Source organism: Hirundo rustica, chromosome 5 (assembly GCF_015227805.2).
Source record: "Hirundo rustica isolate bHirRus1 chromosome 5, bHirRus1.pri.v3, whole genome shotgun sequence".
Taxonomy (NCBI): domain Eukaryota; kingdom Metazoa; phylum Chordata; class Aves; order Passeriformes; family Hirundinidae; genus Hirundo; species Hirundo rustica.
The window spans coordinates 54,576,007-54,701,983 of NC_053454.1; the positions used below are offsets into that span (position 1 = coordinate 54,576,007).

The 125,977-nt window shown below is 41.1% G+C and overlaps 2 long non-coding RNA genes across 4 annotated transcripts; both read right to left on the reverse strand.

Annotated features, from left to right (window-relative positions):
* Positions 1–44,455: 44,455 nt before the first annotated feature.
* On the reverse strand, positions 44,456–66,642 carry LOC120753160 (uncharacterized). Its single transcript, XR_005700993.1, has 3 exons — positions 66,472–66,642; positions 45,709–45,815; positions 44,456–45,279 (listed from the first exon to the last, which is right to left on the reverse strand). It is a non-coding gene; the product is annotated as an uncharacterized LOC120753160 (long non-coding RNA).
* A 5,337-nt stretch (positions 66,643–71,979) lies between these two features.
* Positions 71,980–110,392, reverse strand: LOC120752982 (uncharacterized). 3 transcript variants are annotated; one of them, XR_005700908.2, is made up of 5 exons: positions 110,260–110,392; positions 85,271–86,298; positions 78,542–78,658; positions 77,335–77,454; positions 77,010–77,140 (listed from the first exon to the last, which is right to left on the reverse strand). It is a non-coding gene; the product is annotated as an uncharacterized LOC120752982 (long non-coding RNA). The 3 variants fall into 3 exon arrangements; XR_005700907.2 differs by lacking the exons at positions 77,010–77,140; positions 77,335–77,454 and adding an exon at positions 71,980–73,064; XR_009207862.1 differs by lacking the exons at positions 77,010–77,140; positions 77,335–77,454 and adding an exon at positions 75,855–76,334.
* Positions 110,393–125,977: the final 15,585 nt, after the last annotated feature.

Sequence of the window (125,977 nt, forward strand, 5' to 3'; positions counted from 1 at the left end):
GTCCCTCAGTCTTGACTCTAAAGACATCTTAGGTGTGTAAACCAAACAGCTAAAAGAAAAACATCTACTCCACACCTAGCAACAGAGACAAATTCCAACTGTGTGCACATGCAAGTTTTGAGAGAGAAGGAGGAAAGGAAGATGTGTTATCCTGGAGGTTAAAGAGCAACTCAATATATCAGGGGACTGTAACTCTCAGGTGATGATCTCTACACCAGCACACCATGCTTCCCAGACATCTGCAGAGCAGGAATGACTGCATATTCCTCTCCTCTAGCAGTATCTTGCCCTGTAGTGCTCAGTGCTTGTTATTCTGATGGTAATATCTACATGACATACATGCACTTCTTTTTCCCTAAATATTTAGTGAAGGAAACAAATTGTCTGAGCAGCAACAAAATCCTGGAGGTCTGTGGTTGAGGAACTTGCCATAGATAGCTGTCCTAATTGTGTCTAGGCAAGGTGTCATATTACTAAGCTCACAGCAATTGCTGAGAGAATTCTTGCTATGCACCTTTCTTGGTTAACCATCATGGATTGGCACAGTTTAGTTTTTAGTTAGGGAGGAATGTGAAGCATTACCCTGACAGGACCCTAGAAATTGTTTTAGAAAGGACAAAGACCTATCAGAAGCCAGTTGGAGATACTGGCATCTGCTTTGACCACTGAGAATCTTAAATACAGCTTTGGAGAGTACCCATATAAATCCTGGTTTGCCCGGGTCAGTCCTTTTCCTCCTGGTCAGCTGAACAGGTAACACTGAGTTGGGCCTGCTGCTCTCCCCACACTTTGGGGTGGGAGCTGGCCCCGAGGCCTGGCTGGCCTCCATCACCTCCCGGGGTGGGGGGAGAAGTTGCAGCTTAACATCAACTACTTTTTAAAACTTCTCCAGAGCCCTGGAGCAAGGAACTTCTCTGACAGGCCCCTGCTACCAGCCATAGGCCCGGCTGGGCCAAGGCCGCACCAATTGTCACCGAGGGGTGGGCAGAGCTCTCCCGCACCTCCCCTCCTCCGGTGATTTCCAGACTGGAAAAAGAGTGGAGGGAGGAAACTGGGCTGATCTGAGGCACAGTGGGAGAGAGACTGCTGCCCAGCAGAGAGCACATGGCCGCTGCAGGCCTGGGCAAATTTATCCCTTTCCTGCCAACATGAAGCTTCCAAGGCCTAACCCATCCCTGAGAGGGAAAAGAAAGAGACAATGTGGACGTAGGAAAGACACCACATGAAGTCACTAGAGCAAGAGTGAAAGAACTGATAAAGATTATTAGAAGAGGGATTGAGGATGTGGACTTTTTTAACCAGACTTCTCTGGGGTAAACTATGGAAAAATGGACTGTTTCTTGTAACATCTTAATCTTGTTTGGGGGAATTCTAGTTCTAATCAAAAGTGGGGATTGATATGATTGAGATTTAAGTGAGAATCTCAAATCCCTCACTCCTGGGGTAAAAGGAGGCCTCAGCCTTTGAGATGAGGATGATTTTAGAGAGAAAGTGATTTGAAGCCCTCGGCTCAGAGGGTAAAAGGATGTCTCTATTACTTTTGAGATAGAGACTATTTTAGAGATAGAAGAAGAGAATCCTTGTTTTGTACTAGAAGAAGCATTCTTAAAACAGTACCCCAGATACACTGAGAGGCCTGTAAATAGCCAGGAGAAAGGCTGCTAATGGGTGGAACAGCACAACCTGCAAAAAACTCCAGGCAGTTGCAGATTTGTGACATTGAGGGCCCCAAGAGTGTTTTTGTCCTGTGGTGAATGTCTCAATAAGACTGTAGAGAGACTCCTCTCCCCAAGTGATGAAAGATTACATTTAAATAGTGAAACTGACTGAAAATCACAGGTTGTGTCTCTCTATGTCATTTGTAAGAAAACTAACAGTTTGTAAAAGAACGGAAGAGTGTTTTGAAGTTTCATTTTGTGTTATTTTGTTTTTTCAATTTTTCCATTTAAAAGAAACACTAAAAGGTGTGTCTTAATAAAACTATTTGGGGTTTTTTGTTTGGTTGGTTTTTTTAAAGCTTAAGCCTGCTTTCCTTCTCCTAATCTTCTCCCACAAAAAAAAAAAAAAAAAAAAAAAAAAAAAAAAAAAAAAAAAAACAAACACACCTAAGACCACTACACTAAATTTAACAAACAAAATTCCCTCCTAGAGTCACCCGAAGTAGGAGCACTGCCTGTGAACTGAAACTGGGTTTATCTGCCTTTCATTTTTTTGTCCCTTATCTCCACTTGAATTATGCATTCCTGTCTGGAGCTGCACTCACGGTAGCTAATCTCCTACTGGTTCCTTTGCTGGGCAGCTCAGACCCTATCTCTAGTTTTAATAACTATCAACATGTGACATTTGTGGATCAGGATGCAAATAGATTTAATGAAAGTGACACCAGAGCAGGTAGATTCCAGAACAGAAACAGCATTACCAGAAAACTTCTGAAACTTTCTGTAGAGCCAACAAATAGAACAATAAAAGTCAGAAAAGCCTGAGAAGATTCTAAAACTGAGCAACTTCACACACCACAGTGTAAAACAACCTGCTCTGTCTTCCACAGGGAAATGTATTAGTAAGAAACAGTTACATCTAGGAAGATTTCAACTAGAACTCAGGAAAATCAACACTTATGGTTCTTACTTTGTCCTTTAATTCTGAGCTCAGAGCTGCATTTTTTGCAATGCAGTTTACTCAGGTGAATTTTGGGTTAGGATGCACAGGACCCCAGTTCTCTCCCTGCTCTGGTCCCAGCGTAATGCTTGCCTTGATGTTAAATACTTTCTTGGTCTCTTGTTTCTCTAGTATGGCGTTCCTCTTTATCTTTTGATAAGCACCACAATAAAGGCTTTAAGGGTTTAAGACAGCTTCTTCTGTAAATGCTGATGTTGTGATGATCCTGCTGAGATACGCTGAAATTACAATAAGGAGGACATGGCAGCCAGTTCAGAATTCAGGCACAAATACCAGTGACAGTACTATGAGCTAATCATGTAATTGTACTGTCCAGTGGTTTCTGGTTTCAGAGATTCTGGGACAGAGTGCCTGTCTTCTCTAGGTATGAGCATCTGGAGAAATTAGAAAGGTGGCAGGGGTCAGCTGTGCCAAAAAGTGGGGGAGCCACGGGGAATATCTTCAGGGAATATCCACCCTGTGGAATTGGTGATGAACAATCTGGCTGCATGAGAAGAGTCCGTTGTTTGCAAGCAAGCAGTAACAGACAAGAGCAAGCAATAGAATCACATTTTCAAAATGAAGTATCAATCATAAAACATAATCTCCAAATTACGTATCTTATAAGTCCAGTTTGATCCTGTATGTGTTCAATTTTTAATAGCGCAGATAACTTTCCAATACATCCAAAAATTCTATATATATTCCCTGACTTTACAGCTGAAATTGTTTGAGATGTTCTGGGAGTAAATGAAAGCAGCAAATGTTCTGTAATCTCTGCAGCCGTAAAAGATCTCACTGAAGGAACCTGCTGCTATGTCATGGACATTTGCAGTAATCACATTTAGAAAGGGAATGTGACACCACTTGTTCAGTGTGATTGAGCTATTGCAGAGGCTTGTGCTAGCTAATTAATCACCAGGACTGCTGAAGGGGAAGAATCTTTTCCAGACAGATTTAAAAGCATAGCTGGAATGAGCCTGAGAACCTTTTGTGCTTTTGCAATGTGTGTGCAGAAAGCAGCCAACTGTGAGGCTGGCATTGGTCCTTGGTGATCAGCAGTGAGGCACTATTCTGCTGGAGCTGGAAACCCCAACCCAACACTGAATAAACAATACTCTGCAGTGAATTTCCTCTGCAAAAAGAAAAATCAAGATGAAAAAAATGGTAATAAATATCGAACTCTGAAGTACAGTGACAAGTAATCTGTGCAGTAATTAAAATATTTTAAAATTCACTGCTCTTTTTAAAGATCCTGGGTTTTTTGTTCTCCTTAAGAAATATGTAGATTGACAACTTCCTGTCATTAGCTTAGAAAAGGGCTTCTTTTGTTATCATTAACAATTAGGTGTGATAAGTACATTCCAAAAATCTTCCAAAACACTTTTCAGTTCTTAAGGCCCTGATGTTATAAAGCTCTATTCACATGCACGATGGTAAGCTTACAAATAGTGCTTCTCTGTTCAGCAGAAACAGCAGTAATCCAGTTTTCAATACATTCCTATAGGGCAAAAATATTCTTCTTCTCAGATGACTGAAGTTCTGGTTTTTAGGGGTTTTGAACTGCAAAAACTGAGTGTGCTTTCATCAGTGCAGTAATAACAAAGCAGGGAAAGCACTGTATCAGAGGAAAAGAGAAAAAATGCTTTCTAGGAAGGATAAACACCCAAGCAGCAAGAGACTGACACTCAGCTCCTATCTTTGCTCAGCAAGCTGTGTACATGCCCACAGCCCTGGAAAGGCCAGACTGGTTAGAACTTGTTCCATTATCTTGCATATTCAGAAGGAAATTCTCCTATTGAATTAAGTGGACAGCAGATTAGATTTAACACTTAGTTGACTACTCATTCCAGACTCCATGAGATGCTTGGTACTTTGAGCCACTAAATCAAAACAATCTGCCATATCTAGTAAGTATCAATAGAGATGCAAAAATGTTGACCAATTGCCAAAGCTTTGGGACTCTGATGAAATACCTTTATTGTGATCCCAAGGAGACTTTCCTGATTAGCCAGGTATACACACATGTTCTCAGCCTCTCAATCCTCCTTCACCCGGGCTGTGGCCACATTCATGGACTTCCTCTGAATTTCCATTCTGGCAGTTCAACCTTCAGACCACAGAATTTTTGATTTTTTTCTTAGATCAAAATTTCCCATGACATCCCAAAGTGGAACCTTTCTCTTTCCAGATGACCACTGCTGCTTCAAAACAGACTGAACAAATTTTGATTATGGAAACAACATGTCTGATTTTGAAGAAACATGACAGCATTTTCTCAAAGAAGCGGACCTTGTCTTGAGGCACAGCAATTGTTATTTTTTTATTAAACCACAGCACAAGTATCTCAGGGTTTATATTCTCTTTTGGATTTAAAATACTCTACCAAATTGCAAATGGGAAGAAGGGAGGTCCCTATTCTGTTGCTCTTTCCTTTTTCGTTCCCTTCTCTCACCTAACACGCTCTATTCTGTACCAGTCTCCAAGTGAGGACTGCCAACAGCTCTTTGCTCCTGAAGGCTTCAGGTAGAAATTAACACACCAAAAGACACATTTACCTGAAGGCTAACTCCAAGGAAGCATTCTGTCTCAGGGAAGCAGTCAAGAATGTGCCTGCTCCAAAAGACATCATTACATGCCTCAGTAACTTTCTTACACTGAGGTTTGAAGGATATAATATTAAAAAAAAAAAATAATTCTCATGCACATATCTAGCTGATTTTCTTAACTGGCAAAAGATATTTGGTATTTCAGTATGTATTGCAGTCCATATCAGGTAGAGCTGGATTCCTTCAGAGGAATTCTTTCTTTTCCCCTAAGAAGCATACCTTTCCCTTATCCAGGCACACTGATATGACTACTCAAGTGGAAAGACATTACTCGAGTTATCGATCTAACTCGGATGAAGCAGGATCTCCTAATCCCACATGAATCAATCCCTTCATCAGCTACCAGAGATTGCAGGAAGGGGGACAGGAGACACTTCTTGATTTCATTCACAGACTCCTCTCTGGGTACAAGGGGATTATCTTGCACCAGAGTTAGGTGCAATGGAAGTTACCACATGGGATTCAACCCTCGAATCATCTGTATGAAAGAAGTCAATGCATGGGAAGAGTTTGTGTTCTAGCTCCTTAACCTTACTCCAGCAAAAGGCAACTATTTTAAGCGTAATCCACCTTTTGGGAGGAAGAGAAGGATTATCTGTGTTGCAATTCACAGACAAGGAGACTGAGGTAGCAAACCATTCTATTTGGTTTCCACCTGAAAAACTGTAGCATAAGAAAGATGTCTCTCCCCAAGAGCAATCTGTGAAATTTATTTAAGATGCATTTGAGAATGGTTACAATCACATTTCTGAGCCTCCTACTGGTGGCAGCTATCAGGATGAAATAGCATCAGTGACATGAACAGCATGACAGCATTATGTAAGAGATTATGAAGCCCTTTCAAACCTGCTTTGATACGGCATTAACAATCAGCGGGAAAAACTTTGTTTAATATTTCAACAACATGTTTAAAAGTTAAACACTTTCATTCCTCTGATGGTGCAAAAGCCTGAGCAGTACAGAGACAGGAATAGAAGGAGGCATTTCAAGTCCTTTGCCTCCAGTGTAGGACTATGACAGAAATCTTGTAAGAAAACATCCTTGCATCCCAACAAGACGGCCAGCATCAGCAGGAGACCTGATTTGCACCCATTTCCAGTGTATTTCCATATGGGCACATATTGTTTTCCCTTTGATTCTCATGACTTGAATATAAAGTTTGGGTCTAGGCAAAGAGAAGCAATTTTATAGACCCCAAATAGGGACAGGGAACCCATCTCTAGGCTCCAATATCTTCTGGGTCTGGGGTCCAACTATGGACAAAATTTATTTGCTTCAGAACCTGCATCTCTCATATGAGAAGGACTTACCCTTCCATCTCAGGAAAATGTGCAAGACAGTAAGAGGGCAAGGCATAATATTAAACCCTGGGGAAGATGGGACAAGAAAAAGTACCCCTCAAAACATATTGGAGACAAATCAGTTAGCTCTCTGGTTAGAGACTGTGAAACCATAAATCAGTCTGGGTGAAAGTGAGAGGACCATCATTCCTTTCAATGATTCCCCTTCTCCACAGACACACTGGCAACTCAGGGCAAATATTTAATTCCCTCATGATGTTAGAAATTCTTCCAAATATCCTCTGCATTTTTTTAAACTCAAAGCATGCTTCCTGTTCTAAACAACTCCTTTTCTTTTCCAGCTGTTCTGTGCTTTCAAAATGAAAGCCCAGAAATACTCTGAAAATGCAGACAGACTTTTAGAGGAGTAATGATGGAAGTAATGAGGCTTAGATGGAAGTTATGAGTCATGGCAGCACTCCACATAATTTGCTACAAATGCCAGATATGATGAGAACAGTTAATTCTGGCCGTCATATCTACAGCTCCATCCAATGTGTGAGTGATGGTGAAGAGTATCCTCATGGTATCTTTCAATCAACGGGCTTTTTTTGCCCCATCATCTCTTTGGACTGATCCCCTCATTCTAGATGATAAGTACACTATTTTAACCATATGAAAAGCAAATGGTGTCAGACATTTTTAAGCACCCTGATAAACTGTATCACATTCTGAAACCATTAGAACTGACATCTTATTCAGAATTTCATAACAAAATGAGAGTAAGATATAGATTTATATGTGGGATTTTTCTGCTACTGTGGGTGAATAATAATAAACCAGTGAGCCCACTCCATCAGTAAAGTTTACCACTGTCAGGACACATTATCATCTGGGGATTCAAAGGATCTTTCAGGTCCATTCAAAAATTTAACATATCTGAAAATTTTTTTCTCTCCTTGGAATAAAACTGGCAAAGTAAATTCATGCTATTAACATGAAGTGCACAGGATTTGTTTCATTACTGTTACCACTAGAATTATGATTACTGGAACAGCAATCTGCCTACTACAGAAAAGGTCACAGGTCTGAAGTCTAGATCCTGGTGGGGATTAAGGAACACCACTGCAAATATTTCTCTGTCATTTACTCATGGAAACACAGCCTGATCTTTTCAAATGTAGTTGTCATACTTTATGCTTGCACTCTATTAATCAAAATCATCAGTCACAAAACCATGATCACATTGTTGTACAATTAACCAAGTTTAGATAATTTGGGTAATGACTGCTGTATTATTTGGGTATTGTTACGGCAAGAAGATATGTGAACAGTCAATTTCCTACTGAATGTTTAATACATTTCTAATAGGCAGTTTACGTATTTTTTGATGGCACACTAAATCATCCAGTATTTAACTGTGGCACAAAGATTGATTCAGCTTTGCAGTGGGAGTAGAACAACTGAATACAAGCAAGAGCTGAAAAATGTGTATCTTAAGATTTAAGGCTACCATGCTAGACCTTAAAGGAATATGGAATCTTTTCCCATAAAACTAAGCTCTAGTAGGGTAAAGCTACTTGCTGGATCTAGATGATGAGTAATTGCCAGGATCTTGATGTGCTTCTGTTTTCTTTCTTTCTCTGCTCTCCCAGTCTGTCTATTTTGGGATACCTTTTATTTTCCTTTAACTGAGCTTCTTTTGACAACATGCCAAGTAAGGCACAGGTAACTGTTAAAATAATATTAAAAAAAAAAAAAAAAATCCATGTTATTTGGTGCTTCCTACAAGTCATGTCAGTGCCTTTAGCTACCTCTACTCAGTTGTGTAGTTGGAGGCAGCAAAGATGGCACCAGGTCCACGGTCCTCCTCCAGGACAATGCCTACATGGCACTTGACAAAAAGGAAGCCCTCTCTTTTCAGAAAGGGCATCACTTGGATACAGTCTCACCCTGCACCATGCTGCAGCCTGGCTGGCATCCAGACAGGGACACAGGGTATCCCAGCATGATGCTTTACCTTGGGCTCAGCACACAGAACTTGAGATCATGCAGGTTGTACTCAGCTCCAGGTAAAACTTGAGCAGAAATCAATTATGCCTTTCTCATGCCACATCAGCAGGCAAAATGAGTGGTTTCAATCTCCCTCCCTGCCTTGCTGGTGAAGAAGATTTTGTTGCCTTCCACCCCCTGTGTCTCCCTACACCTTGGCTTGTTCCCCATGTGATATTCCAAGACAGGAGCATCAGCCCAGCCACTCATCTAGAAGCCTCTGACTTCCTCCATCTTTCCATCCTGATTGTATTAAGAGCTCAGAGCCTCAATGATTTCCAAAAAAACAGTTTTGTTTTCCCATACTTCACAAGGGCATATAGTGACAGGAAGAGGCATAATGACTTCAAAGTGAAAGACAGTAGGTTTAAGTTAGATGAGGCACTGAACAGGTTGCCCAGAGAAGTTGTGTTTGCACCATCACTGGAAGTGTTCAAGATCAGGTTGGATAGAACTCTAAACAACCTGCTCTAGTGGGAGTTGTTCCTACCCATGAACTAGATGATCTTTAAGGTCACTTCCAACCCAAACCCTTCTAAGATTCTATGATCCTAATGAAGAAAGTGCAAGCCCTCAATCAGAATTATGGAAATCCTGATGCAACAGTGTTCTGTTACATATCACAGTGTTTATCTGCTGCAGAAAAACATCACAATTCACTCATACAAGGGCCACATCCTGAGAGATGTTTAGATACCAGACGGTTGTCTATTTATCAAGTGCCTAAATATCTGGAAAAAGATACCTACCCCTAACTGTCAGGGCATAGATATTAAGCTGTACAGCTAACATTCCTGCTGATTTCAATAGGAGCTCTGTACAGTGAAGCCTTCCCTCCTCCACTGGCCCATTTTGTATTTCTCTCCTCGGGAGCTCAATTGAAAATGTCAGTCATCCCCCACTACAGAAAAACTTTGACACTCTAGGTTTAGAGAATGCACAGAGAGAGGCAGTAATTATTTATTCATTTATGTATCTTTTATTTTTCATCCTTTGATTTCTGAGAATCACCAGCTAGATTTCCTGGCACAATAATTATAAATACTTCATGATAGTGTATGGATGTAAAAATTCTATTTGAAGTTTTGATGAGAGTCTGATGAAATGTTGGCGCATTGTTTTTACTCATCTGGGGACTTCGATGCTACAGTAATTTTCAGAGCACAAAACTTCTGCATTTATATATTACTTCCCACTTCCCTCCTGACTTATCACTTTTTCAGCTTGGAGTGTCATCTCCCAGCATATAATTCTACCAATGTTTTTAATGTGGCACATACTCTTAAAAACTACAAGGACTAGAGCCAGATGAGGGGATGTATACTTGGCAAGAATGCACACGTATGAAAACTTATTGCAGCACTAGTAAGCAACATCAAGCAAATGACAAGCTGAAAGTTACCTGTACCAATGACAAGCAGAGAATGCTGTACAGCACAGGAGGGAAATATACCCTGCTCTGTACACTACTCCACAGAGGAAGAGAAAAGCAATTTCCAAGACTAAACTGCTGTTTAGCCCTGAAAGTCACCACAAAGGTTTGTACTTTTGGTTCCTACATTTTCCCCTCTAGTTTCTAGAGCCTGGATGACAGTGTTCCTAAATATGTGACACCAAAAATCCAAAACAAAGTACTTTTTTAAAGTTGCAGCTGCTGAAATAGAACTATAAAATTATCAGCAAGGCAAGGCTGGTTTTCAGTCCTGAAATTCAAGCTGGAGAAGCTCAGGCTGTGGCTGGAACTGAAGTCTATCACCTCCCCTGCACAGCACTTGTAAAAGACATGCAAAAATATTGGAGAGGAAAACTCATCCTAAAGGAGCACCTTGGACTAGAAAAATACAGCAAAACAGTGGAAACCCAACAGCCTGGCAAATGCAATATGGAGCAAACTACAAATCACAAGGGGGAAAAGCAAACTCAGAATATAAACCCCTAACCTTTTGTCGCTGAAAAATGCATGCAGCAATTAATTCTATGCTGAAAAACCTGCAATTCAAAGATAAAAAAGATTTAGGTTTTAATCATGAGCCCACTGACACAGCTGAGAAATATGCCAGAGACAACATAGAGCAAGATAGTGCTTAGCAGATGCAGCGCAGGAAGAAAGCTGCAGAGATCAGACGGGCAAGGACAGCAGGGTCAGAAACTCAGCCAAATCTGGCCCTACTGCTCTGCAAGTACAGCTTCAGCTGAACCAGAATGAGAGTTGACTTCCCTATGAAACAGGAAAACCATTTACAGGCTTGCACACAGTCGCCAGTCTTGTTTCAGAAGCAGCCTTTTGAAAAGATGCTGCTGAAGCCTGAGGTGAAGTGAAAAGTTCAAATGCAGTTCCTTCGTGCCTTTTCCCATTCCATACTAACACCCATTCAAGCAGGCCACTGAAAATTTGCAGATCACACAAGCAAATGGCTTGAAGTAGGGATGTAGAAGGATCAGGAACGTGGGCCTCTGAAGTAGTTATATCAAAAGCATTGGCAGCAACGAGCTGCAGTAAAAAGAAGTGTTATCTTAAAAAAGGGCAGTGACAACATGGGTTTCAGAAAAGAAAAAAACCTCCCTTTTACCTCCTCCCTTCAAAAATCACATCAGCAATTCTGAGGCAGAGACCAAAGTGTATGTGTAACTAACTTTATCTTACTTCCCATGGAGATTTTGGAGATTTTATTACAGTTGTCACCTAAACTTAGTAGTTAATTTTTACATTTTAATCAATGCTTGTGACTTGTTTACAATGCTGGCACTTTCAATCCTATTTCCATAAAATATGACGACACAAAGATATAGTGCACAACCAATACAGAAACTTTCAATCAGTCCATGTAAGCTGTTTAAAAAGATACCTAAATTTGCCAGGGCTCAGGAAGAAAGATGGCAAGAAACAGCTTTGCTCACTTGACAAATTATTATCTCTTTCTGCTTCTTTCCTGAACTGATCTACCTCAAATGTGCTTTTTAGGCTTGACTCAAGAAAACATTTCTGTCATTTTTAAATTAAAATAATAAAAACAGCTCCTCCTTTGAAGTCTTCATTAGCATGCATTATATCAATTTCCAGCACGGTAGTGACACTGACACTTTTAGATTTTCATTAGGAATGTCAGACTTAGAAAGAACTAAAAACCACAATGAGTTGATTCCATTTGAAAATGCTCTTTAAAATAAAAGACAGAAATTCTGATGAGAATGGTAAAAAAAGCCAAATCTTGATGGGAGAAAGTGTTATGCAGAAAAAGGAAAAGCCTTATTAAAAGGCCTTTAAAATCATACAGTCAGTTGCAATTCTGTTGCTTGCTGTCTGAGTCATTAAAACTAAGTGCTCAATCCCATATGCACCAAGGATGGAAAAATCAGAGGCACTTTTCCTTATAAAGCACTTGATTCACTGGACCTTACATAATTCACTGAAAGTATAGGGGATACCCAGAGAAGTGTCATTCAAGACATTTTCCATTGCCCTATTTGTAAAAAAGCCCTTACAGGGGATTATGTAAATTGTGTGAATATGAACACACTTATGTATGGACACAAACCTGTGCCCTTTCTGAGGCACATGTACTCTCTCACGTTTTTTATTTCATGAAGAGCACTAAAACATGTTTGCCAAGTTTTCAAGTCATCAACACTACAAATGAGCTTTTTTCCGTTTGACCATTAATAAAAAAAATAGAAATGGTAATGGAGTATATGCTACTTTCAGCCCATTTAAAAATACCTTTTACTTGATGCATTATGTTTTTATATATCCCAGTCAAATTAAGCAGAGGCTGGCAACTGCATATGGCAATCTGATTAATGCCATAATATGATTTATGTGCTTCATTTTAGTACATTGGGTCATTCTGAATTTTTAAATATATTTCTACAGATGTGAATGAGCATCACATTAAATTCTGTCTCAGACAAAAATCTCCCATTGAGATTGAAATGGCTGAACATTCTCATTTAACGGGAATTGCTTAAGGGACTTGAGTCAGATTTTTTTTTTTTTTTTTTTTTTAACGGCAGCCTAAGTGCCATCTAAAGGAACTTTCAGAAAAGGCAATACCAGCAAATATCAGACATTTTAAAGACACTAAATAGCCATTAAACTGTGCATGTAGGCACATGAAACCTACAGAGAATCCAGGTATTTTCAGACTTGTCAGTCCTCTGGGGCTGTACCGATTTGTACCAAAGTCCATTGACATCACTTTATCCAGGCTGAGATTTTGGTACAGGCCCCGGGGCATTTTCACATTTGCATGAGCAACAGAGGCAAAGACCACGCATTTCAGACAAAGATGAGATTCCAAATCATTCTGCACCGAGATCAGCCAGCAAAGGCATAGAGGCAGAACCACAATCTCATTGTGTTTATTCCCCCTTATGGCAGGTACTAATAGCACAGGATGAATCTCCTGGATCAAGCCTCCCTCAACCACTTTCAGCTTCTGATTGTACTACACACATGTAGGAACCTGTCAGGATCAAATGAAATGCCTCTTTATACTGCTGAGTTCTTGGAATGTTAGGAGAAGTAATAACTTGGAGTAATGTAACTTTTTTTTTGCTATGAGATTCTGTCTAGAATATTTTTTTACTTCTTTATTATTATTATTATTTTTAACAAGTCCACAGAACTGAATGAGAAGGAATAGTTTTCTAGTCCTTACCTTGGAGTTTTCTGCTGGCCCTGACACTGCTTGCTTCTTCTCAAGCTGAATGGCAAACAGAATTAAGCCATTACTGAGAGCTTTGGAAATCCAGCTCACTAGTAACTACTTGAATCATCCAAATACCTTCCCATTACAATAATTTCAGAAATACCATGTGAAAGTGAGCTAAAAAGAGAGTAGCAATGGATAATCAAAAGATTTGTTAGAACTCTGAAAAATTTCAACAAGCCTCTATAACCAGGGGATAGAGGGAGACAACAGGCTAAAATGCATCTAGACCATTCTGTTGACATTTTTTCTTTAATAATTACATGGTTTTGTTCCATTTCATATATTTCTGCTTTAAAGGAAGAGCATGTCACGTTATCTTTACACTATCCCTGCAAGATCGTCCTGTTTTATCTCTTCTCCTTGTAGTTTTATAAATGTTTGGGCCTATTTGATACTAAAGACAACTCAATTCATTAACCTTAATTATAAGAGATTGGAGTCAGGAATTAGTTTATTGCTTAAGTGTACACAGTAATTATTACTGATGTTAAAAAGGATATTTAATCACTAAGAGGCTCCTATTGAATTATTGCTGGCAGCATTGGCACCAGATTACCAAAACTGTGTCTTCAAGGTTCATCAGGATCACACAGACATATGGGATTTTTTTCATCTCTTTATTTTTACATTTTTCACTTTGCCTTGCTTTGTGAGCCAACAGAAATTTTGGCTCCTTGTTGCTGAGATGCCACTGCCAACCATCAGCAAAATCATCCCTCTCTCCTTTAACTTTTTAAATTGTGTCTGAACTGTTTGCCCAATTCATTCCCTATCATTAATAAAATACTTTATTATTCCTGTTTTGCTTTTCAGTGCTTTCTCCTCTAAGAAACTCAACACATCAAGTAGTCAAAGCAATACAATCTTCTCTCCAGTATATATTATTTTGGACCGACTGGTAAAAGTTATGATCTCTTGCTTATTAGACACATCTGGGTTAATTAAAAGATCAAGAGACTTATCAGGAGAGACAACAGAAAGTTATTACAGCTGCTGAAAGCAACATGTGCAACGTCTCAGCAAGAATGAAATTTTGGACTGTTTAGCAAGCAAGAGGTTACTATGATACTTTGCAGTGAGGATCATTCATCAGGAATCTACAGTTCACCTTTATTCCCTTTCTTCTGTCGTAACAGGAAGTAGCAACTCGAAATAAGTGAATAATTTCTTCCATGCCCTGGAACTTTCAAAGTGTTTATAACAAGACCAATATGATATTGCCTTTTTTTTTTGAAGAGAGTGGTGTACTATATATCCATTTCAAAAAGCATACATGAACAGAACTTCACATATCCTGTTATGTCTTGTCTAATTTTAAGTTGGTGGAGCTTTCTACCTAATAGATATGCAAAGCTGTTAAGTTCAACAAAATAGTCTTGTTTTTGTAAGCCCTTGCTCTAAAAAGAAAACTCTAGTTCTGAAATCAGGATGTGTTAATATTCTAATGCAAAACTGAAAGTGCATCATTCTTCTATAAAGTAGAATTCGGGATGAGGTTATTTAGGGAGTGTGTTCTGACAGCAGGTAAATGCTCCAGCTCTCTATTCCTTTATTAAGTTACAGAAGTAGTTAAAAACCAAGAATGATTCTTTTACTCACCTGTAATGAGTCAAAGAATCATAAATTCATTTGGTTGTCCGCAAGCTGTCTGGAAATATTTTATACCAAATGATGGTAAGCCACTTTACAGGCAAAAACAATATACAGCATTTACAGATTGTTTTCCCTACAAATGAGAGGTTTCTTAGTCACTCCATTAAATTAAAAAAAAAAAAAAAAATCAAAAAAGTATAAAAGGAAAGTGATTCTCAAAAAATTAGTTTTTAATATTTATGAAAGATTTAAAAAATAGTCTTTTTGATTTGTATATATAAGGAGTTCAATGCTAAACTAAATCTTGCTTTTGTTATCTTTCTTTAACTGCTTCTAAAAGCTCTGTTCTGCTGAGATCATTTTTAAATGGAAAAAAAAAAAATCTTGATTAATGCAAGCAACTAAGATATTTCTAAACTCTTTCCTTCATTTTTTTTTTTTTTTTTTTTTTCTATCAGCTTAGCTCTCTAGCCAGCTCAGAATATATCCCTTCCCTTTTGGGGAAGTAGAAATACTAGAGTGTTGAGTTGAGAAGCAGAGGATCTAGGCAAAAAGCCCTAGAGACCATCCAGATTCTCAGTCTCATTTCTCTTATCCTGGGGACTGAGCACTTGCATATTTTATCTCGTTTTCCTGCAGATACATCACACAGTTTCTCAGGAGACCATGAAATGGCTTAAGCCATGCCTGTGCCAGCCACAGGAAGAGGCTGCTCCACGCTCTTATGGGAGTAGGACAAAATGGAAGCACAGGTTGGCTATTCCTGTTTCCGATATCAGAAACGTTGTTTGTAGAGCTATCACTGCACTCTTCTCCCCCTCAAAACCAGACCCAGTTTGCTTCCGCTCCATCTGGGCTTTGTCACAGGCCAGCATGATTTCCCCAAAACCTAGAATAAGTAAGGAAGGCTGTGCAAAGGTTGTGGCAATTCTCTGGCCAGAGCTAGCCCTTCCTCCCTGCACTTTTGCTGAACTTGAACCAATATCAAGCTTAAGTGCCTGGCTATGAATGTGATATGTCTTTGGCAGACAAGTTATTTTTCTTCAGTCTTCTGGAAATTAAGCAGAGCTTTTTTATTTAGCCTAATAAAGATATGCCAAATCAGAAACAAAAATATTACTCTGGGGCAAATAAAAAACTCTAATTGCTCATAAAATGGCTTCTTACAAATAAATAAAAAAATTTAAAAGAGAAAAAAAGAAAAAAAGTATTTTACACAGTGGATTCTTTCTTTCTATGTTTTATGGGAAACTAAGCAAGTCAGTAAATCTCAATAGGAAGCAGAAATCACACTTAGTAAGAAACTCTCTACTGCAGGGAGTTTCTCACAAAGCCTTCCAAGCTTAGGAGCCAGCATGTGTATGGTATTCCAGTATTTGCCAACATGCCTCAAAGTCTGCAGAGGTATGTTACAAAATTGTGCTTCTCTATTTCTGTGTTTTCTACCACAGCCAGTACTAATAGAAGACATCTATAAATAGAGAAAAAAAATGAGATCACCACCAGTCTACTATTCTACAATTCTTGTAACTGGTTGTTATCAAGGTGGGTATTTCCTACACACTACACAGCCAGCCTGTCATTTTTGAGAATGCTTTTTGAGAAAACACACACTTGGCAAGGCAGCCCTACTAGATCACCTCCCAGAAGGATTTTTCGACCCACCTATGCTAATTCCTAGTCAAAGAACTAACTTGTGTCAGAAGGCAAACAGTTGACATGACTTTGAGAACTCCTTTCATCAGACGTTAATTCCACCTGTAATAAAATTCAGGGGAACACAAAGATGCCTTTAGGCTTCACAATGGCACACATGGAAAATAGGAGTTGCAACCCATTAAGCATGGCTTGTGTCTCTAAGCATTGATAGGAGAGCCACATGACTTTCCAGTGCACATTACCTATAAACACATAAAAATTCAAGAAATGCACAGTGTCTAAGGTAAGGAAGCCAGAAGAAGGTTATAACCATTTCCTGCATCTGATTTTTCTTCATGCTACCAGCCATGGCCCCCACCTCCTAAGTGCAAAACTAGTTTATAATATCTGTCAGATCCTTAGCAGCTACTTTATAAAGTTAAGAGATTTCATCCACATGACAGTGAGGTTGTGCTGGTGCTTAATTACATTCCCCGCCAAAACAATGTCTCCCTTATTCTTAGCTTCTGGCTAGTTTATGTTCTGCAGAAATGTGTAAATTTCAAATTAGGTTTGTTGTTGTTGCCAATCTTTCTTGTCTTCCATACGTGATTGAATTTAACTTGCAAAATGGCTCCTATTGAGATAATAAAAACTCTGTATCAGCTGACATGGTGACCTGCAATTCCCATGCTGAATTGGACGTCCTGGATGAGGACAATGCTCAAAAGAAAAGAAGCAGCCAAGTTGTGGGGAGGGAAAAATATTTAACAAAGTGATTTGATAACAACTGCAAGTGATATAATTTTTGCCCAGGTCCTAGTGACTCGGAAATAAGTTTGATTAATTATCTGCACTTGCCAATATTTTTAGAGAAAGTGTAAAGTGTGTGCATAAAAGGTGCAGATTTTATATAAATGCACATACTTGGCTGTATAAATGCTGCCTTTGTCCCTTACTTAAGAATGAAGGCGATAGCATCATCCAATCAAAGTAAGAAGCAAGAGCAGTTCAAGGGGAGAATTATTTTTATTGTAAATTTCCAGAGGGAATTAACCAATTTTCTGTATTATGATAGAATCAGCATATTGTAGATTGAACCTGTAGATAATGTCAAAGCAGAAGAGATGCTTTCAGCTTTGTGTGCATGCTGAATCTCAAACACAAAGGGCTGCCGTACTTCTGTTTGCTCTGCAGTTTTCTCATCAATGTGCACATTATTGGACCTTACTGTGGTTGCAATGAACACTTCAGCCTGGCTGATGAAAGAAGTGAAAATACCCCTTGGATCTCATGCGATTCAGAACTTGGCAATGACTGTCCCTCACTTCAGTGCATGTGTGATGGTGAAAGAACAGGAAGGAAATGAGATCATGGTCATATTCAAAGAAATTTTTGAGCATGGATATATGCCATGCTGTTTAAAATATTCAGAAAGTATTTTATTGTTATTATTATTGCTATCCTACAATCTAATGCTGAATATGATTACTTCATACAGAAAAGAAGTTGGCAGGGAACTGACGTGAAAATAAGGGAAATACTGAATAGCTAGGAAAAGCAAAAGAGCTCATAACCTTCAAATCCTGCTTCCCTACATTCAATTAGCATATAGATTTTAATATGTCTCCTGGAATGCTCAGGAAAATGACACAGTGCCCTTCTGGATATATTTTATTGAAATTGGAAGCTTCAGTCCTGAATGTAATGAAATAAGCATTAGAAATGATATTTTACTCTTCAGGTTTGAATGAATTTTGAGAAGAGCAGCAGTGAATGAATAGGAAAGATGATGGTACTGAGCCACTCACCTAGCAATCACCTAAATCTAGTATAAAGATAAATTTGGTTTCACAGCAGAAAGGGGATGCCTCCTAGTTTCCTACTGGAGTTCCCCATATTTCTAGCTGTTCTCTTGGCTTCTTAAGAAGCAGATATGGCAGAACACCGCTGCTTCTAGTACCAAGGGGAGTGAGACAGTTTTGTAGGGCTGGAAATAGCACGTTGCATTCTACATCCAGCAGGCTGAAAAAATAAGGAAGGAAAATAAAATCAAGGCAGCCCCAGCCTCGGGGGCTACTTGTTAAGTACTGCCCCCATGACTCAGGTGTTACAGTAACCTAGAACCAATTATGCCTCCTAATTTCCACTCTGGTACACCACACACTAGCAAATCTCCCTTATTTAATCTTCAGTGTGGAGTGAATCTGTAATTACACTTGAATATTTCAGTCATTAATTATCTTGATCATTCAAAATGAAGCAGCGCTTTCAACTTTTCATTACTGTATGTTGTTGTTCCTTCGCTTGAAGGCTGGACACCTGTTACTGTGTTTCTCAAACATTCAAAGACACATTGCTAGACTGTGATTGATGCAGGTTTTCTTTGAGGAAATATAATTCATAACCAAGTATGCTTTTAAATAATGGCTTGGTTTTCAGGTCCTCAATTATCTTCCTCACAGTTCTCCTCAATTTTCTCACTGATTTTTAGCTATCAAAGAAAATCAAAGATGCATTCCAGCAGTGGTCCTAACAGCAACAAAGCACAATACAAACCTTGTGCCCCTATGGTACAATTGATCTTTAGACATCTGGAATTCATGTAAGTATCTTGACTCAGGCACTGTAGGGCATTTGTCATTCAATATCCCATTCATCACACATCAGAGTGCCTAGCTACTTTCTGGAGACCTGATGTCCTAGGATGGAGCCCCTACCCATGAACGTACAGGGAGCATTCTGCGCCTTTTCATGGGATCCTGCTGTAACACACAATGTTTGCAGATTTGGAATAAGCTGCATGCAGACTGCTATGATTTCCACTTCTTTTTTTACTTGCTATTCCTTTAGCCTTAATGTCATCTGTAGATATTATCAGTATTGATTTTAGCTTTGTTTGATGAAAATGTCACACAGGCAGAGCCAAGGACTAACTCATCCCAGCCCCTACCCAACAATCTTAGATTTACACTTTCATTATAAGTTGTTTAATGTAGACCATATTGATAGTACTTATTTCTGCTTCTTAAGTAAAATGTCAGGCAATACCATGTCTGTACTACATCTTTTCTGCAAACCAGATATATAGAAATACTTTTCTGCTTTTCAGAGATTTGAGAATCTGTACTGAAGCACTTTGATACTGTGACATTAACAGGCAACAAAGAAATGCAGATATCCATTTTTAAACTGCGACCATTCAACTTTCTCACAGGAAAGTAAATGTTGAAAAGCATTTACTGCCTTAGCACAAGACTTTATTGGTGGGAAAGCAGAGTGGAGAGATCAGTATTTCTGAAAAGTCAGCCCCAAGAATTTCTGTAAAGAAATACTCTAAAAATGAGAGAGACCAAGAACTGAAGGTAGGGTTCACTGGTAAAGCAGGCAAGGACCTTGTCATGTCAGAGTGAAAATACTGAGGGAGAAATATAAATATGTGGAAGGCTGGGGCTTAAAAATAGGTGTGAATGCAGCAGGCCTATCCTGAGCGGCAGTGGTAATTTTTCAGGCTTGAAACAAAATTGCTCTTCAGGTCCTGGATTCTTGGAGTCATACTTTCAAGTATGCCCTAGTTTGCCCAACTGAGGAAAAATAAGCATCAATTCAAATTCCCTTGGTGTTATTGCCTGCTGAAACCAAGTCTTTCTACTGTAACCTTCAGAGAGAATCCTTAACAAAATGCACAGTCTAAAGCTGTACAGATGAAGTTTCAAAACTGCTCAGCACCTCACAGCTCCCTTTGTTCTTGATGGGGGAGCTCTTCTCCCTTGTTCTGAGCGAGAGCAGGTATGAGAACCTCCAAAAGATTAGTCCATAATCTCAAAACCCCTTCAATCTGCAAGATCAAAAATAACTTCTGCAATGCATAACTTTACAGTGAGAGGGGTGCAATTCACACCAAAGCTGGGTAAATAATTTAATCATTTATTTAATTTTTGCTGCCTCTTAAGCAACGTAACAAGGCAGTTTTAGTACCCAGAAATAAACTGCAATATATAAAAGTAATACAGTAGACACTAAAATAACAGAAATAACTAACAAAAATATTTTAAAACCATTTTTTTTTTCTGAAATGCAGTGTATAAGCTTGCAGAATTGCTTCAAGCATAGGAGTTGTTTACTGAAAGAAGTGCTTAACATAAAAAGACAGGGGCATTTCTAACATTTGAGGGATTGTGCAGTGTCCTGTCCCTGTAACAAAGACACGTGAGAAGATTGCTGCAGTCTCCCTGATAAGCAGCATCAAGAAGTCATGCATCAGGCTAGCAATAAAACTGTAAAGAAAACACAGACCCTTGTATGCACCCGTTAGTGCTCCGTCCACTAATAAATCAATAATTCTGAGAGGGCATCATCTCCTTGAAGGCACAGAAAGGCAGAGACACAGGAAAGCACCTTAGAAGAATGCCTAGAGTCATCTTTATCCTCTGCAAAAGCATGTCCAGGCTTTTCCTACAGTATCTCTGCAACTTGAGACTCTGCCTCATATCCAGGCAGCACAAGCTCTTACCAGTCTTACTGTGATGGTGTTTCACCTAACACATCTTATCTAAATCATCCTTTCTAAAGTTCAGCCTTATCTCTGCTTGTCCTGTCAGTGCAGCAGGCTTTTATAAACCTGCAAACAATTACAGCTCTCCTTGATTTTCCCTTTGCAGGAAAATCCTTTCCCTTCACCAATGGCAGAATATTACTTCTTCACAGCGAAACAGAAATGAAATGGCAGAAGATGCAGTAGGTAGGACAACGTCTTCTTCCTCTAGATGTGCTTTGTGATGTGATGAATGTTCTTTCTTTGTGTACAGAACTGAGCACTCAGGTAACTAGTACTCAGCTAGTGTTTCTAGATGTCATTTTAGCAAAAAATCTCTAGGCTGGTGTTTCATCCTAGCTGGAGAACGGTGACTGGCCTCAACCAGCTGAAAATACTGTTTAGCCTGGTATATACAGGTCCCACTCTCACAGAGCACTTACAGAAAGTCAGGCAGAGCCAATATTTACTTAGGAAACTGCTTTTGTTTCTGGTTGGTTCCCTCCACAAATTCCAATATAGTCAGCTTCTTTCTAAAATATTCATAATAGAAGCATCATTCAACAATAAAATTGGGAGGTGAGGGACATAGCGGGGATGGAGAGGAGACAATTAGTTCAAGAGTCCACTGCATAGTGCACAAGGTACGTGAATAAGCATGATAATCCTTTCCTGGCTTTCTTTTGCAGGAATTCAGCACCAGCCTATGCAAATGAACTGTAATTATTCTTGTAGCCTACAAAGAGCTCAGGTGTCAGTATCTGGTAGAAAACCCACAGAGCAGGTAGCTGTGATTTTTCTCACTTGACATGTTCCTTTTTGCTGAGGAGTTTTTTTTTTTTTTTTTAATTGGAAATTTCTCCGGTATGGGAAAAATGTTTTAATCAGGCATCAATCTTCAACTTAAAGATGTAAAGTAGAAAAAAATGAATTGTGAAACTAAAGTACTTCTACATGATAAATTTCCAACTAGGACCATTCAGGGAGAATTTATGAGGAAAGATTTATATATTTAACTACCTTTTTTAAAAATTAAATAATATGTCTTCTGAACAGCTTGCTTTTCCTTCTCACCTAGCAAAATAATCTATGGCATATTGTCTGCACATTGTCTCTTATCTTGCTATGTGAGTAAGGAAAGCTATGATTTTAAAGACAGTTTTTAGGTGAATTTCCAAAAAAAGGAAAAAAGAAGATATCAGTTACCCTCATAATCATGTCTGTAAAAGACAGGTACATAGATTGCACCATATTGCATGAGACAATCTTGCTTTGGGCAAGAAATCATGCTTGACATTCAGAGCTCCTCTTCTATATCCAGCCTGCTTTTTAAAATCACTTTGCAAATGGGATTTTCCAGGGTAATTTATGGCAAGAGGCTCACAGTCAATTCCAGATGCTTTGGAAAATTCCTCCAGCACCACCCATATCTTCATCAATCATAAAGTGGCTTCCAGAACCTGCTGCTCTCCTTACTTGTTCTGCAGCGTCTCTGCCATGGCCAACAAATTTAGGTTTTCCTGTGGCTGCCAAGATAAACTCCACCTTTCCCCACAGTCGCTGGGCTCAGGGAAATCCTTTCACCAGCATGTGTAAAGACAGGTGGCCATACAGAAGAAGAAGGAAAAAAAAACCCATATAATTCTGTTTTCCACCCTTAGATACAGCCTGAATGTTTGATACATGGAATGGCTAGAATATTAAGTATCTTCCAACAGCATTTTGGATTCTGGGATGAAAGAATCTGATTACCATAAAAACAAAGGGACTGTGGAACTCCTCAGGCTGTGATCCTGATAAGAGAGCTGCTGCTCTAAGGAAGCCAGACTACTGTCATAAACTCATACACTGGGTTTAATCAATTCAATTTTTTTGAGAAACTAATTTGATTTCTCTTTTTCATACAAGATGAGATCATGGGAGTGACCTGAAGCCGAACAACAATGATAAAAGTGTAGTCATTTGTTTACAGAAGCTCAGCATAGCGGAGAAAAATGTAGAAGTGCCAAGTACCAGGGTTGCTATCCCCTTTTCATGCTGTTTTAGTGCCATTACACATTTCCCACAGCGGATGACAGAAGCTGGAGCTAATCCAAAGAAGCAACACCCAGGCCAATGGACACAACCTTCACATTCCTGGTTAAACTAAAATAAGGATGAACAAAGGCAATGAAACCATATTCCTGGGCAGGTCCTTCCAAATGCTCCTGCCTCTTTGTCCTTAACTTTTATCCCTTTAGGCCTCTCATTCAGCATCAAGCTCAACAAACAGCCTAAGCACAGCTAGAGTGTGTCAGCACCACTGTGATACAAGGAATAGCATCAGTACAGAAAGCTACAAGGAGCAACTGAGGGCTGGCAGAAGGAAATGCACCTCAGGTGAAGAGCTCCACTGTTGCACATCAAAACGACACAAACCAACCAGAGGTTGTTGCATGCAGCTCAGGATTAACACAGGGAATACACAGTGATCTTCAGAAGGAAATTCTCAGTCTAGAAGACACCACAAGGTTCTATTTGCATAGCAAATCCATTAATTTGAACAGTAAAATCTGGAGATGAAATACCAAAGCACACCTCTGTATCTTTGGAGTTCATTTCCACAGTGTGCCTTTGAAGTTCTAGAGCCAGACTTCAAAGGTGTAAGAATGCACAAATCCTGTTCCTACTTGGGCAATTTTTAGAATCTTACCTTGTGACAATTAAATGAAATCTAGGTTTTGTGATCCTCTGGAGCCCCTTTTTAGAGGCAGTATTTCCAAAGCATTTAGGTAATTTAAGAACTTGGGTAACTTAAGGTAAATAGCTTTTGGCAGAACTAGGAGACTTACAAAGCTTAGATGCCATCTGAAAAAACCCACCATCTCCATACAGCAATCTGTTTTGATCACTATCAACAATTTTCTATTGTTAAATTGCCTTGTCAGAAGTAGCACACTAACTAGCTTTGCAGACAAGGCACTGCACATATCAATCATTTCAAATTGCTGTGCTAATGTTTCTGCTCAATCTGTGTAACTCATCTCAGCATAAAAGTCTCTCTGTTGGTAAGGACAGGGTAACCAGTGCCAGGAAATCATAAATGTTTGTGAAGAAAGATATGCAGATACCCAGGGGTTGAAGTTAATCCTGATGAGATTTGACACATTGACACAGCAGAGAGCTGAGAATATTCTTCCTAACATTTGTCTATTTGTTCATAAGAAATACAGCAGCAGCTCTGTTTGCAGATGTGCTTAATTTATTTAGATTTCTTCACCTGTGATAGAGATTTACAGAAAGCTCTTATTTGGAATAATGAGCAGATGAAATAAGTCAGCATGGAATAAAGCTGTAAATAGTGCTCAATTCTCAGATAACATGTAAATGCAAAAGGAGAGAGTGATCAAGCTCTCACAAAGCTATGCAAATGCTTTATTCAGTTACCCATGGTTTAATTCACCCTCTATTTTCCTCACCCCTTCCCAGCAACTGCTGAAGCCAACAGTTGACTTTGAAACACATCCCCTCCAGACAGAGGACCACCTGACTGCTGTCAGATAGAACTATCCTGTCTGGGACATTTAAAAGCTTCCCATTAGGAACCAAGGAGGTAGCACCAAAAGCCAGCTAAGTTCATCCACTTGGGATGTGTTTTGCACTAAGAGAAAACTCCATCAGCCACAGAGAGAGCCCTGAATGTTAGCTTAGATGATGTGACCAATACTGGGAGAGATCAGCTTGACTCTTGGCAACTGAACATGCTCCCTGGTTCCTGCAGAATCAGTTGGGACCATCTGCTGTCACCATCAGCAGAAAACTGATGGGTCAGCTCCTAGGGCAAGGAAGAAAGGAGCATGTCTTTTCCTGTATTACAGCTCTTTTCCAGCTGTTCTTCAACATGCCTCAATGTGAGTCTGGAGTGTACACAGGGAGAAAAATACCTCTGCTTCACTTATCCTGAAAGTTGTTAAAACTCCCTACTGCTTTGACTGCATCTAAAAATCAGCGTACCACATGCATTAATAAAGGGTGTTTTTTGTGTACTTTCACAGTGGAAATATCATCTCACATCAAAAACTTCACTTTAGTTGAGTCAGTCTTGTTACAGTGCCATGCCAATTTTCCAATGCATCAGAATATCATCATCATACCTAATGACTTAATCTTGCCATCTAACACTAAACCATGCCACATTTCAGAACACTCAGCTCTTCCACAGTAGTTTTTTCCTGTGCCACAAGCCCAGACTGCATCTCTACAGGGCAGTAAAGGTGAATGCATCTAACTACTCCATGCACCCTTCTCCTCACAGACACTAATCAAACTAAGAGAAGGGAACCTTTACAGACCATCCCCTGGAAAATAAAGACACACTTCAATAAGTATGCCTGTGATGAACGAGGCCTTGAGGGATTCCCACATCCCATTAAAACTTCTGTGGCCTATAAGGAAAAAATGTGTAAAGGGCAAACACATCTATGACACAAAATTATAGAAGCTATTCAGGCAGTTTTCCATATATCTGAGTTAGTACTACACACTAATGATTTTTAGTATTACTGTCCATTTCAAGTTTGCAACATAGTACTTGTATTGTAATCACTTGCCTGTAAAATATGCTATGGGACAAAGCACCACATTTGACCAAGATCAGCTGTGCTGTGTTTCAGAGAACACCATGTAATTACAAAGAAGGGCATCAAGGACTCTAAACTTGTCAGGTTGATTTTACAATGGGCACAAGCAGCTGGCCATGTCAACGATGCAGGCCTTATACACAAGGCAAAACAGATGGACCTGAGACATGAAAATATCCTCCTCAAACCCTAATGGAAGTTTTTCTGGACCAAGCCAATTCTCCCAGAAATTTGAATGTGACAGCAGAATCAAAGCCTGATTTTAGTCCCTCCTTTGGTTGTTTTAATGCAGATAATTCCTAACAGCAGAGCATCAACTACTGTACACAGAGGCATATGCTGACACTCTGGACACAGGAGAAGGGCTGGAAAAGCTGGTTTTAAGGAGAAAGAGATGAGGTAATTGCATCAGCTTCAAGTTGGACCAAGATTTCCATGCAACATTGAAGGGGTTGCACTCAGAATTCAAGCCTTGTTACAAACACCTACTGCTCAGGTTTGGGTACTTCAGAAACACTCCACTCAGAATATCTAAAATTAGTGGGAATAAATACAGAATGACTATAAAGCAACTATATAGTGCAGCGATATAAAGCAGGAATGCTTAAGCAACAGTTTAGGAAGACTGGCTTGCTGCCCACTGTTTTACAGTGAAAAAACACATAACTTGCTTCACCCATGAAGTGAGCCAACAAAATTCCAAATTTTGAACTACTCAGACAAAACCATCATGCAGAGACCTGCAAGAAACATCATCTTGCTGACCCACACACAATGAAATTAACTCCATATTGATCCCAAGAAGAATTTAATTGTATAAAACCACCACATTCCAAGTAGTGCAGTCTCTTGTGTCCGATGTGAATGTCTTACTGATAAACCTACAGCCTCAAATGTTTCAACTTTTCTTTCTGGCCTAGTAACATTTACCCAAGGCTTAGTGGTTTTTTTGTTTTTGTTTTTTTTAATAGGAGAGTCAGCTGAGAATGTCAAATAGGATAATCTTGATTTTCAAGAGGAATAAGAAACATCTTGAAGAGAAACTGTGGAGAAAACTAATTTTCCATGTACCTAGAGTCCTCTGCCTTGCCAGTGGATCCTCCCTGCCAGTGACCCAAAGAGAAAGGGAGGACGCTTGTGTATGCCGCAACGCAAAAATCACAATGAAGAGCTTTCAAAACATTTGGAGGGTGAACAGCTAGAAATACTGAAGGAATTAAACATTAAGTACCTGCCATTAAAATGAGTAAGAGATTGGCAGCAGGACTTTTGGGCTTAATTGTCAGTCAGGAATTCACAACTTCATGAGGAGTAAGCTTGAAAGAAAAATTAATCTTTTCACCTTCTGTGCTGATGTAAATGCTCCCTTTCGCATTTGATTATGTACAGTTACAAGTGGTTTTCTTTCCTAATTATCCTTGCAAAACACTTTTGCAGAATGCTTTCTTTGGCACTGTTTGATATTTGAATAGCACTTTTCAATTTTTCTTCTTCTGTTCAGGTTATATTATTAGATTAGATGAGCATCTTTATGGAGTGTTCTCCAAAGCTGTTTCTTCATCTCTGGCTTTTCTCAGCCCTTTTAAATACAATCTATAACAAAGTAAAGGGTAAGGGAGCTATTGATTATAGCACTATAACCACTGATAGCACCTCCATAAAGAAGAGATGTTAACAAACTGACCAAAGGTCAAAATTGACAGGAGAGGCTCTGCCGTGCCAAAACCTGCCCACACATGCAAGGCATAGAGGGCACACAGTGTTCACCTGCAGATTTACCAGTCATGCTGCTATGGAAATTAACAGAAAATCCCAGACAACAGCCGAAGAAAGGAAAAGGGGATAAAATGCAGGCAGAAAGAATAAACTAAAATATCTGGAGTGTTGATGCTAGGTACCCGCATCATTTTGGTCTTTCCTTTTTGGATCCTCTTTCAGGAAGCTGAAGGTGCACTGCCATTACCCACCTGAAAATATTCCTCCCTAAAACCTGAAGTACTATGGATATCTTGGGAAAAGCAGGGAGAAGGAAGTCCAGACTTCCAAGGACATGCCACTTGATTTTACTCCTCAGAGCACATAAGGTTATGCAACCCCTGGTGCGCTGAAAGTACTATTCCTTTCACATCAGCTGTAAAAACTGCTGACCGCTCAGCACTATAATCCAGGCAAGGAGACACACTGAATTGACAAAAACCTTCTGGAAAATGTTGCTTAACAGCTTTTTATTTATTGGGCTAAACCCAAATGCATGCAAGCTTTTGTTAGCAACGTGCCTTAAACCCAGCAGCGGTACATCAGCCAGCTGCTGCTTTTTATGAGACCAACAGTATTTTCAACCAATAAATGTGGAGTCCTGGTACCAGAAGAGGTTAGTGCCTGCACAACAGGCAGCTCAGGGTACAGAGGCTGTCTCTGTGTGCGGGGTGTGCTGACCTCCTCACTCGTGGAATTAACTCCGCAGCAAAGTCAGCGTGTGAACCTACCAAGAGGTGGCACTGGAAGGACACTTTACGGAAGGAGCCAGGCAAACTTCTGCTCCACCTAAGGGTGGTAAGAATCAGCCTGCACACACAGAACCTCAGCAACAGCCCACGGTTCATCTCTATTTCAACAGGTAGCTGAAGGGCAGCCTTTCTACCTCGTTCTGCTTCATCACACTAAGCCTACTCGCACAGAAGAATACACCTCCCCCCGTCTCCCCCTCCCCCCCCCCCCCCCCAAAAAAAAAAAAAAAATATATATATATATATATAAAATCAGGACTGTTTTCCTGTTTTTCAACCCTGCTGATAATGAATTTAAAGAATAAAGCCACTAGCAAAACGTTCACATGTAATTCAAAGCTGCTACCAACTTGATGACTCTCTGCAAATCTGTGACAATTCAAAAAACCACCAGGAAGAGCAGACTTGTTTTTAGAGAGCTTAAATTGATTACACATGGGGATCCACATCTCCCATGGAGAAATGCTAGCAATCTACAAATAACAGAAGAAAGAATAAAAAACTGCAAATCATTATACTAGAAGAGGATCTGTAATATTACATGTGGTATGGCATTCATTCTTGTAGAGTGTGTCTTCCCACATATCTATGCACAAATCTATAAACACATGATGTAAATTCAATTTTAGACATTTTCCCAGTGAAACACTTTAATACTGCCCATAATAATATGGGTGGTGGTCCTGAAGTAATATATTGGATATTTGTAGTCTGTGGGGAGTTTCAGAGTCAAGTTTTTCTTATCAGCAGGTAAAGAACAGCTCTCCTTTTCCTTTTACTCTCCCTCTTCCTCAGATTCTCCACCAAAAGGAAACAACAGTTTCTGGTTAGCCTGGTTTTGTTTGCTTTTATCCATTCCAACAAGCCAACTTATCACAACATATTTAAGGCCCAATGAGTGGATTTATGCACACACTTTAGTTCATCGTTAAGTAACAACCTGCTGCAGTTAATGTACTAATAGGTAAATCTAGGTGTGTACATTTACGTGACTGGAGTCTAAATTAGGTTACTGAAGGCAAAAATATGGCTAGGTACAATCTAATTGCTTGTAATATCTTCTGCATATAAAGCATTTGAATTATTTTGAATAGTTTATTTCTGAATAAAGGTTTTGTGTGCTGACTCATGTGCAGTGGCCCAATCAGTCCCCAGACATATTATAAGATGGCAGTAAAAAAATACTTATTTTAACTGACATTTCACACAAGCTTGGCCATTCTGTTTCATTGGAAAAAGCTGTAACAGCATTTAGAGCTCTTTACTGAATATTGTACAACTCTGGAGTCTTTAGGTGCCTGCAGAGGTTTACAATTCATCACAGCCAAGAATTACTAGATATCTTATTTGTGAATACTACCATATCATAATTGCAATGGCACAGTTTTGAGGTCACGTAAGTTCATTATAATCTACATCTAAGTTGCTAAAGTATATTTAAATCTGGTTTACTGTCATTGGGCAGCAACAGCTTTGTTGCTGGATTTATTAGCTTGGGAAAATGAGGTTTATTTGTTTGGTTTTTTCTTCCAATAGACGTCACAATGAAAAGAAAAATTAAGACCCAGTGCAAAAAGATTAAATTCCTCATCAGTATCTGTATGTCAAGCAGCTGAAAACTCTCATTCCTTTGCCTTTATGAAGGCAAAAAAATATATCTGAGAAAAAGTTGAACTCACCAATTTGTTCCAACAAAATGTTATCAGACTCTGTCACATTTCAATTACCTGTGTAATCAAATCATAAATGAAAATCACACAGCATTCAAAATACCTCTAATGTTCCAAGTCAAAATATATTCTTTATAGAGAGAAGCAACTCACATCGTTATGCTTCAAATTGATTACCACAAACTGTACCCATAATTAGATATAACTAATGCAATTTAAGGAAGAGAAAACTAATATTTGAAGCTAAACACTGAAAGTAATCTTGTTGCCTTCCAGTCAGTTACCAAGCAGAAAATGCAGTCTCAGTAATTTATTATTATTAGAAACATCAGATTCTTAATCTATTCTAAGGACTTAGCCACATATTTAAGGTAGCATTTCCCAGCTGTATTTCAAAACAACAAGCTTGCTTGATTTTTGCTGAAATAAAAAGCACAGAATTCCTCCACTATTACTATAAATGTATGAACTGGAAGAGGTGGAGTAGGAGCTGGTTGAAGACTGCTTCAGTGTAACTAACCACAACAGGATCTCATTTTAGCTGTCTACATAGAAACAAACAAAATAAGGATGAATTAATTAAAAAAAAACAAAAACAAAAACAATCAAACAAAACCAACAAACCAACAACAACAAAAACAAACAAATTAAAAAAAAATAATAAAAAAAACACTTAACCTTTGTCAAGTGTCAGGTGTTATAGAACCAAAGCAACTTTTGGCATAATTTCAGCTAATGCATCTTAGGATCCCCAACTATTTGTTCCACTATGCAAATGACTGGACACACTAATGTGCAGGCAGTATTCCATGACAATGCCCCCTCCAAGTCTTAGGGATTCTTCTCCAGCGTTCTCAGATGATCATTTACACAGTTAGGCCTTTACCCACCCACAGTTTTCTTTCCCACAGCAGGCACAATAGGTCCCACTACCTTCTTGCTGACGTCACTTGATGTTTTTATCCACCCAACAGGCTTCTATAGATAACAGTACCACATGTTAACTGTGGAGACTCATACCACAGCCTCCTTCCCTCCAAATAACTCCAGGGTGAGCACATGCTGTATGGTCCCCCTGGCTGAAATGTCAGGCACGGATATTTCCCTGTAACTGGTCAAGTAGGAGGATGGGTAGAAGTTCCCCACTACTAGGGCAACAGGAACAGCATCTGCTTAGGGTGAAGGTTTCCTCCTCCTCTTAGCCACCTTACAAACCCTGCAGAATTCTTTCCTTGCCCTCTCTCAGCCATGCCAGGACTAAAAGCTGCACAGGGAATCACTCTGTTCTCTTCTGAGCAGCAGCTGCTGTTGCTACTCCCTGCTGCCTCCCAAGGGTTTTTCTATCTGGTAACAAAACACAACACATAACCCAAGGCAACGAGGCAAACAGAGGTACCTTAAACTGGAGTTCTGAAGCAGCAGTACATCAAATTTCAACATAACCTCAAGAAGTGAGCATGCTTGCCCCAATGCACAATTTAGTTTCAATCACACAGAAGAGCCTTACTGATGCTTTGTACACATTAGCGACGTGGTATTTATCTCACTTATTGCTAGATGATGGCAACACTGTGTCCCTTCCCACACTCTAGGAATCATCATCCCTGTCTAGTTGCCCAGCGACAGAGAAAAGTAACATAAATATCATGTACCACTAGTTACCGTGACAAAAGGATCCTAAGACGGAGGCAGAAGGAAGTTGGTCTGGTTCTTCAGACCTATCCTGGGAAACCCTAAAAAGGGCCAGAGCTTAGTCAGACTAGATTCAGAAGACTGAAAAAACACAGGACTATGTTATCAACGCACAACAAGAGGGTCTTATCATGCTGGCATCATAAGAGGTCTGTTCTCTAGAGCCAAGCTTCTCTGGCTCAGGGACACTGGAAGCCTCCCCTACAATCTCCAAGACTACCTGCTGTGCTGTTACACTCATTGCTGGCTGGTAGGCCTGAGGTACTGTGGTTTCCAAGGTGATTTGTGGGCTGAAGGCCTTGCACGTACAAGCAGGAATAACAGTCATTTAAATTTGCCTTATTTGTCTCAATTTCCAAGGCCTGAAATACAAGCCCACGGTGCAACCGCACTTCATACCGAGCATGAGTCACCCACCTATAAGGAAATGGTCCAAGATCACTTCCACAGAGGCCATTAAACAGCATCTTCCAGAAAGAAACTCATCAGCATGACTAATTGAAACTCTTGACGTCACACTTGATGACTTGTTTTGTCACTGCTTATAATAGCAGCAACATTCTGAGTAGTATGTTCACAACCTTTATTTAATGATCGGTATGGCATGCAGAGCCCTCTTCCCACACAGTGAGAAGTGGAAGAGGAAATCTTATTACAAAGAGGACTGTCATATGAACAGTACTGAGCTCTTGTAAAGACACAGAACTCACTTTAAAAAAACCAATTCTACATCACCAAGAGAAAAAAACTATGTTTTTCCCACACAGAGCTCCACATTCTGTAAAATTTAACAGGAAAGAATACTATTGTATTCATCAACAGTGATGATGTTTAATTTCTTCCTTCATGCAAAGTCCCCCAAAGAAGACTACTTTTAAGAAACAGTCTGGATTTGGCAGCAGGACAAACCATTCAGATAGAAACCCTTTCTTTTCCACCCACATGCTCCAATCCAGCATCCAGGCTAAGGTATTTTCTGGAGGTGCTTAGCATTCCCTTTTTCATTCTGCAAGAGTAAACACCTGACAATCCAAAAAGGAAAAGAGCCGCGATGGCAGAAGCAATTCTGCAACCTTTACTGTAATCTGAGCTTCAGCAATTTTCCTCAACTGACCCACAATTTCACATAGTGCCATCAGCAGCTCTGAGTAAACACCACTGCCTGCTGCCAGGCCCAAATCTAAAGCCTGCCAAGACATAGAGTTACAGAAGAATTTAGGTTGGAAAAGACCTCCAAGATCATCCAGTCCAACCTTTGACTGATCACCACCTTGTCACCAGACTATTGCACTGAGTGCTACATCTACCCATTTCTTGAACATCTCCACCTCCTCCCTGGGCAGTCTGTTCCAATGCTCAGCAACCTTTCCGTGAAGGAATTCTTCCTGAATTCAAGCATGAGCCTGTGTCACGCAGGGTTTTAAGAGCTGAGAAGCTGACAAACAAGAGCATATACATTTGTGTTTGCATGTGCATGCATGCACGTGTTGGAGAACCACAGACGTTGAGATGCACAGATTCACCCTCCGTGTTGTAACTTCAAAGTCAACCTTGGGCAAAGTGCACACGAAAGTCACATGTGTGAAAATCTGTTAGAAAGCTCAAAAAGATACCTTAAGTCCTCTCCTGTTTAAAGGCATCAAAAAGTTGCACATTTACTATAACGTCTTGTTTCTACTAATGTACCAAGAATTTTCACAAGAGGAAAATACAAGGACATCTTGCTGACTGAAACTGGGCATACATGAGGCCCAAAGTACACCATTAAGCCTCTCAAAACCTCAGTTCCACTGTTTCCCTGTGTTCCTGTGGCAGAAGGTCACACAGATCTAAGCAGGTACTAAGGACGTGAGCTCAACATCCATCAACAGCTTTTCTGCTGGATTGGATTCCATCCCATAGACAGGGAGGTATGAAATACAAGAACACATAAGTACAGCCCCAAGCTGAAAATCCCATTTGCCTTCTACCAGAAAAGGAACAGAACAACACAAAGCAGCGCTATGCACGTACATATCACTTAAGAGATGACCACAGAGATATGAAAAAAATTAGGCATCACACAATGGTATGAGGAATGTAACCAGAACACTATTTGATAAGAAAATAAAATTTTCTTTTATATAAACAAGGTGCAGAGGAACAGCCACGGAAATGTCCTCTGGAAAAAAAAAAAATGCAAACTGGCATGAAAGATGAAAAAGCTACTGAGGATTATTATTGGTCCAACACTTTGTTTGGTGGTGTAACCATTGGAGTTCTTAGGAACTGCAACCTGTCAAGCTTTAACACACTTTGCCAATCTTGTTAACAAATCAACCTTAATCTAACTGAAGGTCGCCACTCAAAAAAACCCACCCAAAACCAGAGATTGCAATTAGGGACTATCCACAAAGAAGAAAAGGCAGATGTGGAGAAATTAGCATTAGGATTTTATAGCTCCCGTGCTGATACCCAACAGCTGATGTTGAGTTTTAGTGGACACACCATTGGTTTGTTTATAGTAGCAGTCATAAAAGCTCTAATGAAGCGCCATGAGCACCCTGATCACACCAAATATTGTATTGTTGTGTCTGCACCTTGGAAAAATCGCATCATTCCTCTATGATCTGCCCTTTAATTATTATTTTGCTGTGGGGGTTAGGTTCCTACTTAGTTTTCTTCCTCCTGTCACTACCCTTCACTTCCAGTATTCTGACATCTTGAACTGTCACGAGTCAATGTGTAAAAGCTCTCAGACTTGATTGTCAAAATACTGAAACAATTTTCTTCTGTTTATCTTCTTTGCTCTCTGAGTGTTTCCAATAAACCTGCTTCCAGATTCAATGTTTGTATTTAAGAGGCTGTAGTATTAGCTAGAAAGGTTCAGGGTGCAATCCTAGTGGTATTACAAACTATGGAGCAAGCACAAAAGAAATCCAGAGCTTTCTGTAGTCAATTTTTTGCCTTGTAACTTAGGAACAAACACTTTTTTTCCCCCTCTCACTCTCTCTCTCTGAGACTGTTCATTAAAAAAGCCATCAGAAATTGCTTGCTTTTTTTTTTTTTTTGTGATGGATTTTGTGCTCATGAGAAGAGACAGATAATGCTGGTAGCTGCTGTTTAGTCTCTGAGATGTTAGTCTGCCCAAGAAGCCATCCCAATTGCCAATCAACAGGCAGGTTTATAAACTGGACGGTAGCAATTCTTGTTAAATGGAAACAGTCTCAGCACAGGACAGACTAGTCCACAGTCATGATGGTGGGGTAACATCCACACACTGTATGTTTTATGTTAATTTTAGCAAAGCTTCAGTGGTGTCAGGCCCTAAATCACCGCATGGGGTTGCAAAAAGCACTTACGATGTTCCTGCTTCGTGAAGAAATCTAATAATTAAATCAGTTTCATGTTTATATGTTAGTGTGGAGGTAGAATAGTGTTTGCATTGACCTTCTCAGCTGGCTCATCAAATCCAGCATTCTGCCACTGTAAACACAGTGGCATTAAGTGATTTAGCTCCATTTAGAAGTGATTTAGCAAGCCTGTTGTCCCCTTTACACACGCATACTCACTGGGAAGCTGTTTTAGAAGCTTACTCCCCTACCTCTGCTATATCAAAATTTCTACCAGTACCTCTGCTATATCAAAATTTCTACCAGTTTCCAGCCTAAGCCAAATTTTTAGGCATTTATAGGCTTTTCTCCCACCAGCAGGTGCTGTCATAGGACTTGAGTGGTTCCTTCCTCAGCATTTAACTCCTGCTACTTAGATCTCTTTTGCCTCCATATCATGATACTGTTGGTTAGAAAGTCACTTTTTCTAGTTCCCTGAAATGAGGATATTCTTTCCTTCCAGCCTCCTTGTCCTTGTTCTGGAATTCACCCTCCTCAGTCAAGAGACCAGAATAGTGTGCGTGCACACACTTCCAACATCACCCCTTTCTCCTGTGGTTCTTCTGTAATTATATCATTTATTGAAGAACAAAATGGTACACTGGTGGCAAAGAAATAGTCTTCAATTGTGGAATACACTGTGCAATTTCTAGTGATCACTGATGATCTTTCTCTCCACCAACCCTTCCCATACATAACTAGTGTAAAGAAGCTTGGGTTTATCATTTTGGGACAAAAGTGTCTTGGTTAAGGCTTTTGCATTAGACGTGAGGAAAGGGCTGGGAGTGAATTCCTGAAAGAAAGCAAAACAAGAATTGCATTTTAAAAAAGAAAAAAAAAAAAAAAGCATCTTGAAAAATCTCATTTGAAACCACTTGCACGTGGAATCTTGCACTGAATCATGTTCCAGAGCTGTCTCTGCACAAATAAGGCAGTATACACATGAACTCAACAGTACAAATATGCCTTTTCTTGGCATAGCAGAACTGAATTCAAGTAATATATAAGCACAGATAGGTTGGGTTTGAACTAGGAAGATAAATCAGAGCATGGATATAATCTAAGTTGTCTAAGTTATGTAATTTGTGATCACTTTATTAGAAAACTATTGTTATCTGCAGTTGAATTCTCTGGAACCGAGGCCCCCGGCACAGGATATAAACATTAGCTGCTTCAACCCATACCTGAGAAAAACCACATATGAAGGTCTGACTGCCCTTTTTTCTTTTTATCTATCAAAATTAAAGTGGATGTGTGAAATGCCCTTTTTTCTCCATACGAGCACTTTACCTCTAGAATGCAGGAACCCTTAAGGTACTCCTCATTTATCCACTGACACCACAGCAAAATTGTGAACTGGTGTCTCACAGAGACTAGAAACCGAATACTATTTACACTGTACTGGCACAGGTTCACGAGCCCTGCACTTTGTCTTTGAAGCAAGCACTCCATTTATCCAGAACTATGGAGTGTGCAGTTTCACACATCTATCAGCCAGAGTACAGGCTGCAGTGAAGTGCGGTGTTTTCTGAGATAGGAACATTTTGATGAACACTGTACGAGTGAATAGTGGGATCACCTATGTGTCCAAGGAGGATGTATAGCACTCCAACTCACATCTCATCCATAAGGGGAATCACAGAGCCTGAAGGGAGCTCAACAAGTTGCTGTTCCCACCTCCTCTCCTACACGGCAAACAGTAAAAGTGCTTAATACACTTGCTTACATTTTATTGCGTAGGTGAATGCAATAAAGAGGTTTTGCCTATTTTCAGACCTCTCCCTTGCATCTAATTTACCTTTTTAAAAAAGCTGGGAATCTTCCTTCCCTAAGAGCGACTGAGAATATTCTGCAGAAATGATGATGAGAGACCAAATAATAAGAGGAGAGAAAATCTGACTGTGGCATGCAGTACACTTTCATGTAAGTCCTGTAAGGATCATAGTGCACTGTTCTGTCCTAAAAAAACAAAGTCGTAAGAACGAGAAGGCTTCACTTTTTATGCCCTGTCTATAAAAAAGCCAATCAAATAAACAGAGAAGTGCAGGATATGTGCAACCTAGAGACATGATTAAATAGGGTGGGCTCTGTCCGTCTTTGCGTGCAGTGTACTCAACTCTACTGCCAGAGCATGTGGGCAACATATTTTCAGTGCTTAGGGTGAAGAAGTCTTTCCTAATATCAAGCTAAGATCTCTATTGCTTCCAATTAGATTAATTACTCCTTGGCTTAACCTCAAAGAGAGGTTCATTTTTCATTGCCCTTCTCTTGTGAGTTCTTTATGCATGGAAAGTGATTTTTTTTTTTTTAATTGAACAAGCTGTTTTCTCTTCCTAAAAGTAATGTTTACAGCTTATAATTCTTGGTAAAAAATGAAAAGGAATCACCATGGGACTCTTAAGATGAATCTCCATGCTCTCAGGAATACCTAAACCAGTAACATAACCACGTTCACACTTTTGTCAAGTAGAGCAGAATAACTACAACTGCCTCTCATGCCTGATATTATTCACTCCTATTAACACATTCCAGAATATTAACAACGGCATTTCCTGCAGTGGCATCACCTTGTCCTCTAGTGTGTATGCAAATACAACAAAGTGATGATTCTCACTCCACATCCCAAACAGTTTTGAGATTCCAAAGGATCACATGTCTGAACAGAAAACTAATGTCTGAACGCCTTTAAGTTCAGACCCTCTCTGTGGCTTCAGGTAATTGTTTCCTACCTCTCATCAATTTGCAAAGGCAAAAAGCAAAATGAGCTTTATTATTCAAGGAGATGTAGAAAAAACATGGCAAAAATTGATGGTCTGGCTGCATTTAAATGTAATTTTTACCAAGGAGTGCTGTAACAATCCCTTCAAAATAGCCCATAACTGACCACTCCTTAATACTTGTCAGACAAGGTTCAGAGATAGCAGATTAAGTTCACATGGCCATTTCTTATATCTACTATGTGTCCACAGAATGCATGCAAGCAGATGTCAGGAAAAATATGCTCTCTAAACCCAGTTCACTTATCTGTCTGAGATCAAAATAAGGCTTCACGACCTCCATGTTTGCAAACTAATTAGCCCCCTGCAACTTCAGTCCCTTCTTCTATTGTTGCAATGATTTCTCTGTGGGCTCCATTTAGAGAGCATCAAGGTAGCTGTGTGAAATAGCCAGCAGTCATGCTAGAGAAAAGCTACTTCCATTTATTCTGCTGAGAACAAGTAAATTGGCTGGGAAAGTGTCAAGTGTTGAAAAATCGTCCACAGGAGTTTCTCCTTACTTTGAAGAATGCATTAGTCATTTGATCTCGGTTTTTAAAAACAATGAGATTTTTCAAAATATCAGAAATATACACATTCTTCATTTAGACACAGGACATATAATCCAAGTATTTGAATGAAATGTTATTGACTTTCCATTACAAGCTAGATCCAGTAATCTGAAAGGATCTATCCTGTCACCCTTTAGAACTAGGTGAAGAACACTGGGAAACAATGCCAGAAAAAAAACCCTACCCCAATTACAGTCCAAACTTAAATTACTCCACTCACAGTTTAGCAGCTGGAGCTGCCTCAGAGCAGGGACCACAGTGCTCTGAGTTTTACTGAAGTTCAGAAGGCAGGGTGTCCTGGCAGCAGGAGCTGTTAGACACTAGAAGATTACCTTTTCCCATTCATAAACTGTCCAACTTCCCACCTCAACAGAAGAAACACTACAGAAAGCTGAAGCCCAGCTACAGAGCAAACTGTGGCCCTGGATTCTGAGAGGTTGAGCAACAACCCCCATCCAAATGCACTCTCATTTGTTGTAGCAGGGAAGAGCCAACATTCAATCCCCTTTGCAAGCCTCTGTCCTTGTAACACTTCTCTGAAACTTCTGAGAACTGCTATCCTTTTTTTATATGGGCCAAATGACACACACACACAAAAAAAAGAACTTGTCCACGTTAGGATCAAGAAGATATGGAAGCTTAATAGCATGACTGGTACATTTAAAAGCCTATGTGGAACATAAAAAGCAATGGTTCTCACACGCTGTAGCTTTACTGCAAGATAATTACCACAGTTGTTCACTCCTTGGCTACTAACCATCACTCAGTGGCAATTTCCCACACAAAGTCCAAGTAAAGCACCTGCAATCCATAAGAAATTTGTGCCAAAGCAAGGGCAAATGCCAATATCCCAAAGAAAGGCCATAAAGTACCATGCCGTCTTCCAGTGCAGCTCAAGTGTATGCCAACAGTATGTGGAAGCTTCCTAGCTTGGAAGTCTATTTGCAGATCAGTTCCAAGAACAAGGCTCTCTCTTGACCAGGATAGTCTGTGTGCTGCTCCAGGCACGTGAATAGAGCTCATATGACAGCAATTTCACCTCCTGAAGCCTCCTATTTTCACTGCAAATAAAAATCACAGATAAAAGGCTTGTAGTTACAGCTTGATTTAAGAGGCTTGATTTATACTGATGGCACTGGAAAAATCAGACTGCAGGTGTTGTGCAAACTCCTCAAAAGAGAAAGGTAAACTGAGGCTTGAATTTGAGGTGTTAGCTGTTTGAGCAGATTTGAACTCATTTCCCCTTTTTAGCTGAAGATTGTTAATGTCAAAAGTTAAGCAGCTCATCATTAAAATCAGAATTTTAATCTGGCCTCCTAACCACCACAGATATAATAAAAAAAGACAGGCAAGAAACTCTAAAATGCACTTTGACTCCTCATTATTATAATGCAGAGCATTTAAAGGCTAATTTGTCTCAAAGGTAGGACCCCATTATTAACACAGCAGGGGCCACTCAGGTGGAGGATCCAGCTGAATGGTCCAGAGGAGTAGAACAGGGAATGCAACCCTAAGTTTACTGTGGGCTTCAGCCTGCTCATACTACCCCAAGCAGATGGAAGACCATTTCTGTGGGGATTAGACATTTGAGATGAGGAAATGATGATCAAGTTCAACATATGGGCACCATAGTCTATAACTAAGCGATGAGTAGCACTGCTAGAAAGGCCAGAGAACTGGATCTGAAGGACTAGACATGAGAGTCCCCATGGCTCTGTTTCTAAACTATTTATACGCTCACACTTTGTGTGAGGTGGTGCCTAAGCATCAAACAGCCTCCTGCACAACAGCCCAGTGTCAGATGGACTTCATACAGATCCACCTCCATGTGGGCCAGATATCATTTCCACCGTGGGATCTAAAAGGAAGCAAGATGGTGTTTTCAATGCTGTCTCAGATCAGCAGACATTGGAACAAGAGTCCAGTTTTACAGCCTTTACACCACTCAAAAGCATCTAGCTAAGAATGATTTCTTAGATGGCTTCAGCTGTGGTTTGGTTTTAACTAAATTAGGACTGAATGGAAAGTATTTCAAATACAGAAATTCACTGTCCAATGCCATTGCCAAACTGCAGAGAAACTAATCCAGGGAGAAGATAATTATCATCACAACAAATCCTGCAGAAGATTTCCTGAGGCATTACCACAGGGCAATAAGGTTATAATCACCAACAGAGATAATTACAGCTAACACAGGACTCCAAAATGCAAGCATGCCTTCATCTATCCAGCACCACCAGTCTCAGGTCATTGCTATTGACAGGACACGATAATCTGGAAGAATTAAGACATTTCAACACTGCTTCATCACAACATGCTTGAATTATTTCAGTTGCAGCATGTCAATAATTTTTACCATACGTCTTCTAACAGAAGGGATTTTATTATTGCTAGTTAATACATGTGGCAGTCTTCTAGGTAGGAGCATAGCATACAACAAGTTGCATCTCTATCCAAGCTACTTCAGCCCTTGTTTAGCATGTTTTCTTCAAGCTCCAAGTTTTCAGAAGTGTGATAACAGAAAGAAGCAGCATTTCTCAGTTCAAAGAGAAGGAACAGAGATATGTGTAGGTGAGAGACCCAGGGGGAGGATGGGTACATCCTACCTGAGGGAATGCAATCTTAAACATCAACAAGTCCTCAATCAGAGTGATTTGTAACCCATCATTCCTGATCACTGATTGCTCCTAAGTTACATGGCATACAGATGACTTGATAACAAATTATCTCCTTCATCTCAGCGCCAGAAGAAGAAAGACGTCACTAAGTCAGTATACAGAACGTTTACTAAAGAAAATACATTTGGTTCCTTAAAAATGAAGCCTCCTTAACTGAGTTTGGACAGGATCTGAAAAAAAGTCTGCCATTCACCCAGCTCAGTTAAAGAAAACAAACAAACAAACAAACAAAAAATTGAAAAATTTACATGGCTATTGAAGATTTATTATTAGATTCTAATGCCTCATGCCTGATGCATGGATTGAGCGGCATGCACTCCCAAAGAACACATGTCAAAAAACATACCATGTCAAATATTGATAACAAATGAGATGAGAATGAAGAAACAAAACAAGCCAGTGATTCCCATTCCTGGTATTGAAATGATCAGCATTTGATATCAAGAACTGGGCAAAGGCCAAAGAAAGACTTGCCTTTCTTTCCATTTCCATTGCCTTGGAAATCCATCTTTTGTTCTCCAGAACCAAGATCACCCTCCAGGTGAAGCAAGAGACTGACAGCTATGGGAAATGAAAATTTTAGTCCTGCTGCAGGCTGGACTCTAGGATGTACTCAGCTGTGACAAAGGTACCTCTAAAGCAATCAGTAGGGGCAGAGTGTCTGCCAGCTCTTTGTAAATATCCCATTCAGTACTCCAGGACTTGTAAATTTAGTCTGTTTGCACCCAGAGAATCCAGAATATCCAGAAGGTATGTATCAACTTGTAGAAAATATTATGCTGACTCATGACCCTAATGGAGGGGGGTTATGCAGACTGTATTGAACACTTTTTTATTGCAGAAGATAAGAGGTTGATATCAAAGAATGAAAAAGGTTCTGGGGTCCTAAAGGCCTCCCCCACCTTGAGCCTGAATCAGCGAGCTCTTTATAGACCATAAGGGTCAATTAGAGGGTGTTAACACTACAATGCTGGAGGATTCTGATGAATGAAGGAGACTGGGGCAAAGTATCAATGCATACCCAGCAGATCCTGTACTTCCAATAAAGCTGGGGAACAAAGGAATAGAGCTTTTAATAGACAGCAGAGCCTCACATTCAATAATAATGAGCAGTAAGGGCCGTAACCACTGTCACAATACTGATGTTTGGAGCAATGGGAAAAAGAACTTTACAGCCACTCTAGCAACCTATGAAATGTACAATGAAGGTTTTAAAGTGCCCCATGAGTGTATGTGTATATATATAGGTGTTCCAGAATGTCCTTTCCATTGTCAAGATGCAAGTTAAATGCTCAAAAATCTGTTTTTAAAAAAAGCCTGTACAAGTTATACCTCCCACAGGAAACAGCACAGAAGGTTTAAATCTGTTTACTAATGGACCAGACCTCAGATGAACCTGAGACTGACATCCCAGGTCCAGTACTGAATGTGGTAATCCCTCAGGGGGATGGGCTTCAAGAGAAACCACGCAAAGCAGGGAATGTGAGCTCCAAGTAGAGCTCAAGCAGTGAGGGTAAATCAATACCCTATTAGACTGGAAGCGTGTAAAGGATTGGAACCCTTAATAAATACTGCCATGCAGTATGGACTGCTTGGGGAGTATCAGTCTGAATTAAATATTCCTATTTTACCAGTAAAGAAGCCTCATTCTCAGGAATATGGACTGACACAGAAGTTAAGAGCCATAAACCTAATAACTATGAATATATATACATGCACACATACCCCACAATACCATTCCTTACACCTTGATAACCTCAGTTTTAGAAACAAATACTTATTTTACTGGTTTTCGATTTAAAAGATACCTTTAAAAAAAAAAAAAAAAAATCCCAGACAAAGAAGTAAAACAATTTTTGCCTTCAAATCAAAGAATCCCATAATTGGAAGAAAGGTGCAGCTGTGCCCCTTCATGAATTGTAAACAGCTCTACTATGATTGGTAACCATTAGCAAAAGCATATTGCCACTGGAACAATGGAGAGGTTACAATAACAATGTAATTTTGTTGGAATATGTTGATGAAAGAAGAAAAATGGATTGGCAGAAATACCAAAATGTTAAAAAACAACAACAACAAAATCTGAAGAATGGTGGTGAACTCCAAATCAACACATTCTCAGAACTGCTGAAATGATGAGATCCTTATCAAGAAGTTACATGAAAAAATTAATGTGGAATCAGATGTCCAAAAAGTATCAAAGTTTCTGCAGTTTAATGAGATTTACATACCCTCTGTAGGCCCCAGTCTAGCAAAAATGTGAAGAGTAGGATTAAAAAAAAAAAAAAAAAAAAAAAAAAAGTACATGTCTTGCTGAGTGCTTTGATGAGCCTCAGCTACCAAATCAGAGAAAGACTGAGTCCTTTTGAAGTATTGTAGGGGAAGTCATAACCAGCAAAAACACAGGACAATTGAAGCAAATGCATGTTAAAGGGGAAGGAATGTTAAAAGGTTATTTGCTGTCTATTTTGCACATTTTATCATCTTTACACAGGTATTTCAGTCACCAAGCAGCTTTGCCCCCGGCAAGTACACAACTTTCAAGATGGAAACGTTATACCCACACTTGGAGAGATGAGCCATGGAAAGAAAAGTAAAGAGGGCCTTACATTGTTCTGGTGGTTAGACAGCAGTAGGGCCCTTAAAGACTATATTGATGCACTAAAATCTGTCACAAAATCAAAAACTATATGTTTATTGTGTTCTTTCTAGTTACGGAATTAACTGTGGTTTTTTCAAACACAGAGTGTGACTTCTAAGAAATGCTTTTTAGATTTGCCCATAAGTCTCAAAGGGGAGAATTTTATGTCAGTTGAGGTTAAAAATCCACAAAGTTCACAGTAACTTTGGGTTGGTTTTGAAACCATGACAACAGTGTACCAGAGCAATGGAAGAGTGAAGAGTCCCCAGGAACAGAATATTATAAATCCTTATTTCACTGACAATTAATTGTTCAAATAGACTTGAGCAGAAACTGTAATTGAGTATATGATTAAATAATAACTTAGTGTTAGCTGATAGGATGAAAATATAAACTCAAGTTACCCCAGATTATTGTAATGCTAAAAAACATGTCCAGGGAAATTTATATATGCAAATGATAACACAATGAAGCAGACCTAGACCACCACACACACCACACACACATAAAGAATTTTGCCATATAACTGAGAGTGACCAGACACCTCTTTCTGTATTATTAATTTTTTATTCCCTTTTTGGATAAAAGACTGTCTGCTTCCAAGAAGGTGTGCTGGCAGCATTAGATGTCTGGCACCCTATCCTGCAGAACGGTAATTAAATCAAATATCTCAACTCCTTTTGTAGATTGGCTCTTGAACACTGGGTGAAAGAACCCTGCTTTAGGGACAGCAGTATTAGCTGGTTGCCTGTTGCTCTATTCAGTGGCTCCTTCAAAGCAAACATCACAGTTGGATGCCTCACTTTGGTTCCAAATCAAAGAAATGAGCTGAGAAAAGCACCAGCGGCCAGATCAGGTTGGCCACATTAAAACAGGAGGTCAGAAACAGAGAGATTTATTTTTCAGAAAGCATTGTGTGATATTCTTGTTCAACAGCAGCCAAAGACACTATTTTTTGACTGCTACCAGGAGCACAGCATGGATATTTCCATTTCCAGAAAAATTTGGAGAATGCACATTTCCTGTGTCAAAGCCTGCAGTTCTGGGTACCCTAACAGCAACAACTGCTGAAAGAGCTCCACATATGAAGAACTGGAAAGAGAAAGGTGTCAAGCTTAGCCCTAGTCCTCCTATGGTCACTTCAGAGTTAAGAACACAAACAAGATGCCAACTTTTTCTTTTGTTTGAATTTTGCTTATGAAAAAAATCTGCTAAATCACAAAATTACCTCTGATCCTGTTTTTATACTGAGCTGTTACAAGTGCTAAATAGTTATCATTAAGCTTTTGATTTTTCTTGAAATATACAGATACATTCTTATATAATTTCCAGATAGCTTGTAATTCCTGAATCACTTTCCTCCCCCCTATTTCAAACTTTATTATGTTACAGGCTTTATGTCAAGGTCATCAGTTTGCACACAATGTAGATGTTAGGCTATTTTATTGGTGTTTCTGAATGGAAATGTCTCTTGACTATTGATTTGCAAACTCTTGAAAAATCTGTGCTTTCTTTCACAGCTGAAAAACTGAGACAATAAGGTTGACACAAACACTTTATGGCGTCAGGTACACACAACTATTATTGTGGAGAACTGTGCTTCAGTGGCATTCAGTCCGGTCTTCATTCAGCACAAATCCTCTTGTCTCTATGTCTTTCTCGTGTTTGGCATTCCCTGAAGCCATTTACTTAAGTGCCTATAGAAATGCAAACAAAGACATGAAATACCTCAACAATTACTGTACCTGCCCTTTGGAAAATTATTCTCCTAAATGAAAGCACACTTGAATGAGGACATCTTGTGGAAAAACATCCAGTAGGGATTAAAAAATGTCCGGGATCAGAGACTGAACCAAAGTGTTTGGTAAAGCATGCTATGTCCCATTACCCTGCAGAAGGATTCGCCTTTGGTTTCTCTATTAAGTGTCCTAGAATCCTACAAACGGCATCACTGCTTGGTCTTTCTATTCCAGTTGCTGTGAGTCACACAGCTTGAAATGTGACTGTGCTGGCCACGGTGACCATACTTCAGCAAAGGGGTGTTTGAAATGAGTTTATGAAACACGTGGTAAATGTGCTAACCCTCCACATGAACCTCCGGACAGCTGAATGTTCAGCTCTCATACCTGGCAAGGACCAAAGAATACCAGGACGCTTCTGAAGAACTGCATATTCGCCAAGACAAGGAGACCCTTCAGTGAAACATGCCACTTCCTAAATGCAGCTGGCAATTCTAGAAGATAAGAGATGGTTATGGACTGCTGACCCAGGAGAAGAGCCTGACTTACTACCTTCATTTCTTGAGGAAACTCCTCCCTCCATGTTTTTCTACACTCCAGCCTTCCTTCACCCTTTTCTTTCTTTCCTCTCCCTTGAAGAAATTTACCTATCCACTCTGTAATCTTAATTTTTGTGCAGACAATTTGTGTTTCACAATTTATTTTCCTCTGTGGAATAGCTACCAAGTAGCTAAGGCTGGGTACAAGAACAACAAATAAAAGCTCAGGTTAAAAAACCTTATCTCGCTGAGAGCAAGGTAGAAAACAACTCCCATTCTAGTCCAGAAACCTCTTCCACTACAGAGCTGAAAAGATAGCTAAAGAAATAACTAAGAATAACAATAATAGTAATAAATAATCCCATGCATTTGAATGAATGAAAACACAAGTGAATGCATTGCCACCTTTAACACTGATACCGAAATAAATGTTTAAAAAGCAACCCTCCTGAGAAGTCAGGAAAATGCAAGGATCCTTGTGAATAAGTGATCCTCTATGACATCCACAGAAATAAGTAGAACAAATCCCTCGCTCTTGCTGCAGGGCACTTCTTAGCTGAACAACTTTTCCAAACAGAAAGGGACTCAGTTACCACTCGGGTTCAGCTGTGAAACACCCATCTGTACCTACAGACTGTCAGAGGCAGTGAGCTTCAGTCTCAGGAAACGTCCTGATATTTCGGCTGATGCCAGCCCTTCAGCTAAACCAGCATGGGAAATAGCAAGGAGTGATGCAAGGAGAAAGGAAAATGTACATCTAAAACCAGCATGTGAGCCTAGGGCCTGCAAGTCAGTCAGCACAGCACCTCCACTGAAGCCTCAACACACTGATGTTACAGATGGACTACCATTGCTCTGTGCTAGAGGAACGGATTGAAGCACATGCATTAAACATTTTTTTAAGCTTCAGCCTGACCTGCTGAGATGGATAAACAGACAGCTTCCACTCTGTTTAATCCATTTAAAACATGTCTGACACCTTCAATGCTGTTAACTCTGGTCTTCAGTTGCATCACTCAGCTCCAGTGGCTGAGCCAGCGTTCAGGCTCCTACACATATATAATTATCTCTGCTAAGAAAGAGTAAGCACAGGAAAGCCCTGCTGGCCTTAGGAGTGGAGCTGGGGGGAAGTCTGGGGTCCTAGAAACCAACCTTTTTCCTTTTGCTGTGAGCACACAATTTCACCACCACCCCTCTGATTACTACACAAAAAAACTTCTATAATGGCTTTACTTTATATCCTTCTCTTTTCCCGAGCATTCTTGTTAAGGAATCTCAATGCTCTTGTAAAACCAGAGCACAATCTGGTTTCTGTCACAGAAATCACAGTGCAGAGAGGCATTTGTTTTTTGTTTTGTCTATGTTACCTCTTAGACTACGCTTTTTATTCCTTCAGATATTTTAATTGGGCTTATAATTAGACCCTGCCTCCCTACCTTTGTGCGCCTTTTGCCAGCTTCCTTTCCTAAGTGCGAGATCCTAACAATATTAACATTCTCCTCTGGAACCTCTTGAGATCTTAGCAGTAATTTCATGCACCAATAATGTTTTGCTGAAAATAAACAGACCTAAAACATTGGTAACCTGGGAATAATCAAGAAGTCACACGTGTCCTGATACAGAGCCAGGCTGCTTGGTGACCTCTGTAATCACGTCACTCATTACCATATCCCCAGCCAGCCACTTTCCCTCTGGGTGATGGAGCGATTACCTGTCCAGCTAAGGAGACCCAAAAGCTGTGACTGACAAACCAATGAAACCTAATGGGATAGAACCCAGGTGCCACAAAGGTTTAGGCTCACTGGAGTGATTTTGTTGTAGGAGCTGAAGATCAGATTCCAGGTCCTGCAGCAAGAAACTGATTTTTACCCTGGCGCAGCTCTAACATTAAACGTTTCAAAGGATTCAAGGCATCTCTTGCATTCCTACTAATCACAGGTCCCTAATACCATTCTGGACACAGGCATGTGAGACTCCACGACTGCCTAAAATGAAGCAACTATTCCCCTCAAAAGCACTGATACTTCCATATCTAAATATCTGTCCACAAGCAGCCAAGAAACCTTGGCCATGAGCCAAGGAATGTGCAAATGTCAAAATAATGTATTTAAGACATTTAAGACACATATTTAAGACACAACCAAAATGAAACACCACACACATACACACCACACACCTGAATTCTAATCCTCCAAACACTGAGACATAGGAAGAATGAGACAGACTTCTGTCTTGGTACATACAGTAAATCTCTCTGCAATAGCAAAACCCTTCCAGGAATCCTTTACAGCATAGATGTCTGGTGGTTCTTCTACAAATTACTAAACTTGGCACAAGTGCACACAAAAAAAGCACAAGTTAGCTTTTTAGTTTAAAGACTATCTTTCTAATTGCAACTGGAACTTCAAGAGGCCAGAGACCACTGTAACAGGGAAATTGATTATTCTGTGGTATTTGGAATCTTGGCTGCTGGCAAGTTTTTAAGAAGTTTCAAACAAACATTCACCAGAAAAAAAAAAAAAATCCCACAAATATCTCCTCTCTCAGATAGGAGGGAATGAGTACCTGGCCACTGAGATTCATCCCTGAACCATTTTTCTGTGATTCCATGCAATATCCAGGGAAAAAAAAAAAAAAAAAAAAAAAAAAAAAAAAAAAAAAAAAAAAAAACACCAAAAAAACACCTAGATGTGCAATATTTATTTCCCAAATATTAATCTTTGTTTTCCTGAAACTCAAATATAAGACATTTCAGTCTTAAGCGTTCATGTCCCAAGGATTGACTTTCTACTCGAAACTGGTTCTAATAGAGAAAGAAAAGCTACACCAAAGTTAAGTTCGTTGATGGCCTTCTGAAACACAGAGATTGAATCACCCTCTGGGACTGATCTCTCCTGTTCACTTGCTTACACCAAAATCTAACTACAAGCACAAAGGATCTCTATTGGTCTAAGTCAACAGGAAACTGGAAAAGGTCTTTAATATTAAGAGGCAGAGAACAATACATCTTCAAGCAAATTACCTTACTCATAAAATATTTTAATTCTGTTTCTTTGGTCTTAAACACAATAAAGTCACTTGATTTCAGTGAGCAGCTGTATTTCTGAATTTGCTGTTTGACTAAAACAGACAAAGTGAGTTTGTGGTTTTCAAAGTTTTTTTCCTCCCCTTGTTTTTAATGGCTCGTTGAAATCCACAGAATAATCATTTGCTCTTATTATGTTTCAGTCTTCAATTATAGCATGACAGAGGAGCAATCTTTTTTCAAAATTACTTTTTTAATGGGAATAAGTCAATCTCATAATTTATTGAATTCTCAAACTTCAGCTACAATGGCAAACACTGTACATAAGTGAAATCAAGATAACAAATTACAGTAAGCAATATAAAACCACAGAAATGTAATTAGACAGTTTCAACAGTTTTTCTTGTCAGGGCAATGGAAAGCATGCAGATGAATCTGAAAGTTATACTGAATTTTGCTGAGTACAGCCTAAGAACCACCTCATGTGATAGAGTCAGGTCCATGCCTTGAGGTCAAGCTATGACAGACAAAGTGCTTCATGAAAAGCTGTTAAAATAGCCCTCACATCCTAGCCTTCATGGGTTCATTCCCATTGGCACAAAATGGATTTTATTTCTCCTTCTAGACTTCTCAGCTCTATCAAATACCACCATCTTGGGTATTAAAGACAAACCCCCAGTCTGTCATTTTGGCATTAAGGATTCCAAGATGACAACTTAGGTTTGCCAGAGACTTTGCTATAACCCTGAGCAAACTGTTTTATCTTCTTTCCTCTCTTTATCACATCAACTTAGATTGCAGCTTCTTTAGGAAAGAACTCCATCTTAGCAGACAGAGTAAGAGACCCTCAACTTAATTTGATCCTCTAGGCACCACTGTAATTACAAAACAACAATAATCAGGGGAAATGATCAAATAATTAATGTGGAAAAAAAACCCCAGAGATGCATCTTATAAATTATTCAAGTAGCTGAAGTTATTAATAACTTCCTAGATTATTGAAACTAAGCCAACAATAAAAATCAAATTTATTTTTGCTACCGGTTCCTTCTGTTACCAGCACCCTGTAAGGCTTAAAGCTACAATGACACATTTAACCTAAGTGCGGAAACCACCACTGCCAAGTGCTTGCCTTTGGACTGAAAACCTTGCAGGGGAACTTTTCCATTGCAATGACTTGCAAAGTCACAATATTTCTATGTCCATATTAAATTTTATAGAAGCCATTTTTTTATTACCAAATGTAAATTTGGGGCCTCTATTACCTGCCACACTGTCTTAAAATAGTCCCAAGGTTATGCTGCCATCGCATAACTCTAGAAATCTGTAACCCCGATTCAAGCATTGGAAATATAACACAGAATGTACAGCAAAAGAAACAATGTAGCACCGAACACAATTTTCTACTACAATAAGCTGGGGAGTGTCTGAGCAGAAAATTCATCTTTCATATTGTACGCATCAGCAGCCCATAAGTGAAGACCACACTTCTATCAAGTGCTCGAATGGTAATGGCTCTTGCGGAGCCACTTCTGAAGTGTCAGAAGACAACAGCAATAGTTTTCTGAAGTCCTGAAGCTAATTGTTTGGCTATCTGGAAATGAATGTAACAGAGAAACCTGCTTCTGCTGCCGTTCACTTTGTTCTCTGTACCCAGTCTTGGCTCCAGGCCCTCTACCCTCAGCTTTATTTGTGAGATCAAAGACAAGACAGCACTCCTAGAAGATGCAACTTCCAGTCCAGTACAGAGTAACAGGAGAAAGCAGCAATAAATCTAAAAAGTTCCTTAGCTGCCAGATATTAAAGGGAGCAGGGAACCTTTTTGGGCTTTGAGTACCAAGACTGTTAAAAGATCAGGATCTTCATGGAAAATACTCCACACATTGTCTGGCAAGCAGCTTGTTAAAGCTCGAGTTTTGCCAGAGCAGGACAGACCTTGTCCTAAGCATTTCACAGCCCCGCAATTCAGGTTGCCCTACAACAGAGGGGACCAAGGACTCGAGACTTCTCTTGTACAGCAGAGGAAAAGCATCATGAAGCATCCTCACCTCCGTATCACACAGAAATATAACTTCACTTAGTGGAGAGACAGCAAGACACACCTGAGAACCTGCTGGCAAGCATGAGGTTCAGCCATTAACTCATAAGCCGGATAGCAATGGACTGCAAAGGTCTAAATAGACTCCCATAAAACAACAGTTTTATTGAATACACTGGCCTATGGATGCTACACATTTTTGCACAGTGAAAACAGAGCGATCTGTGTCATGTTAAGAGCTGTCTCTGTGCATAAGTCTGAAAGAGATGGCCCAATTCTCTCCAAGAGAGAAACAATTTAAAAATACTAAAAAGAAAGCCAGGTGAAAATGTCCAATAAGTCTGTTTTACAGAAAATACTGAGTCAAAATTGTTGGCTGCTATACTGGGGATGATTCCACTCTTCTCAGCAGCCTGGGTTTCATAGCTGTGTATAAAACATCCTCAAAATGGACCTCAGAACAGCCTCTCTGCCTCCATCCCAAGGCAGCAGAAGTGTTATGACGTTGTTTTTCATTATCATGCAGGAACTCTAACTGCAGGAGTAGGAGGGCCAAACCCTGACCACACACAAAAATACATGGAAATCTCCATTAAACAGAACACGGGAAATTAAGCAAGGGGAAAAAGCTGTGCTTGATGAGACAACTGAGCAGACCCTGGTCATAGTAGTAAGAGAACCTGCAGCCTTACATCAGAAAGGGCACTCTTTCATGAGCTACACATGAGGACAATGCTCTGTGCTAACACCGCTGTTCCCTACAGCATCAAACACCTAACAGGAGGGAGCTAACAATGAAAAAAGACCATGCAGTGAACTCTGGGCAGAGACTTATTAGCAAGTCTAACATCAGTTGTACTGAAAAATAGTAGCACAGTTGTATTCCCCATGTTTTGCTTCAGTCTGTGACCTTGCTTTAATGTGTTGGTTATGAATATCCACCCAAGAAATGGCACACATGGTGATATCACCCTTTTCCCTGGAGCTGCTTTTCAGGACTACAAGGAAAATAAAACACAGTAGCGTCCATGTCATGGCTCTTTCATTTTTGTCCAGTAGGATCTTAGTGGTATGAAAAAGAGAGCATGAAGGCCATGACTTGGGATACTACATTTTTATATTTATAATGTAACAATAAAGATTTGCAAGATCTTTAAAAGTGTGGACCTCATTTTCTGAAAACTGAGATTGAACCGCCTTGTCAAAGAGCGGTGCCTTACTCAAACTTCTGCGTTGCCTAGAGACTGCTGTTTGACACCACAGCAGAAAATAAGAAGTTGCACAATCAAATAACTGAATCAAAACAATAAATCTACATTTTTACTGATTTTAGCTTGTCTCTCTCTCTCTGACTGTATCTTGGATGCAGGGTGAAGATGATAACAGTGAGTTGCACTCACTAATAATTCATTTAACCGATTATTCAGTATTACTGCAGGAAGCAACACTGGAAGTATCTTTTGGAAAATAAAGATGCCTTGCTTTTAGGGCAAGAGAGTGTGAAGTAGACAATGTGCAGGGACTGATTTTGAGCATGAAGAACAACCAACAGTAAGCTGCTACCAGTTCTGCAAGCACTGCTTAGGCTGAGACAGGGATTCTACAGGGAAAGCACTAAAGCTAAATCATTCAGCTAAAGCCCCATGAGAAAATATACATAGAAAAGGACAAAAGAGAAAAAGAGAAACATAAACCCATGCAGAATCAGAGAGTTTTATAATTAATTAGCATATTAGCATTTGATTTGGGAATCTATCCACTTTTCCCTTTCCTTTTTTTTTTTTTCTTAAACAGGTCCTCAGTTTGTTAAGCATATAGCTTATTCTCTGCACAGGGAGACAAAAATCACACATATCCAATGAGAAGCAATGGCTGTCAGGAAGATAAGTCCATAGTGCATGGAACTATCATGCACCCACAGGGATGGAAGGGACCTCTAGAAGTTACAGGGTAAACTTCCACCTCAAGGCAAGCTCAGTTTTGCCTTTGTCATTCCTGATCAATGTCTCTGCCTGACTGGCAATTAAAAAGCAGCCACAGATACCTCAGATCCTGAGCAGAAAGTCTAATCCCCTGTCCTTCTCTGTTGGAATGCTTTTTCTTAATCTTTACTTCCAGAAATGTAACAAATTCCCTTGTTATCCACTACAAACCTGAGGTATAGTGGATAAGTTTCCTCCTTTCTTTAAAAGGAAGATTATTTCAGGTATGTTGATATTCTGATAATCATCACTACCCTTAAGCTAGAGAAATATATCCAGAAATTATAATACATCGCCCAGAATCCCAGTGTAAGATTAAGCAGGCAATGAAATAATAATTTCTGAAGAATGTTCACCCTTTTTAAAGCTACAGTATTTATTGTCAAAAGAGAAATTTGTACATCAGGGTTTTGCCTCTTATGATTAATGCCACTTATCTTCTGGTCAGCATAAGATCAGCTATGAAATTGTTTCCATAAGACAAGGATATATTTATACTAAGAATAAAAGAGAGCCATTTGATGTTACAAACTTAATGCAGACAGAAGTTTTTGTTCTGCTTTTAGCAACAAATGCCCCCAAAACACTAAACATCTTTAGCCATTTGAAGAGATCTTTAAATCTCAGAAGACAAATTTTCATTGGAAACAATCAGAACGAGCCAGCTTTCTCATTTGAAGGAATTAAAAAAACAATAATGAAAAAAACTGAAGAGAAGTAGAACATAAATAATCCCCCTGCTTGCTTTGCTTTCACTGCATATCTCCAGGGGTTTCAACCAAACTTCCAAGGCTCCCTGCAAATTCTACATGAGCCTTGGGCACCTACAACCTGCCCACCTGTTACAGTGAAGACCAAATTGTTCATTTCCTCTCTGCAGACACTGTGGTGACCTTCCCTCTTCTCAGCAGCTTGAAGCCTTCTAGCTTTCTCTCCAAGGAAGAGGAGTGTCAACTCTTTCTAAGGAACTAATTCACGCAAGCAAGAAAAAGTAAATTTCTGTATACATTTGTATAAGCAAGCACTGTGTAAGGGAAATGAAGAGGGGGATTTTCTGTGAGGCTTTACTGCAGATCCGAACAGAAACAGAGTTAAGCCAGTGATCTCTACATCACAAAATCCACCAGTGTTAATGGTAAAACATAGCACCAGTAAAGCCAAGAAAGCTCAGTAAAGATTAAAGGAAACAATTTTTTAAGAAAAGTTATCCATGCTGTCAGTTCTCCAAAGGATCTAATAAACCTCAAGGCAAACAAGCAGTCCAAATTCTGTCCCTCTGGAAAAGTTAGAGCAGCAGATTCTGAGAATTTTGTCACATATGTTATAAAAAGGCTAGCAGCATGTCTCAGACTTGACTTATGTCTACACAGAAATGGCAACAGGCCTTGTTAGGCAGAGCTTTTGTTCTTGAATCATCATCAAAACTCTCCAGGTCCAACTGAGTGGCCTAGAGCCAGGAGTATTCATTGCTTTGATGAGGTCTTTTCCCCCAAAAGCATATGCCTAGCTTATTCAGCCAGACCCCATTCCTCTGGGAGATGGAACAAAAGTATCCTTGTACAAAAGCAAGAAAGAAAGACAAGCATTTCCATCTCGAAGTAGCTCTGTTTGGAAATACATTTGCTTGTGAGGATGAGCTACACACATAGCACATATATAATTATCCTCAATAAGCAAGACTTCATGAAGCCTGCTTTTACAAAACAAATGTGGAATAGCACAATCCAGCACCCAGGACAGCTGTGCTGCTGCTGGCCCAGGGCCACAAGGGACAGACACCCAGCTCTCCGCTTTCACCACTGCAATGGTCTAAGTCCGGGCACCCATTGTACCCACCGCATCTATAACAAATCTCATTGGGACAAGAGCACTTGTCACTGAGACAACACAGGCCTTTAACAGCTTTAGTAACAATATTTCAGCATTTCAAAGGACAGAGCAACATTCCAACAGCGCTCAACATGAAAACTGTGAGCTCTTGTAAAATTCTGCATTCGGAGCAATGGCAATATCAGCTGGCCTCCAAAGAGCCAGGCAAAGTCCCTCCCTAGGGAAGGGAGCATTCACACAAGAAAGCCCACTGCCCTCTGAATGGAAGGGCTTTAACAATTTACTGGCACAAGAAATGCAATACTTAAGTCAAGGGTACTTGTTTATAGCTTATTTGATTTAGACATCATAGAAAACAGAAACTTCTGTTTCTTTCCTAATATAACCCTTGACCAATCTCCCAACTGGATTTTAAATTTGATAGAGCCCTTCTTTCGATTTGACACCAAAATGAGGCTGTGGTGATTCAAGATTAGTTTACAGTAAGTGGAAATTCCAGATTAGCTTTCAGTCAAAAATACCGTGGGACTGTGGTTCACAGTTCTACACTCAGCTTGCAAACATACTCTGGAAATATAAGACCCTAAACAACAGATGATATGGCAAAGCTAGTGGATGCCACATGGTGAGATGCAAAGCCGTCAAGGAAAGATGTCTCATAAAAAAAAATAAATAAAACTGTAGTACCAAAAATTGACTGTATTTATTTCATACGCCATAGGATTTGGTTCTGTTCCCAAATGGTGCTATACCAATAAATCCTCCTTCCCTAGGAAGTTACAGCAACACAAAGGATAGAGGAAATGACACATAAACAATCTGTGTGTTGACAAGAAGGCAGTTTTGTAATATGTTGTTATTTATGGCCAACACTTAAGCAGATGGAAGACGCATCGAAATGCGAGTTTCACTTAGAACATGCAGGCCAGGGAGAAGTCTCTGCAAGAGATGTGCTCCACTGGAAATCATGAGGCACTTCACAGCTAGAACTGCATTACAGTGTTTGAGAAAACATCCTGCAGACCAGGTAAAGATGCAACAGAGAGTCTCTCAAATAGGTGTCAAAAGGGAAGATGTGAAACATTATTCAGAAGTGCACATATCCTGAGCAGCCCTCTTGCTTCCTGAAGGAAGTGGCATATCCTACAGCCCGTCCTGCTGGAAGTCTGCCCTTTTGCTATTCCTTCCCCCAGGGCTGGTGACATGCCTCACTTCTATGGGCTCAGGTGCTGAACCACAGTCACGATGGTGAAAGCAGCTGCAGGATTCGCCCTTGCTCTGTGCACTGACCAGATTTGCATTTGTCAACCCATAACATTCATTACACTTCCCAGGGGCCTTCTGCCTCAGGCAGTGCTGGGAGCACACGGTGATACAGAGCAGGAAAGGAATGGACTTGCCAGGGAGCAATTTCCAGCCATAACTCACAGCACAGCACACAGCTCCCAACAAATGCACTTATTTTAGCTGCATCGCTTTCCATCGCATTAGCACATGCACAAAAAGGCAAAATAAGTTTACAAGGGAAAAATATTTATGCCTCCTCCTCTCCCTCCCCACTATTTCATTTCATTCTAAATCAGTTTGGAAGCCCTGCTGGCATCAGGACCCTGGAGCACTGACAGCATCAAGGAGCTTTCACATTCTGAGTCCAACTCTCTGTTTTCCTCTTGACTGGCAAGGCCCCTTAGTCATTCCACGGGACACAAGAGGGAGCAAAGCAGTTTTAGAACAGCAGTCTCTTTCAAAGCCGAAGTTTAGGAGTTTCCCACCCACTGAGGCATCGCCATGCAGGCTAGGGTAATAACCCCCTCACCTCCCTCGGCTGGCAATTCAACTCCTCACGTCACATGACTGTGTGCTCCAAGGATTTAGTTTGTGGTTCGGCTCCCAAACCAGTTAAATGCTCTGTATGTGCCTTTTTGCCTCCCTCGGCTGACTCTGAGCTCATTAGCCAATTTCCGTTGCCTTTGGCAGGGAGGAAGCGCCCTCAGAAACATTCATGTTTTTTGCAGGAATTAGCAGGAGAGCAACTGAAAATACTGTTTAAGACCCTAGCTGGGAGAAGACTGCACCATAAACGCCCTGTCTGACCAAGCCCCAGCAAACCTACGTGAAGTTGCTCCTCAAAATACAAACATATAGAAAATTAGGATTCATTAGCTCTGCTTCTCTCTGAGCTGTTCCATTTTTTTTCTAGGCTTCCTTGTAGCTTCATCCAAACTCTGTGATGCTCACCACAAGTTCTGCCTGCAAGGTTTATCAATATTGTCTCTGCCTGGCAAAGTAGTGAGGTGTCCTCCCTTCCCAGCACCTCGCTGCCTGGAGCATGTCAATGTAAGCACCGTGTTCCTGAAAAGACGCACGTAACAGGGAAATTATTCAGCACAAGGGTCACACGGACAAAACAAGAGACAATAGACAGAGGTTGCACCAGAAGAGTTTCCATCTTGATGCAAGAAATTTCTTACAGTGAAACAATCAGCCAGTCACTGGAACAACCTCCCCAGGGATGTGGTAGTGTGTCCATCACTGGAGTTTCAAGGTGCAATAGTACAGCATGCTAGGTAGTCTCATCAAGGCTCCCCTTCCCACAAAGGGATGGGCCAGATGATCATTCAAGGTCCTTTCCAAACTTCTGTGATTCTCTAATGCCCAAAAAAAAAAAAAAGGGTCTTTCTGCTGCACCAATACCCAATCCCTCACACACCCCCAAACACAACTCATGTTGGGACAGGAGCACCATAAAGAGGTTGCGGGAAAAGCCAGGACTAGGGAGGAACTTCTTTTCTTTTGGTGAACCAGGTGGCTCAAATGCACAGCAAATTTCAGTTTCAGGTGTTATTTCTGGAGGTCATACCTCAGCTCTGTTATGCTAACAGTTGCTAGACAACAGTTTTCATATGAATATAAAAATCAACTACCAAGAAAAAGAAGTCTAAAATATTGATCTGATTTACCCAGGAACATCTGAAAATTCAGATTAAATTTAGCTAACAGGTATGTCCAGGTAAAAGTAGAAATGAAAGTGTTCAAACAAACCACTTTCAAAGTTAAGCATTTTAATATTTCTTTCCAAAATATTTCACTCTCCTCTGAGAAGTATTTTCTTTTTGGTTTTCATAAAGTGCACAATCTTCCCTTTCCTTTCACTGACTGAAACAATATTTCACCTAATACTTTTTCTGGGTTTTGATAGGCAAAAAGGCTGCACTTCTTGCTTTACAAAAAATGCAAGAATAAAAATGTCACCATTCAGATCAATGAGTGGCTTAGGCTTTTCTTCAGGAGAAAAGAAATCTGCAATTCTGTGAGAGTTTCTGTTTCTTTTCGTACAGCTCTTCACAACTTTGCATAGTTAAACTGCAAATTAGGCTTGGAAAAGTTATGACTTCTGCTTTTTAAAATATGCAAGCAGGACACTTTTAGGTCTGAAGCCTCCGCAGGCTTAGCTTCACTCTAACTGGAGTGAGGTCACTGTGAGTATTGAGGCTGCAAGGATACAGATACAGGCAAACACACGAGCTACTATAATCCAGCTGAACTGAGTAACTTACAATGTTGTGTTAACAACTAGAGTGGAAAATACAGACAACACAGCTTGTTAAAAAGATTAGTTAAAAAGGTTAGTTAGAAAGCTTGCCAGAGTTGTACTGGCAATGAACACACTGATAAGCACCCTCAAGGTGAATTACAGCAATGCTGCTGAGGTCAGAGGGACATTTTGCAGAGAGCGCTGCCTGATGGCAGAGCAGGGCACCTCACCTGGGATGCTTGGAGGAGACAGCAGTAAAATGTGCCTAAGAAGTCAGCATAGAATAGATGGAGTAAAATTAAGGTTGTTTTTTGTTGTTGAGTTGTTGTTCTGTTTTTTCAAAAGTTCCTCTTTCCCTGGGGATGATTATTGAAAGCCTTATTTTGCTAATTATAAAGGTTAACCTAATTTTAAACCCATGGAAATTAATAGAGATTAAATTCTGTAAGCTACCTTATTATCCTACACATCTTGATAGCACTGACTGCTTTGGCTTTTGCAAGGATCAGGAACCCAATCACCACCATGCCAGTGCCCTGGTTTCAGCCAGCCCACACAACCCACTTCTTCCATCGTTTTCCTGCAGCAGCTCCAGAGGCACCTGCTTGGAGAAAACAGGGCAAGCCCATGTGGTGCCTGCCTCTCTTTTGAGGAGGGGTGCCACCCTCAATCTGTGCCTCTGCAGGAACGGGGCAGCTGGTGGCCCACTTAGCCAGGGTTCCCAAGGTGGTAGGTGCACAGAGCAGAGCAGCCATGGGGCCTCCGGAAAGCTTTCCAAAGTGACAGGAGTCAGAAAGCCTCATTCCCACCCCCTCAAAACAGATTAAATACATAACTAAATCCTTGCATGCATTCCCCCTAAAGACGTTCTTTTTACCCAACTTCTCACCAACTCTCTACAACCACCTCCATGATTTTTCATAGCTGCACTTCCTTACCCTGGGAAATCTTAAGTATTGAAATGTGGATGGGGAAAACCACGATAGCCAAAAAAAGGCTCTAAATCATGGCTGATCCCAAACCAACGGGTGAGTTACTCACATTGAGCCTTCAGGCATTGCAGCAGCTTCCATATGTGTAAAGCATCACAAGGGGATACTCATCTACATGTTTAAAAGAAATAAAAATATTTCTGCCAGCTAAACAGCCAGAGAGGCAGACAAACCAACATATTTTAATTCAAACAGGAATTTAGCTATTTTCACCTCAAGGATTTATAATATGCCCTGCCTCCCAAGTGCATTTCCTTCTCCAATGTAACTATTACTCAAAGTACTATGAAATGGCTTACCAAAGCTTTTTCGATGAAAAATCAGAGAGGAGAGAAGGCCATGTTCTGCCCATGCACCCAGCATCTCACATCAGGCAGCAAGCTGGGTTGCTTCCTCCCCATCCCTTCTCTTTTGTTCATCATGCATCATGCCTGCTGTCCCAGTTTTTCACATTTAAAATACACAAGGCAATACTTGTAGGCTGAACCCAGGAGCCAGGATGTAGAGAAAGCAAGCTGGTGTAAATCCAAAGGTATCATGGAGCCGTGGTGATTTACACGAGCTGGGCTGAAGGCTCGCTTTGCCTCCTCCAAAGCGCAGCACTACTCGTGTGACCATAAAACAATAAATAACAATAATAAAAATGCTCTGTATGCATTCTAACTTGAATAATTGCTTTCTCTCTTTCCACTCCCCTCAAAGTGGCAGCAGGACACAGCTACTCCCATTACTTTGCTAACCCAAAGAAAACCAAGCTCTTAAAGTCATACATCCCAAGAAACATTAGGAACGTGTTTATGCAACAAAGCAGAGGCACCTTGGCAGCAAATGCCAACATCTTTGTGCTGCCTTGAAAGACCCAACAGGGACACAATAGCAGCAAAGTAGGTTTTGGCACATTAGCCAAGTATGAATTTCTGAGGGAAACCAGGAAAGCTTTCAGCACTTGCTCTAAATCTCCACCTCTTTCTCCTCCACTTCCCGCGCAGAACCCGTGTATCGTCCCGGACACCAGTAAGTGCCTTGCCGGCTGGTCACACCAAGACTATCCTTATTAGTCACCAAAGCAGATATCCAGCTCACTGGAAGCATTTGTACCTTGGCTGTGGGCATCTTGCTGGTGCATCTTCAGTGGCTGCCTTACCTATGGCAATGCAGTACTCTACACATTTGCTTGGGCTTGCTGTGATCACACTTACTTTGTTACAAAAAGCCAAAATAAAATTGCCTAAAGGGTTCAGACAGAGAAATCATTGGCAGCCCTGTCACACAGAGAGTGTCCCATTACATGATGACAAATCCTGACTGAGGAGTCTGCTGGTTTGCTGACCTCCAGGTGTTGCTCAAGCCTATCCAGGATCAGAAGGACAGAATTGGAATCTACAGCTCTAGAGGTCTAACTTTGGCCTAGGAGAGTCACAGTTCCTTTAATCCTTTCCCTTTTCCTGACAGACTGTGCTTCCTGACCCAACCCCTCCTGTAAGTGCAAATATGAGCACAATGAAAGAAATAAATCAGTAAAGACCCCTGGGAAGCAGAAGAGGGAAGACTGTCTAAGGGCCAGAGATTCATGAATGTAAACATTGTAGAGAAAAAGGAGATTGGTAAAAAATTTTGCAAGGAGGAAAAAAAAAATCTTGAAATCCATGCAGATTTATACTGGAATGCAGCTGGGAGATGCAAGGTGGACTGTCAGAAGCTCTGTGCACTGGTCTGGCCCTTCTGTTTGTCTCCGTGATAGTGCTCTCACCAATATCAACCCTTAGGTTAGTGGTAAAGAGCTTAGGAGCTCCTTGCAGGGAATGTGCCACAGGTTAAAATGAGAGTGCAGAACTGGAAGTAAAGGGGCTGGAGAAGAGAATAGATAAGAGGAAGAACAGAATCCTGCTGCTTCTACAGGCATGTGTCCCTGAGTGATTTTACCTGCTCAGTGACATGCTGTTAAATTTCCTCTCTGTGTTCCAGAATGGAAAACTCCATACCTGTGCAACCATGACAACAGCATACAAACACAATTATCTGTACAGTAAAACATGAACCTTAAGAGACTGATGAAGGCATAAAATCCTCTACAAGGTTTGCAGCAAGAGTCTCTTTAGCCACTGGATCACCAATATGAAGTCAACCACCACTCTATGAAAAAAATTTAGAGGCTCATTTAATATTGTTGGGAACAGCTAAACCTTTTTTGATATGTCTAAAAGAAAACAGTAAACAGAAAAAAAAAAAAAAAAAAAAACACCAAAACATGCAGTAACACTAAGCTATCACTTCTCTCTAAACTTGGAAATATATTGATATTTTTGGTATTGTCATTATAGCTTCAGACCGGTATAATCCTTAAGGTCTGGAATAACTGCATTTATCCATTCACCATCACCTGCTGCCAGAAAAAAAGTTACAAAAATATACTAATGGCACTTAGCTTTGTTTGAATACTGTAGGAAAAACAAAAGCCACCTTTCCCAAGGTGGGAAACACCACAACTCCGAGAGTGCAGTTTTCCCTCTGGCTACAGGAGGACATCTGGCAGTCACAGTTTATAAGGACTTGAGGTGATTTACAGATGGCTCAAGCCTGCCAGAAACCGGTGTGAAAGTACATCTCTGCATTAGGCAGAGGTATGTGGAGCCAGTCAAATACACCTCAGAGACCACCCTTCTAGGACTCTTTGTGGGAATAGCTTCGCTAGGCTGTCTGTAATGAGTTATTCTTGCTAGCCTTTATATTGCTTTAGCAATCTAGAAGCTCTGAGCAAGATCAGAGACCCAGTAAATTTTTTGCACAGGTAGAATCCCTGCTGCAAGCCTCTCTGGCCAAAAGCCTGGCACATTTCAGTGGAGCCAAGATACAACTCTGACCCAAGCAGAGAGCAGAAAGCCACATCGCGCCGTAAGCCTCTAGAGGAGCTTGACACAGAGCGCAGGACTCCAGATTTTGCACCCTGATGCACTGCCTGACAGACCACCTTCCTTCACAACACCTACATGGTGGGTCAATAGAGTGACCCCTGTGACAGCAGCTTTGCAGAAGGGCAGCACTGGGCAATACAGGTAATTCTCGTGAGCACAGAGACGTGAAGTCAGGTACCAAACACCATCTGCCCCCGACAACTTTCACATCATGAGTGCTTCCCAGCAGGGCAGCTCCAATACCAACACACACCTCTTGCATTATCACTACAGGGCGCTTTACATTTTAGTGTCTCTGTACAGTAAGAGTTACCATGGCTTCCAAGGCCCTATATTGCTGTTTTTAAATATCACCATGTCAACTAAAACTTTTGAAGGGGTTGCTGTGTTTCTCAAGGGGATTGGAAGTCCATGCTTTATGGCACTAATTGTGTCTTTTTTCCTGCCACTGGTACACAGAGAAATGCAAATCAGAAATGGCACTCTGCACAAAATTGCACTTCTGGGTTTTCAAGTCACCACAATTATTTTTCATGCCTTGCCATCTTTCCAGATAAACCATGTCACAGCTTCCTCTCTAAAGTTTAGCTAGCATATACTGAAAAATTTTTACTACACAAAGCAAAGGTTCTTGTCCCTATGACAATAGAATGAAAAAACTAAAGGGTAACTTCCAAGTCCATGTAAACCCTTCTCATTCATCCCCATATCACTTCACATTTGAGACACAAGCTTACTAAGAAGGTGCACTTCTTTTAAATCCAGAGAGGGGCTGGAGGAATGTACAGGCTTTACTTGCAGGACCAGGAGATTAAAGCTTGGGAACTCAAGGAGGGATTTTCAAAACAGCTCAGCTCAGCTTTGGAATTATTCTGCTTTTAACACAGTGGTGATAAGACTCCCATTGTCTACAAAGTGGGAAGTGCTACTATTTCACTTGGAGAAATAGGATCAGCAGCATGCAATCTAAAAATGCCCAGCAGTTTTGAAGTCCTTGGTACCAGGAAAATATGTCTTACCACTTCTTACACAGCCAGCAGGTTGGGAAATGTGGATTTGGGAGGGCTGCCTTGTTTTAAACACAAAGGCTCAGAGCCTCACTGAAACACCTGCCTTAAGAAGATGGAACACTGAGCTGACCTTCAACTACTGAAGGCTGAAATATCATAAACTCCAGAAACTCAGCAAACATAATAGGTGACTGTGACAGTTCACAGCAACTCATTGTCTTCTTTTTCTCAGTCTTCTCTAAGTTAATCCCTATTGCTATGTTCCAGGAATAAAAAAAACAAAAAAACAACACCTCTATATGAGAACATCATGACATTATATTTTGTCCTTTACCTTATCTTTGGTAGAGACAAACAAAATGAAAAGACTGGAAACAAATGCCCTTAATTCCTGTGTCTTTATGGGGTAAAGTCTTTCCTCTACTTTTCCAACCCAACAACTTCTTGGGCTGAACCAAGTCTATCCATCACTGAGTGCCAAAAAAAAAAAAAAAAGCCTTGCAGAAAAATTGAGAAAGAGAAGCAGAACACTGTTAGCAGCAAGTGATTTTATATACGGTAGCCAACTGCAGAGGTGGGGAAAATCTTTCAATGGGAGTACGGTGAAGAGAAGATGAAACAGAAATTGGTAGGAACAGTCTTCTTCTATTTCCAGCTCCGTGTCCTATTACACAAAGATGGCAAACCTTGATCAGAATAAAAAAGATGTAAAAAATAGAGGAGCTTCTGTTCCTGGAAAAGCTCCAGGTTAGCTGACTTGGGGGAAAGGTAATAAAAGAAGCCTATTTGTTTTGATATGTTAATTCATCTATCCAGTTTTTGTCAAAGATCAAAGACAAAATTCTGGTCTGGAAAGACTAGTGGACAAGAAGACTTATTAGAGCACCGGACCTGTAAGACATAAACAATTCTTTTAAACCAGAAACTTGGGGAGCGTGGTGGGAGAGCAGATCAAAACATGAGACCAATTTGTCTCCGGTGAAGCTGCACTTTTTTGCCCAGAAGCCACCGAGCTGTACCTTCTGCATTTACTGTCTGGGTGGCAAGCACACAGGAAGGTGACAAGGGTTCACAGAAGTCCCCCCAAGGGGTCCACCAGATGCACATCTGAGCTCAAAAATGCCTGAGACTGAATCCACTGATTTGGCACCAGTGGTGGAAGATCAGTTCACAGCGACAATTAGGGATGTTCTGGCAAATGAACTTTATTCATCCTTCTATGAAGCTTAATTTATCCTTCCTTCTCCAGAGTGGATGGACATAGGCACACAGTAAAACCACATCTGCAAACAGCCCTAACAGATGCAACAGGGACTCTATACAGGCAACCAGGTCCATCCATACCAATCAGTTTGAAAGAGCTGGAATATCATTTTCTGGGCCCTCAGAAACACAGCGGCTACCACAGAGCATGGTCCATAACTTGGATCAAATAATGTCCTGTTGTGGCCCCAGAAGTGACTTCTGGATACATCAAATTCTGGAATTAAAGGTTTGCTTTCTTCCCTGTGTTATTTTCCCCCGCTAGATCCTTATATTTTTTTATTTGTTTGCTTAAAAGGAAATGAGCCTAAGGCTGTGCTTGCTTTCTGCGTATTTTATTTGATCATGCTGTACTTCAAGTATTACATCCCTTCAGTGACGCCAGGCCTCAGCAGCTCTGCTAGAGCTCTCTCACACAGAGAGGACAGATTCACTGCCTCCTGTATTTTCAAAGGAATTTTTCCTCTCCTTTCACTGAGAATTATGCAGGAAGCTCAGCAGAACCTTCATATATTCTGCAGAGACCTTTAATTATAAGTTTCTAGTAGGTTTCCAGCTACTATATTGTATCACCCAATGACAAAGTAAGAGAACTTGGTGTCCCTTTGCCCTCCCGCTTATACAAAATCACTTTGAGTACTTAAATTAACATTGTATGTCTGCCCTTAAAGGAGTGCTCCATCTTTAACCTTGAGCTATGTGCACTCCCGGTCCTATCTGTGCAAGCCTCTTGTTCTCACCCAAAGTGCAGCCCTGCTTAGCTTTTCCCATTAAATTAACTAGGCATTTTTCACATGTGGTATGGGATTCTTTTACCTTATCCCCAGTGCCAAGAAAGGAAAGCATACTGTACCTCATGTTATGTGGATTTAGAGACTAAATTTTTGCCTTGATCCGTTACCACTGCAGCTCAAGACCATTCCAGAACAAGGTCAGTGTGAATTTGTTGCTAAGGTTAAATCTTGATCTTGCCTCCTTTCCCCCCCTTTTTTTCTGTCAGACAAGGTTCTTTTAGAGAGTTCACACATGGCAGGTGAAGTATTTCATTTCAAATGGACTTGTTTGAGTATAGTTGGTGTCACATGGGATTTCTGATTTAGTGGAGTAATAGAAAATGCACTGAAAGTATAATACAGATGTACATTACACTAAGTAAATTACAGCAATTGCAATATGCAGTCCAATCACAATTCCAACATGATTCCTACTGCTGATCTCTGTAATATGCCAGCTGGCATGACAACAGGCATCCCTGATCACCAGGAAGGAGAAGGTGGGTTGAAGCCATCTCAAACCCATTGCACACCTCAAAATTATTTTTCTGGTTGTCTAGTTCATGTACCATGTGTTAGGCTGAACTACAGATTCACTCCTCCCCCCACCCCTGCAGGGAGAAAGTCTCCTTTAATGAGGTAAGGGAGAAATTTTTGAAAAATAAACACACAATACCTGCACCTTTCCAGCAAGCTGATAGGGAGGTCAAAATACAGTGAAAAATAAGCAAAGACATGAAGAATAACTTAGGAGAAGACAGAGGTCTAGGGACAAAGGAAAACAATCACAAAACCTTTCTCTTATTTTTTCCAATTTCCAGCCACAGCAAGAAGCAGCCTCTGCCTTGAAGGCAGAAACAGTCACCAACAGCAAACAGCAGAGCAGTTAATACTAAGGAACTCCAAGTTAAAGCAAAGTTTCAGGAGCTCTTTGCAAGAGCATGCAGCTACAATTGCACTGTGGTACACATACATTAATCTGAGATCTTCAAATCATTTGTGTCAGCCAAAAAGACGAGTTTAAGGGAGACCAAAGAACAAGAAATTATTGCAGAGACTTAAAAAAAAAAATCACACTGCAGGATGCAGAAGTTACATTAAAATCCGAAGTATTACTTGAGCAATCAAAACTAGCAGCTAAGAGCACTGATATCTAATTGGCTTTTAGAGCAAGCTTGACTCATATGCTAGATTCAGATTTATCAAGTCAATTCAGATATATCCTCCATTGCAACAAAGAGAAATCTATACCTGCATTTCGCCTTAACTGGTGGTGCCAGACAAGGAGCAAAGATTAGTCCAATCCTCTGGAAGTCCACAGGGAACACAAAGCTGGTTAGGAAGCAGAGCTACATGTTCCAGAGACCAAGAAACTTTTGCTTTATGAGACCTTTGGTCCCAGCATCACTACTGACCTACACTCTGTCAGGCACTTCAGTGAGAGCTGTTCAGGGTTTTCTTCTGCTGTTGGGATCACCAGCTGAACACCATCAAGTTCAGGTGAAACCAATCTGCAGGAGCAACGCCCTTGGTGAATCCTAACACTTGAGAGGTCTGGAAGGAACATAGTTTAACTTATTTATAATGCAGGGCAGCCTGAAAGGAAGTAAAAAAAAAATATATATATATATATATATATAGGAAATAGGATTTCATCACATCTGCTTCTCACAAGTTGCACATCCACAAATAAGAATTTCACTGGAAGATCTGATGAGCCTTGTTATATGGATAACTCTAGGCAAAAGAACTCTGCTTGAAGGAACCAAATCCTTAAGGGCTCCCCTTGTCTGTTTTTGAGTTGAAATGACCTGAAATTAATTTCCTTTTTACATTATTGAAAAACTTAATTCTGTATTCAAAGAGGAAATACTGCTAGTTTGGGAATATCTTCCAGGCATAACAACAGGATGAGCTGTAGCCTTTGGGAACTGTGCACACCTGTAAAAGCAGCGTTCCCGGCCTCTGTGTCCATCCCCACTCACTTTTGCTCACAGCTCCATGGGGAAGTTTCAGACATGCTCAAAAACTCCGATAAGAAGTGGGTAACTCCCAACTTCCACTTTTAACATTAGATTAAGATAATTTGACTAATTTTGTTTCACTCCTTATTGGGTGAATTTCTTCCAAAAGTTATGCATTAGCAGTGTTTCTTCAGGAAAATGAAATTTGATCTGCGATGCACAGACTCTACTGCTCAAAACCAAGCAGAGGTATTTTTACTAACAAAAACAACGTGCAACTGAAAAATTTGCCATTCCATTAAGAAAAATTAAAACATGATTTTGGTATAAGTAGAACAGAACTGTAGCTAAAAAGCTCATTTGTATAAAAAATTATAATATTATGGAATTATATTGTTGCCATCACAGAGCTGAATTTCACACTATGTTGGCTGCTGCATCCAGGGATTAACTATTTTCTCATTTAATGTATTTTGCAGAGACTCAAGCTACACCCCTTAGGGGTCTTAAAAGGAAAGAGAAGAAACTTTTATTTCCAGTTAATCAGGAAATATGAAAAAGTCTAGTTTAAACAATATATGCTACCAGAAATAATATCAGTTGCTGGGAGCAACTAAATTGGACAAAAATTCTTGATCAAGAACTAAAACTGAAATTCTTCTTGGTACCTGACCTAGGCCTAAATTGCAGAATGTGAAAAGACCAGATAAACCACGTGGAAGAAAGAAAAGTAAGAATGACCATGGGATGAAAGAGAGGATAAAGATGGCATCCTAGTAGCAGATGACAGTCATGTACAATACATCACCCTCTTTTTCCTTCGAGCTGTCCCAGTGATACACACAAAAATGACTGCAACAGAAACTCAGGATTAGAAACATATGTACCATTGCCTTTGTCACTTTGAACGCTGCAGAGAGCTCAACATAAATGTTTTCTCCTGCCCTCTTGCTACAGAGCCTGCACTGAAGTGTTTTCTGTGGGCTCAGCACGCGGCGTTGCTGCATCAGTCAGCATGACACCCCATGGGTTAACGCACAGAAACTCCCAGGTTAAGCCTTCCCTGTCTCAGTTCCTGATGTCAATATACAACAGAGCCATCTCACTGCATCTAAACTTGAGTTGCTCCACGGGTGGATGAACAGCATAAAGCCCTGTGCCAGGTCTGAAGTCAGCCTCACACTTCTGAAATTCTTGGGGCTTCCAAAACTCTTTGATGGATTTAGATCTCCAGCTTTCCTGAATTGTTTCAATAATAGACATCCAGAGACTGAAGTCCAGTTCTAAGGCAGCCTGTGTGACGTGAGGGCAAACATTTTGGGTAGATTGTAGATTTTAACACCAAAAATTTCAATTCAATTGACACCTATATGTATTTGCCAGTTCTACTTAAATGTATATGGCTCAGAGATGAGCAAATAACTATTGCTTATCTTTTAAGATTGAGTGATTTTTACTTCAGGGAGAAAAATACAGCCATAATAGAAAATCTGTCTCCAACTGCTGCAATGTGACTACAGTCTGTGAGGTCAAGTTGGCTCTTCCCAAAATAATTAACTTGCACTCTCATCTGGAGGGAGAAGTAATTGACCTATCGCACAAGATAAAGAGGGCTCTAGCATACATGTTATTTTATATTGTGAGCACTTAGCAAACCTATACAGCAACTTTGTGCTTAGCAGTGTAACTATCTCTGTACAGCCATGCAAAATAACACAATTATCTTTGGAAGTAAAGGCGAACTCTCAGCTAAACTAAGGGAGTTGCTATTAATTTTTGTGAAAAAAAAGCACTTCTCTCCACCAACACATTTGATTTTTTTCAATTCAATTTGGAAATTCCTCTTTGGAAACCACTGCTGTCAGTAATCCTTTTAATTAATAGTGTCCAGAATACAATACTTTCTATATTCTGTACCTTAAATCAACTGAACCCTTACATATTGCATTTCTTCCACAACATATTAACTTTCTGGTCAGGTGCTCCAAAAGAATTTAAACATAAGGAGTACTACCCTAAGAAAAGCAACAGAAAATGCTTTAAGGTCAATCTTCAAGCCACAGTGTGGAATGAATTTGGCATCCACTGGATGTCAATGGAGGTCTGCATTTTATCTGCAAGCAGGAGATGGATGTGTGTTATTTTAAAACTAGATATCATTCCTGATTTCATTAGGATAATTTTGCAGGTTTTTAGAGGGGATGGCTCTTTTCCCAGTATTATTATTCATTGCCTTCTGGTAGATGGTAGAGGGAGCTGTTATCACAAAATGTCAAATGTCAATAATGCAGAAACAATGTCCATTATCTCACTTCCACTACAGGACAGAAGTAGATTCAACAAGTTTGGTGCTCAGTCAGGACTGGGAAGTGCAGGAAATATTGAAGGAAGTGCAGGGATGGCAGCAGTGAGACTGGCATGGTGAGAGAGAGATTTTGCAGTGAAGTGGAACATGCTGAACTGATGCCTGGAAACCATAAGAAGTATCATGTTTAATTAGTGTGGTTGTGCAAATGATGTAATGAGGCATTTGAGAATGAATTTGAATAGCAGTTGGATAAAAGATTACTAATCAGGATGTCTGCCATCCATCAGAGGCCCAAGAGAGAGGTGCACAAGATACGTTGTCATATGCATGAGAAATGTCCAGATATAGAAATACACACTGACACAGGATGCTGCAAAGAGATGGTGGAGTAGCCAGTTGTAAGGAAAATCTGGGCAGCTGCAAAGTGGAAAGCGAAGAATGGGGCAGGGCCCCATAGCACCCAGAAATCCAGTAGTTACCAGTGTGACAGAGCCCAGCGATGGACAGAAGCTTGTGATGGTAAAATTCAAGATTTCACAGAGTGTTACAGCAAATGCACAGTTCAAGGAAGTGAGGCATAAAGGATGAGATTTGCACAAAGGTAGCTCAACGAGGAAATTGCAAATTTCAGAGTGGTAAAGGTGTCATTACTCATTCACTAGCCAAAAGCAATGGCCAAAAACTGGCAGACAGCACCATCTCATTGCTCTACAAGGTCTGCAAGTCAAAACAGATAGTGAATTATTCGGTGAGGGAGGGAATATCTTTATTAATATTAAATCAATTACACCACACCTCTGTTAGAATTCAGCCGATGGGCAATGACCAGACCTAGCTACAGTGATTAAAAGACCTCATTCATATCTAATGATCACACAGAGTAATAATCTCATTGTAAAAGGCAATCAGACACTTGTTCACTCTTCTTATCTCTGCTCCACATTTGTAGTTACTAAGAAAGGATCTGCATTTGATCATCTTTTCCTGTGCTGCTCTTTAAGCCATTTCATTAAAGGGCCAGAGTTTCCTGGATTAATGGCCATTTGTCATTTCCCCAAATCAATCTTGCTTTGAGTCTGTCGAGACCTTACAAACATTTCCTCAAATGTTTTTTTCAGAATTACAGTAGTTTCTAATGCTGTGCTCAGATGAGGAGGTTCTACTTAAAAAGACAACAAAAAAGAAAACAAAATTAAAACAAGAAAAAAAACCAACAAAACAAAACAAAAACAAAAGCAAACCCAAACAACACCTGCCAGTGCAGCTTCTATTTTTTATTTAAAGGTATGGAAATCTTTACCAACTTTTTATTTTAAAAAGGAAATACATATATTTATTGACTCCAGTTTGGTCTGCATATCTAAGAAGCCTTGAAGTCTTAATTCTTTTAACTTTTCAATCTGATTATTTTTTTTTTTTCAGTTGCCTCCGGAGCCTGGGCTCAGCCCATCTGTCACTGTTGAGCTCTTTACTATTTCTATTTCATTTATGTCTACCACATCTGCTTTTTAGGCTCAAGCCTCTTAAAAGAGCCAAATATTTTAATAAAATCAATGCCATGTTGAAAACTTTTTTTTTTTTTTTTTGAGGGAGGAAGACTACCACCTCCCTGTCTCAGGGAAGCATAGCCATTCTGGTTGTTCATAAAGGAAATTCAGTCCTTCATACCACTGGAGGGCTGAAGTTCAGTGGCAGAGCTTTTCTTCAGCATTCAGATTTACCGGGGATCTGGTACTACTGCCATCCTATGAGTGAAGGGGAATTTTAGTATTTAGCAGGGATATGAATTTTGATTTGGGTTTTGTGTTTTTTTCTTCTACAGACAGAAAAAACTTTCCAGTTCTTCAGTGGCACAAGACCGTGAAGTGCCATTGGTCATACCCATCCTATTCCATGATTGCTTCCCATGCAACCCTAACGTGCTTGCTGAGAGGCATAGCAAATTTAGTACAAGCCACACAGCGACCCCTTACCCTTTTCAATCAATCCATGCATTCTTATCCTGCAGGTGTAACTTACTCCACTTTTACGGTGGTGGTACAGAGATGACAAGACACTAAACATACAGTAATTGCGTCTCAGCTCTTGGATACTAACACAAGAGTATCCATCTGGTGTCACTAGATTTTCACAGTGCTCTTTACGCAGGTAATTCCTTTGCACATGGATTTTCAGAGCTGCTAATGTATTAAATCATTAGGGTGACACCAGAGACCTAACTGAGGCTCTCAAAATGTTAATCCCAGAGCTGCTAGGCTGTAGTTGACTGGTATCAGCTAAGAGCTGCAGGCCTTTTTCCTAAGGAGTGGGGTCCAGGGTGAAATAATGCTGGGCCATTCACCATCCAGCTGAACCTCCTGCAAGATATTTCTCACCTCTCCGGATCAAGTGCTTGCTGTGTACTTTGGACAGAGTGACAAAGTTGTAGCCTTGCTTTGAGGTTTCAGGTCATGACACATTATTCCTGTCCTAAACTGGGGTAAAAGCACACATGCTGCTGCTAGCAAGCAGCAGTGGGACATCACAATTTCACTTGCTTCTGGCAGCCCTCTTTGGCGAGCTTGCGCCACAGAGGAACCCACACACTCATCACATTCAATGTGAACAGGCCCTGTTGAAAAGTGGGGCTGTCAGAGTCTGCTCCTGCTCCTGCTCAGCACCGTGCAAGCCACAACACTCCATTCTGGTTGTCTCATTAGATACCTCCGTTGTAGGGTTTGGTTTATAACTGTGCAAGTGTTCAAGGCCGATGCTGACCAGAAGGCCCGACGGGAAAGGCACGGCTGCAGGCCGGGCGTTTGGAGTTGGATGAGGGATGAGAGGGAGTGAGGAGAGAGTCAGCTGAGGGACAGCTGGAAGTGAGATTGTGATTGGATGGTAGGATGTGTGGACAGCGTATGAGCAGAAAGGAGATTGGATGGTAGGATGTGTGGACAGCATATGAGCAGAAAGGTGATTGGCTGGAGGGACGTGTGGCGAGCGTATGAGCAGAAAGGTGATTGGATGGAGGGACACGTGGACAGCGTATGAGCAGAAAGGTGATTGGCTGGAGGGACGTGTGGACAGCGTATGAGCAGAAAGGTGATTGGCTGCAGGGACGTATGGAGAGTGTATGAGCAGAAAGGTGATTGGATGGAGGAACACATGGACAGCGCATGAGCAGAACGATGATTGGCTGGTAGGATGTGTGGACAGCAGCACTGCAGCTGGGCCAGCCAATCACTGCCTTCCTTCTGTTGAGTTCTGTTAGGTCTCCTTTGGGTTTGAGTTGTGTCAGGTGGAGATTAAAGGTATAAAAAGTGTGAGATGTCTACAATAAACCGATCTCCTTTGGATGCATAAGGGGATCCGTGTCGCTCTGTTCCCCATTGCTACTCTCCATCAAACACAGCTACAGTTTGTAAATGTAATTGCATTGCTTTGATTTTTCCTGTGTTAATAGTAATTCACCTAAGTGACTCCCGTTCAATGGAGAGGTGTACACAGGTCATGCTTCATTCAACTGGGGCAGTTCATTTCTATCAGCATTCAATTCTTGCCATGAAACCTTCCACAATTAGGCTGGCCAGGATCTGCAAGATGAAATTGTGATAACAAATGACATTCCTTTCAAAAGAGATCTGAAATGCCTGACTGGCAAGACAGAAGGCAGCAGAGAGCTGAGGAGTCAAACCTCACAACAACCCGTGTTACACCCACAGTGATGTAGCTACCATGCATCTTATTGAAACAATAAAAGCTGTTTTATATGGATCCAAAAAAACAAGGGATTCAAGGAAATGTTTCTCACAGCTGAATGGGTATTTCCCAGGACTTGCTGGCTTTATTACCTCATCTGTGCCCTTAGCTATGAGCAAAGTAGTGCTGAAAGCTCCCCATTTAAAGCAGGCCATAGCAAACAGAGATTTACCATCTCTCTAAAGCTTGTTTAAATTTATTGTGGGCACAAGCTCAACAAAAGCTTATAAGAGAGGTACCTGTGGCTTCCAAATTAAGCTCATTTTCTCTAATTAGCCTCCTTCGTCACAATTTTCCTTTTTCCTCTACTTTTAAAACAGGGGGAAAAAAAGCAGTGGCGATACTGTGAAGGCCATAAAATCCATGTGCTTATACTGAGCAGGGACTTGACATGTTGGAATTTTGCTGGAAGAGAAGTACAAACTTCAGCTGCAAAATGGACAAGGGAAATTAAGCATTGTGGTTGACTTGGGCATGGTTGTGAGAAACCTTATCCATTTGCCTAACATTAATTTCAACCTGGTTGAACTCTGAAGGAGTTCTTTCTCTCCTTGGAAGTTAATTCCCAGCATAACTGTTCATTGCTTACAAGCCAGTTTCTTTTAACTCCTCCTGCTGACAGAGCAGAACCTCATTTCATCCTTTAATCTGATGACAGTCTTACTGAAAGCAACCAGCTCAGAAGTAGTTTATGGCAAATGCTGTCTTTGCTGTTAGGTTATCATTGCAAAGAGCAGGGACAGATAATTTGTTTGTTAATGTTAAGAAACTGCAAATAAAATACTTCTACTAGGACCTGTCTGTAACAGAGGAGCTCTAAGCTAATAATTTTAATAAGTAGATTAAGAGGAGTGAATGGCTCTAGTAATTAGAAATGGTTACAGAGCAAAGAACGTGGTTCACACACCTTATGCTGGGCTCAGAATTAAATCTTGTCTCTCCACAAGCCCAGTTCATCTTGCCCTGCTTTAAGTTGTCTCTACAGCATTGGGAGAGTGTATACAGAGAGTGCAAGGTGAAAATCCTCAGTTATCTTCGGCTCCCTGTTTGGATTCTTCAGGACTAAGAGCATCTCATCTTTCCCAGCTCTGTCACACAGAGGAAAGGATACCTGCTAACACTTCCCTAGGGAACATGAAACATAAATTGGGCAACCCACAGCCTGTGCCAAGAAACAGAACTGCCCCATCCTTTATTTTCAACAACTTGAAATTTCAACCAGTTCTCCCGGAAGACAGTGATATTCAGGGATCAGAGAGATCAGAGGAAGGGGGGGAAGCAATTCCCTCTAAGACATGGACATTCAAAGGCAAGGAGTTTGTAGTTTCTAAATCCAGATTAAAGGGCCTAATAAAAAGTGCTTCAGATCTGAACAACGGTCCAAGCATTGCACTAGGAATTACTCCTGTGTTTTATTTAGCCAAGCAAGAGGCATGCTTCTCTAGTGGAGTATACCAATGCCTTAGACAGATCCTGCTCCTATGTAAGCAGCTCAGAGAGAAACTTCCTCTTCATCCTCTTGGCTGGCAGATTTATATATGCTTATATGAAAAATTCCTTTGTGTTGGGCATGCACTGTTTGCCTCAAAAGAAGGGTGAGCATGGCCACAGCACTCGGACCTATTAGCACATCAGTTCTTGGCAGCAGTTCTGCTGTCTGGAGAGGTTAGAGCGCTTCATCTACCCTCCTTCTCCCCACTGGGGCAATACTGCAGCTAAGCACAGTGGGAGTAGCCACCCTTTGCTGACCATACTGCCCTTGGCTGAAGCAGGGTGGAAGGTGCAGCGATGTCCAGGTGGGAGAGGCATTAAACAGGGCAGACTGGCATCTCTGTGTGCAGCACCTGCAGCCCTAGGGGCTGACCCAAACACTCTCACAATAAGCCAACAGGCATTTGTCTCCACAAAGCAGTGAAAAAGCATTGTGCTTTCAAACAGTCCCCTGTCCTGGCTTAATTGCAGGAGGGGAAAAATAAGTTCTACCAGAAGGACAGGTAGCTGAATCACTCACAGCCTGCAGGGATGAGCCTGGATAACCAGGGAGGCTCTTTCTGCTTCTAAATACACATTGATCTGTGCTGAAAAACTTCAGGCTTTTATTCTGTACCAACAAATGGTGCTGTCATTTAGGTTGTAGTAGATATTTACCCCCTTCCAGCCTCTCCTCAGAGACATGAATAGTGTTATGAACACAAAGAAAATATCTGTGAAAAATAAAAGGTGTCACAATCACTGGAGCCCAAGCTGAAATAAACTTAACAGAGCAGGCCTGGAAAATCTTCAGTTCTCCATAAAGATATCATATAGAGACAACACATATGTATCGCAATACTTGCTGAAAAAACCCCGTTTTTTTGTTTTAGCAAAAGGAGTTATTATCAAATTACTTTGAAATGTTTACACTGCATGTGAGGTTTTCTCTCTTTATTTGCTGTTTGCAAAATATAGTCATCTTTTAACTTCACGCAGAGATCTTGATTTTGACCTTTATTCCAAAGTTAACAATGCTAACCCAAAAATTAATTCAGTGAAGCCGCTTAACAGGACAATAGCAATAAATTCCTTCAAAATAGCTAGAGAAATTAAGGACTATTAAGACATGGAGATGATGAATCAGGCAGGGTTTAGGTGATCATCTAGTAGTTGCTAAGCCTAATTTAAATACAGGAAGAATATCACATTTCATCAGCTTCCATCTTCAGATTTAAGAGCTTCTCAAGTCCTCATTTATACCTGAAGTGTCACTGGCACATACATTAAAGCTGACAAAATCCATTTACTGCGGCAAGCTGTTCGAGTTCATCTCCTTATTTTCTCCAATCATGTTAATTTTCCTTTAGTGTTCTTTGTTTATAAGAAAAGAAACAAACAAGCACTTTGTGTTTATTAGTCTGAAGTTCTTCCACAAACATTTACATGCATTTAGGAGCTGCACTTGTGAGCGCTGCTGGCATTCAGTCCAATGGTTCTTTAAAATCCCCAGCATCTCTGATCCTCTGGACCTCACAAAAACCCAAACAAACCACCAGCCTTATAAAACAACCTGTCCCCAATAAACACTTTTCCTTAAAGGATGATCAAAGTCTTATGAAGCCTGAAGTCACCTGATGTATAAACAGAAAATTAAATGAGAGTTTTATCTAAGGCTCCTAGGCATTACTGTGCAAGGAGAGTCATGAGTTCTTCCTCACCCTCCCTCAGCCATGGGAAGAAACTCTGGCAAAGACAGTCCACACCTTTTCTAGCATCTTCATTATAGTCTTACTTATTTTCCCTAAGAAATGTGGAACTTTTTCTGCTCTTGTTTTGCTCTGGGAAGCAGAGACAGCAGCAACCTTATGACTTGATTCTTTGGTATCTAGCAAAGCACATGCTCCAAAGAAAGCCTAGCACTGGTTTCCTGCCCCTGCTTGGGCCCCAGGTCCCACAAAACCAATATCCTAACACATCTGCCACCTCACTTACATGTGTGAGTCTGACTAGTTTGGAAATATGTTCCTGGAGAAGGACAGGAGGGAGTCAGACATAGAAAGAAATGTCATAGCAGCATCATAGATTAAAAAAAAAAAAAAAGGTATTTTTTCAGAGTCTTTATTGTTAGGGAGAGATTATTTTCCCCCAGCACAGGCATAGGCAGAGCCCCCCAAACCCATTTACTTTTCAGAGAATCAGTCAGAGGGATCAGACCAGCCTATCCCAACAGACATGAAGAAAAACAAGGAAACTTTTTGAACAGTGTCAATTCATCACTGCATCTTAACCCCCTTGCTATAAAAAGCATAGCACTTTACAACAGCTGAAATACTGGGCTGTGTCCCTCACTGTTGTTAATTAGCTGCCCTCTGTTGATTTAGGCTGGCTGTCATCTGCTCCATGCAGCCGTATTTTCAGTGCTGTTGAGAAGACAGTCCTGGTAAAAAGCATTAGAAATTCCCTGTGGTAACACGACCATTTCTCATCCAGGTATCCTATCTACAGGTATAAATCCCACTGTTTCAGCACCCCACATCTATCCCTGGCATCCCAGTACCCCCACAGTCCCTTTGCAACAGTCTGTTTTCTTTCTTTTGTTCCTTTGTCCCTGTAGTCTTTGCCCAAACTCACCTGTCTCTTGAAGGGAGCCCTGCTCATCTCTTCTCTTTCTTTGCCTCTTTTTCCTTGGGAAGTCAGGAATCAGGTGAACTTGAAAATGGTTCATTGATGGAAATTTTCACCCTTAAAGATCTGTAAACTATGTTAAATCTTTTCTTTTAATTTACCTCCTGGTAGTTGTACTTCTATGTGAATGAAAGCCTACAAGGGACCTGAGCGGTGGGCATCTCTACCAGCCACAGCTCATACCATGCATTGCTTTGAGCAGAGACCTAACTCTAAAGCCTTATACTACATCCTGTGTCTTATTATTTGTGCCTGTGGCTATGGCTTAAAGCAGGGCTGCATTCCCCCCTTCTCTATCACCTCTACATGTTGCCTCCATAAAAATCTTGGTTCTCCAAAATGTTAATTTCTGTCTAAAACCTGAGCTTACCCCTCTACATGTTGCCTCCATAAAAATCTTGGTTCTCCAAAATGTTAATTTCTGTCTAAAACCTGAGCTTACCCCTTCCTCTAACATCAGAAGCCTTGCTGGGATCTCTCTCACTGTCAGACCACATGTGTGAGAACAGAGTTTGCTTGCAAAAACGATGCTACTAGGGGACAGTTCATCTCACTCACTAGGGGAAAGGAAAATGAAACAAAAAATATTAACAAAACCCACTGAACAAAGCGATCTTTTTGCCCCTTAACTCTTTCCTTTTTTTTTTTTTTTTTTTTTTTTTTTTTTTATTTCCCAACAGTTTTCTCTTTCCTTTTTTTTTTTTTTTTTTTCCCCCCTCCTTTTTTCCCTCTGCATTTATTCAGGGGCTCTTCTCCTCCTGCTGTCTCCAAAACCTGTTATGCTCAGATCAGATGTAGATCTGTCTGCACGTCTGAAGATAAGCACCAACAGAAGTGCTCATAAAATCAGCACCCTGACGAGATGAGATCATTTCACACATGCTGTTTGTTTCCTGTTATACTGGGGAATTTACTGTGGATGCTGGCCACTATAAATACTGAACCATCAAGACAGCTTCTTCATATATCTCACTGCAATAGTTATTGCTGCGTTTTCATCCTAAGAGTAATTTGATTTGTTGTAGTCGATTTGGGTGGGTTTTCACTCTTAATTAACTGCTGTTATGATGCAATGATGTTGTTGCTCACAAACCAGAGGCCAGAAATTAAATTCAGAACAGGGTAATAGCAAGAGGATGGAGGAGATCCTTACCTGCCAGGAAGGTGAAGCAGTGGGCTGAGGAGCCAATTAATCACGGTGTTGATCGGTGTGCTCTCATTAGTGGTGTGAGGGGACAAGCTCAATCTTCTCAGGCTTGTGACCAGCGCCCTGCAAAATTAATTTCTTTGTCTTAGTAGAAAGGACATATATCAATAAGAGCTCCCTAGTGCTGTTTTGGCAGACCCTGCCTATTGCTGGTGGTTGGGAAAATCTGCCCATCATTAGGTCATGTAGTGGAAAGCTGAGGCCACGGAACCTCACAGACGCACATTCGCTGCCACCCCTGCAAAATTCTCCCTTGCAGCCAGAGCCCCCAGCTGCGCACAGACACGTGCAGGGCAGAAGCATTTCCCACCATCAGCCCGTCAGTCAGGCCAATGCACTTACCATTGTTACCTGGAATTCATACTGTTATATCTCTGCTCCTGTTTTGTTGTTGTTTGTTTTCATGAGACTATTAAGACTGCTTAAAATTTCTTAGCTGGAACCCTTTTCAGTTGCTAACCTTGATTTTGGGTGTGGGCTGAAACCAGGAGTCACACAAACTCTTCCAGAATACATTAATTGCGAGTGTTATTTCAGAGATGTCCTTTGAAGAGATTCTTGTACAAGTCAGAACATTCTGTAAAGCTCAGACATGAGATGAAAGGACTTTATTGGCAGCACTCTGAAATTCTCTGCTGCTTTTGCAATGCTCTTGCAGGTGCTATTGTATTGACACAAGGTGTGTTCTATTAGTCTTCTCCTGGTATTTCTACTTCGATCAGATAACAGTAAATGCAAAAACACCTGCATATATCACTTGAGGAACTAAACTAGGTATTATTGATCACAAACAGCACTTAGTTCCCCTTTTTTTTTTTTTTTTTTTTTCCCCCATGGGTAAACCAGTCAGTGAAAACTAGGTGTTTTAATCAAACCAGAAAAGGTGTGCATGTGGCAATGACTTTTATATGGACTTTGACACCCTATGGTTCAAATGTTGCGCGTTGTCATTCTTTTTTTGCAGAAAAAGCTCTAAACTAGTTTTTATGAGCACCATGGTCAGGATGTTCATGATGCCACTGACCTCCCTTCCGCTCAGGAGTCAAGAGTGACTACACAGATCAAGCCAGGTAATTTGTGTATCTGATTTTTCCTGTTTAGTCCAGAATTGCAGTTTCCATAAGGAAAAAGAGAAGTATTTATAAATTAATTTATTTGTGGATTTAACCCACAATATTTCTGTTTCCCACTAGAACATTCTGATACACTGTTTTCCGCAGGAAGGACAAAAAAAAAAATCTTGCTGAAAAAAACCCACAATACTTTTACAATCAGTCCTAGTAAGTAGCTTTGGGCACTATCTTCCTTTGACTAGAATGAACAATATTATGGAATCTCTTTTTCCTCTAGTTTCAAACAGATGCTGTGCTGAGCCAAGATAATGGTAAATTTTCCACAAATCACAACCTCCAGGACATGATCCTTTTTTTTAATATTCTATGGGGTTGTCCAGGTGAGGAGTAGACAGTTGCCCTCATCTGAAACACTAATGGACTTACAAGGAAGAAGTAACATTAACAAACTATTCAAGCCATGTGTTGTTAGGAGCATAAATGATGCTTTCCTCTCAGAAAAATATCTCTTCTGATCTTGGGTTTCAAAAAGAGGCATGTTTGTGAAGGAGTCACAGAACAAATAAATTCAGACACTCTTGCCCTGTTTCATACCTGAAAAGATTCTGCTTAATTAAGTAAGAGGAAACCCTTGCATCTCCAATGAGAAGCTGATCCTCTCTTCTAGTTTCCATTTGCCCCTCTAATTCCTTAATAACAGATGGCCACACAGGTGTTAATAATATTCCCAGCATGCCCAATGGCAATACTGAGGAGATCTATAGGCTGCTATTTACGTTAATTGGCAACATTGCCCCGATGGACAAGCTATTATCCTCCTAAGCTTTAGTTGTCTCTGTCTGAATACTTATCTTTATCCAACCGGTAAAGTCAAAGTCCCACTCTATTGTTTTCTCCCACAGAGGGTGATTTATTTGATAATGTGGTTTCAAACACAATCTCTTCCTAAATTATCCCATCCATTCCATTACTCCTTTTCTATTATCCTGAAAGTCCAAAAGACTAGGTAAAAAATTAGGTGCCAAATTCACTGTAAGTTTAGGAACTCAGACTGACATCTCTAAATCCCTTTGATGAGATTTTGTGATGTCATTCTGTCTTTCCAATTAATTTGGAGAGGTGTATTGATGATAAAAAGATTTGGTCAGTATTTGTCTTCCAGATATTGAGTAAATACAAGGCTCTCTACTTCATCTACATTTAGTCTTTGTTGCAGATGCAATGAATATTTTTTATTTGATAAAGGTCATGCGTTCTTTCTTTCCATGCCACAAAGACACATTCCGTATGTGTGGAAAGTGTCATAACAGAAGAAAAAATAAAATAGTCTGGAACGGGGACTAGTCAAAAATGCTCTTGAGGAAAGCAGTTACATTTATATTATCAGGACAGGCAAGACTTTTAATGCTGTGATACTGTCATAGCAATTCAAAGCTAAGCCACTTTATAAATATTAAATTCCTAAGGAAATAGAAATTCATGGTGTACTAGTTTCAGAATGTTACTTTCACCTGTCACTTAGATCCTGAACGTACGGTCTCTGAACAGCAAAGGACTTTTCCAATATTAAGATGTAGGTGTCAGGTATTTCCTTGTAGCTATGTTTAAGAAGATTTTTTTTCTTGCTCTGCTTTTCTTCTGAAGGATATGTAAACTGCTTTCTTCTCAGCATCATCCTCTGTTCACAAGGAGTGATCAGTGGCCCTGTTCTGCTGTTGCGTATCTCAATTAACATCTAACACCCAAGTATTTGCAAAAATGAGTAAAAAACCTCTCCTGGGTATTAAAGATTATTATTTGAGCCCAATGCTCTTTGTTGACCAGCGCTCAAGGTCAAAACGCAAACCCATCTTGTTTGGCTAGCACAATAGTGAGCAGGCTGGAGCGTGGATGCTGCAACACTGCACCTTTGGCCCTGTTCACTAGACTTTGCTCAAGACAAGCCAATACAGAACAGGCAGAAAGGCTGGCAAAATTGCAACTTGAGATCGCTGCAAAAATACCTATGGCAGTATCCCAGAAACAGATTTGTACAGAAATGTCCTTTAGTTGTCATATGTGTAGAGTTACTCTTAAGGAGACCTCTGAGTTACCTGACCAGCACGTGAGCACCTGCCTGAAGAACAGCTCTTAAAAGCCTCATACAACGCATGTCTTTCACTAGTGCTGCCCCCAGGTGCACTTAGTTTGTCCCTTTCACATATTCACCCTGAAGGACTTAGTCTATTTATCTATGTAGTGCTGAGTGAAACTCTTTGTTACTGCCTTAAAAGCTGTGAAATAATGCCTTACTACTTCTTGTCTGGGGTGAGAGCCTTTCTCAACTTTCAGGAAACATCTTGCAGACAGCCAAGGAGAGATCTGTGTGCTCAACATCTTGTAATAACTTGAAATCTTTGCCTTGAACCCACAGCTTTCTCAAGAGCAGGGTCACTGTACTGAAACAGAAGAGAGCAAAGCCCCAAGCTATCAAGCACAGTACAAGCAGATTAGGAAGAAATGAAATTCATCAATACAGTGCCCTCTTGGTCAAAAGTTCACTGAGAGAGAAGGGAGCTGTACAATGCACCCATCTCCTTTTAATTGGCTTGAAGCTGCTTCCTACCACGCTCAAGCAGATGTGGTGTCAATGGAAGCCATGCTAAGGCAGAAACTTTTAATTATTTTAAAATAGCCTGCTTCTTCTTAGGGAGCTGTGGTTAGGACTTGACAAGGAGAAAGAAAACAGGAAAAAAAAAGAAAAGTGAGAATAGGCTAATATTTTCTGGAGTAAATCTCTGAATTTACTTCCAAAACTCCTATGTCCAGCATTTATTAGTGCAAAGGTAAGTTGCTCAGCACCACATAAGAAGAAATGAAAATGCTGTAAACATTTCTGAAACCACACATATTTGTGGCTGAATCATTGTGTGGTTATGGGGGATTTATTTATGTCCTTAACTCAAAAAAATTGCGTCTGTCAAGAGGGAACAAAACAGACAACACAGAGTTTATAACAAACCACAGAACAGCTGGCTGTGGATTGGAAATTTGAACCATAAGTTATATAAGGCAGAAGTTAGACTGAAATCCTGTCACATATATATATGACAACTATTATTCTCAAGCAGACATAATCTCTCCTAGATAACCGATGGACAAACAAACAGTAGCTAAGGTGATTAAACATGTTGCCCACCACGAGTAGGTCTGCAGTGAGTAACATGGGTTAAAATAATTTTCATCACCTTCAATCTTCTGGAGTATTACGTGGGGAAGCAGAGAGGGACATGCACTTCTGCTGAGGTGCAATTGCTGTTCTCTGAGTCTCTCCTTCCCTCTGAAAAGGGCTGTGCATGAGCAGTGAGGGGTTGCTACCACAGGGCAAAGATGCATTGGCACTCTGTGGCAGGGAGAGTCCAGAAGACACTAAAGTAACTGAAAGAAAAAAAAAAAAAAAAAAGTTTGAAAAGATGCAGAAAAGAACTTTGCAGTTCTTTTTGCAATGAGGAGGCAACAAAAAGCTGCTGGTCAGAAAGAAAACCCTCTGCAACAACATCCTATACAAGGCTGAAATGTTTTTTATAAATTTGGTGATTGAATTTTCTGTTTCAAAGTGCAACAGTTGTAGATCCACATCTACCAAAGGCTAAAAGCTGATAACAGAAGTCCCAGGATGTGCCTAGGATCCGTTCCTTTAAATCTATCTTTCTGGAAGTCCCATCTGAGAGATGAGACCATTGGGGAATGGATCACAGGCCCGTGATATGTTCACGTGGCAAGTAGGAAACTTTGCTACAGATACCCCATGTAATGATCAACATCTGTACGTCTTAGCGTGAACTTATAATGTGTGACAAATGCAGAGTAAATAAGTGTTAAAAGGCAAAACCAACTTTGACTCTACTATGCTGGCAAAAGTTCTTTCATGTGCTGATTTTGCATTTCCCTCAAATATTTTATCAACCAAATATTTTATCAACCAAACCTTCATGGCACTGAAACAACTGATACCCTCTGGTAAAACACAGCTCCAATTCCTATGTTGTTCTGGTACCTATAAGCAATAGACTGTAAAAAAAGTGTTTATTCTTGGCATAACTTACCTCCCATTGATGCTACAGGGCTTTATATCCTTGAGTTCAAAAAGAGATTGAGACTAGCCCAGTGAACAGATCCCAATCTACCTTGTTTTTCAGTCTTATGAAGCAAGAGTGAGATCAGAGGAAATACTAATTGCTAATCAAATGTTGATGTATTACAATAATAATAATAAAAAAAATCTGGTCAATTATGATAACCTGTTAGTCACGGTTTTGCAGGGCTCCTCTCGGTACCTGTGCTTGCTGGGATTTAGTTTAGCACATCAAATTGTTCGTCAGGATCAGCATTTATTCATAGTGCTAACAGGATCAGTCAAACACTAATTCCCCTTCAGTGCACTTGTGTGGAGCATCCTAGAAAAAATATTTCTCATGGGAAAAAAAAAAAACAAAACATTGTGCTGGAAGGGGAAATAAGACAGAAAAAATAGGAAATTGTTCTGATGGCTACAACATAATTAACCTGACAGAATTAATGAGCACTTTCTACAGAGTCTCCATAGATTCTTTCACATGACAAATATCCTCTTTTTAAAGCTCAGAAGTTACTTAGCATGATGTAGCCCTGCACCCTCTCAGACAAGTCTCATATCTGCAACCATCCCAACAACAGACACCTTCAGGCAAGCCCTCCTGCACTCTGCAGACCATCTTGTCTTTCCAGATGGAGGAGAAGGTGCTCTCCTCCCCACGGGCTCGCCATCCTGACACCACATGAAGTTGCCAGCTGTGCTGAGGCACCCAGATGCGTTTTGGATAGTCTCAGGGTAGATCCAGTGATGCCTGGGTCCAGACTCGTAGCTCACACATCTGTTCGGAGCACAAATGCCCTTTCAAAGGCAACCCTAGTGGCATGGGGGAGACTGGGCCAAGAGCAGCCCTTGCCTAATGTGTCAAGTGCAGGATGTCCTTAAGCACTTACAGAATTAGGGCACTGCTTGCCACTAAACATGCTCATAACCATCCTGAAAACTTAACTGCTCGATGCTATATATAACTGGTTTCCCCTTTCCCCTGTGACTGATACTGCATTTCTTTAAGCTTCTCAGTTTTAAATCAGCACAGACAAAAACAATGCTCTCAAAGGTGCCAAAGTGTACATAAGGGAAAGGCATGTGCAAGAGTGCAAGCTATTCCTGAAAGTCTGGCAGAGTCATGCAATGTTTCCCTTAGTACAATAATAAATAATCATAACACTCAAAGCACACATACTACATTAACAAGCACTGAATGACACACACACAAAAAAAAAGTTGCTCATTTTTTTGGCTGCTGAGACTTAGTTACAAAAACTACTTGCCAGAACTGACAACTAGAAAGAAGATGGTATGCATCTTCCTGGATCTTGTGGGCCTTTCATCTAATTTCTGACTACTTCAGGTGCCTCTCATTTCTCTACTCTCTTCTTTTGACCCATTTAAGTTGATATGGCATATGGAGTTTTGTGATAAGGATCAGGAGGGTAGATGGAGAGATTGCAGCTGAGTGAGGACCTTCTAACCAAGAAGAGAATCCAATACCTTAAACAAGGTGCAGCTGAGGCCAGAAGTCTGAGCAATAAGGATGGCCTGAGGTTGTCCAGTGGTCAGGAATGGTCAGGGACCTTCACAGATTATCAAGCCAGGAGCAAGGCAAACACAAACTCTTGGTAAAGGAAAACCATGGAGAATACAATATAAGTGAATCCAAAATAACACAGATGAACCAGGTATGAGGAAGAACAAGCCTTCAGCAGCAGAAAGCAAGAATGATGACATATCCACAGAAACACAGCTACAACCGTGCAGTGGACTGAGCAGCCCAGGGAAATCACTCTTGCCAGGGAAAGTTTTGTCAGACTTTTAATGGACAAGAGAGGCAACATTTTAGGCTCCCAGGTTCCTTGTTCTCTCAGGTTGTGGAGCTTTGTAGATCAGGACATAAGCAGATGGCTCCTGGTCCCTTCGGACAGATCATCTGTTATCCATGACAGCAGAAGTATTGACCTATCTGTGACTAGGCTGTATCACTGGTTGAATTTCAGTCCACAGAACTGTGTTGCTGTTACTCTGAGTGTTCACTGAACACAAGCACATCACAATGCACTCTTGTTCTTGTCCCACATAGTCTTACACTCTTTATGGTTTCAGAGATCCTGGCAGCATCCACTGGTTGCTGCTCCCAACTCACCTTCTGTTCCTTTTCTTTCTGACTTTTCTTCCAGCTCTTCTTGCAGCCATTTTCTTTTGGTCCACACATATGGCTTTGCATTTTGTTAGGCAGAAAACCATGCTGGCATTAATGTTGAGTTTGTTTTATTCAGCTGTTTTCCACTCCCATATGTACAAAAGCTGCTTTTAATTCTCACCTCTCATTCTGATGCTTATATATGCCTCTGCTTTTCTGAGTTATTTTTGCTTTATGACCTTCTGCTCAGTCAGAAATTTGGCAGGTATTTGCTGCATTCCCATGAGGATTACTTCTCTTATCTTCAGCAAAACTGGCCTGGAGATTTTTATCTGGATTGCAGGAGATTTTTATCTGGATTATACCTATGAACGTATTGTCCCTGTGAAAGAAATGGGAGAATTTTCACGAGTGCTGCACTGCTTTCTGGGTCTGGATTTCTCAGTCAGCTCCAGAAGTTAATGGATAATGAAGACTTGCCTCAAACAACGGAGATCACCAGGTGTGGAGGAGAACACTTCAGAGAGGGAGTGAGGGAAGCAGGAATAGTTTTGCCTTCAGAAATGAATGCTGAGAGTAATATCATACTCTGACACTTTACTGGCCACAGCTAGAAAGCATTCTGCTGCTTTTTAAATATGAAAGTCATTGTATAGGTATATTTCATAATCACGCACACCTTACATTTTTAACATTGCCGGGAAGACTGTTTAAATGTCTTAGCAGTGAGGGAGTGTTTGCCATAATAATGTCGCCTGAAGAGACATAGCCCACAGGGCTCAGGATGGTCTTTGCTGCCAACTGTCCTTTTAGCAAATGAATTCCCATCTGTGTGGGGTGAGGGCTGTGCTGGAAGATTTCAGAGAAGGATCAGAAGATATTTCTCCACCAGAATTACAGTTAAATAAAATTTGGTGTAAACTCAGTCTGTCTAATTTAAACACCAGGTCCTCAGTTTTGCTAACTAGTTTGTCATAGTTATCACAGTTACACACACACGGTGCTTTGTAACATTTTTTTACACCTTTTAAATTACTGAGAACAAAAATAGTGCATTGAAGTTCAGATTTTGCAATCAGAGCCTCTAACAGTAGTGCTTCCCTACTGATTTCATACCATTTATGCTCAGTTGTACCTTCCATGATTTTATATAAGAAAGCATGAGCACTATTGTACACTAGATTTAGATAATGCTTTAAATATAAACCTGACCAGACAGGAAGCTTGTACACACTTCATGGTAGGTCTGAAGGTCTTGAACCATAGTGTGAAACATGACCAGACCCCACTGGATAATTTTTGTAAAAATGGAATCCCATTGTTTTGGGTTTCCTCACCTTCATACTACACAAAGTTCAGGCTTTTCTGGCATGCAGCTTTATGGCTACAGCATTCATCTAAGTCTTCTTTTTATTCTTTAGTCTGAATCAGGGCAATTTTTGTCTTTGGATGACTGCAGCTTAGAGGGCAAGGGTCTGAACCTGCTTCTTTTTTTTTTCATCCAAAGCTGGTGTGCTAAACCCCATGAGTTTAAGAAAACAGAAGTATGTGGAAACATCACTAGAAGCAATATATAGCTCAGAAAAGTTATGATAAGGCATGACATCATATTCTCACAGCAACTAACTCAATCAGAAATGTTCCTGCTAGTCCTTACATGGTTTGGCTGAGGGCACCTCCTGTAAACATCAAAGGTGTTTATTGAATTGCAGGCCATGAAATCATTTCTTTGATACAGCACAGGTGCCACTGCAGTAATAACAGGATATCTCCACGCAATTTTACCAGTTGTGTATCTAACTCAAGGTGTCCCCCTGTTTCTGCCACTTTTCAAGCCAGAGGGTGAAATGCAGGTGTATCCTATATTGAGTATGAGTAGCCCACAAACGCTTGCTTGCATCCCTTGGGTATTCACCCAGTGGCAGATTTGTAGTTTCCATTTGGAGCTGACCCAACTCTGAGAACTTTGCCTGGCCATGACTCTCAGCTGGGTTCCCCATTTCAGTCAAAAGCAGCTATACTTTAAAAGCCATCCAAGTTTGTTGGGAAAAAGACTCCACATTCTGCCTTAAAATAAGTTAAACAGATGGAAAAATACATCCCAAGTCTTTTCATCATTTGTTCACGTTGTACAGACAGGAGTCCTTAGCATGCTGGAGCAGAGCTTGGAGTACCATGGTTTTACAAAGTCAGAGTAAATTAGAAAGAAAATGGATAAAATCCCCTCATAGTTCACTGTTAAAGCATAATCATACAGCATCTGCCTTCATGTCTATAGCTGCATTACAATGAAGGACACAATCAGTCTCTCAAACACACATTGCTAGCTTGGCTTATCATCTCCTACCTCTCAAACTGATCCTCCTGCCTCTATTAAGTAGTTTTCCATTGACATTTTCTGTTCTTTTTCAATACACTGGGAGCTTTTGATGACATTGGCTGTTACAGGACTTTCAAAACTCCATCTTTTTTAATATGAGGGCAATCTGACTTTCTGATATCTTTTCTTCTACATTTATCTTTACATGGTGCAGGTTTTTTTGAAAGGATTGGATTTCTCTTAATGGATTTCTCTGGAGTTCCAGTCTGCTTCTGTAAAGCCCAGAAAGCATAGCTTGGGAGGAACAGGAAGGTATTGCTGAATACGAGCCTTTTTTGAAACTTACCCTCTCTTAGGGTGGGGAAGTGAGGTGAGCTGATATTACTGAAATATTTTTAAAATCTCAGGGACACAAAACTATGCATTTAATGACATTTTTTTAATGGAACCTTCTGCCTGTGAAGCACCTGTAACCTCTCCTTCTAATTTAACCCTCATTTTACCTCATGTATGTATTTATTTTGTTCAGCTGGTTTCTCTTTAACATCACCTATTATGAGGAAGGTTGTTAACCTGTTATAGATCAGTCGGGTCATTATACCTACCCTCATTTTCTCTTAATAATATTGCAACTCTGAAATTGGTAGTAAGTCATTCTAGACTTCTTTTCCCAGATATTTTCTTCTGTCATGATGCTGCTGCAAAACTGCCTGGCTGCTTTCAAGAAGTCAAGATTTATATGTTGTATCACAAAAGACAGAGTTTCCATAGGAATTCCACCCCATTCCTATTTAGGTTCACAATGGCACTAAAAGGAAAGTACACAGGGATTTTCCAAAGCTGTAGCTCTTCATCCTCACGCGCACTGCTCACAAGAACAGTGTCCCTTACTCTTGTTGAGCTGAGGTGTTGTTAGCAGCGAGGGTCAGCTGGCACTCGGGCAGGACAAGCATGGCCTGCTGCTTGCATGCCGTGCTCCTCTGAAGGGCTGTGGCACAAAAACCCCAAGGTCACGGCATTTGCTGCAATCTGAAATGCAGCCCCCCACACACTGCTTTAAGATTACAGTCAGCAGAGAGTAAGAATCACAACTCCTGTAGCCAGTGATGATTCCCTCTCCATGCTCTAGCTAGCTTGGTATTAAGCCCCTGTCCTGGATTGTGATGCGTATCTGTGATTTAAGGCAGCTGTTTACTTCTTTGCTGATTGTCAGCACTTGGCATAGGTCTTGTGTTTGTGCAGCATTATCAACATCTGTTTGGATGGTGTTACAGAACAGGGTACAGCATGGTCAGTAACACTCCAAAGCCCTTTTTCTCTTAGCCATCATGAAAGCACAGGTGTAGACAGAGAACTGCCCTAATGGCATATCTCAGGGTTGTGATCAGGGGCACAGGGTCCACTTGGGAGGTCTGTCACTAGTGGTGTCCCACAGGGTTCAATACTGGTCCCAGTTTGGTTTGACTTGTTTACCCATGACTTAGGTGAAGGGGCAGAGGCCTCCTCAGCAAGTTCACTGATGACACAGAGCTGGGAGGAGTGGCCAATTCCCCAGAGAGACGTGCAGCCCTTCAGCAGGATCTCGACAGGATGGAGAGATGGGAAGAGAGGAACTGTCTGAAATTCAGCAAAGTGCAGAGTCCTGCTCCTGGTAAAGAATAACCCCAGGCACCAGCACAGGCTGGGGCTGAGCTGCTGCAAAGCAGCTCTATGTAAAAGGAACTGGGGGTCCTGGTGGACAACAAACCATCCATGAGCCAGCTGTGCCCTGGTGGTCAAGAAGGCCGATGGTATCCGGGGTAAATTAGGAAGAGCATTGACAGCGGGTTGAGGGGGGTGATCCTGCCCCTCCACTCATCCTTGGTGAGGTGAATCTGGGGTGCTGTGTGCAGCTCTGGGCTCCTCAGGGCAAGGGAGACATGGAGCTCCTGGAGCGAGTCCAGTGGAAAGTGACAAAGATGATGAGGGGACTGGAAAATCTCTCTTAGGAGAAAAAACTGGTGCAGCTGAGCCAGTTTAGCCTGGATCAGAGAAGATTGAGTGGGACCATATCAATTTATGTGATTAACTGAAGGTACCCTATCAAAAGGACGGAACCAGATTCTTCTCAGTGGTGCCAAGCAATAAGACAAGAGGCAATGAGCAGAAACTGATGCTCAGGAGGTTTCACTTGAACAGGAGTGGGTTACAGAGCATGGGAGCAGGCTGCCCAGAGAGGTTCTGGCGTCTCTCTCACTGGAGATATTCAAGAACAATATGAACACAATCCAGAGCACAATGCTCTAAGGAAACCTGCCTGAGCAGGGAGGTAGGACCAGATGACTTCCAGTGGCCCCTTCCAGCCTTAAATCACAGGATCTCAGAATCAGCAAAGTGTTGACGAGTAGGAATCAAAAGACTCTGATTCAGAAATGTGGGACGACCAGTAAGGATATGCCTAAATATGGGTATATGTTTAAATACACTCCTGAAGCTAAGCCCAAACATTTGCACATAGAATCTGAGCTGATTAGTACCCATAACCATGTGAGATTTTTACTGAGCCCATAATAAGCCCCTCCTTAAAGCTGTGGCAAGCACACACACTTCTTATTCAAACAGTTAGGAAATTATTTTGATTCCAGAACTAATTAACTGGACTATATCTTAATCATTCCTGCTAGTATCATACAGACGTAAGCAAACCATCATATGATTCCCTACCAGCCTGATACATTTTCAATTTCAACATAACTAAATAATTGCAGTACCAATTAGTTAAAATGTAAGTAGGAAAAAACATTGGATGGAGACATCTTAATTTAAATATAATCCATTAAGTAAAAACTGCTATTCTAATTAGTGATAATGTAGCACAATTAGGAAATAAAATTTGATTGGTACATTGGAATTTAAACTTAATTAGTAACTGCTATCCTAATTAGTAAATGCAATACAGTTCAAGCAGCGTTTTCTGGGGGAGAAGTGCATGTACAGTAGAGATGATGGTGAGGAAGGAGGCATTGGGAGAGCTGAGGTGGGGTGTGTGGAGTCCAGGAGTTCAGCCAGTGTCAAGCCCAAAGTCCTGCTTCTGAACCAACACTGACCTCAGAGCAGAGGAGTTCGATCTCGATCAAAAAAGCTGATGTGAAGGATGGTTTGCTGTCACCTTCGGGCCATCTCTCCCTGCAGTTAATTACTTCCACTGCCCAGATGGAGTGTTTCACTTTGACACCTACAGTTTTCTGTTTCCATATCTGGACTAGTAAATTTTGATAAACTAGGGAAAAAAAGATATGGTAGTCAACAAAATTGAAGAGCTCAGCATTTTGAATTAGGAAAATGTCTAGCTGTCCTAGACATAAAGGAGCTATAAGACCATGGGTCTGCACTCCTGTAACAGGGAGGATATTGGTGGAAGGAGCTTGACACCTAGCAGGACCTACAGCCTTCTTGGAAAGATGTAATATTTCTTTCAGTGGGAGAGGGGAGGTGAAAAAAAGTTTCGGCTGTTGTGTCCATTGAACTCCCTATAATTTCAACCTCCTTTTTCTGAAAAATATTTCACCTAAGCCCCTTATTATGTACACATACTTAGAACCATTCTCCATTGTATTACTTTGCATTTATTGACACTGAATTCTGTCTGCTGTTTTATCAGCCAGTCACTTAATGTCATCAACATTTCAATGTCAAGTTTAGATTTGTGTTTCTGGACTGACATGAAAATATCAGGAAATTGTATTGCTTCCTAATCACTCCTTTTGCAGTCTCCTGTGACTATACAGAACGTACCAAGTCCTAGGAGCATTGTATAGACTGCCATTATCTCTTAATTATTTATCTTTTAAGAGAGGAAAAAAAAGTATTTGGAATAAATTAATTACAAACATTTAATACATAGGAACAAGATGTATAAATTACCTAACCTTTTCTCCCAACCGCTGGTATCTTTAAAAGACTGGTCAGAGAATCTCTGTCAAAAGATTTTAAAAATCTGGTATTCATTGGATTCTTGTTGTTAATACACACATTGCAGACAGCTTCAACAGATTTGTGTGGTAATGGTTTCTTTTTTAAAAAAACACATAATTTTGGGTTTTGGTTTTTTTTTTTTTTCTTCTTACTGGATCCATTTATCCAAATGCCTTCTCATTCCATTCTTAATTACAGTTTACACCAGATGCTCCAAGACTTCACTTCAAAAATATTTGTTATATTTACCACTTTCCATCCCTGTGGTACCAAGAGCTATTTAAAGAGTACATGAAAAGAACAGAGCTGGTAGGTCAACACTTTCATACTTACATTCCTTGATACCTCTTGTGTGAATATTAGTTATCTTTTGCAATTGGTTACTATTGTTCCTGCTAATTTACTTGGAAACCTTTTCTATCAGTAATTTAATTAGAGTTAGATTGTCAGAAAAGCATCCCAGAAAGAGATGCTGCAATATGACAAAGCTCCCTCACTTTACTCAAAATGATTTTTTTAATGCCTTTTTATTACATAGTCTGATCCTTTCCGGGTGCCCCTGACTGTGCCTCAATCATTTATTATCCCTGCAGTACTGACAGCAACATCCCTTTTTCTGATGTATGTAGGAGGTGCAAAGTGCATTTAGCAGGCTCAGCTCCACACCCACCCCCCTCTGCTCCCCTTTTTTCCCCGTGGCTCTTCTTCTTACGGTTCAGCATTAAACTTTCCAGAATTTGGGCATGTCTTTTTGTGTGTGTACATGAGTGTGGAAATTTCATTTCTAGCTTTCATTAGTGGCTTTTTTTACTGCACTGTTTGACTGTAATCCCTTTAATTTTTTATTTTTTTTTCCCTCATGGGTAACGCACAGTTACTCTGAGATTCTACTTACAGCATTTATGCTATAATCCAAGAATTTGACCCTTTTGACTGTTTCTTTTATGTATTTATTCCTGTCTGGCTTGCCTAGAGATGGCTATAGAGTAAGCTTTTTCATTCTTCCGCATTATTTTTTAATTCTCTCCTTTGAAGTTAAAAATGAAGCAGCACATTTTCTGTTCCTAAATGCAAAGGTGGAGAAGCAAAACACCATCATGCACCTGCCAAGTACAGTGTGGATGTTTTCCCCGCTCAATGTCTTCATAAATGGGTTACACAAATATCAATCAGGAATTTTATCAGGATGACTAGATTGGCTTTGAAGTGAGGGTAAGGACTACTTAACCATGAATGTTTTCCTGCAATGCTGTTTTTCTGCAATTTTACAAAATATATGAGGGCAATAAACACCAGGGGAGAAAGAAAAGCCTCTCATGCTGAGGGTTAAGGCTGGTACAAGAGCAAATACATTCACTTAAGTAATGAATAAATTAAGACCGTCAATTTAGAAGATGGCTCACGTCTGTCAATAATAGATTTCCAACCAGAAGAGTAAGTTAGGAAAATGGTAACTAGTTCTAATAGGAGGATTCTTAAATCCTTGGGTAAGATCACAAGACTCCCTTTCTGTGACAGCAAGGGCTTAATTTGCAACTGAAAAAGATCTTTCCTAGGTGGTTCAGGACATTTTTGTGCCCTTTAATTTTAGTGGATCCTCCCCTCTGAAACCTTTAGTTCTTGCTCCCCAGTTGTCTTAGAAGACAATTCAAGATCTGATTCCATTTTGGCAGTGACTTTGGCAGGAAAATGTCTGTCAGAAAAAATTCAAATATTTCTTTTGTTTGTATATAATCTCATTAAGTGTTCTGGACTCCTGAGTTATAAGACCAACCAACTTCCCCCTCTCCACCAAACTACTACTAATATAAATTTCCCATGTGTCTTACCCCCAACACTTTGGGTTTTTTTCGCCACGCCAAGCAGCTTTGGACCATTTAATCACCCCTCAGAGAAAGCTGTTCCATACTACTGATAATCCTTCTTGCCTTGCTTTGGAGGTTGCCCAGATCTGCTAGATCATTTTTGGGCTAGACAAACAAATTTCATGCAGCGCTCAAGATGTAAAAACACCATGTATTTAAACAGCAGCCTGGGGGCATTTTCTGTTCACTTTTCCTAATAATTTTTAGCATAACTACTAATGAGGACTGAGCAGATGTTGAAGCTCTAAAACCTCGTTTTTAATGGCAGCGGTCACTTTGGAGCCCACAACTACACGTGTGGAGTTTTGAAGTTTTTTTTACCCCATGCTATTGTTTCCAACGTGTTTTTCACATCCTGCAGAAAAAAAGGCTGTGAGTCACCCCAACTGGCAAATTGTCATCTGCAGCATATCAGTCCCTCCTGAATACAGACCAGAAGCCATTCACAGACAGACAGCTGCACCCACCCAGTGCTCCAGACAGCTTATCAACCCAGATTTGGGATATTTTCCTATTGCAGTACCCTCTCAGAATTCCATTCAAGAAAGTCATGCAAACATCTGTTTAATACCACTCTAGTTAGCTAAATGTTTAAGCACAAAGCTACCATTACACACCTAACAAATCCTTTTCTATTCAGCAGGATGTCTGCATTTGCTTGAATTTAGGTATAAACTTTGGCATTTTGCTGAGTGGAGATGCCTTCTTGAGCAAAACTTTTATCAAATTAATTAACCGAACAAATCAAGGAGATTTCCTAAATCCTGGGCTTTCACCTGCTGAAAATGGGTTGAGTGTGTGTATAGCTTAAGAAATAAACAGATGTGGGAGTTGTCCATCAGAATTATTTTTCTGCCAGCAAACACAAACACTGCCTTATTTGTCCTATATGTGAATTGAATTGTATTATTTGTGCCTCGCCTGAGTCAAGTGAGCAAGAGATGCTGACCAAGGGGAGGTCTGGGAGAGAAAGGCAGTAGCAGCAGCCCACCAGGCACACACATTGCCATTACCAAATCTGAATCAACATAAAACATCATAATTTCTCTTGAGAACGCCCCTCTGACCTTGGCTTACTGCCACAGGAGTCCCTTGAGGTGTGTGTACGTCCCATGAATCGTACTTAGGGTTTTTAAAAAATGTAATTATTGAGCTTAAGATTTCCTCTGATAAGTCAGTAATAAAGCCTGCAGTTCTGCCTGCCCTTTGGCTGGGAGAAGCGAGAGGCATTTAATCTGTCAGTGTGTGTTTTACCAGGGAAGCAATTCCTTCTGGTCTTATTGTACTGCCCAGGACATGGAAAACTGCGCTCTGATTTGGGACCTACTGTAGCTTGGAGCAGGGACAGAGGGTCTTCCTGCAGGATTTCTGAGTGTTGGCACCACGGTATATGGCAGCAGAAACAGAAAACACAAAAGCCTTACCAAAGGGGAAGGTGTTGCTGTCACTGGCAGCTGGAAGCCTGCATTGGGTTACATATGTGTATATTTGAACAAGCATCAATTGTTTTACCAGTTTTGCACAGTTATTTGTTATTTCCAAAATCCTCTCCAAACTCCTTTTTTTACTGTGCATTTTTATAGCCTCTAGTACAACGGGGTCTGAGCCCCTGACCGCAGCTCTGAGGAGAAAACCTCGATTCAAAGCCCTAATGGGCAGCCAGCAGGTCCCTGCCAAGCTGGTAATGCTTTTCTGCAGACTGCCTGGGAGAGCAAGGGCACAGGTAAGTGGGAGTAGGGGACTCGCTTAGAGTCACATCATGAACTAATGCTCGAGGGAGGAACATTACCTGCCTGCTCTGGGCTGTACAAATTGCATTTCTGCTCCATCTGCATGAGCAGAAATTAGAGTTTGCCTCATACAATGGACCTGAAATAAGCAGAGTGCTCACAGTGAAGGGCTTTTACCATTAGGCCCTAGTGGATAAGTAGTATTTGTTCCTAGAAAATGATGTCCATGCCCTCTAAATGCCCTTTACTGTAATACATTTTGATTAAGCATTCTGATGAATCCCCTGATGAAGAGTCAGACTGCCCTCATGCCACACTAAACACTGTGAACAGCTCAGCTAATTTCAGCTGTCAAAAAATTAACTACCTAGACACAGCAGTCACTGAGGTACACTGTGCTCAGGAGAGATTCAGGGCTCAGGCGAGCTTCATTTCCCTCAGAGCTACCTGCCTCACCACAGGAGAGGGTGATTCATTCTATCCTAAAATAGGTATGTAAACCAGGGATTTGCATCACGCTCTGGTGAGATGCTCTTCTCTCCTCCTCATCTCCTGATGACTCTCCTGGGAGCCCGATATTCAGCACTGACCAGCCCCGGGGCCAGTTGGCTGAAATAATTTAAGATAAGTGCCAAGCAATAAGCTTTTTCCCACCTCAAGTAGCCAACCATCTAAATTAAGGAGCAGATTTTCAGAAGAGAGGTTTGCAGCTGTCAGGTCTGCTTCTCTGTGCAAGACAAGAGCCATCCTTCCTTACAGACAGGGCTTGCAAGCAATTTTATTTCAGACAAGATTTTCTGCCCTCATCTCTGTCGAGCCACAGGGGGATGCTCCCATTTCAACATACAACCAAGTGTAGCTTTGGCATGTTCTGTGCAGAGTCTATTTGACATTTTAATTGATGCCATTTGTTAATTAAGAAGGATAAATGATGACAGGAAGAGAGGAGGAGATCTTATAAAGAATGAATAATAACCTTGTTCAAAAGCAGGTAATGAGACACTGGGTTAAAATTATGTAAGCACTTGCAAAAACGTCTAAATGTTTTTCAGAAATTAGGTGCTGCCCATCTTTTCCTTATCGCAGGCATGTCAGGGAGTGAAATTCATCAGCTACTTACAACACGCGCTCTTTACTGAGGGATTTTCTAGCAGAAAAAGCTGTGCATCCCTGAGTTAAGCAGCAGCTGGTCTCCTGCCACAGCGTGGACTGGAGCTCACCATTCCCTTTGTCTCTGCTTGCCATTACCACAGCTACCACCAAGGCACAGGACGAGGTCACACCTCTGCCAGGCTCACTCTGTCCAGACTGGGCTGGCCCCCAGTTTTGCACAGAGAGATTCCAGGCAGCAGCAATTTCCCCCAGCACTGAGGAAGAAAACAGTGGAGTTGGTAGCATGATGCTCAACACTGATCCCCTTTTCAGATGCACCAGCAGCTGTGTTTGGGGCTTGTTTTCCCTAAATGCTGTCTGTGTGTTATGCAAAGCCCTTTAACAGGGGAGAACAGAGCAGAGTCTGTTAGCCAGGAGAGAGGCTCTGCAGAAAAGCAGATCCAAAAGAGCCTTGGGTCTAGCTCCTTTTTGTGCAGATGCACGTTTAAACAGAGACAAAAGGAAAGACCAAGCAGAGGCTGGAGAGAGAGGAAAAGCAATTTTCATCGGCTGATGTAGGGAGTAGAGAGAAAGGCTGTCACATCCAAATTTCCAGTGTCAATCCCTGGAAACAGAAAACTCCCAAGCTTGGTGTTTTGAACTGAGAAGGGCTTTTGACATCTAGCAAGAGACAGATTTCATCTACACTTTCCTGCCCAGTTTGAAGTGGCATTTCTGTCTCCTGCTCCTCTGCCCACCCCAGCAGAAGCACTGATACCAATGTCAGCATCTGTGCAGAGTATACTGTAAGTCCCTATGTCTGACAGACTGATAAACCGGGAAAAGTGTACAGGTATGGGAGCTAATTACTACGGTCTGTAACAAGTGTATTGCGTGTGTCTCCTAGGATGAAAGGTGAGAGTGTTTACAGAGGGTTTCCATGTCCAGGAGCTCAGCAGCCAAGCCACAATTTTAGAGGAGCCATCAGAGCACCCAAAAGATGCTGAGACCCTATTCTGACTCTCCTACAGATTCTGGGTTACTTGAGCATGTCTCCTGCCTCATGTTCCCCAGCTCTCAGTTTGCTTCAGGGGGGTGAGAAGGGAGCAGTGAGCATTACAGCAACCTTGTCTGGACTCTGAGATGAGTACCAGCACTCAGACAGCAGCAGGGATTTCCACACAAAGGTACACTGCAAAATTGCTAGAAAAGTTCATTTTCAACTCCCATTTAAAAAAAAAAAAAAAAAAAAAAAAAAAACAACCTGTGAAAACTTTGGGGAGGTGATTAATACCAGCTCCAGACTGGTGCAGGCTGATTGTTTGAGGGTTTTTTCCTATTTGTTTTAGGTTGTTTACTCAAAGTACTCATTTGTTTACCTTGTTGTTTTCCACTCCTTGCATCTGTTCATTTGTTTAAGTATGAGCCTCTGTGTTTTCCACTTCTATTTCCTCTCATTACAGCAGAGCATCTGCTTAGCACTTAAAAAAATAAATCAAAAATAATCTTATACCACAGAGCAGAAAGTTTTCGTAAACTATGAGTGAAGAATGATTATTGTCTGCATAATCCCTTTTATTATTACTATTCATTTAGACTTCAGTTTGACAATAATCTGGATGACCTTGACAAATATTTTGGGAGGGAAAAATGTAGGAATCACAGCCTAAGAGAACATCTGAGAGTATCAGCCCTCCCTGAATATCAAGGAAATGACTATTGTCTTTCCCTCCCTCTGCCAGTCATTTTAAATCCAGTCTTGAGATTGGGATAGCCTGCAAACGTTGACATTTTTCCCTGCTAGCCAGAAATCCCAACAGAAGATGAACCTGGCTAGATGTGATTCAGCTGCAAAGCCTCTGCAGAAAGCTCAGATGGACATGTTTGTGCAGTGTGGCACAAGAAATGCAGCATCACTGTCACCTTCACCAGCCCCCCCAAACCTGGCCAAAACTCTCCTTTCTTCCTTTTCCAGCAGCTGCTGAGGGCTCTCAGAGTCCTGTGCACTGTTCCCTCCCTATAGGAGGGGAGCTGGGGAAAGCATCCTCACGCCCCTTTGCCTCCCTGCCTGCACAGGCAACCTCAGCCCTGCCTGGTTCTTCACCACGAGTAATGTCATTTGACCAAGTGACATTTGGAGGAGATTGTCTTGCTGATTAAAGGAAACATGCAGTATCTGTGGAAAAGATATCAAGAGCACATAAGGGGGCAACGTGAGGCTGAGTGTCCTCTTGCTGACTAACAGCTGCAGGCAAGAGTTATTCATTAAAGCAATCAAGTCACACAAAATTCCATGACAACGTTGAGGAGTTCTGCACGAGTGATTAAACCAAACAGCAGGTAGATGAGCCTCTGTCAGGTTTTCCAGCAACTGCCTGAATTGCTTCTAGGTTCAATTTTAGGTGTAAGAGGTGATCCTGTTACCAGCAACCCGTCATGAGAGACTCTGAGTTCCCTTTCCACATCTCTCCCTGGTGTTACTGCCATCCAGTGAATCTTTAAAAAAGCAAGCAAACAAACTGAAAACAACCCCAAAAATATCCCACACAGCAACACCATTTGGACACCACCACACTAGGAAACCTCAGCGTCGATGATGAAGTATTCAGATAAAAAGCACGTGGGTTGAGCTGAGGGTGGACCAAAACCCTGTGAATCAAAATAAACTCAGAGTGTGTTGCTGCCTGTTTATGCAAACATGTCTTTCTCCCCTCACCAGACAGAAGAAAAGGAAGAGTTTCTACAAAACAAGATAATGCTTGCTGCATAAAAGTACTGTTCTTCTAATTAGCAAAGATATTCATGGCAGTGAGTAGAAGAAAGCTTTTTACCTTGCTCTATTCTGCTATAAAGATGTGCTATCATTTAGAACATCACTTAATTAAATACTAGAAACGAGGACACTTTGGAATTGAATAACTCTTTTCTCCAATAATTTTTTCTAGTGTTCAAATATTGGTCAGAAATAAAACCCTAGCCTTGTCACAGTCATATGGTACTTAATTGGTTTTTTATTTAGCTCAGTATTAAAGCATGAACTTTGAGGAAAAAAATAATTTATTGCTCTCCAGTGTGGACAACTGGCAATAAGTGATTGTGTGGAAAGAAAGAAAACAACTCCAAATCTTTTTAAAGCCCGAGATCTGATCTTGGTATCATCTCTCATCTTTTACAAAACTCTAGCTTGACATGGGAAGTACATCTTTTCTCTGTTAACATTAAAAAGTAAACTGAAGGTAGGATTTTTCAAAGGCACTTGCTTCTTGCTGCTCTCTTGATTCCCATTGAAACCACTGGCAAAACTCTTTACTCCCTGCCCAGAGACCAGGGCATGCCAAGCACATCTGAGCACCCCACATACACAAAAATCAATAAATGCTTGTTCACATCACCTAGATTGTGTCAGGTCAATGATGTGGAGACCCAAAGGTCACTTTGACCAGCCAAATCCACTGGGGGGGGGACTCCTCCCTTCGAGTTGCCCCTTTAGCTCCACAGCACAGCTCTTCTCACCGTGCTCTTTTTTGGGGGAAGCAGGAAAGATCCTGCTGGTGCTGCCTTTTCCTTTCAGTTTTGCTCCAATGTAGACAGTTATGGGAGAGGATGACCAGGATTCCCCATGGCAGGAGAAGGGAGTGGTGGGATTAGTTTGGCCTGTGACAGTGCACAGGGCAACACCAACCTCCGTGCCAGGGCTGGGCAGAGCTACCTGGGGCCACACTGGGAGTCAGTTCCAGGAGTTGGCAGGGCATTTGGGGGCTGCACTTATTTTAGACAGCAGGCATAGGCACAAACTGGATCAGCTGAAAAGTGATAACAAGACTTGTATTGACACCAGGAACAGAGGGCTTAATACAGGCAATAAAGGACAAAGCTCATCTCAGGCATCCAGGGAAGGTTGATTTTATAGAGCAGCTGTCCCCACTCTCCCCTTGTAACTGTTTTACACAGATCTGTCACAGAGATGCTGGTCCCCATCCCTGCTCCTACATCAGTGATGCCCTGCCAGGCAAGGGTGACTGAAGGGCAGTCACATGTGTGAGACTCTATTAACTGGAAAAAACCCTGACAGCACATACCTCTACCAATGCGCTCTTAGGAGAAAGGCAGCTTGATCGGGATTTTGGCCCAGTGCTAAAACCAGGCTAGCAAAGACAAGGCAAGTCACAATTTCTGCACCCCTGTGGATCACTGTGATCATTAAAAACTACAGACTACTTTGCTTTATTTGGCTGGTTATCATACAGTAGCTAGCGTGGACTGGGGACAGCACTCTTCCTGGTGAGAGGAAGTCAGGGAAGAAACAGGGATCAAAAAGATGCTGCAGAATCAGTGGAGAGTTACACACAAGGAGACTGCAGTCTCTTCATTAGCACCAAATAAGAGCAGTTTTGAAACACATGAAACACTTTGCTGCACCATCTGTTTTGTCCAGCTAAATTCTCACATTAATCATCTTTATTCCTTTTGAGTAATTCCCTTATGGGAAATCTACTGAGCATGTTTAAACTTATTAAAACTATCACAGTTTATTAAGAGCCCATACCCAGTGTCTTCTGCCTTACACACCTGATGAAGGGGAGAGAAAAACAGCTGTAATCACAAAATGGTTTCTCTCGTCTCTGTGCCTCCCTGTGTTATTCATGGCAGTAGTGGGTGTTGTTTGCAGTGACATATCTTGCATGCCCACTGCAGTGTGCCAAGCACCATGTTTCTCCAGAAGCCATGTGCCAAAACTTTTGGAGGAGAGGCAGATGTGGTTACATCTGGTTTAAAGAGGAAAGCTCTCACCTGCTCTCCTCTAAGCTAAAGTACATAAGCCTGTTCCTAATTTTTAACACAGACAGGTTTACCAGCCAGCCTAGGTAGACATCAGCCACTTGATCACAACTGGATCACATCTCCCAAGACAGCAAAAAAAAAATTTTTCCCTTCATTACTCTGTGCAGGTAACCAAAGAACAAGGCTGACATCATGAGAAATCAGGGAATATTTGGTATATGGCAGAACTGTGTATTCCAGAGGTCGTCAAGATGCTCATCTCTGATAGGACAAGGAAATAATGAAATGGTTTCCACTAAGTTTCTGTTACAGCTGCATCAAAAAACAGGGAAATTTTAATGACAGAAGAGTAAATAATTTTTCTGGTGTGAATCATCACACCATCTCAGTATCCACACTTATATTAGGAATACCAACATATTTTCCTCTTATCAGTAATGGAAATTACTTAATGTGTATAAAGGGCTGTCAAGCCATGGCCAAAGACTGAGCAAGACTGCAGAATCCAAGCCTGGGGCCCCTTCTCTTAAGCCTGTCAAATCCCTAAGTGCTGTCAGAGGAGGAGCTGTGCTATCCCATCAGTCACACTGGCAAGACAAATCCGTCTCACAGGGACAATAACCGCTGCACCACACCTTGGCTGGAGCAGGGGCTCTGCAGGGGCATGGCTCTTTCTGCCCACTTTGCACCAAGACCAGTAACCTCTGTGAGCTGCCACGTCGCAAGTCCCCAGCTTTTGTCCTCCGGCAGCCCCGAGCTCTTTCGCCTCATGCACACTTTAGTAAAGCTATCTCGCCTTGGTTTGCATGGCACAGAGAAATAGGAAACTTGAACATAGCCAGTTTTTTTTCCAGCCAAAAGCAAGCACAGAGGCAATTATCCCTGCAAAACTCCCTTTGCAAGCTTAATACACACCATCCAGGCAACCTCTTTAATCTGTACTGGCTAGCGACTCCCCGCTGAATAAGCTTACTTCTCCCTCAGGGGGTTGCCAGCCTAACTCAACTCATGTGCCTAAACTGGCAAAACCCACTGAAGTGTAAACAGTCCATCCAAGGCGTTCAGAGACCCATTCCCGGGTAATTGGCTTCCATAATGACGCATACACACGCAAACACAAAACACAGGAAAGCTTCCCCTCAGGTTTGCTCAGGGTACATACAGCTTTTCACATGTGATGAAAAATAAAGAGCTTGTCCTTTTATCCCCCTGCCCATGAATCAATCAGGTAAGGAAAAAGGGGGATCTGGATGAGTGCCATGGGCTAAAGGATAAAAATCCCATGGGCACACACAGAGAGCAGGGATATGCAGAACTGCCATATGGAGAGTAAACCAGCTGTAGTGACCTTCTCGGGCTTTATCAAGTATTCATGGGAAGCAGGCTCATGGGGATACAAAACTAATAATAATGAACCCACCAGCATCCTGGCATGTTCTGGTTCTCCCTTCTGGCAGCGTTGCCATCCTGTTTGCGTGCCAGATGCCTGTCAGCCTGGTGGCCTTCAGCCCTTTGCTATTACTTGGAGCTAAAGCAAAGGAGGGTGCAGCTGTGTAGAGGATTTCTTTGCAACCCAGGTATTTTAAACAGAAAAGAGTCAGGCCTTCAGGGAGACCTGGCAGTCCATGGACTCCACTAGTTTACAAGGTGAAGACTACCACCTTCCAACACCAGTGTCAAGTTTTATACTCTTGTGCCTTCAACGCAGACCTTGGGGTTTTTTTCCAGCCTCTGAGGAACGTGGTCATTAGGCACTTTCTGGAGATCAGGGATGGCATATGTTACCAAGCCAGTGACCTCAGACATGAAAGGAATCATCTTATTAGAAGCTGGCCGTTCAGCCATAGCAAATTATATTACTTGAAGGATTTCAGCCTTGAATTTTCATTTTGCAATATATTTCAAAAGGAAAAACGGGACCTCCTAAATAGATAGCTGGAGGAATGAACTATGCAAGATGGGATGATTTTTCTAAAGGACAATTTAAAAGCAACACAAATACACTGAGTGGAAACAATCCAAATTATGTTGATGTGACTACTTAAGAAAGATAAATGCAGGCAAGTCTTTGCATGATCAGTGCTTTCAGTTTTAATCTCTCAGGAGTAAAGAAAAAAAAAAAGGCAATGTTATCATTTCTTGAAAGACAGTGTCAGTATCTAGATTTTGGTATTCTTTGCTTCTCTTTGAACTGTTTTTTTCTCTCTCCTACATACTTCAGATCTCAAAAAAGTTATTTTAAAATAACAGATGCAATTGCCTAGAGATGAGATAGAAAGGAGACAAAGAAGACCTGTATAAAGACTGAGGGCAAGAATGGCTGGACAGCCTCTATAAAAATGACCTGGTCACTGATAAAAACAGAATTGGAGGTTTTTGAGGGCTTCTATGTTGCAGAAAGCAACTTAGGTCAATTGCAGTAACTATCTGAAGGTGAATATTACAGCCATTTCAAAGAGGTTTTGTAAGCTCAGAAAATATTTACACCTATGTATGGGTAGAGACAAAGCCTTCTGGAGCTGCCAGCCCTCCAGCCTTGCCCCACTGGGCAGCACGGGTTTTCCAGGGTGAACAAACCACTCTACCACAGAGCTGCTGCTTTGATTTTTTGCCCCTCTACTTTCAAATGACTCCCGTATCTCTCACTTTCTCAGGCTATAAAGTGCCCCTGTGATAAGTTAAACAGTGGCGCTGTTTAACACTGAGATCTATACCTTGTGCTGGGGTGGCTGGGGGCAGGGTGAATATTTATCATGGGATAAGCTGCATTTCTCCTGTACTTTTAAGCACCTCCCTCATGCTTAGCCCATTAATCCAATAAATATGGACAGACCTATATTCCAGGCACCTGAACAGGTCCTGTTGCTAATAAAAAACACAAACAAAATAAAGAAACAGGGTTAAAAGCAGATTATTTTTCGTTTGCCCACATGTGAAATTACTTCAAAAAAACCACATTCATTTGTGTTTTGTTGCTGAACAAATTGCTATTAGAGTGCTGGGAAATGCTGAGTGAAGAAGGCGGAAGAGGAGGCAAAACAAAACTCAGCCCTTCAACTATCTGGGGGGAAAAGCAAAGAGAAGATGGTAGGAATGGATGGAGATCTGTGAGGTTCCAGGGATGACTGGGAAGATGAGGGCAAGGCGGCAGCTGTACATAAGCAGCAGTGCAATAACATGTTATTGATCATGACACAATTTTAACCCTCAAGGTGTTTTGCTCTTACTCATTACACACAAGAGTTTTCCCTCATGAGCAGGCACAGGCACTCAGGCACAGGTCTACATCCCAACTCAAGACCGGCATCCAGAAGCCTTTGGACTGGCACACCAGCTGTTATAACAACATCATGCTATATAATTCCTTATTCTGTCCAAACCAGCTCCCCTTTCCCTGCACCAGGGGCTCCTAAGCACAGAGTTGTAGCCCATCTGACCCACGGGAACACGACACACTTCAGCTTTAATTCAATCCAACCTTTCCGCTTGCTTTGGTGTTCTTTGCTCAATGTCACAGCAAGAGCAGCTTCCTGATTACCTTGCTACATGTTTATAATTAATTTCTCTCAGGAGGATTACAGCCAATATTATTACCAAACGCATTTCCTAAGTATTGAAGCAGGATTGGTTCCAAAAAATACATGTGATTTATTTTCTCCCTAGGGAGCAGACATTTGTAAGTAGCAGATTACTGACATGCCACAACCAGAAAGCAAAACATAATAGCAATTAATACAGCATTGTGAAGGAAAGCCTGCCTGCCGCAGAGACCTCTCAACGGCAGCAAGCTGACAGCGCCCGTGTCACAAAATCTGCCACAGGACTCAAAATACCAAGAAAGATTAGGAATAAGAGTGTGGGATTTAAACTCCTTGCAGCAGAGATTTTCCTTTTATTCTGCTTTTGAGCAGCACTGGGCAGGCAGAGGTCCTGCCCTACAATGGGTGCTACGAGCTTCAGCACCAGGGATGAGGGGTAACACACACCCATACTAAACACATACTAAAGCACCATGGGTGTTTCAGAGGAATCGAGGCCTTTTAATAGGATAGCTTTCAGAATAAATTTCAATTTTTTTCCTTTTTTAAGCCTTCTATTTTTTCTTTTTTCAGAGAGAAAAAGAAGAGAAATATTTTTCTATTTTTCTTAAAAATTCATGAAGTTCCCCTTCTCCCCCTGCTTTCCATACTCCTTTGCTTAAAATTCCCTCAAATGTTGACATAGTAACTTCAGCTGAGATTGTCCTTAGGCAAAAGTAGCTTTTCCTAGGAAAATTGGCTTCTGGAGAATATACCTTTGACTGGCCCTGAAGTAATAAAACAAGCGGCCATGGCAAGATTTTAAATCACAACTCTCTTAACACAAATCATAGGAAAATGTGTCATGGTCCTACTCAGTTCAATGGCCATTTAGCCCTATGCTTCCCTGATGAGCCACTCTGTGAAAGGGGTAGAGGGGTCTTGCTTAATCATAAAAACACTTACTGCCTTGCCAGCCCGAGCCACAGGTGCTTGCCAGAGGCATCTCTGCACGCTCAGGGAGAACCACAGCAGCACTGCAAAGCTTCAGCTCACCTGGCCTCGCAGCCAGGTGTCCCCTTCAGCACAGCTCCAGGTCACGTCCCAGGCACTTTGGTGAGGGTCCTCCAGGAACCAGCTCGTGCACAGCTCATCTCCTCCCCCAGGGCTGCCTTCATGCACAGGCAAGGTGCCTGTGGCTGATTTGGTGAACCTGAGCCCTGTAACTCTCCAGCCTCTCTCCCTCATTAGCTCCAAAGACAACACAAGGACGGTGACAGAGCGTGGGGGCAAAACAGCCAGTCTGAAAGCCAGAGCTGCAAAAAGCCACGTTAAAGAGAGGGCTGGCAAGCCCCTGCTTGTGGGTGATTTGAAAATCAATTTCTAATTGCTCCTGCAGGTGTGACCTCAATTGTTTCCCAGACAAAATCTTGAGATCTCTTGCAAGAAAACTGCTTTCAATGAAAAATTACCAGTGAAGATTTTCAGCTTTTCCCAGCAACACATGGCCAGCAGGGCTGAAAAGGAATAAAGAGGATCTGCCAGAGGATGGGAAGATCCCTCCATCCCTCCCTAATTTATTCTCCCACCTGTAAAAAGAGCACTAAAACTTCACTATGTGAAGAGGGTAGTTTGCAAATGTTGGTAAAACATTTTGCAAGCCACAGAAAGGAGAATCAAATTTTTAGAAGTGTGATTTTCTCTGTTCCATCGTAGCTTTTACAATTATTTCTATGGACAAACATGGGGCTGATGAAAATTGGGACTGTACTTGTAGAAATTCTGGACATCGTTGATGGTGGACATTTTTTCACAGATATCCCAGTTATTGCAGCATGAAAACTTTCACCTAAAGAAAATGTTTCTGCCTGTGAAAATAACTTTCTGAATCCTGAAATAACAATTATAATAGGTATAGAAACTTTCCACCTATGCTTTCCAGCATAATGACCTACAAGATTTTTAGAACCTAATTAATAATGTTAAAATGTCAACAGCCTTAGTCTTTTCACTACCTGATGCAGAGTATCTCAGGGCTGGGTGCTGGCAGCCTGTGGTTGCCACAGCTGCCTTTGATGAGCCATGAATTTGAAAGGATGGCATGCTACAATTAACTCTGTGGGTCTGGACTATGAAAAAACTGCTGGGATGACAGGAAAAAGTGAACTCTTCACCTCCAAATTATACTAGCGGGACTGATTATGGTAATGCCAGTTTAAAAATACAACAGCAAGCTTGCTCTTCCCCTTTCCTGACTCAAAAGTCCACTTTGCTTCACAGTGTCTTTATTTTGATAGCAATGAACTTGGAGCCTGGCTCTCAGCCAGGTTTGTGAGCTTTTCCTAGTTTGTTGTTTTTTTTTTTTTTTTTAAAGTCAACTTCACTCAGTAATGACAGTAGATCCTTGATATGTCCATGACAAAACCCCAGTTTTTTTTATACAGTACTGACTACCATCAAATTATGGCTATTTAACCTGGCTTTTGGTCTTAACCCTTAGAGGTGGGAATACACCACTGTGTTAAAGTCTGGTTCTTCATCATCTTCTCCCATTTCCTTTAAATTTGGGATAGTGGCTCAGGTGGACCTAGGGTCTCATCCTCTTGGACTATTCTTGATTCTTCCACTTTTCAAGACATACAGGACAAAAGTCACTGGATTTTGATTTGGCTTGTAACATTTTTCCAAATGCCTCAAATTTTGCCTTATCTTTTTCTTAGTTTAACCAACTAAGAAGATTTTCCAGTTTGGGATGTCTTGGGTTATGGTACAGGCGTGTGTTCACATGGTACTACGTGGCAGTGCCCGCAGCTTCTTGGAAATGTACAAATGCAAGTGCTTCCCAGTGTAATCTGCAAAGTAGGGAGAACTTGAAATCCTTAAGGACAAACTAAAAAGAAACAGATTTGTTAATAACTTGACTGCTTGCCTGAAAGCCTTAGAAAGATTAATTTTTCTGGTTTTTGTGAAGGCAGAGCAGGGAGGTTTTGCTTGCTTCCCCAGCACTGTAACCCTGAATGTCTCACAGCAGCAACAGCAGAGTTTTATATTGAAATCTGAAGTCATGAATAGCTGATGTTTAAAACAGCAAGTTGCTCCTCCTGGAATGAGGAAAACAGGGCAAAGTTTCAAAAATAACATGTTTTGGGTTGTCTAAATTATCAGTCTTTGACATCAACATTTTGGAACTGTATATTTGAGTTTCCTTCCTACAGTGTAAAAGCAGCCCCCTGGCTAGCAGGACCCCTAAAGCTTTGGGTCTTCCTACCTCTAGTCTGAACTTGTATCATTCCTAAAAGGCTTCAGAAACATATGAAATCATTAGGGAGAGGTAGGTTTTTAAAGGATATCTCTGGTGGATATGACTGCAGGTCTCTGCCCTCCGAGAGGTAAAGCTATTTTTGCAGTGTGTTCCTCTGACTTAGGTTCATTATTCCCATGGTTTGTTTTTGGTTTTTTGGGGTTTTCTTTCACCCTCTGGCAAATAGTTACAAGGACGGGAGAATGACACATGTTCTGTGGGTATCTCTGAGAGACACCTGCATTCTTTTTGTCATAGGCTGACCTCATTAATCCTTGTAAACACCCAGCTTATTCCCTCATTTATAAGTGAAGGCCCATGTCCCTGTGTATTCTCCAGAGATAAATATTATTTTATTAATTTCCAGTCTATTTTACATACTGATACCTAAAACATTCTAATTAGTCTCGGCTTTAATAAGGAAATGAGTGAAAACTCAGCACATTAAGACAAATGAAGCTGGATCAGTTGCAATCTACATCAAGCATGTACGCTACCCCATATAGACCCATCTAATAATCATAATTGGCTAATCTGATTGAGTCCAATTATTTTAAATACTCCTGGCAATCAATAGAGATTCATCCCTATAAACCTGTTTGACCCCTTTCCTCAGTGAGGCAGGATTACACACATAACAGTCCTCTATTAACCTTTGACAGAGGCAGGAATTAGTGATCAAGTCTGACATACAAGTGGTGGAAAGTTGCCAAGCAGTCTCAAAATCATCCATCTTCAGAAGGAACCCAACACTGTGGCCTTCCAAGAGAATAGAAATTCACCTCACAAGGTGGACACTAAAAGATAAGAGAGGCTTCACTGATCTTTCATTTCTTCCTACTGCACCATTGTTAATTGCAAATGGTAAGAGGAGGAGTATTCAAAGTAAGCAAAGCTTTTCAATATTAACCTCAATAAGTGAATTAAACAGCAATACTTTGCATAAAATTAGAGATCACTAATGGGTCAAGAAGTGCAATTCATTCTTGCTCTGGGCAATCTCTCATGATAGACCTCTGCAACTTACTGCAGGCCTGGTAATTGCAGCCTGTTACTGCAATAATCAGAGTCTGACCTCAGGGATGAGCCATAGTGAAATCTTGGGACAAGCCACACCAAAATCCTTCTTGGATTTCAGTGGCATCAAGGCAGCAGCCTCCACCAACAGTTCCATCCTTTGAAACATCCCAGCCAACAATTCATCCTATGCTCTTGAATAAGACTAAGTCATTTAAATTGCTTCTAGAAGAGCAAGGGGTTAAATCCATCCCAAGGCTATCCTGTTGAAATAATGATAAATCTGGAGCAGTGTTAATTAACAACTGTGAGAGATTCTTTTCCTATTAGCAGTAAAAACCCCATGACTATCCACAGGCAGCTGTATTTCAGCAGTAAAGGTGTAATTGATATTGAAAATTTCCAGTTAGCTTCTGAATCTCTTAGGCTTTGCAAAGCTCAAGGGAGAGAGTAATTCTCTTTCTACAGGGGAAGGCATCAAGAGCAGCTGTGCAGAGGTCAATGAAATAAAACTAGTGGAGAAACACACACAAAGCCCAGAGTAGTAAATATAATCTTATTCCCTATCCCTGTGCAACTCGGTTTTTCATCATGGGGAATTTGTCATACCTGATTCAAAGGTCCAGTGATGCCAATAAAACAGCCTTAACAGAAACCAATGTCTCATGCTTTGGAAAAAAACCAGAAACACCCAGAACCTGTGAAAGTACTCAAAAAAACCCCCCACCAACCTCTAATTCTTGAGAAAAAGAGAAAGAACATACCTGGCAAAAGTATATTGCAATGTAGGAAAATTCCCTCATAGTCTCTCCCACATTCGCTGTGCTGAGCACTGACTCACCCAGGTTCTCAGAGGGCTGTTGCAGAGCCCAGACCTGGGTGCAGTGTGAAGAAAGGGGTGCATGCCTGGCCTCAGCAGAAGGGAAGCTCTAATAAATGGTATTGAAAACAGCTGGAGCTGCCAAAGCAGTGCCTGTAACAGCTGAAGGCTTCTGCTGGTGCCTCTTCTCTGTATGGCCATGAGGGAGGCAAAGGAAGAACTGGAAGGTTTTTCTAATTAGGTTGGTGATGACACCTGTAGAAGGACTTCAGTGACACACATGGGGCAAGTCTGCACTGATTTTGTGCTTGGTCGGGCTGTCAGAGGTGAGAACCAGCTGCAATGTACATTTTCATGAGCTTTACATTTTGATGGTACCTGTGAACTGGCATGTTATGGCACTGAGCCAATTCTGCGAGGCAAAACCATAGAAATATTAGCCTCTAAGGTTAAAAAAAAAAGAAAAAAAAAAAAAAAAAAAGAAAAAAAAATTAACAGCATCAACCTCACATTTGAGTGCATACTTTAATATTTGGGTTGAGCTGTGAACAGCAGATGAACAGTAACTTGATCCAAATTATTTTCTTCATCTTGCACAGATTAGATCCTTACAGTTCTGCCCTAAAGCCAGCTTGATAGCTCACATACTTGTTGATGTGCAGTGAGCTTGCTCTGTCCTTTCCGGTGCCCTAACCAAGCCTGACAGCTTTTAATATTTATCCTCACATCACCCCGTAAAGTAAAGGAAAGCTATTACTCCTTCCTTGTGCAGGTGAGAAATTCATACAAAAAAAAGACCAAACCCCAGAAATAAGAGATAAAAGGGTAGGCCATCAAGTATTTTTAAATTGATGTGAGTTAGACACCTAAATAACTGGGTAAATTTGGACATTAGGGAGTCATTTACTGTCAGGCAGTAATTTCTACTAGTTTAGAGATTTGAAGCCTTCCTCCCCACTTGCTCTCTTTTTTTTTTTTTTTAATCCTGCGGTCCTGGATTTGGTTCGTTCCTTGTGTTCTAAGAGCCAAATTATGGGTCCTTCAGCCCACGGCCAACACCCCCACTTCTCTCTGCTGCTTGCAGCAATGAGCCTACAAAGAGCGCGCTGCTGTGTTTTAATGATGTTGAACTACTGGAGCAATTGTCTGGGACCATGGGAGTTCTGGGATACCCTGGACTAGTTCCTGCCATTTCCAAGCCATCCAGCAAAAGGAACCATAATAAATCACTGCAGACTAGGGAAATGCTAGACTTTTTCTCTGTGCAAACACAAGGGATTTAGAGGTGCTCCATTTCACTTTTTAATTCTGTGGATATTTTGCTTCCTTAATGCTGTTTAAAGCATGCAACACTGTGATTTAAGTATGCACACTTGTGCTTGCAGACCCTTGCAATAAAACTGATGGTGCCCCCAAAAAACATAATCTAAAAGTTTATTTCCAGCAGTACTTTAAAAGGAAGATAGCAGGGAAATAATTCTAGAATTCTGCTGTGAAATTATTACATGTTTTATATCTTTTGTCTTCCTCTGACACTGATCTTGTGGGGTTCTCTACTATTGTGTGGCATGAATATTGCAGGCATCATTTCTCTCCAGCTCCAGTCATCTAGATCTTACAATCTGCAAGACAGTGGTCACTCACATTTGAGATGGTCACAGAGGTATCCTTGCTGATGTTCAGAGAATGTGTTGTTCACTACAGCAAGCTCTGCAGGAAATCAAAGAGCTGCTTTACATCCACCTGTCTAGTGTTGTTTTGTGTATATGACTAAATCCCCTATTAACTTCTTATCTCCAGTGTCCCAGTTTCATCTCCCCCTATTAAATTGTCTCCCTGCCAGTCAGTTATGATTTCAGAAAAGTCTTTCAGAATGGTGTTTTTTCCTTTGGAAATCAATCCTCTCACAACAGATCAAGTGAGGAAAGCAGGCACAGGATAGTGGGAAGTCTCAAGGGAAAAGGAACTGAAAGAACATGTTAAAAAGAAGTTGCTTATGAAATTCATTCATTTCATACCTGGCTGCTTCTCTTCCAATAAATAATAGCACTATGCCAGAGACAGAAAAAGTTCTTATTAGATATCTTGGCTCTTCAAAACATAAAACCTGCATAGCATAGACATGATTCATAAAGGGCTTTAAGACAACACAAACACCTTGGCACAATGGGATGCTTGGCAACGTGGTTGGAAGCATGTGCAGAAATCATGAAAAAAGCACATAATGGAAGTTTCCCAAAACTGTGTGTCCCTACCTCTAAAGTGGATAATAAATCCCTTCTGCAAGATCTGTGCTCCTCCCTCCCTGTTTGCACTCTCTCCTCCAGTGCCTCTCCTGGAAAGGACAGCGATTCATTGTGTGTGGGCAAGACCAAAGGTGCCTCAGGAAACTGTTCTTTCACACACACACACTTGTCGTGTTTTCTCTCTCCCAGTGCTGCACATTTGGTTGCATTCTGCAGCTTCCAAGAACTTCAGAGGGAAAGGCCCAGTACCTCATCCTTCTAAATAATATAGAATTTTTATTTAAGGTCTTTTGCTTTCAAATACTTTGTTTTTTCCTTGTGTTGCATCCCTCATCCTAGCACCAAACTGGTAAATTCTTTTCCAGCTCATACAAGCAGTCAGATTCAAGTACTGGGCAGCAATGTCCTAGGAAGTCTCAGGATGTACACTCATTATTATATCGTTTTTTTCAGCCTGTGGCTCTGTGCAACTCCAAACAGGGTGTCCCAAGTGGTCTAGGACTTTTCACATACAATTAATCTCCCCATCCATTTTTAAGGACTTTCCTCCTCCTCCTCTTAGTCTTTATGTGTGTGTCTATACATGGACAATGACTGATGGGACTCACTCCTGATTTGCATTGGTGTAAGGGAACAGAAAATCAGGCCCAAAATTCAGTAGGTGCTTTGGGCTCTTCTGACAGGTACTAAGTGCGCAGCAATTTTATCAGTGAGCCAGTTACACACCTTTAACCAGCCTTCCACTAAGTGGTTGTTTCAGTCTGTTTTGACCCATGAAAAAATGTCATATAATTAGGAAAATGATCAACTGAAGTGCGGGCACAGGTGTCTCTGCTTGTTATTCACCCATACTGCCTGATATTTAGATGGGAAACAGAAGATGTGTGTGTGTGTGTGTGTTGCAGCCTGCAACAGCCCCAGCATCATCATGGAGGAAAATGCTCTTCTCAGGAACAACACACAGAGGTGGGTTGGTCCCACCCTCTGCAGAGCCTTTTCTTCCTCTCTTAGGGATCCAAAGCCCCAAGGAAGGCACCTTCACTTCTCTCCTTGCATTTCACACTGGAGATAAATCAGACCAGAGTAATCTTTCCTGCACATTGAAAAACAGTGTCGCGGGTCTTTTCTAGTATGTGCCCATGGCATTCCAGGGATTGCACCAGGGCAATGGGCCTGTGGCATGCCTACAGCATCCTGCCCATGCTGAAATCCATCCTGCAGTTACACTCTGCCTGCTGCCTTGGCCCACCTCACTTGGGAATAACTGATCACTCTGCTCACAGGACTGGAGAAATGCTTCTGGAGTTCCTCCTGCACCCAGAAGGATGGGTTCTCAGAGCTGGGAGCAATCCTCTATGATAACTAGTGTAACAAAAAACAAACTAATTTTAATCAAACTGTATTAACTACACCAGGGAGCTGCTTGGAGCATATGACTTCTGACCCACAGAGTCTCACCAGTCTCTTCCTGCTTCCTTCTCAATTTCTTACACCACAAAATTAATTTCTTTGGAAAGAAGAGAGAATTGCCCTTTATACTGTGCTTTAAAGATGATCCTGTGATTAAAGAGCAGATATTATTTACTTTCAGATCCCAGCAGGGTAGAAAGCTGTATAGTTTATTGTGCCTTGTCCCTGTTTAAGTAACCAAAGAGGTTCTATTTAATCTTTTAAAGAAGTACTAACTAATGGGTCAAGGCTTCTGACACAAGGATGTAAGGTCACGTCACTTTTCAAAGTGCTGCTAAGAGGGGAAATGAAGGTACAAAAGCAAGATTCAGCAGCAACTCCAGAGTGTTCCTGACATGGCCACTGCAACTTCTCCCAGTTCAAGGATTCTTCATTCACTTCAGAATGACAGCAGCACTCCCAAGTAGCCTTTCTCTGTGGAGAAGGCATTTATTTCAAAGCTGCTTTTGTCTCCTGCCTGCACAGAGTAGAGAGGGAGTGCTCTGTCAGAGGCCACTAAATACAAAGAGGAGGGATGGCTGCAGCTGGAACAAAAGAGGCAAACCAGGAGGTGGCAGATGCACCAGCTTCCCTTCCTGGACTGTGTCCTTCTAACTGTGGCATCTGTTGTCAGCGGGCATCACCAGAAGCTGAGAGGAGGAGTAACATGGAAGAGACTTCATTTCTACCCACTGCCACATATTTGAAAGGAAAATTGGGTCTGTTTCTCTCATCTCCACTACCAGCAGGATTTCTGTTGAGCTGGCTACAAATTTCAGACTGCTTGTTTGACATGACCCTTGCCAGCATCTAGGAGTCCCTTTGTCTCTCCTTTAGCTTTATCTTCTACTTAGCTCTTTGAAAAATAAAAAAATCAATCATTCAGATGCAGCAGCTCCTACTTGGGACCTGCCCTACCTGGTTGATGTCCTGGAGCCATAAAGGGTGGTACAGTGATCAGACAACAGCAAAGCTGAAGATCAGGTCTGAGATCCATCTTCAGCCATACAAATCACCTTTGATGTCCCACAAATGTTCTCCCCAGAGGCATCTTCTTTCTCTAGAGCACTTCTAAGATACTTCACTAGCTTCCCTAGAGCCTGCAGTGCTCAGCCCCTTTGGGGAATCAGTCTCTGTCAAAGAACAGGGAACTGGAAGATCTGGCTTCCTGGTCTCAAGTCCTGTGGTATGTTGAACATCAAAGGAAATGGCAAGTGGAAGAAGGGCAGGTGAAGCTTTGTACTTGCCTCCTGAGCAGCAGCAGCTCCCATGCACTCTCCTCCAATTTACCTCACTCACCACCAGCCTTGATTTCTCCATGACTTCTTTCCACATCTGTCTTCACATCAGTGTGTTACTCACTGAGCCACTCTAAATGAGCAGTTCAGCAGCTTATACCTGCAGAAATCTCTAAAGAAAACTTTGATCCAAATTTAAAGGTCATTTCATTTGTATAAATGCAGAAAACTTTCCAAGCAGCACTTGGAATCTTCAGTAACAGTGTATAACATTTCTAGTGAGAACTACATTGGATCCACTTCACTTCACTACAGGTTACACTTCACTACAATTCAGAACACCTCTGTGAAAAAGATGACAATCTCAGAAACAAGCTGTTGAGTGGACTTCAGGGAGAACACTTGTTCGGGAAAGAATAGACCAAACCTTCAAAACCCGGACCCTGATGCTTCCTGTCAGAATTGCAAATGTGACTGTAATTGGAAGCTGTCAGCTCCCAGGTAACAGTGGCAAATTAAGGTGACGAACCAGTATAAGAAAGTGAGGTTATAAATGGAGACACACTTTGCTGTCGGCAGGCTGACACAGTCGTATGTGAAGGCTGCATTGCAGAGCACTATTTATAACAACACTCATTTGGAACAGCGCTTAACACTATGCCAGGTAGATTTAGGTTTAAGAAGAAAAGGAAAAGAAAATGGGAGAGGGTATATTTTTTTCACTGAGTTTCCTTCGAGTCTATTTTCCTCCCTTCCACCCCCACTGTGGAATTTTCCCTGTGCCTCTCCTGCATCTTGTTCCATGGTGTTGGACAGGTGCCTTCACACCCCAATTCACTCTTTGCCCTCCATTCCTTGCTTGTGCAGTGCATAAGACAGGTCCCACATTTCTTCTTTGCAAAGGCAACAAGAATTGAAAATGGAATAATGGCTCATGTTCCTCCAAAAAATCTGCTTTAAATAAATATTTGCACACTCTAGAAGCTTGTAGCTTAAGCTGGAGTATATTTTACCAAGATCCTGGTTTTCTAAAGGAGGATCAGGGGGTTTTCATGAGGCATAGATCTGTAGGAAAAAAAAAAAAAAAAAGAAAAAAAAATGCCAAACAAACAAACAAAAAAACTTTCTCATGCAGCTTTAAGTGTTTTTTCTCAGTACTTGACCCAAAATGAGTCTGTCCATTGTATGAAAACTGCTATGGATAGACAACCTCTGGATGCTGCTGCAGATAAAGTATATGTCAGCAAACAAGCAAAGAGAGACTTGAATGGGCCAGTCACAGTAACACTGTGTAACACAGTTTGGTGGTGTTACCACCCAAACAAAGCCATCTATGTCCAAGCCCAAACTGTGCCCCTGTGGACACACACCATACCTTTGGCTGTACACTATTTGCTCTTAGAGGTGCCTTGAACTGTGCATCAGTCACGTTGGGAGCCTAAATGTCCACGGGGTAGAGTACTATTAGATGGCTGATTTTAGATGGTTCCCACTGTTTTGGCCAGGTCCAAGGGCTCCTGAATTTAAGTGAAGTATTTTCTCTGGAAGTTTGGGCTCACACACCAATAATGTGGTGCAGTCCTACAAGTTTAGTACCAACTTGGCATTGCAGCAAGTGTTACGTGAGGAATGAAGCACTGGAGGTGGGCTTTAATAGGGGAACTTCTTGTGGGGAACAGAACCTTCCTCCTTCTAGGGTGGGACCACTGTCATGTCCAGCCTCCTTGTTTACGGCTGGAAAACATCTCAACATGGTAAGGCTATCATATTTGCAGAGAAAAGCTACTCAAAAAACTTATTAACACAGTAAAGCACCAATTTGAGGGTGCATTTTATTAGCAACAATAATTACTAATCAGTTAACTTTCTAGTTCATGTTACAAGACCTGCATTTACCATCCACTGTCATCGGCTCCCTGAGGCTGCCATAGGTCAGGGATGCAACTCTCGTTTTACATGGTGGCGCACACTTCTCCCAATGTCCATTGATTACGACTTATTAAAAGTTTTTATCATAGAAGGAACAGATAAAATACACTTAAAAGCCATTCTTATGCCAGCAGTAAAATATTTTACATTAAACATGAAAAGTACTTCCTGCAATATTTTACTACACTGGTTATGCTTTTGGGCTTCCCTGCTTTAAGGAAATTTATTATGTTGGGAAAGGTCCAGCTTTGAGTCAGTTTTATCCCAGATTAGTTATATGTAGATAATTATGTAGCCAGAAGGGCTTGCAGATGCATGTCCCCATGGAGTGGCTAAGTCTCTTTGCAGGGTGACATAGCAGTAACAAGATTTATGAAGGGGAGAAAACTCAGAAGAGGGAAGTTTTGGTCTTGCCCTGCAAACATGTGCAACTTTTACACCCCAACTGGCCGCAGTAAAGTGGTCAACACTGGGATTTCACCTTAGGAGCCAGCAGAAGACCCAGTGTGCATTTCTGTCCCCTGCACACTTTATTTCATTCCTCTCCTGCTCTGTGTTAATACCTCAGCCAAAGTTTTAAATGAGCTGGGGCTGAGAATGTCCCACCAATCTCTGTGAAAGGAATAACACAGCTGTGGTTTCAGGGGATTTAGCAGGCAGGAGCTTTGGGGAGCTCATTCCGTCTGGCATTGAGTGTCGGCCCATGGAGAGGAGCGCATTGCACCGCTGCTTTGATTTTAACACCGTGCTTCTAGTGGTGGCGGTGAAGGCCCTGGGGCCGTGCCTGTGGCTCTCTGAGCACTTTTACATCTCAGCCTCAGGCTATCATTCTCTTCAGGTGGGACCTGAGCTACTTAAATCCTTCCATGGTTTCTAAAAACCGTAAGATATGACTCAACCGTAAGATATGACTCAACACCAAGGTCTCCACAAGCTCTGCTAGGTTGAAGATCAGACTATGGATGGGGTGTCAGGGTCTCTTAGAGCCCTAAGTACTCCTTTTGTGCTTATATTCTTCCCTTACTTAAAGACAATGGCAGAGTAGATCTCGAGTCCAGATCATTTTTCCTTGCCTCTTTTCTAATTTGGTGATTTCATGTCTCTTTCTCTCTGGGCTAGGCACATGACATGAATGTTTCAACAAGAAACTTTGCTCACACGTTGTATGTACACGGTCCTACAGACCGAAGGTATCTTGTCATAAACATCTTCGCTCAATGTTTGTTATCACTATATGCCAATTTCCTGTTTAATTTAAAATATCTCTTCCTTCCATATTGCATAAAACTGCAATAACCTCTACCATCACTGTTTTGAACATCAAAAAAGTTACATTGATTTCTGACAGCTTTCCTTGGTTTACTGACAATATTTAAATAGTGCATATTCTAGAGCGCTTGCTGTTACTGAGCTGAGTTTCACAGTATCCAGCCCCCCACACCTGCCTTCTCAAACACAGTGCTAGAGGACCCCACAGTGTATAGGATCTTGGGTTGTGGCTGCATTTTCCACCACAGCTCTCAGCAGGTTCATGATCCATCATACAGTCAAGGGGTAAGCACAGGTTAAAAAATAAGCTGACCTATCTCTGACCAGCAGGATCACTCAGAATGGTTCCACCTTGTTGTTGTTATTGTTGTTGTTGGGCTGACACAAAGCAGGAGGATGTAATCACTCACTTTACACCACTGCCCTAGGTGTCCCAGGCAAGAAAGCAAAGTATGGGATCTCCCTATAGCTCTAGCTCTCACCCCATCAATGCTCTGCGCTCAGGAGTTCTGTTGTGCAGGCTGTAACCAATATTATTTTTTCTTCAGAATTTCTGTTTGTTTGTATTTCTGCTGAGGAGATTTTTCTAAGCATCCTGTTCTTAAAAGCCTAAAAGATGTTCAGGCTATATGTATTGGTGTGCGTATGTGGATAGACTGGGAATGCTGCCACAGTACCATCCAGGAAACACTTCATGATCGTATTCTTTCCAGTTCCCCCAAATGTCCAGTCCATAACATCAGGAAATGCATCACCAGCAGCTTCCACAAAAGAGGCATTTTGTGCCTCGCACTACCATTGTGATACTGAAAAAGATGGCCCTACAGCACAGTCCTGAAGGATATTTATCTAACAGACTCCATACAATTAGTAATTAGAATTGCTAATTGTTATCATATGGAAGACACTCAGAAGCCACGGATGGCAGTATAATACCAAAAAATTTAAATTAAAATTCAAACTCAAAATGGGCACAGCAGAGCTCAAACCCATCCATTTTCCAATGCATTGTAAAACAATTCATTTTCCTCCAGAAAGGCTTCCTCCCCAGGAGACTCCTGCCTCAGTACTACAGCAGAGGAGGTCAGACTGGTAGGAGCAGCATGAAGTAGGCAGGGAAAGGTGCAAGAATCCATGCCTGTGTCTATTCACAGTGAAAAGAAAACAGATTTTTCTGAACATAATTACAACACGTGCTGGAGCCTGTGCATCCTGACATGGGTGAATGCACCTTTTCAAAAGCAGCTGAGAGCCTTGCCAGCTATCAGGCCTTTCTCATAGCAAAAAAATGATTGCTTCAGCCCTCCTGTGTCACCTCTTTGGAGCATCCTGATGGGAAATATCATTAACACAGCAGCCCCACTGAGAGAAAAACCAATGTGGATTCACCACACAGGGCCAGTGCCTCGGTGCCAGGCACTTATATCATTGACTGCAAACATCCCCTTCCAGTCTGATTTTTCCCTGAAAGGAATCATTATAGGATCTCCCTATGTGTACCCTTGCCTGTCCACCCAAGGGTCTCTTTTTAACCTCTCTGGCAATTTTTATCTACACACAATAGATGGATCTCTCACACACACTTAGTTCCTACACGTGTGTGACAGAGTTGGCTTGTATGTAGGGAAAAATTCCTCTCTCCTTAGCCCCTGGGGAAATGTCTAATGAGTTTTATTAAGCATCAGCATATCTGCACAGGAAAAAGGCAGTGGAAAACAGGCTTCATAACTTTCAGCATGTGCAAAGAAGTCTGGCTTAATATACCTATTTGCAATGGTCTGTCTGGGCAGCCCGATCCTGGGGTGACTGCTGACACCCCACTGACAGTGGATTAACTGTGCATCAGAGTTCCTGTGGATTATAAAGATGCTCAGCCCCAATGGATGGAGATCCTTACTTCTGCACACCCCCTCTGGCTTTCTCAACACACAGCTGTGAGGCAGGGGTTTGCAGTGTGATCACAATGAAGATGTTTCTAAGAAATCCCTAACATGACACACAACTTGTGTTTACTTTGTCTGATCTAGCAAAAAGCTTTACCTGGATAAAACCCTGATTGGTTCTGATGAACTGTCTGCACATACCTAAACAGAAGCAGGAGTCCAAGGTTTTTGTTCTGAACACAAGAAGTTTCTTTGGAAACACTCATGTTTCTTGTAGCAGCAACATCTCTGTGACTCTGGAAAAAAAGACAGCTAGTCATACACAAAATATCCAGATACTGGAATATGAAGATAACTGGAATGTAAGACTGGGTTTATCAAAAGTCTATTGCTCACAGATGCTGTGCAGTTTTCAGCAAATGCTTTGAATTTTGGTTCTTTTCAAATGCAGCTCTGTAAACAACGAATAGTCCCACTGTTAATGACTGGCTTGCTGTATTTATAGAAAGCCAGATGTTATTTAGCTATGGTGGGATTTAACAAGCAGTCTAATAACTGGGGGCTTTTTTTTTCTTCTTTTAATTCCCAGCAACTAAATCAGTAAAGCTTTGTTGCACCGGCAACCTCAAATGAGAGGGCATCAGGTTCAGCAATACCAGCATGACACAAGACAGGGAGGTGGTGCTTTTGCTAGAGTAAGTTAGGCAATTTGGAGAAAGGAGACCCAAGTGTAAATAGAAACAAATGTTCGAATCCTGCAGTGATTCATGGTAAGATAATTCGTCCCCTCTCTGACTCTTTCCTGCTTCCTCTGAATAGAGGCAGTGTTCCTGCAACAGATACACAGGAACACCAGGCACATTGGGGCTCTACTGATGACAACATCGTTTGACATTCCTAAGATACTGATAATAATCATTTACTTCTTTCCATCAATCCAGATGGGTGTGGTTGCTCCCCATTTATTTGCTGAGAAAATGATTTGAGGTTGAAGCAGCTCTGAGCAGCTGTTGTCCATTTCGTACACTTTTCTTCCAAGCAGTGCCAAGACTCACAACAGAGGCAAGGAACAGACAAGGGGATAGGAAAGAATAAAAAAAAAATTAACAGCAAAGGAAAAGAGGTCCTCCCGTTTAATTTACCCCATACTGCAAGAGAAAAGGAGCAAAAAAACCCCACAAATCTCTGCTGGCTCTGCACTAGACTGGTCAGATATTACTCTGATAAATGTTGATGGTAGACTGATGAATATCAGCTATTAATGCTCTAAATCTTAAACCCTCCAAGACCTGTAGGGTTTGGTTTGTAACTGCGCAAGTGTTCAAGGCCAATGCTGACCAGAAGGCCCGATGGGAAAGGCAGGGCCGCAGGCCGGGCGGGTGGAGTAGGAGGAGAGAGTCAGCTGAGGGACAGCTGGAAGTGAGATTGTGATTGGATGGAGGGATGTGTGGACAGCGTATGAGCAGAAAGGTGATTGGATGGTAGGATGTGTGGACAGTGTATGAGCAGAAAGGTGATTGGCTGGTAGGATGTGTGGACAGCATATGAGCAGAAAGGTGATTGGCTGGTAGGATGTGTGGACAGCAGTGCTGCAGCTGAGCCAGCCAATCACTGCCTTCCTTCTGCTGGGTTCTGTTAGGTCTTGGTTGAGTTTCAGTTCTGTCAGGTAGAGATTAAAGCTATAAAAATTGTGAGATTTCTACAATAAACCAATCTCCTTTGGATGCATAAGGGGGTACCGTGTTGCTTTGTTCCCCATTGCTACTAGGACCCTTCACCTTTGCCATCCTTAGGAGAGGTGGCAGCCCCCATGCTGCAGGAGCTGCAGCTGCCCATGGCACCCAAGCAGTGTTTTCTTCATGATGTTCCTGTCTTCCTAACACAGCACTGCTGAACTGGCCCTCCTGAGGCCAGGGCTAACTCAGGCAGCTTTCTAAAATGCCACTTCAGCCTGCTACACTTATCTGGGAGGCAGCATCACTTCCTTTGATAGTGGGAAGAACATTAGCTCTTGCTGTCCTCCCACCCACAAGGAGCAAGAGTTGTATCTCGTCACTTTTACTTTTGAGAATGCACTAACAGAGCACTTCCTCTACCCCCGTCAAGACCACAGTAAATTCTCCTTTTCAGGTGCACACCTCAGCCTTTTGTTCATCTCAGTGAGAAGTCCTGCTCTGGTTGAGAAGAGGCTTTTATTTTCAAAGAGCTAAACTTTTAAAGGCAAGGCTCTATCGCCATTTACTGGCGTTTGCAAGGCTCTTTACAGCAGCTTGAGCCCTTTCATTTGGTGGGTTTTCTTTTCTCTCCTCTAGAAAGTCCTGCACAAATACATTCATGGCATTTTGTCTCTGCCCTGAGCCTTACACACCAGAAATATTGCTACTTTTTTCTCAGCTTCTGGTTGGGTATGTGCAGAAATGGAGCTCCCTCTTTCACAACCTTAAGTGGATTCCTTCCCTTCGCACAAGAAATATCCCAGCAGATATTAGCACAAGGCTGACAAGGCTACCTTTCTTTATGGGTTTACTTTGAACAAAGCAGAAATCCATACCTCAAATCTGTGATATACGTGGCTCACACTAGCAGTGTGTTAGCCTGGATTTAAAGAAAATACTTGATCACAGCTCCCGAGGGAACTTGAAATACAAGCTAGGAATGATAGGCCATCTGTCCTCAGATCAGGGAGAAACCTGATGACAGGAGCTGTGTTTGCCCTGCTGCCTTCAATGTCTCGTTTTGCACCCTGTCTTTCATTACACTCTTTTCCTCTCTTCCTTCAGACTCCAGCACTCAGGCTTTTTGTTCACCCCTGTGGCAGGTAGGGTACACCAATGTACCAATGCCCCTTAGCGCACTACCTCTACCCCATGGGAGAAAGATGTCAAACAGCAGCCAGTCTCTCTGGGTTCGGAAGGTGCTGTACTCCATTAAATATATTAAATAAATTATGTGCTCTGTCTGCAGGGGAAGGCACTGAAAAACAGTTCAGAAACTAAATGGAAGCCAAGCAAGGAAAGGTAAATGTGGAGCTGAGGAGCCTGCTGCCCAGTTCCCCAGAACAGTACTTTCCTTGTCAGGCAGCAAGTCATCTTCCGACAGTTTCATAACAGCAGCTATTAGCTGGATTGTGCTCCTTATTCTCAGCCTTCTCCCCCTTTAAGCTCTGCTGATTTTGCTGCTCAGTGCAGAGGAGTCACAGGCAGATGAACCTGTTGTTGTTAAAAGCCCCGTTTCCAATCTTGAAGCCCTCTGTTCCTGCACCTACATCTGCACTTAGACCTAAAATTGGCACTTGACACCCACTGTAAGAGGTAAGTGCTGACAGGCTTTCTGAATAATCAGTGTGCAGGTGTTTAATTGCTGAATTAAAAAACTGATTTTGAAAACTGAGCTCTAAGTATCTGTATTTCTGTAACCAACTCTACTATCAACTTCAGACATGCACCTTTGGGAAAACAGTCTGGCTATGAGGGTGAATTCCAACACTCTTTGAGTGCTCAGCCTCATTTTTGTGTCTTTCCCATCCCATTTTCCTCAGGTGCCCTCCCCTTTCTGTCTGCTCAGATCCAGGGTTGAAAATGGCAAAGGGAATAACCAAAAGCAACTTAATACTCTCATCACTTCTCCTTCTGAAAGTCCTTCCCAGCCTGTGTGAAAACTTTTGGGAAGCAGGTAGAACCAGGGTTCATACCTCAGTTACCATCTCACTGTTGCTTTTCAGCTGCTCTGAATGGCCTCTTTTTGCTGAAAGACTGCAAATGTCATTTGAGCAACCAAATGCTTTTTTTCTTATCTCAAAGACAAAGCATTAGGAACCCTCATGGTTAAAATCAAAGCTGGAGGAGGTCAACTAAGAGTGAAGTACGAGATTTCTAATAGCAAGAACCAGTAAGCAGCAGACATGCCAGAAAACACTGTGACTTTTCTCCTTTTAAATTCATGTAGTCACGACTATTGATCTTCATGGAAATTATGTTTTAGGTAAAGAAGCTTTGCCAGGTTCACTGACAGGAATAGCAGAGTGTTTTGTGCCCGATGTTTTGAAGGGGGAGGGCAGCATTTTATCTTTCCACTGTAAAGAAAAAAATTGTTATGGCCCAAAAAATACTTAAAAACAAAGCCCATTTCACCATTAAACAGCACAAGATTTCCAACACTTCTCTGGAAGAAAACTTTATGAGCTGCCTATGAAGGTTGGTTTGTCCAAAGACAAGCTGTCTGGAGACACTTATAATTAAAAAAAAAAAAAAAAAAAAAAAAAATTGAGATTAATGTTACCCAGTAGCTAATATAAACAAAGCAGGGGAAAGGAAGGAAGATTTTAGACAGGAAGATAGTGATGTAGGTAAGAGTGTGTTACAACAAAACCAAAACCATCTGTACAGCTGACTGTGATCTCAGTATAGAGAAAAAGCTTTTTTGTTTCAATATGTTTCTCAAGGAGAGGAACCAAAACAGTTTTTCTGGCATTGAATAGGCACATTTGGGGAAAATCTAAACTCCAAGTGCTAGAGATGTGAGTACATAAATTCCTGTGCATCTTTGCTGAACATTCCTACATCAGACTCATATTTTGGATGCTGATGGGTATCATAACTCTGTTTTTGAAGTTGTGTAGTTGTGAGCATTCTGGAATGTTTTTTTTTTTTTTTTTTAAACTAAGTACTGGCATAATATTGGCCATTGCTGGCCCATAATGCCAATCAGCTGCTGAAAAACAATATTCTCCTGTTTCAGCATTTGCCCTTCCACCCACACACCCGCACCTAAGTTTAACAGCAACTGTGTCAGTATATGCCAAGACTTCAAAGGCTGTAGAAAATAAACATTCTTATATTCATTACACACTGAAAACAAATGGCTTAATTTACATACTTAGCTTTAACACATGCACCAAAACATACCTGCGTGGAGCAAGATCTCAGGTTTCATACTCCAAGGCCCCTGCAGATGGCTTAAATTCAGGGCAGTACTAACCAGTTGCCAGGCATGTTTCCCCTTGTTGCCGTATAAAACTGTCTCTCCTTGTCTCATCCACCCTACAGAACAGCTCATCTCCTGCCCCTTCACAACAGCCTTCATACCTGGCCACACAACACATCTTAAAGACAAGGCTTGAGAAAAAAGCACGAATCCAAACTCTGACCTCCATCACCTCCTTAAGCAGCATAATTATTACCTAACACAGGCACTACTTCTTGGAGTGGAGAGTCTTTCTCCGTCAGACAATGTGAGAGTGACCACGTTTGACTCTGTATTTTAAGTTATTCTCTTCTGACCTTCGCCTTTCTTTTCAAGCAGGGATTTTTTTTCTTTTTAAGAAATGCCCTTCCAGTGCCACCGTATCATGCTTTACTATTTTACACAATTGCCTTTGTAAGGAACAGTCAATAAAACCCACACTGCTGCTACAGATCTCTTCCCATCCTGCATAGCTCCTACTCAAGGTCCCAAAGGATTTCCTCACCCCCACATCTCCACTAATCCTTTCAGCAAACCACAGCTCCCTCCTTTACTCTTTTCTTCTTATTTTGAGCCTGAGCTTCATCTCTGAAATGACTCCCCACAGTCTCCCAAATGGAAAAAATTTGAATTGGCTCATTAGGAAGTGGCAGATGCGTTTGAAGGAGAAACAAACAAAAAAAAGC